The following is a 144,179-nucleotide window of genomic DNA, read 5'->3' as shown; positions in this document are numbered from 1 at the left end:
TCTCAGCATTCGGGAGGCTGAGACAGGAGGATAATGGTTCCTGGACAGCCTCAACTATTTGGTGAGGCCCTTTGCAACTCAGTGAGACTCTGTTTCAAAATAAAGCATAGAAAATAGGGCTACGGGTGTAGCTTGGAGCTAGAATACCCCTGGGTTCCATCCCCAGTATCACAAAACAACACCACCAAAAAAAAAAAAAAAAATGACAACAGCTCCCCTCTCCTGCAAAGCTTTTAGTGATCTTCTGTCTCTTAAAAGTCACCCTGATTTTGCAGTCAGTACTGGGAAAAGGAGGCTGCCAGCACTCTTTCCAAGCTATCTGTATTTTAATGACAGCCTGACTCCAGGAAAACTCAGGAAAAATCTACACATGATTTGCCACCCTAAGAATTTAATTACAAGATTTAATTTTTTTTATTTTTGTGCTAGGGAAAGAACCCAAGAGCATTCCACCTCTGAGCTACACTCTCAGCCCTTTTATTATTACTTTCTTAATTTTTGAACAAGGTCTCGCTATGCTGCTGAAGCTAGCCTTGAATTTGTGATTCTCCTGTCGCAGCCTCCCAGTCTGGCTAATAGCATGGCTTCCAGGTTGATTTCCCAAGCTCTTGGCTACTTTCCACTCCCTCCCTTTACCTCTCACAGAAAGACCTGACCAGAAAGTCTAGGATGGGGAGTGAAGAGGAAGCCAGCAAGTCTGGACCTGTTTCAAAGGCAATGATGGCCTGTGTGAGATTGGCTGGTGTGAGATCTTGACACATGAAACCCCAACGCTCAAATTCTCCATTATTTCCCCCAAGCAGAGTCTTCCCAAGCAAGAATCCAGGGAGAACGCTAGGCATGGGGCATGTTAACAGAGCACTGCAGAGGTGAGTGGGTACTTCCTAACCATCAACAACAATGACAACAGAATCTCAATCCACTTTGCTAGAGAAGATAATGGATATTCTTTTTATTCTCCCTATAGAAAATATTAAAATCATGTACAAACAAAAAGGAAACCTTTTTAGTAAATATCTAAAAGTCTATAGGAAAGAAAATATTATAAAATGATATGGTAATTTAATTATGATAGTTTTGTGATGAGTGTGGTATTTTTCAGGGTTTCTTTTATATCTGTGATTTGTGATTCCTTTTTCTACTCTAAAAGAAATAGTAAGAAGGTGTTCTAGTTAACTACTTTTACAGTCCTGACTTGGCATTCTTTGATTCTTTTTCTTTTTAACTTTTAATATTTTGGAGGTATAGAGTAGTGTGTGTGTGTGTGTGTGTGTGTGTGTGTGTGTGTGTGTGTGTCTGTCTACTGGGGATTAAAACCATGGGTATTCTGCCTCTGAACTCTACCCAAAGTCCTATTTGTTTTTTATTTTGCTGAAGGCCTTGCTAATTTGTTGAAGTTGGCCTCAAATTTGAGACTCTTCTGTGTTTGCTTCCCAAGTACTGGGATTACAGGTGTGCACCACCATACCTGGCAATCAGCGTATTATTTTAAAGACAGCCCAGTCCAATAAAAGCTTGAGAGGCCCCACAAACCTGGATCTTCCCATGTGTATGATGTGCCAAGTGCTTATCTCAGTATCCAAGAGACACAGAGCCTAACGCATAACTCCATGCCTGGTCTTGTCTTACGCTATTTCATTATCTCTATTTGTTTCAAATGACATAATCATCACTATTGTGGACTCGGTTTTATGGGAGAGATAAACAGTCAACTACAACCTCCTTATACTAATTGGCAATGACTATATATGCAATAAAATCATAATTAGGAGAGGGTAGCACCTGTAATGTACAAGGTGCTTGAAACATATTTGTTAAGTGATGACGAATACATCAATGGTAATCAATCGATGGTAATACATCAATGGTAATACATCAATGGGTAATCAATGATATTTAACAAATGCTGCTACAAATAGAGAAGGTGTTTAGTTTGGATGGGGACGGAGTTAGTTTTGAAGAGTGGATAAACATTGAATAGAAAGAAGGAAGTAAGAAGGAAGTTATGCCAAGTAAATATAGACAGCGTAAATAATAGTCATGTTATAAGAAAACCTAATGATACCATTGATTGAGAAGCATTGAAGGAAGTACCAGGAAACACATGGAAAGGGACCAATTGGAGTCAGGTTTTCTGTGACCCTCAAAGCCAAACTGAAGAATCTGATTTGATTTACTATGCAATGAAAAACCACTTTAGATCCTTAGACAGTGGTATCACATGATAATTATACTAACGAGAATTAGTCAGAAACTAAACACATAATTGAAGAGAAAAAAATTATGCATCATTTTTAACATTAGCTTGTATAAAATTCTGATAAGACGTTTACCTCTTAAATAAACCATGACTCCAATCTGATAAGTAATCCTACTTGAATGATTTTTTTTCTTTTTTTTTTTTTTTGGTGGTACTGGGGTTTCTGGAAGCCCTTCTACCTCCGGGCTACACTCCCAGACATATTTTATACTTTTTTTTTTATTCTTGGAAACAGGGTCTCTTAAGCCAGTGGGGCTGGCTTCAAACCACCCCGATCCTCCTGTCTCCGCCTCCCAAGTGCAGGGATTACAAGCGTGCGCCACCACGCCCAGTGAATGAATTCTTTTATGATTCTTGGTCATCCACAGTCATTCTTTTTACAGGCAAAGAGAGAGTCAATAACAGAAAGTGAAAGTAATTTACATCTGATTGCATGCTAAGTGTCCATGTTAATGATTAACTCTGCAGATACAGAGTTTGGCAATACTTAGTTGAAATCATAGCAAAGAATCTGTCGACGTCCCCAGGACGTATATCCAACAGGGTTTCCATCTACACAGTGACACTCTTGGTGACTCCATAAATGCATTTTTTTAAATATCTGCTTTATCAAGTATTCACTGTGTTCTCACACCTACCAAAACTGTACCTCACTCAAAATTTACAAATTCGCTCAAAGTAAATACTCACTAAAGAAAAGTTGGACCACCCTCTTTCTCACCTAAAGCTATCTTCTGCTCCTTTAAAAATACCTTCTCTACTTTTAAACTGTTCTTCTAAGAACCAAATGTGAAAGAAAAATTTGGAAATAAAATTAGAATGTCAGAGTCATCTACACCCACATATTTATTTTTATTATTTATTTTATATTTGTGTGTGGTTCTGAGGGAAGCTCACCTGTGCATGTATGTCTCTATCACTCTGAACTCCATTATAATGAATGATTACAATAGACCAATCAAAACTATATTTAAAGAAAGTAAATTTGGAGCTCTTATCCTAGTATAGTAATACTTTGATATCTGAAGACCTCCATGGGTACCAAATCTGCAGATGCTCAAGTCCCTTACCTAAAATGGCATAATACTTATCAACACACATTCTCCTGGATCCTTTAAATCATCTCTTGATTATGTATAGTACCTAACAGTCTAAATGCAATGTAAATAGTCATATTGTTTAGAAGGTAATGACAAATTATTTGTCCATGTTCAGGAAAGATGCCATTATTTTTCTAACTATGTTGATCCATTAATAGTTAAATCTCAGCTGTAAAACCCAGGAACACAGAGATCTGTCTATAAATATGGACAATATAGAAGTAAGCCAGAAGCTACTAAATTACTCGTTTTCAGGTTCCTTCCATACAGTTAGTAGTTTAAGGAAGACGAGACACAACTGTTTCACCCTAAGGATGGATTCTGTTAATGTCGTATTGTCTCCCAGCATTGCCAAACTGGCTGTAGAAACTTTCCAAATTTGACTTTCCACTGTGTGTGCTACAATTGGTAACAAAAGAAAAAAAAACCCACCCTCAGACAACTTATTTATTTGTTAATGCTACTGAACAAATTACATATATTTGTCATAGGTCTGTGGAGGTAAATAGAAGTAACTTTCTGATAGACGACATTGTGTGTGTGTGTGTGTGTGTATGTGTGTGTGTGTGTGTGTGTGTGTGTGTATGTTTGTGTGTTACTAGGGATTGAACTCAGGAGTATTCTATCTCTGGACAACATCCTCAGCCCTATTTTATGTTTTATTTGACAACAGGGTCTCATTAAGTTGCCGAGACTGTCTTTGAACCTGGGATCTTCCTGTCTCAGCATCCCAAGTACTGAGATTATAAGTATGTGCCACCATGCCCAGAGTGATAGATATATTTTAGTCAGTATTTTATATCTTAAGTATGTTTGATAGTAACACATGTATAGCTCTTGATAAAATTCATTATTTGTGGAACTCAATTATCAATACTCTCCATGGTTGGTCTCAGCAGAAAAAATTCAGAATTAGCCATCATTAAGTGACACTTTCCTAATGCTCATATTTTCTTTTAAAAAATGCATATCTTAATTTAAGAAAATGAGTATACACATGCAAAGAAATAAAATGTATATTTGTTTATTAATCATTTATGTGTGAAGGCAGAAGTTAAACTTGTTTTTGCCATTCCTCTGGACAAGTGTTCAGAAAATAAAACAAGGCTTAGCAAAAAGTATTTCTGAAGGGCAGAAGGTACAGTGTATGAACAAAGTCCTCTGTTAATAGCCTCTAGAGTACAGTCTACCAATTCACATGTTCTTTCAAATGTGAACTCTTGAAAAAATTTTAACAATTATCTAGAAAAAAATTGCTTCTTAGCAGGTATTACTTCACTAAGTTTGTGAATTGAAGTCCACAGTCAGTAAAGTACCAAAAAAAAAATAATAATAATAACGATGCTTGGCTTCAGGAACAATCGCACAGGTCACTTAATGACTGGGAGTTTTATACAACCAATGGGAAGAATCAGCTTTCTGCAGTTCCAAACCCTTAGTCACGCCAATTAATGGCTTAACTTTAGCACCTAAAGAGAAAGTTTCCATTACTAGCTGAAAAGAAAGTCTTGTCACAGGGTAAAAAGGCTATGCAGAATAATTACCTTTGGAAAAAAAAATGTTTTCTCAGTTTCCAGTGGAACTATAAGAAACATAAGTTATACAGAAATGAAAAATGTTAATAATCTTGTTATGTTACTTTAATTCCCTCAGGCACCCATTAGCATGCTAGCAGTGAATGTATACATCAAGCAAAAGCCATTAGCAGAAAAGAAGAGGTAAGAAAATTCTTTTCCTGCCTGTGGTATTTCAACATATGAGCTACCAGAAGATATGAAGGCTAACCAACCTGTCTGGACTTCCCCTGGTGCTTTTATTTATTAATTTTTAAAGGAAAATATGAAGTAATACCTTTGTAGTTTAAGCTCCCTTTGGACCTGTTTCCAGACAAGTCAATCCTTTAAATGTTTATTTTTTCTTCTCCTTCTTTGTATTCAGGCTAATTAAGCATGCCACCAATATTAGTCAGGGTTCTCTAGAGGAATGGAGCCAACAGGATCTGTATATGTATGATCATAAAATCCAGTAAGATTGGCTTCCATGATCAGAGGCTTAATAGTCCCACAATAGCCATCTGTAGGCTGGAAATCTGGGGAAACCAATAGCGGCTCAGCCAGAGGTGCCAGAAACCTTAGAAATGATGTAGCCCCACCAGCAATATATGCACCCACTCAAGAATAACAGAGCTTGCACCCACTGGCAGGTGTCTTCCTTCTATTTCTGTTCCATCAGGGCCCAGCCTATTGGGCAACGCTGTCCACTTGCCAATCATCTCTGGAAACACCCTCACAGACATAGACAGAGGGTGTTTTACTAAGTTTCGAAGTGTCTTTCAATACAATCAAATTCACAATCAGAATTAACCACTCTAAGTCCACCTCTTAGTCAATATGACACCCTACCATGTCCTCTTAAACCATAGTCAATCACCAAATAAAAACTGAGGTTCTAATTCCACTAATGTGCTATACTATCCTGTAAACATGGAACATGTACTAATTTCTTCCCAGAACAGAATTAAAAGGTGTTTTTTAAATTATACTCTTTTGACATTTTAAAAACTACAATGTAAACTTGGCAACCCTTAAATATGAATATTAAGTAAATAAATATTATGTTACAAGATTTAAAAATAGAAGAGGATAAAAAACAGTATTTGCTTAATATATGTGCATATACATAAACATATTTGTAACAAAATGGAAAGAAAATACTCATTACAATCCTTGTTTCTGCAACTGTTCACATGACCATAGCTAGTAGTTATAACTACCTTCTTCTTTCTTTTTCTTTTTGTACTGGAAATTGAATTTAGGGGCATTTACTTCTGAACCACACCCCCAGCTCTATTTTATTGTTTATTTTGAAATAGGGTCTCACTAGGTCTCTGAGAGTCTCATCAATATGTTGAGGCTGTTCTAACACCTACAGTCCTCCCGTCTCAGCCTCCCAAGTACTGGGATTACAAGTCTGCAACACCGTGACTGATTAACTACTTTTTCTACTACCCACTGTGTATTCCCTCTGACTTTCAGCAAATACTCTAGCAGGTCTTCGTTTTTCACCTGGAAGAGTGACCCATACTTCATTCCTGTGGGATCGGGTCACAGGCCATCCTCCTTATGTTCATCGTGGAATATTGTGCAATTTCCCCTGGATAATCTCAATCAGTCACCCCAGCTAATTCCATAACTCCCGTCTTAGCCTGTTGACTCAGTGGTATGAGGAGCCCAAAGTGGCTGGAAGACATCTTAACATCCAGTCCAATAGGATCACTGTTGTGTGTCATGGTAGGAGCATTTTCCCTCTGGAACTGAGACTTTTAGGAAGCAAAGCATAAAGCTGTGGAAACAGGAGGCAAAATTCTTCTAATATGTCACTAGGGACAATACGGAGTGGTACCGTTCTCATTTCCACCCTCATTCCTGGAACCATTGATCCTGTGTATTTCTCTCTTATAGTACTGGATATTTATCCCATCCAATATTATACGGGAGAAACAGTATAGGATGATGATTCAGAGCTCATACAGTCTTGTGAAAAATCTCTCCCCGGTCCTGCATGGTATTGCCACCAATTTGGTGCTATAACTGCATCTTCAAAAGACCACTCCACTATTCTACCAAGTCACCTATTTCAGGATAAGAGAGAATATGGTATGACAGATGAATTCCACGAGCAGGAATCCATTGCTGCCTTGGTTTGGCTGTGAAATGACTTCCTGGCCAGACACAATGCTATGTAGAATACCATGATGGTGGACAAGACATTCTGTAAGTCCATGAATGGTAATTTTGAATCCTTACATGAAAAAGAGGCAAATCCATAGCCAGATTAAGTGTCTTTTCCAATAAGGACAAGGCACTGTACCTTACACGATGCAAGTTGCCCAGTGTCATCAAACTGCCACTAGATCACTGACTGATCAACTTGGTGGCTCAGTGTTGGTATCTGATACTGGCAGACTGGGCACTCAACAGTGACCATAGTCAGATCAGCCTTGCTGAGTGAAAGTCTGTTTTGCTGAGCCCATGCCACTCATGGTCACTTTGTTGATGAACCCACTGCCAAGGGCAGGGGCATCTAGGGAAAGAGGTAGCCTGCTTTCTACAGAAGATGTTGTCATATCCACTTGATTATTAAAGTCCTCGTGTTTTGAGGTCACATTTTGGTGAACACCTATATAGGTTATAAATATCTTTGCATCTTCGGCCCATTTAGAGAGGTCTATTCACATACCTCTACCCCACATGTCTTTGTTACCAACTTTCTAATTATGCTCCTTCCAGGTCTCATGCCATCAGCCAAATTAATATCTAGAGTGCATGAATCAGTATGTAGATGCACATGTGGCCATTTTTTCTTCCATGCAATATGTACAACTAGAGGTATTGCCCAAAGTTCTGCTCACGGTGAAGATTTCTCTTCACCGCTCTCTTGTGGGGATGTCCCAGAAATGAGCTGTAGTTCTGCAGCTGGCCCCGATGTGCCTAGCCATCTGTAAACCAGCCCCAGCCTTCTCTTCCTCTGCCTACTAATTGTAGGGGATGCCCCATGAGATCACAGGGGAGCAGAAGGCATTGTAGAAGAAGTGGGAACCATGGGCATTTGGGACACTTTTTCACATAACTTATATGTGCGTCCAAGGACTAGCTCAGGCTCAATCATGTGTATGTCACTCCTATTTGATGATGGACTTCTATTGTGCACATACAACTTTATAGCTTGGTAGGTCAGATAACACCCAGGTCATGATGGGTAACTCAAGTTACATGGTAATTTGATGGCCCATAGCCAAGTGTTCATTTTCCACTAAGGTCCAGTCAGAGTCCAAGAGCTATCTCTCAGAGAGTTGTCAGTGTCTGGTAACAGGGCCTGGTTCCAAAAATCCCAAGGGCCTTCACTGTGAGTTACCTAGGGAGACCTTCCAAAGGCTCCAAACAGCATCCCTATCTGCCACGTACACCTCAAGTACCATTGGGACTCAGAATAAGAGACCAATGTTGCAGCCCCATCCCAAGGCTGAAGGCCTGGAAAACTCTGGAGAGTCACGTGTGTCCATGTTCAAGGGAAGCTGAGTCTGATGCCATGGTCGGTGGCAGAAGCAATAGATATACCTGCTCAAGAAGAATCAAGCTTCCAGGTGCTGGCAGGCTTCCTCCTTTTTCCACTTTGGCTCTGTCTGTTTCCCAGCCTAGGGGACAGTGCTCCCATGTACTAGTCTTCTCAGGAAACACCCTCACAGACACACCACAAGTGTGGTTTACTAAATTCCCAGGTATCTTTCAACACAATCAAGTAGTTGATAATCAAAATTAACCTTCATATCAACACATAAGGAAATAAATAAAGAAAAAAATAAGAAAAAAATCATTTTCACAAAGCATCCACTGTACTAATTCAGAGGAAGAGTCCAAAGATATTCTGCAAAAAGGAAGAAAATGCATAATAATGGAAGATAGGCTTTTTCTCAGAATCCACTCAATTAAAGTAAAAAAAAAAAAAAAAAGAGCCGCTAATAAGTCACAGAACCACAGGAAAAATATTCATGTATTTTGATGATGTATCAACTTAATATAAATGTCAGCAGGTAAGAATACAAAGGTAGGGGGACATGACCACAAAATCTGAGTGGAGAACAAAAGATTAAAAAGGGACTAACCAGCACTAAGTAATGTTCATTGAAATTAAAAAAAAAAAAAACACTTCCTAAAATTTTCACTACATGTTCATTGAAGAGTCCTTGATATAAAGTATTTCTTAGAAGCTACGTCTTGGGTAACAAAAGAGCTAAATTATTAACCTTAAGTGCCATTTGGTTCTTAGCATTGCAAATATTTAAAGACACCCAAAAGGGTAGTTCTACCAACAAAACCATGGAGCCTGTGACAGAGGCTGGTGGGAGAGATTTCTTTCAGCAAGAGGATAGAAACGTAAAGGATATCTCCAAACACCGGAGGTAAGTTCAGCTCTGACTTAAAATTGACACCCAGGCTCTGGACTTTAGCACAAAGCATGGCAATCCATAAAGACAATTTCCGATCAAATTTTATGAAACTTTATAGCCAAGACATAAAGCCATCTCCACGAATAAAGTCTTACAACAAGGCTTTCCATCAAGTGTTTGACAGAAACAGAACCATTTGACAAGTCTCTGATATTATTAAAAAAAAAGAGACAAGTGATACAATATTCATTCAATAGAATCAAGCACATAAAACCCAGGAGATAGATCAATTCTGGATGTAGTATCATGGCGTTTGTATTCCTGCATCTAACGCTCATAGCCACAGTCTCCTTCCAGCCATAATAAAACATTGCTATCAAGCTAGAAAATCAACACATTGGCTTCCAACGCACATAGACTTGGTAGTTTCCCTAACAGAATCCTACAGCTTTATGAAGCCATGTACTGACAGAATAGCAATGGAGAAAGAAAATAAAACCCAAAGAATAAAACAGATAAACAGCTGTTTTCCCTTGCATTAAGGCATCACTGCAAAGATATAGTTGTAGAGGTACTTATATAGCGAAAACTCTTTTTGTTCTCCTCATATGGAATGACAACATGAACACTTTTTGCTCTGTGATTGTTGCTACTTTCCAAACGTTATTACCAGAAGAAGAAGAAAAAAACCTTTCCCTATGTGTTTATTGCCCATAATAGCTTCCCTTCCAGGGAAAGAAGTTATAGCCAAGACCCCATTTCTAATTTTACTGTTCATTTAATTTTCTTTAACACTTTGAAATATCATGTAGGGACTTGTCAAAACTAAACCATCAATTGTCAGAAAAACTCATCAAAATGACAACACCAGCGTTTCACACACAAAAGCAAAAAAATAAAAAATAATAAAAAAAAACCTTTGTGAAGACAGTGTATAGCTACCCTGCCCGTAATCTGCACTGTCACGTCTGGTTTTCAATATTCTGCTAATTAATTTCAACAGGAACATTCATGTTTCATTTAAAGTAAGTGCAACCATGCATAAAATGCAACAAAATACTTTTGCAAATAAAATACATTTCTTGAAAACATGAACATATATTTGATAAAACAAAAAATTTATAAGAAGGAAATAGTTTTATTGTCTGATGAAAGAAAATCATGCATTTTGATTGAGCATGGAAAACCCTACATACAGCATTACTAAACCATTCGCCATGTCTATCTGTAAAATTTTTCACGTCTTTAAGAGATTCAGGAAACAAAGTTCTTATCAGTTGAACCAAAATTAAATGTTTCCAGCCACTTGGATATTGAGCAAAGTAGATTATAGCAGATGCTACTTAAAATAACTAAGTTTGAGAACTGTTTGCTTTCAGAATTGTGGGCAATAAAGCTTAGAGATACCTAATAATCTGTCTTAAATTACTTAGTTATCAAGTAAACCAGGATTGGACTTTGTCTCACACAATCCATACTGTTTCTAACACTTCTGCTTGTTATTACCTGTGATGCTCTATAAGGCTTAGTGAATGATGGGAAAAAGCTAGACCCTATCACTGTCTTCATGAAGACAGACATAGGACACTCAAAGTCTGTCAACACAAAACCAAGAATGTTCTCAAAAAGTGTTACAGCCAATAGCCTAAGAAAAGTCAGCATATATTGATTTATGTTATAAGCAACAAAAGATCGTCTTTTTAAATTATGTGCATTAGATCAAAAAAATTGTTTGTGGTTCTGGGGATGGAACCCAGTAGTATTCTACCTTCAAGGTATACCCCACCCCTAATTTTTATTCTTTATTTTGAAGCAGGGTTGCACTAAGTTGCAGAGGGCCTCAGTAAGTAGCTGAGGCTGGTTGCGAACCCGGATCCTCCTGTCTCAGCCTCCCAAATGCACCACCACATCAAACTGATAAAAAAAAAAATTTTTATAAAAATTCATGTGATCTCTGGTGGTCTGGATACAGTTTTCTTTTTTCTTTCTTTCTTTGTTTCTTTTTTGTTGTTGTTGTTCTCTTAGCACCTTGTGATGGGAATTAAGGTTATTTGACTCAATTACATCTGAAAAGGATTTAAAGCAGAAAGCTTATAATTGCACTCAGATTTCCAAAAGAAATCTCAGCATGATTCTTAATTAACCAAGTTTTTAAAGTATATTCATAAAGCATAGAAGAGACAGGTACAAAGGAGCAAGCAAAACTTCCAATAAATTAGGGCAGACTAAACCCACAGACACAAGTAGAAATCGCAGAAATATGTAAAGCATAGCAAACCCCAATTTATATGATTCTTGACCATCTGGATCTCCTATTTTATAGGCCAGTATGTGTAAACACTTGTGCTGGAAGCCTATGAGATAGTACCTTTTATAACATTGTGGGCCAAAACAGTTTGGCTCTACAGCAATCTGGCTAGTTTTTAAAATACCCATAGATAAAAATCAGATCCTCTGATGAATGTGGTCTAGAGACAAAGCCCTGACATTCACATCACCCCCAGGCTTGTCCTTCGGCTCTGCCAATTACTTCTGATAAGCTGAATTATGCTTCTTTCTACAAAATATCTACCCTTACTGTGAATATAATGAGATACCACTCCCGTGCCTATGTTATGTTACATGGTACAGATGACTTTGGTTGCAGAGATGATTGACATAAGGGCTACCTAATTGAATCATGGGAGTCCTTAAAAACAGACAGTTTTCTGGCTGGTGGGAAAAGAAGAAACCAAAGAGACTCAAGCCCTGAGAAAAATTAGACAACTGCTTGATAATGTGAAGATGGAAGAGACTGTACAAAATGCAATAAATTAGGCAGCTTCCAGGAGTGGCCAGTGCTGAGAGCTAGTGAGGAAGCAGAGACTTTAACCCCCACCCACAAAAAGTTGAAGATGCCAGTGATGCCGGATTAATCAACAAATGAATATCATAAGACAACTGAATGGCCAGTGTAAGAGTATAAAAGGTTTACTTAAAGCCAAACAAAAATAGAAAATAGAACAGTTCTCACACAGGTGAGGGGGCCCAAAAGAGGAAGACTCTGAAGTTCTCAGGAGACCAGCTTTTATCTGTGGTGTGTGTGTGTGTGTGTGTGTGTGTGTGTGTGTGTGTGTGTTTCCCGCTCATCTTCCTCAGTTTGTTTGATCTGGATCCTGGTATCCAATGTCTATAATCTAGTTTCAATTCCTAATTTGAATCCCTATCTTTTAAAGTCCCGTTGTGATTGGTTAATTTTTTTCCCTCCTTCCTTCCTCCCTTCTGGTAATCACCCTCCCCCATGCTTCCTCCTGAGTACTCTGGGAATTTGTTTACACCCTTTGGTCTCAGAATTTGGCCCGTGGAAGAGTCTCAAGTTGCATTTTAACTTGTACTGTCCCCTATTTAACCAGTCCATTTTCCTCCCTGTCTATTTTTAAAATGCCCTTATTTCTGTTCTTTTTACAAATGGTTTTTCTTAACCCTCCCTGTTTCTAGGCCCTTGCCCCAAACTGCCTACCCACTACTACTCCTCATCAACATCCTGAATGAGCTTTCAGTGAATTCTATCCAGAGTAACCACTTAAGCACCTAGCCTTGCCAATGCCTGTATTTCTACTCTGTGTGACCCTGAACAGCATACCCAGCTGAATCTGCCTAGAATACAGAGCTACATAAGTGTGATATAATAGTGTTATTTTAAGCCTCTAAGTTTATGATGATTTCCTACACTGCAAAAGAAAACTGTAGTTCAATTTATTTAACTTGCAGAGCAGTTGAAAAATAGAGATAATAACACAAATCATAAATGATTGTAATGAGGAGTAATAAGATTAGCTATTTAAGGTGCCTAGCTCAGGATTTAGCATGGAGTAACAATTTAAGATGCAATTATCGTACCTGTAAATATTTGATTTTATGAATTTTCAGTTTCTGACACATTTTTAAAATCAACCCTTTGTAAATCCTTTGAAAAGTGTTAGTGTATTACTCATGCTTAGGTTTCTATGTCCACAAAATACATTTACAGATTTGTGTGAATTAGAATAAAGTTTTACATGAGATATACAATAATCAAATGCTTCCACCAAGCGCAAGTGAAAATCGGTCTGTAATCTGTATTGCGTCCCATCTGAACTACACTTCTGTTGAGCATTAAAAACAAAAAATAAAGCAAAACAAAACAAAACAAAATACCCAGAAAAATAACCTTACAGGGTATTGGGATTCTAGGAAGTAAACAAAGAGCATGAGTCTCTAGGCTATGGTCACTATTATAAAAAAAAAAACTGAAGAGTTACCTGAAATGTCCACAAATCTATTATTGACTTTAACAAAACTTTCTAAGTTTCTGACCCCAGCTATGAAAGATGAACTGTTCTGTGAATATGTCATTAGCTCACATGGTTTGGCTGGTCCAGATAATCATAAATGAAAAAATAATACAAATACAGGTCAAGAGAGAAAGGCAGATCATTAATTATGCCGAAATCTTAAGAACAGGTTAAGAACCTGCAATGTTTGTCTTTGGAGGGAATAAACCGTACTCAGAGAATGGAATCTTTGACACTGCAGTCAGGATGAATAAAGTAGTTTTATGGGTATGAGACAACTGGGTAAAGGAAGAGACGGTGACAAACTACAGAATGTGAGATGGCATATATTACGGCGTGGTAATAAACATGGCTATGTCTCTGATGTCTGTTAAGGAGGCTGACCACAGTCAAAAACCTGACGACTGATACTGGAAAGCTCGGGGGGCAGCAATTAGGAAGCAAAAAGAAATGGTCAAAGCAGGAAGTATGATGCTGAAAGTATCAAAGGCACAAGTGAGCTATTTGATCTGGGTGAAGCAATTCCCCATAATTCCTTGCACTATGCAAAGCCAATTCAAATGATGCAAAGCAGATGGAGAACAATCATGTCCCATCAGGTAGCTGCAACCTACCAAGACCATGTGGACACTGGTCTCCAAACAGCAAGCATATGAAGCAGCATGTCTCATCTTTTGCATACAATGAAAAGACAGATCATTGCTTCTTGTTTCTTTTTCAATACCCAAAACTATGGTTCTGACTTAGAAGAGAGGGAGAACGGGCATTCGTCACTGTGCTTGGCTTTTTGCATCCTTCATAAAGTGGCCCAGCCACTTCTGTCCTCGAGACGTGCCGTCTGCTTCTTCCCTTGAATTAATTGGAGCTGGCTCTGTCCTTATCCCTTAGCTACGACTAAGAGAAGGTGATTAAAAAATAAAAAGAAAGTATGACTGCAAGGCAAGAACCTAGAAGGTCTTGCCCCTCTGTTTTCTCTGTCTTTGGATGTTTCTGCTGGTGAGCAAGAAAATCCAGCTCAACTCCTGAACAAAGGGACTAAATGAATGGGGGAGAAGCCCAGACCTCAAGAACCCAGACATGCAAATGAGCGGGACCTGAATGAGATAAAGCAACACCAGCAAAGCAAACAAACAAACAAAAAACAAGTGAACTAACAAAATCACAGGAAATAAAACATGGTGGCTATCAGCTACTAAACTTTGGATTGTCACATAGCCACAGATAACGGATTCAACATACATATATATTGAATGATACAATATTTGAATAATATAATATTTATATAGCCTTAACTTGATATATAATATATTATATACTATTATATCATTAAATATTATATTATAAATTATATATATATAAATATATTATATATATTGGTCTAAAGATTTGAGAAATTAGTCATTGCTCAGCAAGAAATCCCTCAGTTTATAATATAAAGGCATATAATCTTTATAGTGTTTTAGCACTTCTCACAACCTCATTCTCCTTCCTCCAGAAATAATCTTGTGAGCTAGAAAGTATTATTATCCAGAACTATTGAAAAAGAAACAAAAGCTGATAAGTTTACCTAGGAAATTCAGTCATAAGCCCGCATCCCTCTGTATGAGTATATGAGATTCTTTAGTAGGATATATATACTCATCTTTGTATCTCTAGTATATACATGATGACTGTACATAGAAGGCTATTCTTAAAAGAAGGAGGGAATGAAGGAAGAAAGGAAGGGAGAAAGGGAGGAAAGAATGTTTCTTCCTCTGACATTTTAAATATTCAAGGTAACTGTGATGTACACACAACCCACGCCATGCCCAGCTCATCCAAAATCTGTCTTCTCCACACTAGTTATTTCCATTGTTTTTCACTTGAATTAGTACTTACATATGTTATGTTCTCAAAGGCCTTTTTTCTAAGTAAAATATAATTGTCGCTGTTTCTCTCAAACACTTGAAGTACTAAAGTACTTAGTCTAGTGTTGAAATGTATCGTATCTAAATCTATTTCTGTAATCTGAACTTCTGAATTGATATGAACGTGACACTTTGCCGATTTCATAAGTATATGAAATAAGGTATCATCTTAAAAGAAATAAAATAACGTGTAGGTTGTAGTGGGAAAAATACCACCTAGAGTTCTCAAAATGCATTGTAAAAGGCAAAACGTGTTAGTTAAATTTTCAATAAAAATTCTGTTAGGAAAATATACTTAAACCCTAGTGATCTGCTTGAATTAAGGGACAAAAATGGACTCATTAATTATGGCTAGTTGAAGAGGCTACTTAAAATCATTTCCTTGATTTTGGTTGGGTTGGACAGAATTATGGAATTCAAGTTGTTTCTATTTAAATTCTATCCTTATGCATTTACTTTGTCCAATTTTCAAAGAACAGAACAGACTTCAATCCCATAGTTAAAGCATAAGTATCCCAATTCTTTGATGCCAAATGCATTCTTATGGCCTGTTTTATTTTATCATATAACATAATACTATCATAAACCAAATATACTGCTTTTTGTTGCTCTGACACCCAGTAAATCAAACACAATTTTGCTGATTTCTATAGAAGAATAAAATTAGGAATTTTGCTGAAACTATAGCATTAAATTAAAATCAACATTAAAAAATCTATATTAATTTTATTGGATCTACTCTCATATCTGATTGATAGAAATCCTTAGAAAGTAACATTATGGAGATCAGAAGAATTGGAACATGATTTTATAAAATCTATTTTTGGAAAAAAGTCTTTCAATTTAAATATTTATATAATTAATGTTTAATTTTAATACTGCATATCTATGCTGTGTCAAAACACACTCAACCTCAGCTTCTTCTATTATAGGCTAACAACACAAATTACTTTTAAGATTCTCAATGTGCATGGATATTTCTCCCCAATAGCAAGCATTCAATCCACTCTGCATTGGACACCAGCTAGATGTCTGCTAATCCAATATGCTTTCTGCAGAGATGGATTCATCCTATAGGTTAAGAGCTTGCTCCAACACCTGTTACAAGTCTGGACCTCAGGAACTTCTGCCTACAAGTTGAGGTTCCCATAAGCCCCTCTTTAGGCTCCACTAATTGGCTGGAGAAGCTCACGCAATTCAGAGAGACACACGACTGAAACATAGATAACTGCATAAACATGGGGCTGAACAGACAGATATCATCAAAATGCTGACACATGAAGCACAGAGACCAGCAAAGCCTGTCTAGTCAGGTTCTTCTTGGCCCCTTTGTGCAGAGCTCCCTCCTCCCAGATCTGGGACAAGGACCCTTCTGAAATGGAGGGATCTAATGACCTCTTCTCATTCAATGTAAGGAGAATTTCTTAATGGCCTTTACCAAGACAGAAAAGCAAGGGAAGATGAGTACATTTTTATATTCGCTTTTCCATGAGTATAAAACATTTCCATGCGTTTCTATGACCCACATTAGGGCAAAGAAATTCTAATTTCCATGGTCTGCCTTGGAGAGCTAGAAAAAGAAGCTAGTTAAAACAGGGCAGGTCAGAGAGGAGTTTTGCTTACTGAGCCCTGCACCTGAACCCTAAAGCACTCTAACACTAACCAAAGACTGTCTTTCTCTTCCATCCCTCATACTTTAACACAGGACAGACATACTGCTGCTCTAGTCACTTAAAAAAAAACAGCAAGGGCTTTCCATGGGAATTATAAACTAAAACTATGGATGAAAACCAAAATACCTATCTCATAATACCACACATGTTCTCTCAGGGTATTTTAAGTGACTTGGATGTTGAAGATTAATCTTGATCTCTTGATCCAACATCTCTGTCCAGCTTTCGTTCCTCTGTCTAGATGGTAACAGACAGTTGCCAAACTCTGAATTCCTGGGCCAAATCGGGTTACAACTCACTTCTGTTCTACAACTTATTTTTTTAATATATATATTGAAGAGATTAAAAAACAATTACTAAGACTATGTGACCAAGACCCTATCTGGTTCATAAAGACTAAAATATATACTACCTCGCCTTTTACATAAAAAGCCTGCCAGTTCCTAGCTTCTGAGATGTTTTCATCTGAATTCTCAATTATCATCTCAAGCTTAATAAATTTTAATTTTTCCTCCCAGATAGCACCCTGCTCTCTCACCTATCCATTTCCACTAAATTCAACACAATGTAACCACTATCCCTTGTCTAGAAACGCTCTTGCCCAGAGGCTCCCTCTGATCCCTGACAATCTTTTCTTTGCCACCACTGCTATTTGAAATAACACATCTAGGCTCACATAACCTTAAGGCTGAATTCCTGTAACTACAATCTCTCTTTCTCAGGCTTTGATTATACTGTGTGGGAATCTAATGGGCTAATTTAAATCAACAACACTACTTTTGTGATAAGTGACTCCAATTCTTACAAATTTTCCCATTGCTTATAGACCTAACTTCTATGGCCCGTTCAAACCCTCCTTAATCAGACACCTACATTTCCAACTTTTTGTTCCATTTAGTCTCGAACAGGAAATCATTTATCTCCCTTCAGTTAGATGAATGAACTTATTATATTCTACTTATGATTTGCATCTTCAAATATGTAAAAGATCATTTGTACTATCAATAATCACAATAAAAGAATAATAACTAAGGAGTATCCAGTTCTGACTACTTGTAAATAAATTTCCTCCACTATCTATGCATTATTAACTAAGTTTTTGTGTTTCAACAACACTCTAAGGAAGGTGCTACTGTTGTCAACACTCGAAAGATAATAAATCTGAAGAAGAAAGAAATTGCATAACTCACCCAGTGTTCAATAGCTAGTTGGTAACAGCCTGGAACAGGAAGCCACACAGCCTGGCTTGCACACATATTCTTAATCACTATGCTATGTCCCATTTTATTTTATTTATTCATTTATTTACATACTTACTTATTTTGTTGCTGGGGATTGAACCCAAGGGCATTTTACATTTGAGCTACACTCCTAAGCCACTATTATTGTTATTAGGATTATGGTTAGGATTTCTGAAAGAGTCTTGCAAAGTTGCTGAGGTAGGCCTCATACCTGGGATCCTCCTTTCTCAGCCTGGAATTACAGGCATGAGCCACTCTTGAATTCCTTTTAGCATTAAAGAGTATCCCTTCCCATTTGAAAAATCCCTACTGCCCAGGTTTCCCAAGGCTCCAGTCTTGAAAATGAAACTCGGTCAAGATCTAGTTTCTTCTGCAGTAGAGGGCAGAAGCCCAGTCTGTCATGGAAGGCTATGAGGCTGCCTTTGGAAAGCGGGCCACGTGCTGCGCCTTCTTCCTGGTCTAAAATTGAGCAAGGCTCATTTTAGCAGGAATGCTGCACGGCAGACATTCCCAGGAACAGGCGTGTGGCATCTCCTTCTAAGTAATAGTATTAGGCATGGGTACTTCGGGATTTTTTGAAATTGCCCTTGTTACCAAAAAGGCACTTGAGACTTTTGTTATTAATGGCCCCAAATTATTTAAAATAATTCAAAATTTACCCCCTGAAGCTCTAACATTTATGTATGGGTTGCACTTGAATTTCCAAATGACTGACTTAACAAAAATTCTATAAAGACTCAGACCTTCCCTATTTAAAAAAAAATTTCATTATATTTATTTATTTATTTATTTAGCATGGCTGGGGATGGAACCCAGAGGCATTCAACCTTCGTGCTACATCCCCTGTCCTATTTTTTTTTTATTGTTTATTTTGAAACAGGGTCTCACTGAATTGCAAAAGGCCTCACTAAGTAGTTGAGGCTGTCCGCGAACCACAATCCTTCGGTTTCAGCCTCCCGAATGCTGGGATTACAAGTGTGCGCTACCACGCCTGGCTTAAAATTTTTTTATTGTTGCATTGTAGTCGTACAGCTTAATGGAGTACAAGATGGTAGAGGCATACATGCACACATCACTCATTTAGCCCTTCCCCAATCCCCTCCCTATTCCTTCCCCCTTTCTTCATTCTCATGTTTGGTGTAGGATTGACTTTGATATGTTTATGAATGTACATCATGTACATTAGGGAATTTTCCTCTTCCCCCTCCCATTCCCCTTAGTTCGCCTTATTTGTTCATCTATGGCTTCTCCTCCTTTGTCTTGAGTTCTTCCTATGACCTATTTTTTCCCTAGCTTCTACATATTAAAGAGATCATCCGATTTCTTACTTTTTGTGACTGACTAATCTCACTTAGCATAATGTTCTTCAGTTCCATCCATTTCCCAGTAAATGACATAATTTTGTTCTTCTTTATGGCTGAGTAAAATTCCAATGTGTCCATATCCCATAGTTTTATAACCCATTCATCTGTTGATGGACACCTTGGTTGTTTCCATATTTTGGCAACTGTGAGTTGTGCAGCTATGAACATAGATATGCATGCATTAGTTTGGTAGTTTGGTTTCTATTCTTTTGGGTAGATACCCAGAAGTGGTTTCGACCTTCCCTATTTTACAAATGAAACTGAGAGCATTGCTAGAGGCTCCCAGGAGGGTGTGTGTGATACATTGGTGCTGAATGGAAGAACAGGCTCTGAAAGAGTCTCGCAAAGTTGCTGAGGTAGGAATTCAGACCCTCACCCAACAGTGCTCTAACAAGGCATTTGACAAAATTCATTACCCAGTCTTTTCTTAATTAGTAATAAATTCTCAAAGAAATAGAGTGGTAATTCTTAACAACTTTAAACCTACTGGTAAATCACTACAAGTATTCTATTTTACCTAGAAATAAGTGTCCTCATTGTTTTTAGGAATAAGGATTAAGACTACCTAGTCTTTGACAAATAAGTGAGAAAAGGAACAAATAATAGTTACAACTACTTGGGAATGAGAAAAGAAAATTATTGTCATTTTTACAGTTATATCATTAGCAAGCTAAGCAAATTGCATGTGATACCATAAGAACTAAAATACCAAGTCCTATGATGTGGTTTGGGGCAAAATCAATAGGTAAAAATTAAATCATCGATAAATTTCAGTATATCATCCCATACTTCAGCAACATGTAAAGGAAATATCTAATCCACATTACCCACAACATTCTCTATTACTTAGGAAGGACAAGAAATGTTTTGGTACTATATGAAGAATTTTATAAAACTAGATTGCAAAGGACAATTAAATAATTTTTAAAAAGCACATTCTAGTCCTGGACATATCACAAAGATATTTTTCCAAAGTTTTTTATGAGAAATGAAAACAGAATCGAAGCTGACACATAAGCATCGACAAAGGAAGTGAAATTGACCCTAGAGTCCCAAGTTCATCTGGGAAAATCCATGGAAGAACTAGACTTAGTCTATGTGAAAATGTACCACGAAATGAAAATTCGTTTGGTACATCAATACTAAGGTATTGTTAACTGACTTAATGAACCACCATAGCTCTCAATTTTGAAGTAGCGAATGAGAATTAGTATTAACAGGACTCCATGAAGCAACTGATCAGCTCTTTTATTTTGGGGAAGGGTGGAAGGGAAGTAAATCCAGGGGCAGTCTACCTCTGATTATTTCCCCAGTCCTTTTGATTTTGAAACAGGGTCTCACTAAGTTCCCGAGGCTGGCCTGAAAACTGTAATCCTCCTATCTGAGCCTCCCAAGTACTGTGATTACAGGTGTGTGCCACCACACCTGCCTAAGCATTGTACTAACTCTTTAAGAGAAATTTATCCTCTCAGCTCATATAACATGTCAAATAAATTCCAGCATTAAAAAAATAAAGACATCCAGAAAAAAGGTAAGAAAATGTATATTTCTGGATAGGAATATAAGTCATATTTTTTTTAAATTGAGCTTGAGAAAAAATCAATAAATTTGACAACATGAAATAAGTTAAATATAAGAATATAGTAAGACACAAGATGTAAGATAAATGGATATTAAAAATGAAATAACATGTTAAAATATGCTCCCTCCTTAGTATACTAAAGGATTACAAAACATGGTATAAGAATGAAATATCTCTAAATATAAATAACTTGAACAGATCATTTCAAGGTGTGAAAATTCAAACGGCAAATGAATATAGGTTTCAACTTCTATAGCAATCAAATTGATGTAATCTCTCACCTTACAAATATGTCAAAGAATTACAAATTTGAATTTTAGGATATTTTTTCTAAAGGAAATATAATCACATGAATAGAAAATGTGAGAAGATATTCCTGGAAATTGTGTTGCAATGCCCTCATTTCTTTAGCTAACCATTTCTATGAGTTCCTGAATATCTTTGAAAAACCCTTATGAAATGCAAGCAAATAAAAAAATGTACACTTATATCCCTTTCTTCTTAAATACAATTAAATAATAGCATCTTTCTGTGGAGTTGAGTATCTTTTTCAGTTTACATGTCATTTATTTCTTCTTATACAAAATGCTAATCCATTCCACGTTCTCTTCCCAGTGCTCTATTGCTTTGTACCGCTGTGTGGACGTGCACACACACACCACACCACCACACCACACCACCACACCACCACCACCACCACCACCACCACTACCACCACCCCATAGTTTCTTTTTATTGTATAAAAAAGGAAATAACTGGTGGTTTTTCTTTCAGTTCATTATTCTCATTTTGAATTTCCCCAGACTAAACCTCGCTCCACCAAAAGATTTTTCTTAATGAGTCAGATTCATTTATTTAGTTATTCCTATTTTAGATGCTGAAATTGAGAAATGGTTAGATTCTTTTGGAATTTCTAAACATTTAAGTCATCAAAACATAGCAGTTTACTTCCACTTCTTTTAGAGCTCAAATTTTTTTCTTATATGATTTTTTTTCTTCCTCATCTGGGAAAGCACTACCATGAAGGCTACTTATTCTTATCATCCCTTTTAACAGAAATGTCTCTGGAATTTTGCCAGTAATTATGATATTGTCTTTGGACTGAGATTGTGTGTAATATGTACAGAATTTGTCATGGTTATAAAATGTTGAACTCTTACTTTACTGAAAGTTTTTTAAAGCATCCACAATGGCTACAGAATTTTTAACTGAGCTTTCAGCATCTGTAGAGATAAGATTTCACCTTTAGATCTGATTAGTAATTTTATTTTTTATTTTTTATTTTTGGTGATTCACTGAGGGTGGAACTCAGGGGCTCCAGGATATACTCCCAGATCTATTTTATGTTTTATTTGGAAACAGGGTCTCGCTAATTGCTGAGATCCTCACTCAGAAGCTGAGGCTGGCTTTGAACCTGTGTGATCCTCCTGTCTCAGCCTCCCAAGCACTGGGATTACAAGCATGCACCACCATGCCCGGCTGATTAGTAATTTTAAAAGAGTTAATAATCATTCATTCCTAAAATGAACCCTACTTAGTCACAATATATTAATCCTTCAATAAACTACTAGATTATTTCTGCTAACAATTTACTGAAGAGTTTTAGTCTGATATTCATAACTGAAATTGGGAATTCTATTCCTCTTGTCAAATTTTGATCAAGCGTAAGTAGCAATAACCTCCCCACTTCATGAAAATAATTTGAAGCTTGTATTCCTCTGAAAGAGCTTAAATCACACTGCAATTATTTTTTCTTAAAACACACACACACGCTAGAACATAATATATGAGAAAACATGTTGTAATATCTAGATAGAAACTAATGCCAGGGGTACAAACTTCATAGGTTGTAAATCATAAGCTAAAAAATAATATTAACAGATGAGCAGAAAAAGAGAATAAGAGAAAGTTGATTAATTCAAATAAAGTCAAGAAGAAAAAAGTTACTCAAGAGCTGAGTCAAACAAAAAATGTTTGGATAATAGATATGAACCCAAAAAATGAGAACAAGCTGAGAGATCTGTAAAAGACTAAGGAGGCAAGGCAAAATTAAACACAAATATGTAATATATGGCCACATGCCATTTAATCTAGACCTACATCATGAAAACAAAGAAAGGCTGCATATAAATGGAAGGGAACATACATGTCGTGCAAGCACTATGTGAAATACGCTAGGGCAGCTGCATTAATGTAGATTTTGTCAAGAAGCCTTACTAGAAAGAAGAAGGAGTAGGATACTTCAAAATCATGAAAAGGTCAATCAACCAGGATGTCATGGTTTGGGTCTCAAGTATAGTCCAAAACCTAATGTGTTGACAGTCTGGTCCCCAGCTGAGGGTGCTACTGGGAGTTGGTGGAAACTTCAGGAGGTAGGACCTACTCAGAGAAAGTATGTCAGTGGAGCAGGGGGGTGCCTTTAAAGAGGATGTTGGGAGCAGCTTTCTTCTACAGACAAGACAGAAATATAAACTTGTGCATATTTTCTGGACTATGTGTTTAACATCTTTCGCATGTTTGTAACTTTGGACCTCTTAATTCCCTTCTGCCATGGATTATTCTGGTTTTCAGACTGACTGATTGAAGGAGATGCCTAGAATGTTGGTAAAGCACCTCCAGGTGTGTCTGTGGGGCTGATTCTGGAGAAGATGAGTATGTGGGTCAGTGAACAGAGGAAGGAAAACCCACTTTGAATGTGGGCAGCACCATCTAATGGGCTGGGGTACTGATGGAAAAGTGGAAGAGGGACACAAGCTATTGGTCATGTTCTCTCTCTCAAGTAGGAGCATCTTTCTGTTGCTGTTGCCTATGGATATCAAACTCCGGTGATTCAACTTTTATCTTTATTTTGTTTTTTTGTACCGGGGCGGGGGGCGTTAGCCAGGGGTGTCTTACCTCAGAGCTACATCTCCATCCCTTTTATTTTTATTTTGAAACACGGTCTCGCTAAGTTGCTAAAGGTCTCACTAATTTGCTGAGGCTGACCTTGAACCTGAGATACTCCTGCCTTGACTTCTTATGTACAGGAAGATCTGAACACAGACTTACACCAGGAGCTCTCCAGAGATCATCCCAGCATCTGGCCTTGAACTGGGGCTGCCTCGCTGCCCCTCACACCTCTCCCTCTCATTTTGGAGGCTGCTGGTTTCTTGTACTCAGCAACCACCAGTTTCCCTGGCTCTCCAGCCGCCAAATGATCATGGTGGGACTCTTTAGCCTCTGTGATCAGAAGACCCAATCTAATAAGTCTCCACTTATAATCATATATTTTAATTATTCTGCATCTCTAAAGAATGTGGACTAATACATCCTCCTACGAAACTTTCCTAATGAAATTGTCAAAAATTTGGACAAAGATTTATTTTAAAATGCATTCACTAAGCCAGGCATGGTGGCACACACTTGTAATACCAGCATTCTGGAGGCTGAGATAAGAGGATAACAGTTCACAGCCAGCCTCAACTACTTAATGAGGGCTTTTGCAACTTAGTGAGACCCTATTTCAAAATAAAAGATAAAAAATAGGGCTTGGGGTGTAGCTCAGAGGTAGAATGCCCCTGGGTTCCATTCCCATTACCACCAAAAAAAAAAATGCATTCATTGGAGTATTATTTTTAATATCTTAAAATTAAGAAACTTAATGGTGGATTGTGAAATATTTATACTTGGATTATTACATGTACATTAAAATAGTATTTACTTATATAATGCCACAGAGAAATGTCATGATTTGCAGCTGAACAAGCAAAGCCACAAGGCAAAGTTTCAACCATTTTTTTTATAACAACCATGTCACAAAAATAACCCTGGAAATAATCATGTAAGAAGTTATCCCTCAGTAATTGCATAATTAGTGACATTTTCCCACCTTACATCTATAGTTTCTGTTCTTACTGGAATGATCACATATGACATCAAAAGTCAAAAAGATAATAATAATACTATAAATTTTAATGCTATTATAAGCATAATACTATTAAAATTTTTAACCAAATTGAGTTAAAGACAATGAGTCAGAGATACCCAAACCTTTAGGGTGCAGTCCTAGATAAAATAAAAAGAAGGGGGCTTTGAGTGAAAGTATGCTCAGATGTGATCTCCAGTAACAAGTCATGTACACAAATGTTCCTTCTTAAGGTCACAGTTATTCTCAGAATATTAAAAAAATAAAGACCATGAAAAATATGAAGCGTGAGATTCAGTTAGCACAAATGTTATTGCTACCAAGGTATCTGAAGCTTATTTTGCTCAAAAAATTGATTATCCAAAATGTCCTGTACAAGGTATGCCTTTCTGGGTCCTTATGACATTTTAAGCAAGGGTCACTAAGGAACAAATTACACTCCACTGCCTGCCCTGAGTAGTTACTATGTTAACTGAAAGGTATACTTGAGGGCTCTAGTTTCACAGAAGTTTTAAATGTTTCCTCACTTCAAACAGGAATAGCTATCACTGGCCACCACAAAATAACCAAGCGAAACGCCTCAACTGTAAGTGCCTCGGCAAAAGAAGCCAAAGTAGAAGTCTAGGAAGGAGGCATAACTCATAAAAGAAAATCAGGATGCACATGAGACATTGCTTATGATATTGAAACACTTGCTTACTGCTCAGATATTAGGGAAGATCCCTGTTTGAATTTCTTCCCTCTTTGAAGCATGATTGCATTGGAAAAAAATTTCCCCTGCCATGAAATATTTTCCCAGGATTTTCCCATAGTGGAATTTTTTTAAAAAAAAATAACAATGATTACTCATTTTAGGGATATGTCATAGCGACGAGACAATTCAGAGCTATGTTACTATGGCTAAAAGTGCCCCAGGTTCTATCCCTGGACATTCAAAATACCCTCCTCCATTTTCTTTGAATTCTCAGTGTAGTAGACCTTAATATATGTGTATCCAAAAGACCACCGGTAAATTGGTTGGTTCTTTTGTTCAGGGGATTTTTAGTAAAGTTTGCAGGGAATAGTAGTTTCCAGGAAGTCTATGGAGTAGCAATTTTTAGCTGATGGGTAATAACTGCCAAAGGGCTGCTTATGCACTTTTTTTTTTTTTCAGTTTTTATTTCCTTGTTTGCTGGCACCAAAAATGACCAAGCAAGAAAGGAACTTCCTTTTCCCTCTCAAGATTCTTGTAAAGATTTTCAATTTCTGCAAACCCTCTTAACCTTCTACACTATTAATCTTTATACATGCTACAAAATTTTATCTGAAGGAGTTACATGGAAATTATAACAATACAAAAATGAAATCTATGTGTTTACCAATAAGAAGCCAGGTGCTTAGATTTCCACTTCTTTGGTTTCACTTTATTTAGTTATTGTGACTGAACTTGATTTGACTTTGTTCTTGAATATTTCTCCAAAAATTCAATTAGTCATTAAACAATCTTGTCTATATTATTCTTTAATTTACTTACATTTATTAACTCACTCAGAAATTAGATAACTGAATTGCATTTATTATGCAACTTAAAACATCTCATTCCTCCAAACATAACTTAATAATATAGCGGAAAAAGAGTTGCAGAATCCCATCATTTTCTATGTCCAGAATTGAAAATGTGGAATCCATAGGCTAAATCTCACCCATCATCCACTTTTACAAGTAAAGTTCTGTTGGGACTAGACAAATATGTCCATATCCACAGCTGCTTTCTAGATTATTAGAAAGCCTAAAATATTTCCTCTTTTCAAAAAGAAAAATATGTCCTCTTATATGCAATATTTTTTGTTGTCTTCAGGAAATGCTTTAAAGGATCTGAGAAAATGCATTTTGTTTTTCAACCATTTAAAAAATCCGAGCATATAAAACTTCACCTGGTTTGGCACATGTTAATATTATAAGTTCCATTTCTTTACCTAGAAGCATCTATATTGCATGGTGCAGTTTTTAAAGCTTCACTTACATGACCGCCTGTATGCCGGCCTCCTGCTAACATGGACTTCTCTGCTCCTTGTGACCTCACCAGCAGGGATCACAACAGGACATGGCTTCCAGGAGCCAAATGGCCCTAAGTTGGAACGGATTCTGTAGAAGTCAAAGGTAGAAATAAAAAGGTCATAAATGAGGTATAGCGGGGGGCACCAAATATTATGTGAATATATGTCATTGCCAACATGATCCACATTATGATGTGAGAATATAGTGCACCAATAAAAATACTAAAAAAGAAAACTTGAATAAAAAAGAAATTAGGTACTGACTAATCCTTTCTTCCTTTGATAATAGTTAACTATGCATCTGTACATGCTATAAAAAAAACAAGAAGATTCATACAGAAAGCTTTAAAAGTCAAGACTGAATCTTCCATGTGAATCTTTCCTAAAACCTTCAGTTTCTTATAACTTAACTCATATTTATGTTGATTATAAACTACCATGTTTCATGGAGTTTCAGTAAGACGTTTTTCTGTCTTAGCACAAAATCGCATAAGACAAATGGGATGTCAAACGTATTTGTGACCTTGTTGTCAAGTTTTGAAGTCTAAGGAAGATGTTAGATATAAGTTGCAAACTTGTGTTCTAAAAAAGTAACCAAGTCTCCATTCAGATATTTAGTAGTAAAATTCAGTATTGAATAGAACTCCACATTTCAAAGTATACATGATTTTAAAGGGTTTAAGTATGCCAACAGATTATATTATTTAAAAACCTTACAATATTATACCTATTTCTAAAATTGTTTAGTTCAACTTATTCCATTTCAAATAATAATGTACTTCCTATTTTATAAAATAAATTAAGACATCTCTTAGCCAAATTTCAGTAGAACCCATGATATGAAGGATATTTATTTGAATGGTAGTAATAAATTTATCTTATATAATCCTAGTTCTGACCACTACCTAGGTAGTAGAATTTTGATATAATTACAAGTGCAAAATTTTTGCCCTTCTATATGTATACCTGTAAACTAGACTTTCTTTTCCTATTTTTTTTAATTTAAAAACATTTACTCAAAACTCATTGTGTATAAATAAAGACCTATGCTAGATGTTCTAAAAACTGGTTTTAATCCTTAAGAAACTTGCAAACAGGTGGAAAAAAATCCTACAAAAAACTAACCAATGCTCTGAGTATTTTAAAAGGAGAATAAAGAAAAACACATTGAAAACCAGCGTGTAAGTATGTAAGGCCATTAATTTTGCAAGTATGCAGAAGACGAGAAATTTGGAAAGACTTCTGTGAAAAGGTGACCTTTGAGCTAGACCTAAATGTGTACTTTTAGTCTAGCAAAGGAATGAGGCTTGAGAGGCCCAGAATTCCTAGAGAAGAAATATTTTAATAGGATTTTGAATGTGACTTTATTCTTGCCCTAGAATTAGTGATTAGAATTCAATGTTAGGGGAAAGACACATTGAGTTGCTCAAAATTGTAAAGAGGGTTGTATAGCTGGCTGTAGACATTTGCCCCAAAGATCATCAGAGGTAGGAAAACCTCTCCTGCTCCTACTACCTCCCACCAACAACTCACTCTAAGACCTCATGTCTGGACCATATATAGAAGCCTAAAATATCTAGGAGGAGAAGGAAAGGGTGTGTCTGGAGTAACCACTGAGGCATAATAGGAAGGGCTAGGAGACTGTGCAAAAGGGAGATTGCCATAGTATCAATTGTGCTCAACCCCAAATTCACAGGTTGATACTCTAACCTCCAATGTGATGGTATTTGGTGATGGAACCTTGTGGTAGTAATTAGGCTTAGATTATTTCATGAAGGTGAGACTCTTGGAGATTAGTGATCTTATACAAAGAGACACCAAGCTGGGCATAGTAGTACACACCTGTAATCCCAGCCTTTGAGAGCTTGAGACAGGAGGATTGCTGGTTCAAGGCCAGCCTCCACAACTAAGCAATGCAACTTAGTGAGATCTTGTTTCAAAATTAAATTTTAATAAATGTAAAAAGAAGGCTGGCAGTATAGAGGTAGAATGCCCCTGGGCTTAATTAATTCCCAGTAAAACACCACACACACACACACACGCGCACATGCACACACACACACATGCAGGCACACACAGAGACACCAAAGAGATAGTTCCTACTACTACTCTTCTTCTTCTTCTTCTTCTTCTTCTTCTTCTTCTTCTTCTTCTTCTTCTTCTTCTTCTTCTTCTTCTTCTTTTCCTTCTTCTTCCTCCTTTTCCCCTTCCTCTCTCTTTCCTCCCTACTTCCACCCTGATGTGAGGACCATGCGGGAAAGTAGCCATCTAAAACCCTGAAGAGGAACCCTCACTGGAAACCAAATCAGCTGGTACCTTGCTGCTGGACTGAACTATGAGAAATAAATTCCCATTAATTGAAAGCACCCATTCTATAGTATTTTGTTATGGCAGCCCAAGTTGACTAATACAGACTGCTATTTCATCCCCTAGTTGGGTGTTACATGAGCTCCAGATGAAACAGAGGAGGAAAGCCCAACTCTAATGTTTATGTAACAGCTAACCAACCTCTTAATCTCAATTTTTCTTCTCACTTCATTATCTAAAAAGAATTTTTTCTTCGGGGTTTTTCTGGGATATAATTTTCATTATCTGTATGAGCCTTCAAAAACCCTATTGAGCATATTTAATGGAGGCCCATTTCTTGGATCCTTTCTCCTCTTTTCTATAAGGAAATAAATTTCTATTGACAGATAAAATAATTTGACCATGTTCACTATGAACATCCAACAAATAATAAAAGTTACCCAACATTATTTAGCAATAGAACCATTTTTTACATTGAACATTTTATGAGGCTTATGTTCTGCAAAATATGTTCTGGAAAACATGAATGTTGTCCACTGTAGACCACTTTAGAATCTAAGCATTGAAGTTATTCATGTCAATATTTCCATGCAATAGAAAGATAATGAAAACAACCTAAACTTCCATCAATAGGGGATTGCTCAAATAAAGTATAATAAAATGAAAAATCATGCATCTTATAAAAGAATAAGTTCTTCAGATATTAATATGAAAAACTTATATATACATTTTGGTACCTTGTTATATTAAATGTAGAGGCATTCTATCTCTAAGTTATACCCTTGATTCATTTTTGTTTTGAAACAGGGTCTCACTAGTTGGCTGAGAGTCTTACTAAGTTGCTGAGGCTGATCTTGAACCTTCCATCCTCCTGTCTCAGCCTCCCAAGTACTGAGATTAAAGGTATATTCCACTACAATGGGCCCAAAGAATATTTTTTTAGTGAAAAAAAGAGAAAGTCTAGAGATTAGGAGATCTTTGCCATCTACCGTTCTGATAGAGGACTAATATCTAGAATTTGCAAAGAACATAAAAAGACTTTACAATAGAAAACAACCCAAATAAGAAATGGGCAATTGAACTAAATAGACACTTCATAAAACAAGAGATACAAATGGCCAATAAATACATGAAAACATGTTCAATATCATTAACGTTCTGAGATATGCAAATCAAAAAAACTACACTGAGATTCCATCTAAACGCAGTCTCAATGGAAATCATCAAGAAATCAAATAACAATAAATGTTGGTGAGGATGTGGGGAAATAGAAACTCTTCTACACTGCTGGTAGAATTGCAAAAGAGTTCAGCTGCTCTGGAGATCAGCGTGGAGACAAGAGGATAAAGTTTCTAAGAAGCCAAAATCCCAGAAGAGTTCTTTTTTCTAAATTTTAAGTTGAACCTTCTGCTTCTAATACAACGACAGATCTAAGACATTCTTTTTGATAAAAACTCTAGACATGAAGAAATATTTTCTATAAATATATTTTGCTGATCACGTTTTTCTATTATGGTCCTACAGTCAGCAGTAAAAGATCAAAGCTGTGTTATCAAATACAGTAGCCACTAATCCAGTGTGGCTTTTAGACTTAAAAACGAACTTCTTTAATCTAGCCTGCCACATTTCTTTTTTTTTTTCTTTTTCTTTTTTTTTTTTTGGGTGGTACTGGGGTTCCTGGAAGCCCTTCTACCTCCGGGTTACACTCCCAGGCCTATTTTTATACTTTTTTAAATTTGGAAACAGGGTCTCTTAAACCAGCGCGCCTGGCTCCGAACCTGCACGATCCTCCTGTCTCTTCCTCCCAAGCGCGGGGATTACAAGCATGCGCCACCACGCCCCGCAAGCCAGCCATTTTTCAAGTGCTGGAAAGCGGCAGGTATTTAATAGCTACCGTTTGGACACAGAGAAATAAAACATTTTCATCATTTTAGAACATTCTACTGCAGAACACTGACCTAGCTGTGATACAGAACTGAGTCTCAGACAGACCTGGGTTTAAGATCTAACTTGGCCTCTTACTAGTAGTGAGACTGAAGGCAAGTTATTATTTTTTTTTCTCAAGACCTCAGTTTTTCATCACAGAATGAAGGGGGGAATAGATAATGCCCACATCTCAAAGTCATTATAAAATTGCAATAAGTTTATTCACGCAAACTACATAGAACAGACCTCAGCACAGTAAACATTCAAAAATATTAGGTCTTTATGAGCAATCGATCCCCTTAGGAATGTAGCACCCACCATGAGTAAACTAGTCATATCATTCCTTGTCACCAGGCCATTCCACCCCTCCCCCTCCCACAGCACTGCAAGGGGAAAAGTGGGCATTATCATCTGCAGCATCTAGTTTCGTGCATTAAAATAACAGTTTGCAAAGAATAAAGCTCGTGTTAATTCCTTCTTCGGGAAAATCTCACCATAAGAAACACGTCAGGTAAACCAAGTGTACATTACTGATATCGTTGACTGATAACGCTGAGGCAAAATCTGTTATCAAGTCAAAGACTGGCGTTTATATTCTAGATTCACAACCATGTCGTTGGGGAGACATTTCCCCTTGATAAGATTTTTAAATTCTCATAAAGAAATCTGTCAAACTTTGCTATGAAAAGGGCAAAGCCCACAACAGCAGAGTTAAAGGGGTAGAGATAAGCTGGGGTGGTCAAGGTTTCTATAGTTGGTAAATTTGAGCTACAGGATGAAGAACACAAAAACCACAATGGTAGAAGAGCAAGAACAAGATAACAATAACAAAGGAATAATACTCAAGAAAAGGAAAGGGGAAAAAAATGGAAAAGAAGTGTTACAGCTTTAGCCCTTCAAGGCTGAAGAAATATTTTCCTTTCGTCCCATAGTCTAAGCCAGACCTAGTTTACTTGTAATATTCAGCAATGAAAAACTTGAATTTAGTAGTAGCCCGTTTTTTGCCTCTTTATTCTTTCTACAAAATATCTTCACATGATAGAAATTATTATAGAGCCATATGATTTTCAACTCACAAATACATATGGAAAGCTATTTTGATGGCTTTCTGAATTCTATGCCTTCAAGATTAAACATAAATGAGCCCCCAGAAATCTACCAGAAGTTCCCAGGTATGCATTTAAAATGAATGCTCTTGCCACATGGTGGTACATGCCTGTAATCCTAGTACTTGGGAGGCTGAGACAGGAGGAGATGTGAGGCTGACTCAGCAAGTAGTGAGACTCTCATCAACCTAATGAGATCCTGTTTCAAAATAAAAATAAGAGCTAAGGTTGGAAGTAGAATGCCCCTGGGTTTAATACTGAATACCACAAATTAATTGATCATTGAACAAATGAATGAAAACAAACTTAGTTTTTCTTTTAAATTTTGGGGGTATGGATATAAGAAGATTTTTATAAAATTATTCTTCACCGCAAAGATAAGCCAATCACTACAAAGCAATTTTCTAGTGCAATACTATAGATAATTGTTTAACTATCAAGATGTGCGTGGTTGGACTATAAAGATGTGTGTTGTGATTTATAACAGCCACAATGATATCAGTCTCTACATGATCGCTTGGTGCTTCCATGTAAGACAGAGTTCATCGGTTGCAGCAAGAAATGCCATCCGACAATTTGCAATGGTGCACGCTTCCTATTACCTGCTGGTAACAGCTTATCAGTGAAAACAAACAGCTTAATGGTATAGCACATCTCCTGCTGGCAAATAACTGGATTTCCACATTCCTATTGCCTCTCACTAATCCCTTATAAAAGCAAAGAATTGTAACTACCGCAATCCTCAGGAATAACACTTAGGAACTGAATAAAATGATTTAGAACAAAGTTGATATTTTATTAAACACAGATGCATTTTAAACCACATCATTCTACGTTGTCCCCAGAGAGTTTCAGTGGCACTGGCTGCCGTTCTTCTAACCTCTAATGATTCTTGCTGATGATGCCTTTGGCATTTCTCATACTAAGTACTTGGATTTTTATAACATTTGTGAAGTAATGAACACTAAACACTGGATCTCTGGGAGAGTGGAATGGCCAAAATTTTGCTCTAGGAGTCCCAAAATGTCTTATTTCCAAGGTATTGCCTAATGAGCTCCTTCCTAAGTTAACTAAACTTCTTAAGACTACACAGCAAAACAGGAGTGCTTATAAAACTGCTAAGCGTTTTTATCTCTCTAATAAAGTGTATTTGGCTGGTGGCCCTGTGTGAACGCCTGAAATCCAGTAGGATCCATGCAGCTGCTGGTCTCCCTTGCCTTGCTTGCTTGACCCTTCATCACACAGTCGTTCCTGGCTTTCCATCATGACCGTGTGTGATCCTCTGAAACAGAGCTAACAGAGTATCTGTCCCTAGGAAGGAGACTTAGTTTTAATACTTTACCTTCTCTTTTTCTGGTCTCATTGAGTATTCTTATTTAAGAAGTAGTTATTGCTATGAAGAGATCGCCACTTTTATTTCTTCTTTCTTACTTTTGTTTTTCATTTCCCCTGCATGATGTCACTTCTCTCATGATCCTCAGGGTCAGCACAAAGAAAACGGACTTCAGAGACATCCAGTGCGGCCTCGTTCCTGCTGCGGGACCACCCACTTGTTATACTCTACAATTTTGGCACTTTCCACTGGGTGTACTTTTTATGGGGCATCCAAGATGGCTGACTTTCGTAGCTGTTGTTGTCTAAGATTTCAATTTCTTTAGAGCGCTTTGTTTTTGGTTTTGGTTTTTTGAATGGGTCATTGGGGGATACAGAAGACAAAAGCAAGTAACTTGCCACCTGTGCAGTCCTCAAAAAAATTTTTCATTTCATTGTGGTGTCTTCCTGCTGCAGGAGGTCGTATGTTTGGTTTTCTATTGTGTCATACTAGCTAATACTTAATTTCCTCTTCCAAACTCCCGTGGATTTGTCTTTTTGTAATCTGTCTGGTAACCTTGCTGAACTCTTTCATTACCTTTAGTAGTCTGGGAAGGTGGATGGTGTTTGTCCATACATAAAGGTGTTTTTCACTCCTCTTGATGGCTTTTTCATTGTGCCACTGAGGTAGTAGCCTCTAGGTAAGGAGTGGAGGCTCTGGAGAGAAACCTGAGCCCATGGCCCAGTTCCACCACTTCACTTGCTAACTGAAGTGTGTGTCTCAGTGGTACTGAGAGCCCGGGGAAGGCACCGCGCCATCTCTTGGTGCTTTTGCTTAGTCTTCTGAAAATTGAGGAGAAATGTAACCTTGCCCTGCACTGGGGAGGTTCAATATAGGAAAGTCTTTGGCATTATGGATGATGATAAATGTTAACTCTTGAAATATTTACTGAATGCAGTTATGAATCAAAGATCCCTAGCCTAGTCATAAATGTTAAAGAAAATATTTACAGGGAAAACGTTGTCAGGAATCTCTGGAGCAGGTTAGGGAGCCAGGAGGAGGAGATACTGGATGCCCATGAGGACAGCTTGCCCCAATATCTAGCTACAAAAGAACAAGCGTCTGTGTTCGTCAATGGAGTTATCAATACCAATTTCAATATTATGAACGGGGAGGAAGGGGATCGGGGTAGAATTGAGGGGAAACAGTTCACATGTATGTCTCTATCACTCTGAACCTCATTAAGGTGTATAACTACAGTGTACTCATCAGGTAAAGTAATTAACAAAAAGAATTAAAGTTAGAAGATTATAGTAATACATACTCATGTTTACAACAGCACAATTCATAATAGAAAACAAAAAAAGGCTTGGGTATTTAGAGAATATACAGTAATTGGACACACAGAGTATTCAACTACTTTATATGCAAACATGCATGGCTCCACCAGATAATAAATTTGCCAGGATTATCATGGCTGCCCTTTTTTTAATCCTTTACAGCACTTGGCAAAGAGCTATGTACAAAGAAAGTGGTCAATAAATATCTATTATTGTTTAGCAGGGCTTCTAGTTTATTGTCACCTTTCCTAGACTAAAAGACCTTGGCCTGGAAGCCATGCTTTATAGATTGCAGTAACTGAGAGCAGTGTGTCTTGAACTGAGGGGGTCCAGGGTTATAATATTAACGCCTTAGTATCAAGTCACCTAAACCATCAGCAAAGCCATGTCTTCAGTTTTGCAGCTCCCACAGAAATGAGAACAAGGAAGCTGCTTTTTAGGAGAGTCTGAAGATACAAAATTCAGACTTTCTATTCTGATAATTTGGAGTTACAGAAAATTTTGGAGTGATATAATCATGTTGATAGGACTACCTATGTGTTGTCTTATATTCTCAGGAGAAGAGACAGTAACTAAATTATATGTCAATAATACTTGCAGTTTAAAAAATTTTCTTAATCTTTTTTGTACTATGGCAATATTTTTTCCCAAAACACTTGGCAAATATAATTAAGGAAATGAAAGGGCTTCTGCTTGAACGAATTTGGAGAATAGGGTGTGTCTTGTTTCAACTTCCTCTCATTTGTTGAAGCATTTACTTTACAATTATAAAATTATGTACTCTACAATAAAACTGGTACAAAACATTAAACAGTTCTGATTTGGGTTTGCTTGTTTATTTCTTCTAAAGTGTCATACTCCTAATAATAAATGTAAGGGTTCTATCAATAGCCTGGGCCAAATTAGGCCATTTGAAATTTATTTCCCTTCCCAGCCCTAATATAAGGAGTATGCTGAAGGAAATTTCCCAATAGCCACATAATCACACATGGTTCTTGTATTGTAGCTCATCTTTCTGGCTCTTATTTTTTTAATATTTATTTATTTATTTATTTATTTATTTTTGTGGGTCCAAGGATGGAACCCAGGGGCATTTGACCTTCGAGCTATACCCGCTGCCCTATTTTTTTTATTCTTTATTTTGAAACCGGGTCTCACTGAGTTGCAGAGGGTCTCACTAAGTAGCTGAGGCTGTCCGTGAACCGCAATCCTCCGGTCTCAGCCTCCCGAATGCTGGGATTACAAACGTGCACCACCACCCCCAGCTCAATTTTTTTATTGTTTGCTTTTTTTTTTTTTTTTAGTACTGGGATTGAACCCCGAGGCCTTCTAACTCTGAGAGACACCCCCAGCCCTATTTTATGTTTTATATGAACAGAATCTCGCTAGTTGCTAAGAACTTCACTAAATTGATGAGGTTTGTCTTGTCCAAATGTTTAACCTTGCCAGGTATATTGGTGCATGCTTATAATCCCAGTACTTGAGAGGCTGAGACAAGAGGATCTCAGATTTGAGGACAGCCTCAGCAATTTAATGAGGATCTCAGTAAGTCCCTAGTTCCAAATAAGAAATAAAAAATCAAGCAGTGCGTGGTAGCATAAGCTTGTAATTCTGGTATTCAGAAGGCTGAGACAGGAGGATCACAGTTCACAAATAGCCTCAGCTACTTAGTGAGGCTCTTTCAACTCAGTGAGAGCCTGTTTTAATTCCAGCATTTGGGAGGCTGAGACAGGAGGATTGTGCAAGTTCAAATCCAGCCTCAGTTACTTAGTGAGGCCCTTTGGAACTCAGTGAGACCCTTTTTTTAAAAAAAGAATAAAATATAGGGCTGAGGGTGTCACTCAGAGGTAGAATGGCACTGAGTTCCATCCCCAGTACCACAAAAAGAAATAAAGAAATAAGGAATAAAGAAAGAAAGAAAGAAAGAAAGAAAGAAAGAAAGAAAGAAAGAAAGAAAGAGAGAAAGAAAGAAAGAGAGAAAGGAAATAGGGCTTGGGTTGTAGCTCAGAGTTAGAATTCCTCTGGGTTGTATCTCCAGTATGGAAGGAAGGAAGGAAGGAAATAGAAAGAGAGAGAGAGAAGGAGGGAGGGAGGAAGGGAAGAAGGGAGGGAGGGAGGGAGGAAGGGAGGGAAAAATTGATCTGGGGTGTAGCTCAGAGGTTCAGAGGTTAGAATGTCTCTGGGTTCAGTTCTCAATAACACACACACACACACACACACACACACACACACACACAATTAATCTTGAGAAAATAAAATGGTTCTTATAGCGCCAGGTTTGGGATAGTTTACTTCAAAGCAATTAATAATGGAACCTGAAACAAACACAAAGTCCAGAAGCAAGGGCATTGTCAGTACAGACTGGAGAGGGTATAACAAAACTGTTACTGGAAGCTGGACAGAGGACAACTCACACTATGCATTGACAAGATGCTCCCTGTACTGTGACCTATAATTGGATAGGAAAAAAAAAAAAATATATATATATATATATATATATATATATATATATATATATTCCGAAAGTGATCTCTGACTTCATTTAGTTTCCTACGATTAAATGCAGGAAGAGAATGATAAGATAAAAAAGCATTCAAGAAGAATTTAGAGGGAACAGTTCAACCCAAGATGTGTTAGGTTCAAAAATAAAACTTATTCTTGCCTTTCTAGGCAGTAAAAGATACTCAAAGAAACAAGTGGTTATAGGGCAAAGATCGAATCCAAGGTTTACTAATACACTGTGCTCTCAGGTTAAGGAGCAAATCCAGCTTGTGGCTGGAAGACCCTTCAATTAAGACCTTGGAAAGTTTTCAAGTGGTGCCCTGAAGACCTTTTCAGCTAGTCAAAGGGGCTCCCAACACCTTCAAGGCATCTTTACAGCATTCTGTCTTACAGAGAAAGCGAAGAGGGGCCAGTTTTCCAGAGTTCAGCTGGTAGGTCTTTTATCTAAGGCACTGGACTTCAATCAAATTCAAAGGAAGCCCCCAAGGTTTTAAAGAGATCTGAACTTATAAGCAAGAAACAAAACAACAGCTAAACAAAAAGGGAATATATACAAAAGGTCTCTGAGAGCAGAAAGCAGGCTACTCAATTGCAAATGTAAGTTTTTTGTTGTTGGTTTTTTTTTTTTTTATGGGAAAGAAAGAAGAATCAGAGGAGTTCAGAGTCCAAAGGGTGAAGTTAAAAATCTATAAAGAGCCATTCCTGGGGAATAAATTTGAGCCTCCAACAGGAGCCCTACTTCCAAAGCAAGAACTGGGGGGCTTGTGCCTGACTAGGCATAAAACTACTATGGATAAATGACTGATACGCATCTTCCTTTTTAAATTTTTTAAATGGTACCATCCATAGCAATTGTTCTATCTTAGTCTTATCATTTTAGGTTGGGGTGAGAGAAAGGCAACAATGTCTTAACTTGTGATACCTCTGTCCTCTTAGTTCATGGGTCTCAGCACCTAAGAAATCTAGGAAATCGTATTCATACCTAGAACTCTATTTTAAAGCCTTTAATTATGAGCTCTTTACCATAATGGGATAAGAAATGGTGTGTGTATGTGTGAGGGTTTTTTTGGGGGGGTGGGGGATCTTAGAAGTCAGTTACTTCTATTGTTCAGATACTGAATATCTCCCAAAGCCCATTATGGTGAAGGTTCGGTCCCCAGCCTGCACAGCTACTGGGAGGTTGTTGGCACCTTTAAGAGGGGAGGTTTTTTAAGAGGAGGTTGTGAGTAGGATCTTAAAGGGGATGCTGGGACACTGGCCCTTCCTTTCTCTCATTTAATTTCTGGCTCCCATAAGGTGAGCAGTTTCCTCTGCTACAGGTTCCTGCCATATTGTGCTGCCTCATAGGCCCACGTGCAACGGAGCCAACTGACCACGTGCTAAAATCTCCAAAACTAGGAACCAAAATCTACCTCTCTTCCCTACGAGCTGATTATGCCACAGCAACAGAAAGCTGACTAATACAGTCATGGCTTGAGAATGCAACTAAGACCAATATGATATAGAGTAATACATGTTAACTATTTGGAGAGGCCACAGAAAGGCGGTTGCCTGAATGGCCTTTAGCTTTATAACTATCCTAGTTAAGGATTCAACCAGCAAAATGTACCCTACATTGCAGAATCATGACAAATAACAAATTGTTACTTTTGTTTGGTTGGTTTTTGTTTTGGTTTTGGTAGGAGGGACTGAAGCCAGGGGCTCAATACCACAGAGTCTTGCTAAGTTGTTGAGACTGACCTCGAACCTGTAATACTCCTATGTTAGCCTCCCAAGTATCGGGATTACAGGCATGCACCAAAGCCGCTGGCTTTACTGTGTGTTTGCTGTTGTTGTTGCGCTTAAACCACTGGGTTCTGAGCTGTTGTTTTATTTTTATTTATTTTTGGTGGTGGTCATTTTGAATGCAGGGACAGATCATTAAAACCATATGGCTGCTTATGTTGACAACAGCCCGGAGAGGGGACAGAGTGAAACCGAGTAGAGGGTCAAAGAGACCAGTCCTTGCAATTATATTGTAAGAAATCATTGTGGCTTGGGCCCAGGTGAGAAGGGATCAAAGGTGGGGGACATCTTGAAGGCATAGGTAAATTTGTTGGCAGATTCTGTATGGTTCTAAGAAAGGGAGAAGTCAAGGAGAGCTTCAAGATTGATTGGTTTATGGATTGTCTGTGCAACTTAAAGAATGGGAATAACATGAAATAAGAGGGGGTAAGATTGTGGGAGAAGCAGACTGGGAACTAACATCATGAATTTAATGAGTGTTGGACATCTAATCAGAGATGCTCAGTAGACTTTGGATAGAAGTCTGGAGTTCAGGGGAGAGAGATCACAGCTGGAGACATAAATTTATGAATCATCAGTATACAAAGGCATAAAAAGCCATGAGACCAGATGAGATCACTAAAGGAACAGGGGAAGACACAGAAAAGGCCTAAGAGAAAGGCTCTCAGATTCTCTCCATTTGCAGGTTAGGAAAATAAAAAACTAGCCAGAGACACTGAATTAGTTGCTGGTGAGATAAAAGGACAATAAAGAAAGAAGCTTGGAAGCCAAGTGAAGAGCTCTCAGGTTCTGTTTAAAGAGCAGAGAGGAAGAGAAGCAAGGACTCAGGGAGAGATTTGACAACCGGAGGTTCCTGGCATCCTTGACAAGGGCATTGTCAGTGGACTTGTAGGGCTGGAAGTGGTGCTGGTCCAAGAGAGAATGAGGCAAGAGAATTTCCAGAGAGTACATTTAATTTTAAAGTTTGACTGAAAAGTGTGGGCAGAAAACCCAAGTGGGAGTGGAAAGAAATATGAGGGGAAAAACAAGAGGGTATTTTTTTTAATAGGAGAAATTAAAGCATAGTGATATGGTAATGGAAAAAAAAACCTATTGAGAGAGAGAAAGAGAGAGAGGAAGAAAGGAAGAAAGGAAGAAAGAAAGAAAGAAAGAAATCCTAGAACTATGCCCTTGATTGTATAATGGGAATGTTACTCACTCCATGGATTAATGGATGGATTTCTAGCTGGTTTCCTTATCTCTAATTTGCCTTTTTCTTCAGTAAATTCTATCCCAAATGAATTTTCCTAAAATAGTTTGCATTACATTGGTCCAACACTTTTTTTGCTATATTGTGTATTTCTCCTACCTCCTTCACACTGTTTTGCTGAGCTGTCTGACTTTGGAATGACCTAATTGATTCCCACTGAAATCAATGCCCATCACTTAGGTGAGCAGCCCTCTGCTAGGCACACAGAATTCATCCAAAATGTAACTCTAGAGATAGACACCTAACAAATGAATCTGCAGACCTAAAAACTATTGCAGTGAAATGTGGGCCGCACCCAGTGAATTTATAAAAGGAAGACTCGTTCTGCATGGGCAGTGGTTGGAGAAAGAGAAGCTAGAGAGGGGTCGGCACTTTGTGCAGGGTCCAAGAAGGCTGACACAGAAGGGAAAGTATGTGCAGAAGACAGAGGCAGTGTGACTACGGCGGAGGCTTGGAGAGGAGGTGAGGATGCAGAAGCTAGGAAAGCCCTAAGAGAGCACATCTCACCACCATCCATGGCTGGCCCCCAGGAGAGAGCTGCCTCAACAGCAGACAAGGTTTTTCTCTCCACCCTGCTCTTAATAGTTTGCTTTGAGTGCAGCAATGCCTGGGGATCTAGAAGCCAAGGAGTATTTGTAGTCAGGCTGAATCAGAGAGCTCACCCCTGGGCTACCCCACCATTCTGCAAAGGTATGTGCGTACAGAATGGTAAGGGAATCCATTCCACACCCAAGGCTTCCATCAGAGCCCCTCTGTATCAGTGATATGCCCGAGGTGTCTGAGGCAAGCAGATTTCTAGCCAGTTCTCCAGTTCCACTTCCCCTTTGCTAATTACCCTTCTCCCACTTTATAAAAGAGTGACCTATCCCTCCCCAACCCAGAATCTCACCACAGGCCCTGCCTGGCTAGGATGCAACATAAGAAGCAATTTGAAAAACTGACATAAGAGGCAGTATCTTTAATCAAAGCACTGGTAACAAGTCATTTCTATTTCTATAATACACATTTAGTTTTATGCCTTTTTTTTTTTTTTTTTTTTTGGTGGTACTGGGGTTCCTGGAAGCCCTTCTACCTCCAGGCTACACTCCAAGACCTATTTTATATATTTATTTAAATTTGGAAACAGGGTCTCTTAAGCCAGCGCAGCTGGCTTCGAACCTGCGCAACCCTCCTGTCTCCGCCTCCCAAGTGCGGGGATTACAAGCGTGCACCACCACGCCTGGCTGTGCCTAATTATTACCTATCAAAAATTAGTAGGGTACTTTAGTAAACTGTGAACTGATAATATTTAAAATAACCACAAATCTCTGTGTATGTGTGTGTGTGTAACAGAGAGAGAGAGAGAGAGAGAGAGAGAGAGAGAGAGAGAGAGAGAGAGAGAGAGAGAGAGCGCAAAGAGAGAGACTGTATGCTCTACCTCTGAGCTACATCACCAGCATTATGTTAGTTTTTTTCTTTTAAATAAAACCTCCCTAAATAGCATACACTGTTCTTGTTTATCAGCCTCCCAAGTACTAAGATTATAGATATGGACCACTTTGTCTGGCTACCACAAATCATTCTTAACAATAAAATAATTAAAACTTGGGTTTCAATTTATATACTTGCTTTTGTTGCAGAGTAGTAGGAAGAAAACTTGGAAAATACATTATGAAGTCCATAGCTATAAAATGTTCAATTACTGAATTATTGAAAAAGTTTAGAGGCTATTGATAACAGTACAGGGGCTACTTCGTTTCTCACATTTCAATTAGAGGAGAAGGATAACTCAATGGCATAAAGGATCTAGGCGTTCTTTGGGCTTCTTTCATGTGTCATAATGATAAGTTGAGTTCCTCTCTCTCTCCTAGTCAAGGTTATGATCACATTTTCTTTTTCTTGGACCATTTTCAGTTTCAGTTCCTTCATTTGGCAAAATAATTGCTAGCACTCTCCTGTTCTTGCCTGCAGTCTGTTAATATTTGGAATAACCATTAGCATTTGGAGGAGACAAAACTAAGCATTGCCTTCAGGCTTTGGGCCCTCTTTTTTCTTTTAAATATTGTCTTCTTTCTACCGCTCCAGTGGAATAAAACAATGTAAAATATGTACATACAAATACTCTGATTCCGGATGTAAAATGTGTAAGAGCATTTTGTTGAGTTGAACTGAGCTCAAAAAGCCTTCAATTGCCTATTTCTGATTCCACAAATGAATAACTTAAAAATAAGATAACATTCTTTAACATAAAGCCAAGTAATAAATAGTATTTGTTCCCCTCAACAGTGGCCGGCATCTCTCCATGCCAAGGATATGGCCATTTTAGTTTTCATTATACCAAACACTTGAGTTTCCCTGGCAACAAAAACATATGATATCAAAATAAATCTCAATAGAACGTCTTACTACATGAGTCCCAGCCCAAGTGAAACTGCGTGCTAGTACCATTTATTTTGTACAGCGAAAATAAAAATGTAATTATTATTGGAATGCAGTGAGGTCATTGCCTGAAACGTAGCTTTCTTTTCATAACTTTCGGATTCACAATAGGTTCCTAATAACAACAATTTATATTTCAGTTTCTCTGTCAAGATTTCTTAGCTATCCCTGTTACCCCATTTAATACAGTCTCAAAAGAGAGTCAAAACAGTCCTTATATTTGTCCACAGCTACTAACAAGTTACAGTGCACACACACACACACACACACACACACTCATTCACATACATATGTATATATATATATATATATATATATATATATATATATACACACTTATATACAGGATATATAATATACATATATGCAGATGTACATGCATAATATACTTGATAACAGTTAATTAGTGAAACACACCATCAACTTATTAGTAGTTAATTATATTCCAGTACTCACTAAATCCACCGATGTTCTCCAACAGAATTTTTCCATCCAATTAATTCAAAAGAATGTAAGTCATGTTCCTTCTCAGTAGTCTTGTGCAGTTACTGCAGTCCCTGAATAAGTCCAACCATCTATTGTTGAACTGAAGAGAGAAGTTGGTTTTTCCCCAAACCCGCTATCACGCACCCTTCTGAAAAGGGGGACTTTCCAAATAATTAACTACATCATCTGTAGTTGTGATCTAATAGGAAAATCCTCTTTCTGATCCCTCTAAGAATTCTAGCTTTCTACTTGAATGGACGGGCTGATGATTAGGTAGATGCATACTGATATATAGTTCAATCCAAATTTAACTACCATCAGTCAACTGCTATTAGCAGAAACCAATGCAAATTAGACATATATTTTTATTCGGGGATCATAAAAACTTCTTTGAGAAAACAAATACATATACTTATGTCAATATTATTTGATTGTAAAGATAATCTTCAAATATATAATTAATAATGTCTCAATTATACAGCACCACACAAGCATTACTTAAAATCAACTAAAAAGTCTATCACTCTACCATTGCCTCAAAATGACATACAATTCTCACTGTTAAATTGTGGGGAACACTTCAATGGGAATAACACCAGTCTTCAGAAATGCCAGGAATCTGAAGCCTGTCTGGGTTGGATTACCAACTCTACCATTGACGGGTCCTATTACCTTATGGACGTTATCTCATTACCCTATACTCTTAATTTCTTCAGCCACGAAATATAATCTCCACCACATAAGTTCATTCTGATGACTTAAATGCATTTTTAGGAGGCAGGCGATGTTGCTCAGCGGCAGAGCACTTGCCTGGCACGCTCAAGGCCCTGGGGTTAGCTCTTCAGGATTACCGTACACGGAGTCATAATAACAACAACACATATTTAGAACAATGTTTGGTACCAAAAATCTCAAGAGGGGTTACCTATTATTCATTTTATTGCCTGAAATTCAAGCTGTTGGTCTGAAGACAGTATTCTCTGTATTACCATTAACTATAAATGGGTTCATAATAAAAAAAAAAAAACACAGAAAAGACTAGGGGAAATAAAGAAAGAAAAAAAAAAAGGGACATTCTTCAAAGTACCAAGAAGATTTAAAATTGTTTGGGGTAAAAACGTGTTCCTGAAGATAATCCACACATACCCCAAATGTCAGGGCTTCTTTTATAGCCTTCCTGAAATCCACTAGGATTAAAATCAAAACCTTCCATTTTTCAAATTCTTTTTCCATAAACTCGAGACCACTGTTTCTCTCCATCCTCCAAAGTAGCTTACAAACACATAAGTTCATTGACAAACATTGTTTCCCAATTTAACTGTTGACCTCTGCTATATTAATTTCAAGGATTAAAAGAGAAAAAAAAAACCAGCATCATATTGCTTTTTTAAACCTACCAGTAATCTGTAGGAAAAGTCCAACCCAGAACTACAGCTTCAAATCAGAATTTGAAGTCACCATTCTAACACACCACATGGCAGTGACCATCCCTGTGATGACATCCTGCACTTAAAAGTTCTGAACCTATGGCCAACCCAACCCCTTCCTGTCAATGATACACATCAGATCCAAGTTCAGTAGAGGCCCTTGGGAGTGCAGCTGAGGGGACAGACAGACATGGCAGGACACTAAGACACCATCCTAAGGAACCTGAAGAAGTTCCCTAGGCTTTAGAAAAATCTTAACTGTTTCTTCTTCATTTTAAAGACCTAATGTGACTACGGCTCTGTGTTCAGCTGTCTGCAGATGATCTCAATAGAATGGTCCACTCTGTAGCTTCCCAGTAGCATGATGTATAATCATCCCTATCTGTTTATTCCTTAATCCCAATGCAAGAATTCTGCCAAGCCCATGTGGCCTTTCCCCATACACCGAAAAGACAAAGGTGACAACCATTTCCAAATAGTGGGCGCTAGCTAGTACTGCAAAATTACAAACGAGTATAGAAATACCTGCTGCAATTTTTTGCTTCCACTTTAAACTTCTGACTCATCCTAAGATTCTGTTAGGAGCATCGTTCCAGAATTACTTTTCAGTACACACACTTTGAAGTTAATATAAACTTAAATGCCTAGAATTACAGAAATTCTATATAAGAGAATCATATATTCTTGCAACAAGGCAGATTCAATCACACCTGGAAAAAAAGAATAGCTGGCTATTCCTTGAAAGTCCCTTGAATAAAGACTTTATGTTAACACAATTGTCCCAAGTTTCTTCCAAGTTGATCTAGCATTCTAGATTCTCCCTTCCCAGGAGATAAGCTACATGTGCAGAAGAGTCACAAGCGTCAGCGCAGGCCAGGTGCCAAGCGCTGACCATTCCTGAGCATTTCTCTCCAGAAGACCTATCGGGATCAAAGAGGGGTGTAATTTGATTTTGCAAACGCGGTGATCTAGAAGGGCGCAGGGTGCACGCCCAGGTTCGCTGGGCAGCTCTGGAGTGTCAGAGGCGACAGGGAGGAAGCAGGGAGCTGCGGTACCTTTCTTGAGCACTCTTGAGCTCAGTTAGGTGCAGGACTCGGCGCTCAGGGCTGCAGGGCAGTGTCTTCTTGGAACCCTGCAGCGTGGCCGGGCAGTTAGAGGCACGTCGCTCACGCTCCCACAGCCAGCTCCGAGTAAGTGGGGCGCGGGGCGCTGTCACCGGGGAGCCGGGGAAGAGCGCAGGGTCCAGTGCAATCAGCGCCCTTCCGGAAGCAAGGGTTTGGGGAAGAGAACCCACGAGTACTGGGTCAGAAAGGGAAAAACCTCTGCCCCTAGCGCAACCCAACTTTAAGATACTGGTGGTCAAGAAGGCGGGGCGCCTAGCTGGAGGCTTGCAGCGTAGACGCATGGGTGAGCTGGAGCGACGCCCGGGGCGTCGGCTTTGGGGGTGGGAGGAGTTCCATCCTGGGGTCCACCACCACCACCTCCCCTTCCCCGAGCAGACAAGCCTAGCTCTGTACCTCCATTGAGACCTGTTGGCAACGTGGGAGATGGCAGCTCTGCGCGACCGGACCCACAGCGAAGTGATTCGACAGCTAGCGAAGGCGTCTGCGGGGATTCTCCCGGCTGCCTTCCACCCTGGGAGTCCCACCCCCGGCCAAAGTGAAAGAGAAACAGCCGGGAGTCGGGGCGAGAGGATAAACACCACCCGCAGAGGCCGGGGGAGGGGCTGGAGGCAGCCGGCTCCTGCAGTCCCAGGTTCCCCGGAGTCGGCCAGCTAGTTTCTGCCCTGCCCGGGTGCAGGACCTGCAGGGCGAGCGGGAGGACATCCTGCAGCGCCAGCCCCGCCTCTTTGGGCCGCCCTCCTGCTACCTGCGGAGACACCTGCTCGGCACGCCAGGCCCCATACACAGGTGATCTCACCGCATCCCAGGCTCCCACAGCCAGACCTGCAAAGCCTGGGCGCTGCATTTTTTTTTTTTTTCTTTTCCCCCCAGAGGAAAGAAGAAAAAGGATTAAGTAGGATGGGGATGGTGGAGACTCCAGACCAGCCCCTTTCCCCAGGCAGCCCAGGCGGCGAGGAGGAAGTTCCTGAGCCCTAGCTAAAGAAGCATTGGAAGAAGACAGTTGGGTGACCGGTTTGTCCGAGGCAGTTGGCAAAGCTGGTGCCTTTGCAGAAACTGGACCTCTCTGGGATGGCTTCCACTGCCTAATACATGTTGGGATGTAAAACGTCCCACCAGGTTCTATTGAGATGTATTTCCAGGTTGAAGAGAGCTTTATGTGGCTGGGTGATCTGTGTGCTGGTCAGAGTTAGTAGCAAAGGCCTCCTGCCCAGTTTAGAAAGAACTTGGGAAATTCTGGCACTGCGCACAAATCACTGGAAGTTCCCGGTGGACGGAGCTGCCCAACCTTTCAGTCAGCCAGGGCACAGAGAAAAGATAAGGCTTCTTGGAGCTTAAGTAAAAATGTAACTATGTTCTGTGGGTATCACATAAATATGACAAGAGTACAACAAAAACATTCAAAATGACTAGTAATTGTGCATAAAATTCAACATAAAATCATTTGTTTTCACGAGAAACCGAGTTTGTATCCATAAACTTACCTTTCCCATAAAAAGTTTTATGTTGGACATGATAACCGATAGGCTTTTTTTATTATCATCCATCAAACTTTAGATAGCCACAATCAACAAAATAAGGTGGTGAAAATATGTAAAATACAACCATTCAAAATTTTACTATAGCCGGTAGTTATGTTTCAAGAGATGAAGGGAGCGGCCCATGAGCTGAAAGTTTTCTGGTGACTCTGCTGGAAGATTTCAAATCAGGTCAGCCCTTTCCAGAGCAATAGGAAGAAGTTCTCATGTGCAGAAAAGGAGGCTTGAAGATGGATTCTATTCCATCCCAGAAAGGATTAAGGTGAGACAAGTGGGTGTGAAGATAGAGATTCCCAGTGGACCAGCCAACGTCACCCCCCCAAACCCCCAGCCTTCACGTGGAGCCCTGCAGAACCTTCTACAGTCCTACAAGGTGAGTTTCTCTCCCACCTTCTCCTCTGGCCTCACCCAGCACCACCCAGCAATATTGCTGAAGCCAGAGGTACATCATACACCAGATTCTTAGACTGCGTAGGAGCTCTGCAGGAAGTTGCACTCTCTGGGGCTCTCCAGCTCCAGAGCTCTAGACTTGGCTGGCTGTCACTGCCCAGGACTGAGGGGCATCAGTGTCCCAAGTGTGTTCTTAACACATTGTAGCCACTACAAAGGCTAAATGTTCTGAGCTGCTAAACGTTCTAAGCTACTGGAAGATTTTCACCACACCATGAAACTGATGGAAACTTTGTTTTGTAGGCCGAGTGTGGTGTTCGTTTGGGGGAGATTTTTCTTCTCATTGTTTTGATTTGGTTTTTCTCTTTTTCCTTTTTTTTTTTTTTTATTTTTAACTAGAGATTGAACCCAGGGGTATTCTGCCTCTGAGCAACACGCAGCCTCATAAAAAATTTCTTTTGAGAGAGTGTCTTGCAAGTTGCTGAGGATAGCCTCGAACCTGCAATTCCCCTGCCTCTGTCTCCTAAGAAATGCAATTACAGGTGTGACTTACCATCCCTGGCTGTAGGCGAAATTAAAAACAAACAAACAAGCTGGGCATGGTGGCACACGCTTGTAATCCCAGTATTTGGGAGACTGAGACAGGAGGATTGTGGGTTCATGACCAGACTCAGCTACTTAGTGGGGTCTGACTTAGTTAGACCTTGTTTCAAAATAAAGAGTTAAAAATAGGACTTGGGGTGTAGCTTTGAGGTAGAATGCCCCTGGGTTCAATTCCCAGCACCACAAAATATAAATAAACAATCTGAATTCATAAGAAGAATAAAATTGTTCTATAATTATTGATTCAACATCTAATATAGTAAGTCCTACTCTTACTTTATTAGATATAGTATAATATATATGTGTGTATATATGGAGACATATATTTAGTATATAGCATATAGTATATAGATGGGCTGAGTGTTATATAAAGGATTTAGTCAGATTAGGAAAATAACATAAGTAACAATAAATTGAAATGAAAAATTATTATCACCATAGGATATGCTTGGCTTTGCTCCTTGACTCCCAAATATATAGTCAAATTTGTTTTCTTAATTACAGACAAAAGAGAGATTTTTGTACTAGTCATGAGTGCCTGCAATTCAATGAGGTTGAGTTTGCAGTGTAATTTGTTTTTTGTTTTATTGCACTCATGGAAAAGTCTAATGTATGCAACTTGTATTTTCAGTTGCCACAGGCTGTTTGGCAAGATATTGAAAATTATTCAAACCAACGAACAAGTAAATTCCACGGCATAAATTAAAAGCAAAGACCAAGATTGATGAAATAATTTGAAACTGCCTTAAGAAAACTAGTGAAGTTGTTTAGTAGGAAGAAGTTTAAAAATTAACTAAACCTCACAGAGGTGGCCATAAGTATAATCCCTTTAATTCAAAGCATGAACAACAACATTTCAGTTTAATAACTTTCAATACTGATTGCTTTCAAAAAAATATTTGCCAGTTGAACAGTTGTCTCTAAAATGAATTACTCATAAATGTTTCCTGTAGCTTTCGAGACGACACAGAAGTTAAATATTAACTGATCTGATTTAGTGTTCAAGATCTATAGCAGTGTCCTTAATTATTGTCCTCCTCAGATTAAATCAACAGGCCGAGAGCCAGTTGATCTTCTAGTCTTTGGAAAATATAGCCTGCCCAAGATTCCTCAAATTCCACTTTGGGTAAAATGTGCTTAAAATGCAAGGTTAAACCTTGGGAGTTTTTCTTTAAGTCCTATAAATAGAAAACTAAACTTATCCTTTTTTTTTTTTTTTTTTTTAGTACTGGGCATGGAACCCAGGGGCATTCTACCTCCGAGCTCCACCTCCAGCTCCATTTTTTATTTTTATTCCTTCAAACAGGGTCTCACTGAATTACAAATAGCCTCACTAAGTAGCTGAGGCTGTCCTTGAACCATAGTCCTCTGGTCTCTGCCTCCCAAATGCTGAGATTACAAGTGTGCGCCACAGCTCCCGGCTTACACTTGCTCTTAATGGTTATGTTTCAGAAGCTTTGGAAATTGCTGCGTCTTTAGAGGTGCAATAGTGTTGGCTACCACTTTGTAGCTCTTACAGTGTGCTAAGCACTTTTTTTTAAAAATTTACTGAGCAGTGTGTCGTGGTGCCTGCTTGTAATCGCAGCATTTGGGAGGCTGAGACAGGAAGATTGAGGTTTGAGGACAGCCTCAGCTACTTAGTGAGACCTTTTGCAATTCATTGAGACCCTGTTTCCAAATAAAGAATAAAAAAATAGGGCTGAGGGTGTAGCTCGGAGATAGAATGCCCCTGGATTCCAATACCAGTACCAGTGTTCCAGTACTGCAAAAAACATTTATTAATTCTTTTTTATTATACTTTTGTATGGGGTATGGTGTGATATTTGATACATGTAGACAATGTGAGTTCATGAATTTCTCAACCCTGCTATGAGACATGGACCATTAGGATCTCCATATCAGAAACGGAGACCTAGAAATTGGCCCAGCAAGGACTGGAACTCAGAAAGTCCAACTTGAGAATAGACCTCTACCTTCTGTTGCCTCTGAATTGACAGCCACACTCCACTGCTTTGGAACCAAAAGGCTCACCAGGAAAGCAAACGCTGAGAGGCAGGTAGAGCTCCTTGGTCCACTTTGTTTGCTCAGGGTTAAGTTCAGGAGCCACTGTGGAGGAAACTCATCTGTTGCCTTCAAGTCCTTCTTCCTGATTCCTTTCCTCATGGAGTTTCTGTAATGACTGCTGTGCAGCAGCCCCGCTACAAACCGAGGCCATTTGAATACAGTGACTGCCAAAAGGTTGGCAAAGGATTGTGGCAGGTTTGCAATAGCAAAGCTTATGAAACAGGGGCCTCGTGGATTCTTGGCTACTCCTAAATAAACATGGGTGCGTTTGTTTAAACTGAGTTTCTGAGTTCGCCCATAGCCAAGAAGGAGAAAGCATCTGATTTCAAGGTGGAGATGAGTTAAAAACAACCATAAGAATCTTAAGTTTAATGCATTTTTAAAATATTTTTAATATTAGTAGGAAGGAGGAGAGAAGAGTATTGGTAACAATACTATTCAAATAGTCTTAAAAATTGATCTTAGCGGCCAAAATCCAATTCAAAAAATGGCCCTACTTAGATCTGTAATACAAAGTGTAGTATGGTTACATATGATATGAATGGATTTTGTTGGCATTTACTTCAGTGACAAATTATAAAAAGGAATTTTACTTTCTATCACATGTATTTGCTGACACGAGGCAGATGCACACATCTTGAATTAGTTCTGTGGCTTAAATGCATGCATTTTTTTTCTTCTTTCTTTCTTTGTTTCTTTCATGAGATAAGGTCTCACGAAATTGCCCAGCTTAGCCTCAAACTCTAGATCCTCCTGCCCTAGCTTACTGAGTAGCTGGAATTGCAAGTGTGCACCACCACACCTGGGTAAATGTATGCATTTTAACATCACATAAGGATGTAAGCTAGAGTCAGTGCCAACGATATGTCTATGTCAAAAGATAGAGTGAAGCTGACATTAATTTTGACCCTGCTGCTAGCAAATAATAGGCCTTAATAGGTGTTTGTTATGTTTATTTTGTCAAAAACAATTTGACCTGTTAATATTTTTTAAATTCTTGTTAGACTCAAAATCTAAGAGGGAAATTCCCTAATGTATATGATGTACATTCACAAACATATCAAAGTCAATCAGCAAGCCAAATATAAGGAGGGATGGGGAGGGAATGAGGTGGGAATTGGGGAAGGGCTGAGTGATGTATACATGTATGCCTCTACCATCTTGAACTCCATTAAGATGTATGACTACAGTGCACCAATAAATAAATTTCAAAAAATACATGTATGTATACTTACACATATGTGTACATTCATGTATACTTACAAATGCTTCTGTATATAAACATATGCTATATATTTTGATACATCTTTCACATATACACATCTATATGTATAGATATGTATGTGATATGTCTATACTATTTCCTTGCAAATATCATGAAATATTTTGATAATTTATATTGCTTCACTCTGTGGTTTATATGTATATTTGTGCTACAATTCTTATTGATTTTTCAACCTCTCTTCAAAACAATCTTTATCAAAATCAGATTTTGAAGCACTCTGGCATGTGTGAATTATACCAAAGACAGGGTCTGATCATGGATTAAAATATCCCTGATTTTGTTACTGTGTTAATTGTCATGTAGGAAATTACCTTGAAATGTTAGCTTCCATCCTGGAAGGCTTAGAACAGAAACACTTACAGACTAAAGTATTATGCTCAAATAACATGGCTTATTGTATTAATTAGAAACACACAATATGAAACAAAATAAAAGAAACGGGGTGCCAAGTTAACACACTGAAGACAAGGTGTGAGTGTGTGGAAGGACCTTACTACTGATTCTTGGATAATTCCATGTTCATATAACTCCTTTCTCTTCCTCTTCCCTCCCGTCCTCCTCCCTCCCTCCCTCCCATAGCAACCTTCTCTGCAGATGCTTTGGTGATGAGGACCAGAGTTGAGGCTTGAATAAGGATGTGATTCACAGATGGAAGTCACCTAGGACCAAAACATACACTTACTCTATCAGAAAAACATAGCAGCAATGCGGTATATTTCTTCTTATCTTCCTAAACAGCCTGTGTTTCATGGACACAGAGCAAGTTAAGTTAAAGCAGGACCATATGAATATCAACAGTGAATGACCAGTTTAAAGATAATATATAAAAAGGTCTTCTGAAAAGGACAGTCATAACTATGACTTTTTGTGTGTGTGTGTGTGGTACTGGGGTTCCTGGAAACCCTTCTACCTCCGGGCTACACTTCTATACTTTTTTTAAATTTGGAAACAGGGTCTCTGAAGCCAGTGCTGCTGGCTTCGAACCTGCATGATCTCCTGTCTCCGCCTCCCAAGTGCGGGGATTACAAACATGCGCCACTACGCCCAGCCTATAACTATGACTTTCTATCTCTAAGTAATATCTTTATTTTTTTTTTTCTGGCAAAATGCTATACTTTGGATTTTAAGGCCCATGTTTAAAAGCTTAATCCCCAGCGTGGCAATGCTGGAAGGTGGAAACTTTTAAAGAGAGGACTAGTTGGAAGGTGTTCTAGTCACTGGGGGTTAGGGGAGGGTTGAAGGAGACAGCAGGACCCCAGCCCCTTGCTCCTCCATTCAAAATGGATTAAAGACCTAAATAGCTGGGCATGGTGGCTCACCCTTGTAATCCCCGCACTTGGGAGGTGGAGACAGGAGGGTCGCACAGGTTCGAAGCCAGCCTCTGTGGCTTAAGAGACCCTGTTTCCAAATAAAAATATAAGCTAAAACTTCTACTTAGGAAGAATAATCAGTACAGTCAAAAGACTTCCCATAAATGGGAGAGAAAATTTGAAAATTATACATCTGACAAAGTTTAATGAGAATATACAGGAACCCAATTCAGTGGCAAAAAAATGTATCCAATTTAAAGATGGGCAACAGAATGGGTGTGTTTAAAAGGAAAACCTACACATGGCTAATAAGTACATTAAACAATGCTTAACTTTGCTAATCATCAGGAAAATGCAAATTAAAAGGAGTTGTTACCTCACTCTAGGACCAATGACTATAATAAAAATGACAAAAGATGGAAAGTTCTGGCTAAAAAGAAAAGGAAACTCCTATATACTGCTGGTGTGGATGTGAAGACAGACAGCCATTGTGGACAAAGTCCATATATGATCCAACAATTCCTCCTCTAGGTCTGTATCCAAAGGAAATAAAAGAGTTTTGTCAAAGAAATAGCTGCGCTCATAGATTTATTGCAGCATAGCACCAAGGAATGAAAATAACCTCAGTGTCCATCAACTGAACAAATGGAGAGAGAAAACAGTACCTACCTAAAAGAAGGGAATACTATTTAGCAATAAATAATGAAATCTTGTTATTTGCAATAATGTGGATGGAAGTGAAGGTCTTTATAGTAAGTGAAATAACCAGACCCCCCCCCTCAAAAAAAGACTAATATCACATGACTAATATCACTCATTTGTGGAACCTAAACAAACATATTGATCACAAGCTGGGCATGATGGTGCATGCTTGTAATTCCAGTACTTGGGAGGCTGAGACAGGAAGACTGCAGGTATCAGGGCAGAGGCTGGGGAAAGCAGCAAAGAGGAAGGGATGGCATAGGGTTGATCAGAGATACTAAGTTTTAGTTAGATAAAAGAAATAATTTATGGTGTATATATATATATATATATATATATATATATATATATATATATATATATATATATATATGGATGTGTGTGTGTGTATCAGATGATTTGGGGTGTTTTTTTATCATAAAGAAGTAGTGATAACTGAGGAGATAGATATGTTTGATTTAAACATTACACAATGTATACACATATAAAAAATTACCTGGTACTATCTCTCTCTTCTCTCTTCTCTCTTCTCTCTTCTCTCTTCTCTCTTCTCTCTTCTCTCTTCTCTCTTCTCTCTCTCTCTCTCTCTCTCTCTTTCTCTCTCTCTCTTTCTCTTTCAGTTAAAATAAAAATAATTTAAATTAAGTAAAAAAAATCTGTTTAAAAAAAGGATTTGTCCTGTGTAAGAAAGAGTTGTCAATAAATGATGTGCTAATAAAAAATTATAGAAGAAGTAAGCACTCTCATGCTGTTTAAACAACAAAGCATGCTGGGTGTGGTGACACAGGCTTGTAATCCCAGCATTCCGGAGGCTGACCAGAGGATCACGGTTTGCAGACAGCCTCAGCTACTTAGTGAGGCCCTCTGCAATGCAGAGACCCAGTTTCAAAATAAAGAATAAAAAAAAATAGGGCTGGGGGTGCAGCTCAGAGGTAGAATGCCCCTGGGTTTCATCCCCAGTACTGCAAAATAAGTAAATAAATAAATAAATCAACAATAAAGCAAACTGCAGGTAGGTGTAATATAGCATTTGACTTTTGGACCAAAACAACACAGAAAATATGCTGTATTAAAAAAAAAAAAAAGAAGCCACTAAAGGTTTACTGTTGACAACAGTCAAAAACTCACAGAAACCATTGAATGGCTTTCAATGTTTTGAAACATTGAAAACAACATTTTCCAGAAAAGATAGCTTTCAAAGTAGAAAGTTGACATTTTTGTTCTTTTTGGAATATGAATAAGAAATAAGATTATTGATCACACACAAAAACGTTTAAATTTGCAAAGATGGATTTCAAGTTCAAACAGTGAAGATATAAAAATGTTAGGAAATAGCCGTGCATGCCACTTGAACAAACTTTACACATCCATACATAAATAACTAACTACAGGCAAGGAAACTGCGTTGGAAAACTTGTTATATCACTAACACACCTCACCACACATATACAGATCCTCCTCTAAAATCCACATTTGTTTGTATTTATACCAAAGCCTAGTTTGAGAAGGCAAAAATTTGTGGTTAAGACAGTCTTTTTTGGTGGTGGTACTGGGGTGGAACCCAGAGGCTTTTCTACCTCTGGGCTATACTCCCAGACCTATTTTATACTTTATTTGGAAACAGGGTCTCACTAAGTTGCTGAGAGCCTAAGTAGCTGAGGCTAGCTTTGAACCTGTGTGATCCTCCCATCTCAGCCTCCCAAGTGCTGGGATTACAAGCGTGTGCCACCACGCTCAGCTTTTGACAGACCCCAAATTAATATATCAAATCATCCTTTCACTAGCATTTTTTAAACTCTTGAATCAGTCTCCTACACAGCCCAGATTACAGAAAAGTTGTATAAGACATAATTTTTTTCTAAAAGAACATATATAGCATAATTGTTACTATTAAGAGGTGTGCAATATATGATGGTTGATATTTTTAGGCTTAATATAACTGCAAATGGTGCTTTTTCATAACTCTATACAAAAAAGATTTCCTGTGATTTTCTATCACAATTCCAAGCAGTATCACGATATAATTTTAATTGGCTGGCCTTTTATATGTGATTGTTTACTGAGAATTGTCACACCTCATATGTATGCTAGTTCTTTTGCACTCAAAAACTGAAGAACATTCTGTAATTAAAGTCTTAAAGATCCTAATCTGTTTAAGCAAGTGGCATGAGTCATACCAACTTATCTTGCTGTTGCACATCCACTGAGATAGACACTGTTTTGTGGTATCAGCCTGATGCAATATGGAAAATGTAATATTGTGAAACACGTTATCCTGGACCTACGCTTAATCTATCTGGATAAAATGGGCACTTGATGCTTAAGAACTAAGAATCAGATCTGTAGTTGTCAAGAATTACACAGAAAGCAAGTGGTGAATTTTATGTGCAAACCACTATCTGCAAATCCTAATCTCTTCGAATATACTGTGTACTCACCGAGGATCGAACTATATGTTATTATCAATTACTATATGCTTGTTCAACCTGGCTGCCTCTGGGATTTATATGCTTTATCATTTCTCCTAAAACTAAATGGCAAAATTGGGGTTCAGAGAATTGAAGTAATCTGCCAACAAACATAAAGTTAGACGTCTCCATAGTCCTTTCTCTTTCTGGTTAGAAATTTTGAATGTCATATATAGAACATTCGATAAATGTTACTGAATTATTAAATTATTATGTGTGCATCAAAATAATGTAAGGTATTGCTTCATTAATTCTGCCTATGTTTGAATAAAACATGAGCACTCAGATTTTTTTTTTGTGGGGGGGGTACTGGGGATGGAACCCAAAGGCATTCTACCCCCGAGCTACACCCCAGCCCTTTTCTTTTTCTTGATTTTGAAACAAGGTCTCTCTAAGTTGTAGAAGGCCTCACTAAGTAGCTGAGGCTGGCTGTGAAGCTGAGATCCTCCTGCCTCAGCCTCCCAAGTACTGGGATTACAAGCATGCACCACCATGCCTGGTTAGTCATATATATACTTTATTGGAGATTAAATCAACAATTATAGTTAAAATAGCCAATTAAAACAATCTTGTGAGCCAGCCTCAGCTACTTAGTGAAGCTCTTAACAGCTTAGTGAGACCTTGTTTCAAAATAAAGAATAAACGAGGTCTGGAGGTATACCTCTGGGATGGAATGCCCTGGGTTCCATTCCCAGTAGCACATACACAAAAAATTCTTGTAATATTACTTCAAAATAATTGTGAAATGGACCATTTTTCCTGGGTACCTATGGAGCATTCAGCTTTATAACTAAAGCACTTTCCCTGCTTCTGACTAACACACATGAATTACTGTAATTTTATCAAGACATTGTGATATGGAGAGAAAGTGCATGAATGGGTATCAGCCCCCCAACACTTGCCTCCCCATCCTCTGTTTCTTTTACCCAGCAACCTTCTCTGATCCAGACCTTTTTTTTTTTCTAATGGTAATGATTGTCATCAAATATAGGTCCATATGATCTACATGTTATAGGATATAGATTTAAAATATTTCTATACTATGTTATTCTATGTATAAAGTTTTAACATTCTTATGGATAATTATATTTTGTCTGTAAATACAAAATAATTTGTTCTTTACAAAGTAGGTTAACTTTAAGTTCATTTTCCTCGATATTATTGTTATTATTGAAAAAGATGAACAGACCAAATATTAGCTTTTTCTCAACTATGCCTTATCATCTTTGATAGGCTTTTGATTCTTAATCATGATATTATTCCATATTTTATTTATACATAATTACTAGTCAGTATCATCTTCATATACTAGCTATTCATCCTGCTGTCCCTCATTTTCAGTGCCTTCTCTATTTATTTGTTTAATTCTCTTTGATTTTAAGCATGTGGTTATTAACACTCTCTAGGAAATTGTTGAGACCTGATGTGTCAGTGAATTTACCCAAAAGAATTTGCCTTCTTTCTCTATGTCCTAGAAAGCTTCAAACCCAGGTCTTTTAACTAAAGATCTCCAACTGCAGCTAATATGAATTCAAGTCCCATTGAAAATATGACTTATGGCCAAAAATATTTTGAAAACCACTGCTTCTCCCTTTGCCCCCTCCCGCAAAAAAAAGTCCAATTTAGAAAACTCCACTATTTTATACTTTCATTGACTTAGGTCTTAGTAAATCTGAGTTTTTCACAAAGTTCTCTCTCCAGTTTAATTCCACACTATGCAGTGATACTTTGATATTTGTCTTTGACTTGCTCTTAAGCAATTATTAAATCCAGTGCTCTAAGGTAGCAGAGATCATGTATCCTGGGTAAGTGGGCAGCTGCCCCCATTCAGTTTTCTCTTAGACATGTGCTCCTACTTCATCCCCAAATTCAGGGTATTTCCATCAATGTTTTTAAGAGTTCATGAATTTATGTAATCACTCTTTTTATCTTCTTCAGCATTTAAATAATTTTTAACATTACTCACAAAGTTTTTCAGAAAACTCTACTCCAGTGTGTTCATATTTCTAAGGCTCAAAGAGAAAAATGCCAAGCAGTGTTTATTTTCACTTTGGTCATGAGTCTTACCATGTCTCCCTTCTCATATACATCACTTTCTCACTCAGATGGGCATATAAAAGGATAGGATCATTGCAGAGATTCTAACATGCAAAATGGATTACAAGAAGAATCTCCACTGATAACACACCTCAATGTTGAATCTCTTTGCAAAAATATCTTCTACCCTTTCCTTTTGGCCAAATTCTCCCTTATAGTTCTATCTGCCTTCTCCTTCCCTCAGTCCCAGATATATTTATTTTCCATAGTAAACATTAAAAAAAAAACTCTGCAAAGGCACATGATAATCTTTCTGTGCTAATGGCTAAAAGAAAGGCACAGGAAAAGATGTAGATAAATTCTTCAAGAATTTAGAAAGAGATTCTTGAATTCCTCTTGAGATGCTGTTCTAGTTTGAATCTAGAATGCTCCCCAAAAGTTGATGTGTGAAATACTTCAATAAATACAGTTCAACAATGTTCAGAGGTGGGGCTTGGGGGAAGTGATTGGATAGTGAAGGCTTTGATGTCAGCAATGGATTAATCCATTGATGGGTCCATAAATGAATGGAACATTGGGATATGTTATGGTTAGACAAAGGCTGTCCCGTATGAGCTCAGGGTTGATATAGTTAAATCCTGAAGGTTACAATTGCATCAGTGTATTAACCTGGGCTGCTGACGTATGGCTGAGAAGGTGGATCCCTGGGGTGTGGTAATTGTGCTTGCATCTTTGAATTCCCTTGCTAGTTACTCTCTTTGTTCCAGCCTCCATGATGTAAGGAGCAGAGCCCACGTGCTCTCCCTGTCTCTCTGCTTCTTCCCCTGAGAACCACAGACCTTGGCCTCACGCAGACTGAACCCAGAATCTCTAAGAAACTGTGAACATATAAATCTTCCTTTCTCTAAGTTGTGTGGTCAGGACCTTTGGATCATATCAGCAAAAACTGTTGACTGAGACAGGAGGTGGAGAAAACTGCAGGAAATGGAGTCTAGTTGGAGTGAGTAGGTCACTGGGGGCATGCCCTGACGGGGCATATCGAGACCCCAGCCTCTTCCTTGCCCTTTCTACTTTCTGGCCACCATGAACTGAGGAATTTTGCTCTGACAGGTCCAGAAACAACAGAGCCAGCTGACCAGGGACTGAGACCACTAACTCTATCTTTCCTCCTCCATGTTGATTTTCACAGGTATTTGGTGCAGAAGAACAAGTGGTGTCTAACACCATTGATGCCATTGCTTCCCCTTGAGGTGTATAGGTAGTTTTCTTTCTCTTGGATTGGCAGTCAATGATTTCATTCAAGATTATTGGTGTGTGCCAGTCCATTATGATTGTTTTTCAGTGCACTGTGCCAGAATGTGTAGATTAATTTAACTTAGTCCTACAGAGTCTTTTCTGCCTGCTCTGTTGGACATGATCACTTTGCTGCAGTTTTGTGGGTGTTCAGCAGTCCCTGCCACCTGAGATTGATGAGGTGCTATTGCCTAACATGGCCCTATTGCTGGTAATTGGCTGTGGTCCAGCGTTTTATTGTTACCCTGCGCCATTCACTAAAGTCAAAAGTTTACAGGAACAATAGTACTCCAGGAATAGCATGTGGTAAATTCACTTTGTACAGCCACAGAGGAGGCAAGTATGACCCCAGTCCTACACAGTCAGATCTGATGATTCCCTGGTAGTTCTAAGTTAACTTGAAAACAATTTTAAGGTAATAATTAAATCGACTCTTGAAACAGGGCACAGCTATTACAAATGTTTTCCAAACTAATAAAAATGAGGAAAGCTAGCATAACAAGTTTCTCTTTTACCTTGAAGATGTATCTGTAATATTGATATAGGTTGATTTGCTTTTATCTCTTTTTTCTTCCCCTCTCTTCATTCCTTCTTTCCTCTCCTACATATGTTTTGTTTTTAGATGGGTAGTGGAGAAGTCACAGTTTTTAAGACCTATTTTTCTCAGATAGGGAAAAAACTGTTTGACAGACATAGAGAGAAAAGATTCAGAAACTAATAATAAGTTTAAATGAAGAACTATGAAAAATGTAACAAGAGTCTACCTTTATTTTGATAAATAAAATAGTAACTATAATTTTTACTAAATATAATTTCACATATAAATCATTTATTTGAAAATGTGGATTTTTAACACAAGTTAACGATATGTTAATAATTTCCCAGGATCATGGTATCTTTTAATAGCCTAGAAACTCTGAGAAAGAATAAATATAGCTTTAGGATTATAGTTCTGTAAAATAAAAATAATGTATATTTATTTTTCAACATTTTCTGTGCTGTTAAACAAGAGAAAAATACTCATAAAAGGATTAATAATTATTTGAACTGGCTTATAATGTTTATTTTCAGCCTCAACCTCCTAATTTAATAAAGTGAAATATTTGACATTATGATCTCCTCAAATTGTTTATGAAAAATTTGTCATAAAAATTTCTTCATTTTCGACTAATGGTAAAAATTTCCATTTCATAGATAATGTTTAGTAAGCATTTCAAACAAGCTTGGAATTTTTTTAAAGGCTTACGTGAATTAGCTCATCTCACAGTAGTGCAGTGATGTATGGATAACGCCACATTAATTTTAGAAGTGATGAAATGAAGGCTTAAAGAATCTAAGGACTTGCTGGTCTCCAGAGAGTAGTGGATGCAGGATACAAATACACTCATCTGGCTTGAAATTATCTGTTCCTCTCTGTGACACATTTTATCGTTATTTATCATGAAGAATATAGAATTCAAAAATTCAAAAAATTTCACAAGAGTGCAGCAATCTCTCAACATTGACAAAGCTCTGCACACCATATGGTCCTCTCGTTCTCCTACCTTGGATCAATGTGCCTGGTCTACTACTGCAAACTCTCAGAGGCAGGGTGAAGAAACGCTTGATTTTTTCAGAGGCAGTGTACATTGGACATCTGATCTCACTCAGGCTGTTTGAACTACGAGGTCAGGAATTCCTGTTTCAACTTTAGATACTGTTCAGTGGCATTAGGTGGCATTTTACCTTTGTGAAACTGGTCGAGTTTCCAAGGTTGAAATGATAAGAAGAAACTACTGCCAGAAAATCAATGTGGAAAAGATTATGATTGAGTGGGAGTGTTCAATCTTATTTTACCATTTTTAAAGTTATACACTATGTGATTAATGCACACATACCATGATAAACTAGAGTGGTTCTTTAGAATTGCAGTAAATTTTTTTTTATTTCAAATTATTTGTATTTAGTTTTTCAAGTGAATACTAAGCTTAAGGAAATAAATACCTACTCAATTATTTGGACTGAACTTACAAAAGGAACTCTAATTTTCTTATGTGGGGCTAGAAATGACATAAAAAAATTTCTAAGACTCTAAGGATGCCAGGAACAAGAACATAAAATTAGAAAACCTGGGGTCTAGTGTAATATTTTATGATACACGAAGTTGGCCCTTTCAATATAGTCCAAGACTGATGTATGAAAGGTTTATCAAAATAGAAGCAAGACAAATCATGTCAAAAGTAAATGATGTACTTTTGATAGTGCCTCCAAATTACGACTGTCTTTAAAAATGCAAAATGTGGTAAATACAAAGCCTTGTAGCATCTTAAATTTTCCGTGTCCATACTTATTCCTCCCTTGCCAGGATTAGACTATTTTCCTCTTCTCATCACATCAAGAAAAATCTTTGATTTGTTTTTATCTACCCTTTGTTTCTAAAGCCTGTGTATGTAGAAGCTTTGAGGAATCTGTACAGATAGAAAATACATCTATATATTTCATTTATTAATCTCTTGACAGCGCCAATATGTCTTATAAAAAAGCATAGTCATTTGAATTATCAACAGTATAGAAACATGCTAGTTTCCATACAATTTTTGAGTGAAAAAGTAAAGATTTATTTGTATGTATTATATGATCAAATTTTTTACAATTAACACTAAAAACATTATTATTTCATTTTAAAGTCCAATATTATAAGCAGAATAAACCAAATCATACATGTTGATAAAGGACTATGCTAGGTAAATTGCATATATATAATTGTGCTTTCTTTTTAAGATATTTCTTAAATTTAACAGGTTTTTTGTTACATTTAAGCAGTGATTTTAAGTGTATATAGGATTCATGAACAGGGACTGGGGATGTAGCTCAGTGTTAGCATTCTAGGCTAGCATGAGCAAGGTTCTAGGTTCAATCCCCAGCACTGAAAAATAAGAAAGAAAGAAAAATTTATGTATAATAACATATTGGTGAATTACATCTTATGATAATATTTAAAACTCCTATGTTGAATTTCTTTTGTCTGACTCAGATTACATGTTTTCTGGTATTATCAAAATGTATTTTTTTTAAGTTGGTTGTTTGCCTTTTTCATTATTTTCCATCTTGTAGCCTTAATCCTTTCAGATTCATATTTATGGATGTCTCCTGCAAAGCATTAATGTCCAGATTTTGATATTTGCTTTTAAAATTGATCTGCCATTTATGCATCTGAAAACTTCTATATTTCAAAAGGTGCATATTTCAAAAGGGTAATTACTTAGGATTATTGATATTCTTTGACTCTCCTATCCCTCTATTTTATGCTTTTCATTTATACGTATTCTTGCTTTATTCTTTTATTGCTGGCTTGCATTAGGTTTCTTCAGTTTAGAAACTTTATATCACATTTTTCCACCTAATGGTTATATTTAATTTTTTATAAAGCTCTAATTTCCACTGAGGTGAGTTACAAGGAGCCCTGTATGTACAAGTCTGATCTGCTTTTAAAGGGTGCCCTAAGTTGCATTGCACCAAGTCGCTAGCACCATGCCAGTCTCTTTCACCCAGAAGCAAACAGTGCCCTGATTTCTATAACCATAAACAAATTATAATAATAATTCTAGAACGTCAGACACATTGGAACATTCAGCATGTGCTCTTCAAGGTCTGTCTTATTTTAGATAGCATGACTTTGGAATTTTTATGCATGTCATGGTGCATATTACTAGTTTCTTCCTTGAAATTGCCAAGTAGTATCCCATTGTATAAAATACCAAAATGTGCCTATCCATTCCCCTGACACTGGCTATTCTCTTGCCAAATGTGTGCTATTATGAGTAAAGGTACAGTAAACATTCTTAGATAAGTCTTTCCTGGGTTATGTATGAGTCAAAAACTGGGAAGAGTCTGGGATTTTATCATACTTAACAACCAAAGAAGTTTTCTTGGCATGGGTCTCGGATTCTGGCAGAAGACTTGAAACTTCTGAGTCAGCAACAAAACACTTTTCAGGACACAGTAAGCACCATAAGCGTAAGCATATGTGTTAATTCTCCTTTTCTCTAAGTCCTATGGGGATGACATGAATACAACAGGTTTGTGCTATAGCTCGGAAATCCTCAATTTAGGCAACCTACATATTTTATATTAGACTGGAAGTAAGCCTCTTTGAACTTTGCCCAAGAGGGAGACATTTTCTTTATTATATCAGTAAACAAAGTTGGCCTTTGCACTAGATAGAGACACTGTGTACATTTTCAAGGTGCATTGCTACAAAAATGACCTTAGGGAGAGACTTTCTGTTTCCAGTCCAATGTGGGAAGAACTTGTAAGTTGTCATTCTCATCTTCACTTAAAAAAAAAAAAAAAAGGCTGAACAAACAAGAAGTTGACAATTCTTCTTAGATCCACCAGAGAATTGAATTCACAGGATAAACCAATCTCTTCCACCCCCAAACTGGGCAGATGGGAACAGAAGCTCCCAGGGCACCCAGCACCTGGCAGTTGTACCTAAGAGGTAATTGATGGATTACTAGAGACAGGATGGTCTAGGTTGAGAGATTAAAAACAAACAAGGGTCTAGCTTCTAGGACAGGAGGTACCTCACATTCTCATGAGTATTAATGCCAGGAGCCTGATCACTTTTTTTTTAGAATAAAAACAAGGCATTTAATAGATTAACATATTTATAATTAACATATTTATATAAGATGATAAACTTTATTTATTTATTTATTTATTTATTTTGGTGGTACTGGGGGTAGAACCCAGGGGCTTTCTAACTCCGGGCTATACTCCCAGACCTATTTTTATTTTTTTATTTGGAAACAGGGTCTCACTAAATTGCTGAGAGCCTCACTAAGTAGCTGAGGCTGACTTTGAACCTGTGCAATCCTCCTGTCTCAGCCTCCCAAGTGCTGGGATTACAAGTGTGTGCCACCATGCCCAGCTATTTTTATTTTTTATTATTAGGAATTTAGTATTTATTTTTATTGGTGCACTGTAGTCATACATTTTAATGGAATACAAGATGGTAGAGGCATACATGCCCACATCTCTCAGTTAGCCTTTCCCCAATTCCTACCCTACTCCCTCCCCTCCCTCCTTCTCATGTTTGGCTTAGTGACTGACTTTGATATATTTGTGAATGAACATCTCTGTGCCAGGGAGTTTCCCCTTGCTCCCTCCCATCATCTTCAGGTCACCTTGTTTGCTCGTCTAAAATTTCACCTTCGCCTAGAGTTCCTCCTATGATTCATTTTCTCCCTAGCTTCTGCTTATTAGGGAGAGCATTTGATTTTTGTTGTTGTTGTTGTGACTAATCTTACTTAGCAGAATGTTTTTCTATTCCATCTACTTCCCTGCAAATGACATAGTTTTGTTCTTTTTATAGCTGAGTAAAATCCCATTGTGTCCATATCCCATAGTTTTGTAGTCCATTCATCTGTTGATGGACATCTTGGCTGGCTCCATAGTTTGGCAACTGTGAATTGAGCAGTTATAAACATTGATACACATGCATTCATCTGGTACTTGGTCTGAAGACCAAGCTTCCAGCATATGAACCTTTGTGGAAAATCCACATCTAACCCATAGCAGGTTCTAATGAAAAAAGTGGACAACATGTATAACAGATGGTTAATATAAGTATAAATAGGTGAACTCTTAAGAATCAAAAAAATTCTAGAAATAAAAATGCTATAACAAAAATGAAGAATGCTTTTGATGAAAGTATCAGAAGACTTGGCATGGACAAGGAAAGAATCAACAAGCTTGAAGATGTGATAATAGAATTATTTCAAATAAAAAGTACAGAGAAGAAATGAAAAAGGAATAGAGTATTCAAGAACTTTAGGACAATTATAGAACTATAACCCACGAAAGAAAATATTGGCAAGTTGGAATTCACTGAAATTGAAAACTTTTGTTCTGTGAAAGACACTGATAACAAAATAAAAAGAAAAATCATAAATTGGGAGAAAATATTTGCAAAAAGCATATCTGATAAGAGGATTTTATTCACAATAAGTAAAAAATCCTCTTGCAACTCCCATGATATGATAGAGGACTAATATCTAGGATATACAGAGAACTCAAGAAACTCAGTACTAAGAAAACAAATAACCCAATCAAAAAATGGCAAGTGAATTAAATAGACACTTCACAAAGAAAGACATTCAAATGGCCAATAGACACATGAAAAAATGCTCAACATCATTGGCAATCAGAGAGATGCAAATCAAAACTACCCTGAGATTTCACCTAACTCCAACTAAAATGGCAATCATTCAAAACACAAACAACAACAAATCCTGGTGAGGATGTGGAGAAGTGGAAACTCTAAAAAATTGTTGGTAGGATTGAAGATTGGTGCAACCACTTTGAAAAACAGTATGGAGGATCCTCAAAAGAATGGGAACAAATCTACCATTCAATCCAGCAACAGAACTTCTGGGTATCTACCTAAAAGAAAAGAAACCAAACTACCAAACTAATGCATGTGTATCTATATTCATAACTGCACAAATCACCATAGCCAAACTATGGAACCAGCCAAGATGTCCATCAACAGATGAATGGATTACAAAACTGAGGGATATGTACACAATGGAATTTTACTCAGCCATAAAGAAAAACACAATTGCATCACTTATAGGGAAATGGATGGAACTGGAGAACATTATGCTAAGTGAGATTAATTAGTCACAAAAAAAAGAAATAAGAAATAAGAAATCGGATGTTCTTCCTAATATGCGAAAGCTAGGGAGAAATGGGTCATAGGAGGAACTCTAGACAAAGAAGGAGATGCTATAGATGAGCAAATAAGGCGACCTCAAGGGATGGAATGGGGGAAGAGGAAATTTTCTAATGCACATGATGTACTTTATCAAACATATAAAAGTCAATCACTAAGCCAAACATGAGAAGGAGGGAGGGGAAGGGATGGGGTGGGAATTGAGTAAGGGATAATTGGGTGATGTGGCATGTATGTCTCCACCATCTTGTATCCCATTAAGATGTATGACTATAATGCACCAATAAAAAATTTAAAAAAATAAAAATGAGTAATGCAATTTTTAAAAAGTCAAAAGATCTTGGCATATAACTCACCAAAAAAAAAAATACATGCAGGCAGCAAATAAACATGGAGAGATGCTCATGTCATTTATCTTTCTGAAATAGGAAATTAAGACAATGGGATAACATTACATGCAACTAAAATCTGTAACACTAACAATGGCTGGCTTGAATGTGGAGCAACACAGAGTCATTCACTGTAAGATACAGTGACCCTGGAAGAAATCTTAATAGTACACTAAAAAACTAAGTGTACTTTTTTCCGATGATCCAGCAGTCACGCTTCTAGGTAATAATCAAAATGAGTTGAAAATATATGAATATGCGAGCACACATACACATGCGTGTGCACGCACACACACACACACACACACACACACACACACTCCTCTGCACACAGATGTTTATGCAGTTGTATTTGTATTTGCCAAAACACACTGAAGAAACCCCACCGTGACTGGATAAACAGTCAATGGCACATCCTTACAATGGAATATTATGCTGCACTAAAAGAAATGAACTATCAAGCCACAATAAAACATGGAGGAACATTAAGCATCTATGGTTGATGTTTAATGTTAAACATGCTACATATTGTATGATTCCAAATCTGTTTTATTCTAGTGAAAGGCAAAACTATAGAGAGGGTTCAAAGGTACGTGGTTGCTACAGATTTTGGAGGGTAAAGAGGTGAATAGCTCGGCCATAGAGCATTTTTAGGGCAGTAAAGCTATTCTGTGCTGTAACTTTGGATACCTTATATTACACATGTGTCAAACCCGAAAAAACAGACACACTCCCTTGTGAGATATGGACTTCAATGAATTATAATATCAATATTAGCTCATCAGTTATAACAGGCACTATTTCTAATGCAAGATGTTAATAAAGGGGAAATTGCTGGGGAATGGAAATAAATGTTTGTATAGATGGATATGTGGAACTCTAAATTTGCTATGAAGTATTTCTGTAATCCTAAAACTTCTCTGAAATTAAAGTATATCCTTAAAATACCTTAAAAAGACAGCTTAAAGCTGAGGTTGTTTGTGCCTCTGGACCTATGACAAAGAAACACAAGAGCTATGAGGAACTGGATGTGAAAATAGAGAACCTTTTCATGTCATTGTGAGTTCTGCTAAAATTTCCCAAACTCTGCCAATCTGTTAGTTACTCTGATTAATCAATAGAGGCTAGAACAAAATATTTATGTTCCCTATAATATTAAATTAGTGGCTACTATCTTTGTGTAGTACTGGGGGTGGGACCCAGGGGCTTTTCTACCTCTGGGCTATACTCCCAGACCTATTTTATACTTTATTTGGAAACAGGGTCTCACTAAGTTGCTGAGAGCCTCACTAAGTAGCTGAGGCTGGCTTCGAACCTGCAAAGTCCTCCTTTCTCAGTCTCCCAAGTGCTGGGATTACAAGCATGCACCACCATGCCCAGCTATGGGCTACTATTAATGGGACTCCAAACATCAGAATGAAGTCAATGTGTAGTACTGACTACAATCATACCTTTTCTCAGTTTCAGCCACAACAGCTGAGCAAATTCCATAAACCATCAGTGTATGCATTCAAAATCAGGGGCTTCTTACATTTTTGTATTGACTTTTTCCCTTGGTCCAGGTATAGTTTGATATATTAGCAATTATACAGACTCCATCACTCATAATAGCCTTGGCCAGAAAACTGAGGCTGATCTGAATTCCTTACAGGTTTGAAGCCTTGCTATTTATTACTTCAACTAAAATTAGAAGCAAATTCCATAGCCTTGAATTGGATTCCTATTGCAGAAAAAAAGTAATGAATCTGCTTCCTCTTAAAAAAAAAATAACTCCAGTGACCAGAATCTCATTTTGGAGATGTCTGTATAGTCATCTTAGAGATCCATGATCTACTCGTTACACTTCCTTAAATACTACATGAAAGTTCCTCTACCATGTCAAGGTACAAGTCATGTCATTTTCAAGAGACAAAGAAGTTAATCTCTACCATCCACATACGAAGTACCCTTTCAGGGATACTTATGTTCTCTGGGAGAAAAGGAAAGACCAATGTGGTCTTCTAGGTAAACGATAGGCCTTAGGGCTTCCAGTTCAGTTCAAATAATTCATTACAGTCTTTACTTTTAGAGTAGCTACTTGAGAAAAGCCATTCCAATCTGCTTTGTTTGTTCAAATCACCAGCTACGTGATGTTTATCAGCCCCATAGACTGAATGAGAAAGATGACTGGAAAGATTTCTGGATATAATGGCTAGTGTTTTGTCTAGTAGGTGAAGAAGCTGGGATAATTCCCTGCTATTTTTTGTTTGTTTGTTTGTTTGTTTTGTTTTGTTTTGTTTTTTGCGGGTCAGGAGAGGGAACCCAGGGACATTCTACCTCCAAGCCACACCCCCTGCCCTATTTTTTATTCTTTATTTTGAAACAGGGTCTCACTGAGTTGTGGAAGGCCCCACTAAGTAGCTGAGGCTGTCTGCGAACTGCAATCCTCTGGTCTCAGCCTCCTGAATGCTGGGATTACAAGCGTGCACCACCACCCCAGGCTATCTCTGCTGTTTTTGATTCACAGCAAGATAAGGTTAAGAGCCTGGCTTGGCGGTGCAGGTTTGTAATCCAGCATTCTTAGCGAGGCCCTTCGCAACTCAGTGAGACTCTGTTTCAAAAAATAAAAAGACTAAAAATAGGGTTGGAGGTGTAGCTCAGAGATAGAATGTCCCTGGATTCCATCCCCAGTATTGAAAAAAAAAAAAAAGAAAGAAAGAAAAGAAAGAAAAAGATAAGATTTAGAAAGACAGGCATGGTGGCACATGCTTGTAATCCCAGCATTTGGGAGGCTGAGACAGGAGGATCGCAGTTCAAGGCCAGTCTCAGCTACTTAGTGAGGCCTTTCTCAATTTAGTGAGACCCTGTTTCAAAATAGAAATAAAATAGGGCTGGTAGTGTAACTTGAATGTAGAATGCCCCTGGATTCCACCTTTAGTACTTCAAAAAAAGAAAAAAAAAGACAAGGTTAAGAAAAATGGTTGTCAAATCATGAATAGAACTATCTGGTAGAGGTACATAGTCCCTGATCTTTTAACATTGAAGTAAGTTCCAAGAGTAATTTTGGAACAAACACAACAATAATATGTCACTCCCCCAAACCACCCTGCCTCTAAGACATGGTATTATTATTCTATCTCAACAATTACAAAATCAGTGTGTCTAGTTATTATTTTCAATTTTTCCTTCAATCATACCTTCTTTTCATGCATATTATCCTTTGGAAAATAAGTGTTAGAATAACAAGGTATTAATAAAAAGTACAGAAGCTCATTAGGTCTCCCATTTGGCCTGCATGGGCCACTGTAGGAAAAATTAGAAAGGAAGTTTTTGCCAAGTGGTCATACATATCCTTATGATCTACAAGGACAACATATATAATTAAATCCAGATGTATGAAGGAAAATTAATTTCTTTATGTTATCTTTGGTTTGGTTGCCATCCAGATATTATATTGATTAGATTTTCCTGGGTTGCTATAAGAAGAAAGAAGTATATCCATAATATCAAATATTCAAAATAAATTCATATAAGTCCCCATCCCACTCTCAGTCTGACCGTTACTACCACATATTTGGATGTAGAAGCAGTGCCAATACTATAATTGAATAGATGTAGTGTCCACCCACAGGTCTTCTTAGACTTCATAATCTATAATGAACTCTGCCCAATTCTCTCGTTTGATCATGAGTATTTTCTACCTTTAAGAATTTGGGTGGGATGATGAATTAAATACCAATATACAACAGAGATTAGTAACACCAATGAAAAACATAATGTAAAAAAAAACCCAGAAATTCTTTCTTCATTAAGACACTGGAAAAAGAAGAGCAGACTAAATCTAAAGTAGGCAGAAAGTAGGAAAGAAGTATTAGAACAGAAACCAATTAAATCGAAAATATAAAAACAATAGAAAAATCAATCGATACTATCAAAAGCTGGTTCTTTGAAAAGATTAACAAAATTGATCAACCATTAGCTAGACTGACCAACAAAAGGGTGAGAAGACTCACTAGTTAAGAAAAAGAGCTAACTTAACTAGAATCACAAGTTACATAGAGAACATTACCATTGACCTTACTAAAATAATAAAATAATAAATAATTATAATGGAATGTTATCTTTGCCAATAAACTAATGAAGTTAGGTAAAATAATGAAATTCCTAAAAAGATATGAACTAGCAAAACTGGCAAAAAAAAAAAAAAAAACTAAAAACATTTTGAGTATAGCCAGGGCAGATAAAGCAACTGAATTAGTTATCAACAAACTATCCACATAGAAAAGCCCAGTCTCGGGTAGCTTCACTGATCAAAGCTATCAAATCTTTAATGAATTAAATTTAATTCATAAATTCATTTAATTCATTAATTAAATGCTTCAAGAATTCTTTCTCAAAATAGAAGAGATACTGTTTGACTCATTCAATAAGATAGGTATTACTCTGATTATAAAAACCAGACAAAGGCCTAACAGATAAACCACGAGCCAATACAACTTATGAATATGAATGCCCACATTCTCTGCAAATACTTTCAAATAGAATCCAGCGACATAGAAAAATAATTTGACGCCATGAGCAATTGAGATTTATCTCTGGAAAACAAGGTTGGTTTAACATCTCAAGGCCCAGTTAATATAATAAACCATATAAATGGAGTAAAAATGAAAATGATATGATCACCTCAACGTATGTAGAAAACTCATTTAGTGAAACTTAATATCCATTAATGATGAGGAAGGAAAAGGACACTCAACAACAGCTGGGATTTCCTTTTTCTAAAAGATTAAATAACATTCCATTGCAAGTAATACAATATGCCATAATTTCTTTATTCATTCATCCGTCAATGGACACTTAGGTTGTTTCAATCTTGGTTGTTGTAACTAATTGAAGTGCAGATATCCCTAAGAGGCACTAATTTTATTTCCTTTAAGTATATGTCCAGAAAAATTAGTTGTTAGATAATATGGCAGTTTGATTTTTAATTTATTTTTATTTACACTATTTCCCATTACAGTTGTGCTAATTTACACTAACACCAACAATGTACAAGAGTTTCATTTTTTCTACATTTTCGATAACATTTGTTATCCCTTGCCTTTCCAATAGTAGCCATCCTAACAAGTGTGAGGTGATATCTTACAAGGTTTTGACTTCTATTTCTCTGATGATTACTTATATTCAGCACTTTTTCGCATACCTGTTTTGTGTTTGTTTTTGACATTGAGTTGTGTGAGTTCCTGCCATTTTTGACAACATGAATGAACCTTGAGGACATTATAATAAGTGAAATCAGCTAGACACAGAAGAAAATATCACCTGATCTCTCCTATATGTGGAATCTAAAATGGCAAATGGATAATGGTTACTGAGAATGAGGAGGTGGAGGAAAGGGGAAAATATCAGTGAAAAAATTCAAAGTTTTAGTTATGTAAAAAAAATTAGGGTTTAATACACAGAATGATAGCTATAACTAATGATACAATATTATATACTGGGAATTTCATGAGAATAGATTTTATATTCTTTTACCATACCCACAAAAGGATATTGTCTCAATTATTCATTAACTTGACTGTAATAAACATTACACATATATACACGTACATACACATGCATATACACACACATCATGTTGTAAATGTTACATATATACATTCTGCCAGGCTTAGAATATAGCTCAGGAGTAGTAGAGCAGTTGCGTAGCATATGCTGAATCCTGGGTTCAAGACCCCAAAACTAGAAAAAAAAAAAACAGATACACACACACAACACACACACACACACACACACACACACACACACACACACACAACACACACACAATTTTATGAAAAAAAAATAGGAATAAAGGGGAAATTCCTCAATCTGATAAAGGGCTTTTTTTTTTTTTTTGAGTCTGGGGATGGAACCCAGAGGCATCCGACCTCCAAGCTACACCCCCTGCCCAATTTTTTATTCTTTGTTTTGAAACAGGGTCTCACTGAGTTGTGGAGGGCCTCACTTAGTAGCTGAGGCTGTCCGTGAACCTCAGTCCTCCCGTCTCAGCCTCCTGAATGCTGGGATTACAAGCGTGTGCCACCACGCCTGGCTAAAGGGCTTCTATAAAGCCTCTTTAACTAACATCATGCTTAATGGTGAAAACTAGATTCTAGTCTTTTGAATCGAGAACAAGACAAAGATGTACCCTAAAAACACTTCTATTCAACATTGCAACAGATGTTGTAGTCAGCAATTAGATGAGAAAACGAAATAAGCTTTCAGATCAGATAAGACAAAATAAAACTGATTCATAGATGATATGATCTTATATATCTTACACCGAAAATCCCAAGGAATCCACTGAACGCTTATTAGTACTAGTCAATAAGTTCAGCATGATTATAGGATACGGGTCAATATTTTTCAAAATTATATTTCTGTACAATTAAAATGGCCAATACAAAAATATAATTAAGATAATAATTTAATTTACAATTAAAGAATAAAACGCTTAGAAAATTTAATTAAAAACACAAAATATGCCGGGCGTGGTGGTGCACGCTTGTAATCCCCGCGCTTGGGAGGCAGAGACAGGAGGATCACGCAGGTTTGAAGCCAGCTGCGCGCGCTGGCTTAGGAGACCCTGTTTCCAAATAAAAAATGTAAAAATAGGTCTGGGAGTGTACCACCAAAAAAAAAAAGAAACCCACAAAATGTATACCTGAAAATTGTAAAACATTATTGAAAAGAATTAAGGAAAAGGTAAAAAAAAAAAAAAGGAAAAACATTTTATTTTTTCTAGCTTGAAAGGCTTTTCAGTATTAGGGTGTCTGTGGCAATGGCCCCCAAATTGACTGAGAGCTTCTAGGCAATACTTGTATTACTTTCAGTTGACCTCTTAGCAGTACTTTATGAGCTATCCCAAAGTGGATGTGGCTGTGAAATGGAACTGATGTAAAATAGTGAAAGCAATTCTGCAAAAAACCCCAAAAATTAGCTGGGCGTATTGGTGCCTGTTTGTCATCCCAGTACTTTGGAAGCTGAGACAGGAGGACCACAGGTTCACAGCCAGGCTCTGCAACCTAGTGAGACCCTGTTTCATAATAAAAGAATAGAATAGGGCTGGTGGCATGCCTCAGATATAGAAGGTCCCTGCATTCCATTCCCAGTAAAACACACACACACACACACACACACACACACACACACACACACACACCAAAGTTGAACTTACACTTCCCTATTTCAAAACTGACTATAAGGTAGCAATTGTGATATGGACATAAAGGTAAACACATAGATCAATGGCACAGAACTGAATTTTAAAAAGTTGTTTTCCATGCTTCTAAGTTCAACTGATTTTTGACAAAGGTTTTCAAAATATTAAATGAGGAAAGTATAGTCTTTTTAACAGATGGCTCTGGTACAACCGTATAGATAGTTGCAGAAGAATAACAGTAGATCTTCATCTTACTCCATACATGAAAAATATCTCAAAATAGATCAACACTCAACACAGGCCTACATGTATAAAGCTCTTAGAAGAAAACCGAGAAATGAATCTCCATGACTGTAGATTTGGCAATGGATTTTACAATAATGCCAAAATTTCAAGCAAGGTAGTACTGGAAGTGGAACCCAGGGGCTTTCTACCTCCGGGCTATACTCCCAGACCTATTTTTATACTATATTTGGAAACAGGGTCTAAGTTTCTGAGCGTCTCACTAAGTAGCTGAGGCTGGCTTCGAACCTGTACGATCCTTCTGTCTCAGCCTCCCAAGCGCGGGGATTACAAGCGTGGGGATTACCAGTGTGCGCCACCACACCCGGCTTGTGTGTGTGTATGTATGCATGTATGAATGTATGTATATATATTTGACTTTATTAAATTTTTAAATTTCACTAGTGTGTGTGTGTGTGTGTGTGTGTGTGTGTGTGTGTGTGTGTGTGTGTTACTGGAAACTGAACCCAGTAACAGTTGACCTCTGGGCTATACCCCCAGCCCTTTTTATCTTTTTTTCTGAAACACAGTTGCTGGGAGTCTGGTTATATTGCCGAGGCTATCCTCAAATCTGTGATCCCTGTGTCTCAGCCTCCCAAGTACTAAGATTACAGGTGTGTGCCACCATGTCCAGCTTTAAAAGAACACTCTTGAGAAAGAAAATGATAGCCTATAGAATGGGAAACTATTTCCACATCCAATAACTGATTAAGAAACATAAATATATATGCATATATATATATATATATCCATGATATATAAATAACAATTACAACTGAATAATAAAATAATAAATAACCTAACTTAAATACGAGGTAACAGTGATCTGAAGAAGACTCACAAATGGCCAAGAAGCAGGTGAAAAGCTATTTAAAACCATGAGTCACCATGGCAGTGTGAGCAAAGCAACAGTGCCATGCCACTTCCTGCCCACTAGAGTAGTAAGGCCAATACAATCAGAGCACTCCTTGGGCTGAGCATAAAGCATGCTGCTGTTTCCAATTGATGCCATGTACCAGAGGCTGGAAATTATTTTAGAGCTAAATGAAAGCCCTCCTATTAGCAGGGACTGAGATCTGTCATTTTGTTTCTGCTCCATGCCTTCAGAAAACCCCATAGAACTACACCTAGGGAAGGGTCTCTGTTTCCCAAAGCTCTTACAGCCATAAGTAGAAGATGATCTCTTGTGTCTGGCAAGGTCCAGGACTCCTGGAGTTTCTTCCGTGCTCCTCCCTGCCCTTAGATTGGAACAGGCTTCCCATGGCTGTCTGGCTCAGCCCTCTTCTTCTTACCCTGGTGATAAGCAACCTCTGCCTCCTAGCCAGCATAATACACACACTACCTGCAGGATCCTTTGCAGCCCTCCTGCTCTGTGCTTGTTTTATTATTTTTGTTTTACTTTTGGCTTTAAGAATTGAACCCGGGGGCATTCTACCTCCGAGCTACACTCCCAGCCAGCCATTTTAAAGTATATCTATTTTGTTTTGAAACAGGGTTTACTAGGCTGCTAAGAGTCTTCCTATGTTACTGAGGTTGGTCTTTAAACCTGCAATCTTCTTTTTTCTACCTCCCACATACTGGGATTACAAGGTATACCTGCTTCCACATTTAGTCTTATTATGGCCACTTGTAGAGGCCTGGAAAAGATTTAACGGTTTGGTATAATTTTGATAATGACTGAAGTTTCTAGTCACTCAAAAGTATCATGCAGCAGGGCATGGTGGCGCAGGCTTGTAATCCCCACGTGTGGGAGGCAGAGCCAAGAGGATCGCACTGGTTTGAAGCCAGCGAGGCTGGCTTAAGAGACCCATTTTCCAAATAAAAATATAAAATAGGTCTGGGAGTGTAGCCTGGAGGTAGAAGGGTTTCCAGGAACCCCAGTACCACCAAAAGAAAAAAAGAAAAAAGTATATAAAAAATTGGTCTGGGAGTGTAGCCCAGAGGTAGAAGGGTTTCTAGGAACCCCAGTACCACCAAAAAAAAAAAAAAGAAAAACAACAAAAAACAACAAAACCCCCACAAAAGTACCATGCCAGCCCACATAGAACCCTACAAATTCAACAAAGTTTCTTAGTTTTCTTTTCACCCATGTGTAGGGGAGCACCCTCTTTCTCTCTGTGCTCCACCAAGGATGAAATCGGCCATAGGTCTCTTCTCTCCGAGCAAGGCTTGGTTTTATTCTGCACGTGGCTTATTGCACAGCTCTGTGATCCCAGATGGCCTTAAATGATAGGGCTCTGGTTTTTGTCAGTATCTCCAGCCTCTTCTCATTCTAATAACAGGAATGATGTTCTCATGGATTGTTTACATCCTACATCAAAGTAGAAAAGTTACAGCTGAAATTTAACTTGTACATATTGTTCATATTTTTCTGTTAACATCCAGAACTACTCAGACATAGCCTACCATAATAAAAGACTTTGGGATAATGTGACTCCTTTTTTCCTCATCACTCCCAACTCCCAGGAGCTGGTAAAAACACCAGTGGGTCCTTGTGCCTCTACTTTTTGCAGGAATCACTGTGTGGTACTTTCCTTCATCTTTGTAGCTCTATTGCCATCTATTAGTTGGTCTTCACTATAAATGTTACTCATTTCCTTGCTCTTCATTCTTGAATGCTTTCATTCTCTTTTGGAGTAGACTCAATTTTGTTGTCATACTTTCAAAAATTTTCTTTTCAGATGCTCAAGTGTTTTGAAATGCATTTATGCCACAATTTTTAATATGATTTAGACTATGCAAATAAGCTTAGGTTTATAATGCTTTTTCCCTAAAGGATTTTAAATAAAGTCAAAGACATAAGCCTATAATGTTATACCAACAACATTTATGTTGTTCAAACAACACATTTATGTTGATGTATTTTTTTCTCAGAAAGATATACTACATAAATAGTGAACTCCCATGCTAATTTTTATCATTTCTGTACCACTGAACAAAATACTACTTTTTCAGTGAACATTTACTGATGTCTTTCCATGTGCCTGAGATATCGCACAGCCCTAGAGATTTCAGAATGAAAAGATAATACCTGCCCTCAATTTCTTTAGAATAAAAGGATTCTTACAATATAGACTTAAACATGTTTTAATGGAAATAAACTCTCAATATTTTACTTACAATAGAAGCTGTGACAAAAGAAAATCAGTCTGACTCAACACTGTAGGAAGTAGTTCCTTACTGAATCGAGATAAATTACAGTCAGTTTTAAAAAAGAAAAGATGAGCCGGGCATGGTGGTGCATGCTTGTAATCTCAGTGCTTGGCAGGCTGAGACAGGAGGATTGCAGGTTTGCTTCCAGCCTCAGCTACTTAGTGAGGCCCTCTGCAATTTAGTGAGACCCTGTTTTAAATAAAGAATAAAAAATAGGACTGGGAGTGTCGCTCTAGAGTAGAATGTCCTGGGTTTGATCCCAGTACTGCAAAAATGAATAAGTAAATAAATATAAAAATGAAAAAGAAAAGATGGAGAAATTTATCTAAGGAAGTAGGAGAGGTAAGTCCAAAACTCAGAAGCTAAACAGAATATAACCAATTCTGGCTTCTATAAGACTCTATGTCTTAGGATATAAGATTGCCACATGGCAGGTGTGTACATGGCAAAATTAAGTAGGCATTTCCTACTACAAATTATTTTGGAAATTTGAAATAGCTGAAAATAACATTAAGGCATGGGCAAGGTCATTAGCAACAGGCCTCAAGTTTTGCAGCTCCTGCCATAGATAATAGAACATTGGGAGACACTGTGGGAGAATCCTGTAGCTTATTCATATGACCGTGGACAGACCAGGGCACTTCTGTGACCTTCAGAGAAGGTTTCTTCACATCCAGAGTCAGTTCCAGCTTTACAGTTCTAAAGACAAAGTCATAAAATGCTAAAGCCTAAACCTGAAGTTACAGTTTATTGTAGAAGCTTCAGGAACCAACCCCAAAGAATAAATTATAAACATTAAGATCGAAACTCAAAGCACATTTACCTCTGCTTCCATCCAGTATTGTCGATGGTCACTTGGGGACAATAATCTCTTATATCAGAATATAAGTTTCATAAGGCCAGAAACAGTGTTATTTTTTTTTTGGTATAATAATTTTTTTATTATAAGTGGAACATATTGAAAATGGTGTACATTTAGATTGTGCTTCGTGCCCTTTTGCCCCCACTTCCCTTCCCCCTTCCCAATAGAGAGTGTCCAGGTTAACCATGTTATATTTATACTATTACACATATTCGTATGTAGCTCCTCCATTGAACAAGCTCAGCTTTCTTCCTCTCCTATCCTTCCATTCAAGCTTTCATAGCAGCACAGTTTGTAATAGCCAAAACATGGAACCAACCTAGATCTCCATCAACAGATGAATGGATTGCAAAATTATGGGAAATACACACAATGGAATTCTATTCAGCTATAAAGAAGAATAAAATAATAGCGTTTGCAAGAAGATGGAAGGAACTGGAGAATGTTATGTTAAGTGAGATTAGTCAAGCACAGAAGGAGAAGGGACATATGTTTTCTCTAATATCCCCAAGGTAGGGAGTAGTGGTAATACCAGAGGGACTCCAGATGATGGAGGGGAAATCACAGTGTTCTTTTTTTCCTTTTCTTTCATCTTGATCAACCTCACAGTACTTTATCAGTATCACAAATAGTAGGTAATCACAAACCATGGTCAAAATGAATTTTAAATTAAAATGTATCTTTTGTGAAGACAAAAATAAGTTGTCTCTAAGTTGTTTTAGGAGAATAAGGTTTTAGAAAACAAGATTTTGTTGTTATTTTGGCTTTAGTTTGGTGCTAGGGATTGAACCCAGGGCCTTCTACCTCCAAGCTACACCCCCAGCCCTATTTTTTTATTCTTTATTTTGAAGCTGGGTCTCGCTAAGTTGAAGAGAGCCTCACTAAGTAATTGAGGCTGGCTGCAAACCTGCCATCCTCCTATCTCAGCCTCCCAAGTACTGGGAATACAAGCATGAGCCACCAAGCCCAGGTGAAAACAAGTTTTTTGTTTGTTTTGTTTTTGTTTTTAGTAGTTATTTTTTGTTTTTTGTTATTGTGATGGAATCCAAGGGGGCAGTCTACTTCCAAGATATACCCCAGCCCTATTTTTATTTTTTATTTTGAAACAAGGTCTTGCTAAGCTGCAGAAAGCCTCACTAAGTAGCTGAGCCTGTCCATGAATGGTGATCCTCCTGTCTTGGTCTCCCAAGTACTGGAATTACAAGCATGAGCCACCACACCCAGCTGAACACAAGTTTTTAATTAAAAAAAACTAAACCATAACAAGAAAAAGCAACAATAAGCTGGCCATGATGGTACACACCTGTGATGCCAGTACTTGGGATGTTTGAGACAGGAGAACCACATGTTCCAGTTCAGCCTCAGCAATTTAGAGACCCCTTTTCAAAATAAAAATAAAAAATAAAATAAAATAAGGCTGGTCTGTAGTTCAGAAGTAGAATGCCTCTGAGTTCAACCTCCAGCATCAAATATAAATAAATTACAACCAATAAATAAGAAAGAACAAAAACTGGTTTATTTCTCTCATGGATTCTATTGAACTGGCAAGAAACTATTTTCTTTTACCATAAAAGATGTTGACAGTTTCTATCCCATTGTTATGATGTGCTGCAATGCTTTCTCTAAATTACCTTGCCTTTTGACATTGGAATGGTCCTATTTCAATGTATAATGCAAAAGGAATATACTGCTATTGCCTGGAGAAGTGCTATTTCCTGGGTACATCTAGTTGAGATTCCTCTGTGTTCCCACGACGCTTGAACATTATTATAGGACTAGTTGTGTGTAATTGTGATCAGCTCTTTACATATTTGTCTCTGCCCTGACCTCAGGTGCTGCTCTAGGGTAGAAATACTATCTACTTCATCTTCATAACTAAGATGAGATACAATGCTTGGCATATAATCGGTATAATTGTCAGTAATAAAAAGAAGTGTGGAACTTTATCAGATGGAATTGTGGATTGTGATGATCTGGGGTTCCCAAGTGCCTCAGGTGCTAGGAGGAGTCATCGTTTCTTAGGAAAGGGGGAGAACATCTAGAATCATAAAGTCATTCCTCACCGTTGACCTATGCATAGAATTTTTGAGTCCCAGTCATGAAAATAGTCTTTAAAGACTCTTTTTTCAGGCCACTTTAAATTTCTTTAATTCTTCTTTATGCATAGTCAAGCTAAAGTGTAGCATTTCTATTAGAAAAAAGTAGATGGATACAGTTCTAGCCAATATCTAACTGTGACCAAATAAGACCCTCTCCTTGGCCCTCCTCAGATTCCTGACCCATAAAATCCCAAGCCAAATAAAGTGTTGCTTTTTCTCTAATTTCAGTAAGTTTTGGGGTAATTTTTAAGCCTGAAAAGTAACTATGACTAATCATAGTTGCATACATACATACAGCTTATTTATATACATATAGAGAGAATAAAATAGCTAACATCTTGTTTAGGGGCTCTTGAAACTTCTTAGTAAAATAAAAGTATACTTTTCTGTTCTAGATTTATCCTAATATTTAAGTAGTTCCTGATTTTTCCCCTTTATTTGAATACTCTAGTTGTTTTCAATTTAGTTTTAGTTTTTTTTTTTTTTTTTTTTTTTTTTTTTTTTTGGTGGTACTGAGGTTCCTGGAAACCTTTCGTCGGGCTACACTCCCAGACCTATTTTATATTTTTTATTTGGAAACAGGGTCTCCTAAGCCAGCACGTGCAGCTGGCTTTGAACCTGCGCGATCCTCCTGTCTCTGCCTCCCAATCGTGGGGATTACAAGCGTGCGCCACCACGCCCAGCCTTCAATTCAGTATGAACATGGTGAGACTTCTTTTTTATTTTTATTGCTATTAACAATTTTCCATAAATCTAGCAGCCTAAAGTGATGTAAGTTTATTATCTCATAATTTCAGTGGACCGAGAGTCTTGCTTAGGTGCGTGGGTCCTCCATTTGTGATCCTACACGACTGAAAACAAGATCTTGGCTGGCATGAATACTTTTCTGGAAGCTCTCTGTGAACTCCTTTAGTCTGTTTCTCATCCTAAATTTTATAAAAATAATTTTCATCATTTTGTCAGTTACTCTTGATTATTTTTATCCTTCTGGGCTTTTAATTGTCTGCATATTTGGTCTTCTATTTCTATTCTCTATTCTCTTTAACACTTCTTTTAACTTTCAATTTATTATTACCTGATGCTTTCGGAGAGAATACCTGATTTTGATGCTCAGCACCCTTATTTCTATCACCTATTTATCTAGTTTATTGTGGAATTTACTTCAACAACTTTATTTTTTATTGCTCACATTTCTCATTTATTCTCTTTAAATATGATTTTGAATTTTTGCTTCAATTCTTTATTTCTTCCTTTGCATCTTTAGTGAAAATTGTCAATATTATTATAAAAGTTCAGACAATCTCTTCAAATACTTTTTGTTTACAAAGCAAAATACTGTCCAGTTTTAGTTTTTTTCTATTGAAGCAATTATACTTTTTAAGCATCTAGATGTTTTAGCTATGAACTGACAGTGTGGTAGCTACTAGTGTTGAACCTGGGTCTATGTCATTGTCAAGATTTTAAGAAGGGACAACATGATTCTAGGGCTGTGAGAATCGTGCATGTACGTCAAAAACTGGATACCAGCTGATGTGCTCCTGAATGTTTTTATCTCTTTGAATCCCACTATGATGTATACAGTGCCTCATAAAAGTATATAAAAGAGAACTAGAATTCTTCTTCATCTCTCCTGTTTGCTTCTTCTTCCACAAAAGTCTCCCCTTGTTAATATTCTATTTTCAAACACTTAGAAAGCAGACAGTGTGCACAGTGTCCCCTTGATTTATAATCCACCATCTCTGCATGCCCAAAGAGGGTACATGAGGATGGGCCCATCTCCCCCATTGTAATTATTTCTGCACCTGCTTAAACCCATATTCTTAAAAGTGACTATTCTAATATTTTCATTACCCATATGCAATTTAAAAATAAAAGTATGCTTTATTATAGTTTGTAGTCCTTCCCCTAAAAGAAATGGACAAATGGGCATAACTGTAGTTAAATTTGTTAATATTAGCAGGAATCATAGAGCTCTTTAAGATATCCCAAATTGTTCACTTTAGTAATTTCATTTATATCTTGCATTTTACCAAGATATTATCAAGATATTTGGGATCCTCTTAATATCTTTGGAGAAGACCGTTATACTGACAGGAGGCTTTGACGTGAAAGGGCCTTCTGGAAGTGTCAGCTGAAGGGTCATTATATCTGACCTATGTATGGAGGTCTGGATCAGGAGAGCTCCAGGCTTGACTTGGCTGTAGGACAATGCCACTGGTGTGGCTGGTTTGGGAAGCTATAACAAAGGACCATAGACTGATGGCTTATAGAATTTTTTCTTGCATTTCTGGAGGATGGGGGTCCAAGACTGGGATGCCAGCATGGTTGGGCTCCACTGAGGGCTCTCTTCCAGGTTGCAGGCAGCCTGGTAACTTCATAGGCAGAAATGAGAGCTGGTCTCTTCTTTGAGTGTACCAATCCCACAAATGTGTACATACTCACTTCCTAATTATCTCCCAAAGGCTGTCTCTCCAAATACCATCATGTTGAGTCCAGGGCTTTAACATAAATTTTGAGGGAATCACAAGTGTTCGTTCTGCAACAGTCATCTTCCCACCTCGCCATGCTTGCTCAGGGAGCACTGGCTTCTGTCCTCATCCTTGCCTGCATGTAGTTCTAAGGAAGCTATTATAGCCTGGGGTATCATGTCTCCACATAACAACTCCCAAAACAGCCAAGACTGAGTAACATCTTCATATGCCTACTTCAAGAGGAGCTAGGAAAAATATTTCTATAATTATTCAGATTATTCACTGTCCTTGTGGGAAGCAGACTCTTCCAGCCAAGATGTGGAGGGCCTAGGACCAGAGTAGGATATGGATGACTATTGGTTTGTAACTAGTACTGTTTGCCAAGCCAAGAACTAGTGAGATGATAGAGACATATGAAGATTACTATCCTCATTTAGAGGTAGGAAATGAAGACTCAGCACTTATTAGATTAAAATGCCACGAGTATTAAAAGCTAAAGTACTTTCCAGCCATTGAACGAAGTATAGCAGGCCAAATAGCTCCCAGTGGGCCTTGCAGGGTCATTTATTACTTTGGTGAGTCTGTGTGAAGGTTTGAATCTATATTTCAGTGTCAGACTCCTATTAATGGTACAGTCAGATATGATCTCTTAGCAGAGGAGCTATTTATTTACTTATTCATTTATGAAATGTAATTTTCATATGGATTGAAGTAACTGTGCTGATAGGGCCTATGCATTTTTTTTTTCCTCTATAAGTTGACTTAACAAAGAGGGAACTATCCGAATCAAGAAGTTGTTTGGAGAGAACAGAATCCATAATGGAGATTGGTAGGCAAACTAAATGACTAAGAACAATTTTGCACTGGGGCCAAGTCGATAACAACTGTTCACTAAGGTTTCTACCTCTCTGGATAGCGCTGGGATGGTAAACAACGGTGCTTAATGCTCATTTTCTGTTTATTGACTGTGCTCCCATTCTCCACTCGGAGGCCTTTAGAGCTACAGATATTTGTTTGAGGAGCTTCTGCATCCTATCAGGAAACAAAATCTTCTCTCTAGAAAGTCTCTCTAGAGACTTTCATCTTTTTAGATAACTTTAAGACCTTGAGTTTATCCTAAAGTTTACCAAGAGTTGATTTTATTTCTATTACTTTTGTATTCTTGAAAGTAATTGGAGCCAGGTGTGGTGGCACATGACTGCAATCCCAGTACTTGGGAGGCTGAGACAGGAGGATCACAGGTTCGCAGCCAGCCTCAACAACTTGTGAGACCCTCTGAAATAAGACCCTGTTTCAAAATAAATAAATAAATAAATAAATAAATAAATAAATAAATAAATAAATAAAGGGCTGGGGGTGTAGCTCAGAGATATAATGACTTTGAGTTAAACTCCCAGTATAAAAATAATAATAATAAAGAAATTAAGTGGATACCCTAGTTTGAACTCTAATTTCTGAAAACTACTATAGATATTTTTCCTGCTGAAATGTGCTATTCTCAAACTGCTCCTTCCCTCTTCTCATTTTTATTGTTAACTTCATTGCAAACATATAAGATTAAGAAAATTAAAATAACTATAAAACCTCAACCATGGTTTTTATTAAAAAGAGTACTATAAAATCTTTACTGTAATACTTAATTTTCTCTTACAATAGGTCTTCTGCAAATCTGTTTCTTTTCTTTTCTTTTCTTTCTTTCTTTCTTTTTTTTTTTTTTTTTTTTTTTTGTGGAGCTGAAGATTAAACCCAGGGCCTCCTGTGTGCTAGACAAATGATGACCCACTGAGCTACATGTCTAGCCCACAAACTCTATTTATTTAAAATGCATTGTTTTATATTTAAGTAAAAGACCATTGAATAAGAAGAGTTTATAATATTATCTATATGTTACACTTGAACAAATATTTGTAGATATTGCATACTAATATGAAAGTATTATTATTTGCAATAGGTATTTACTTTGAAATGGCAGCTATAATTCTTCAGACAAGGTGTTACAGCAAATGCAATTTCAGTGTCTTTGTTTTTAAAAAACTGATGTTTATATGAAATGAAAACATATTGAATTACATGTGTGTTTGGAGCAGATCCCTCTTATTCATGCTTTGAGAGTTGGATAACAATTTGAGCATTATTTACCAGGCATGGTGGAACACATCTGTAATTCTAGTACTTGGGAAGCAGAAACAGGAAGATTTCAGGTTCAAGATCAGCCTCAGTAATTTAGGGAGATTCTCAGCTACTTAATGAGACCATGTGTCCAAACAAAAATTCAAAATGACTGATAATATCGTTTGGAGGTAGAATGCCTCTCGGTTCAATCCATGGCACCACAAAAAGAAAAAGAAAAGTGGCAAAAGCAAAAACTACAAAACCTTAGCTTGCAGAGTATTTGTGGCTCGAGTGGAGAAATAAAAGTATAGTGTCTAAGATGTAGAAGAGCAATAAATTGCAATAATTATAGATGAGTAATTTTGCATTTGCTGCCTTTATTGCTATTATTATAAGCCTGTCTTTTCTCCAGTGTGTGCTTTGGGGGACTTTACCAAAGATCCACTGGTTATAAATGTAAGGCTTTGTTTTTGAATCTTCTGACAAAGTTATAATATCTAGAATATACAAAGAGCTTAAAAAGCTTAATAAAAAGAAAAAAATTTAAAAATGGACAACTGAACTGAATAAATATTTCTCAAAAGAAGATATACAAATGGCCAGCAAATATAAAATATGAGATGATATTCAACAAATACATAAAATGTGAAATAATATGAGATATATTAAAATAATGTTCAACACCTTTAGCAATCAGGGAAATGCAAATCAAAACTATACTGAGATTCTATCTAACTAGAGTTAAAAAGGCAATCATCAAGAACACAATGACAAATGTTGGTGAGGATGTGGGGAAATAGGAACTCTAATACACCATTGTAGGACTGCAAACCAGCTCAGCTACCATGGAGACCAGCGTAGAGGGTTCTTAGAAGATTGGGAATGGAGCTCCAGTGTGAACCAGAGATAATGTTCCTGGACATCTTTTCCATAGGAATTGAAATCAGAGTAGTATAGTGGTACTTGCATATCCATGTTCAGAGGAGCACAGTTTACAATAGCCAAATTATGGAACCGCCTAGGTGTCTGTCAACAGATGAATGGGTCACAAAACTTTGGCATATATACACATGGAATTTTACTCAGCCATAGAGAAGAACAAAAGCATGCCATTTGCAGGAAAATGGATGGAACTTGAGAATATTATACCAAGAGAGATTGCCCAGCTCAAAACTGAGATGTATGTCTTCTATTATATGTGAAAGCTGGAGAGAAATTTGGAAGTAAGTGTAACAACTAGGTAGAAGAGCAGAAACTCCAGTGGAGTGATAGAGGGGGGTTATGGGAGGGAGGAGGAAAGAGGAAGACATAAAGAGTGTAAGAGTTAAAATAATGCTATGAATGTATAGAAAATTACCAGTTCCAATCTCAAAGACATGTGTGGCAAGGAGACGGAGAAGGGAGGTTCCAGTGGGAAATACTCCAAGAGTAGTGTGCATGTATTTTTCTATTATTTAAATTTCAAAATGATGTATAATTACAATGCACAAAATAAATAAAAGGACAGTATCCTATAGAACCCTTTGTTTTTATATAGACATTATTTCAATCTCTAGTAGAACAACCATTAGAACTAGTACTATGGCTCTAATGGTTTGATTTGAACCCTGCCAAATAGAGCTATTTGTATCTAGATATTTCCCTTCTCATTTGCACAGAATTAAATGACTCTACTGTGAAAACTTAAATCTTAAAAGTATTTTAAAATTTCAGAATAACAGAACATTACGTTGACAAGAGATTTCCAATAGCCTTGATTTTACAGATGAGGAAACTAAACTGCAGAGAGCTTAAGTCTCTTTCCCAATCTCATACTTTTATCTTTATATAGAAGGAAAATGGAAACTAAGTTAGGCGAAGCAGATTAATCCCTGTATCAAAATTAATTAATCTTAAAGCAAACTATGAAATCCAGCTGCCTGAAATAAAGTAGTATCTGAAGTTAAGAGTAAACTGTGTAAATATTAAACTGAAGCATTTTTATTTCTCCTATTCACTGGCAGCTTTATATTTCTAAAGCTAAGCAGAAGGCCTATTTCTCAAAGGAAGGGAATGAGAATTACCTAAAAGAAAGGGACCATTAGTGGTCAGTTTTGAGATTCAAACATGAATTTCTCCATCTCTCTAACAAGTTGGATGATGTCAAAAGAAGCTTTCTTGGTGTGCTTTATTACACATTATTATGAAAGAAGATCCCTTCCATATCATAAGAGGAAGGAGAGAAAGATGTACTCTTGGAGTCTTGGTGAGTGGTCAAGGAAGAGATGAGGAAGGACAGGGAAGAGTCCCATATGAAGGCTCTGCTTTGCTCTCAGGAAAGTCTATCTGTGTCTCTATTGGCACTATACATCATACTTATACATCTAACCACTGCCCAGGGAAATCTCTCACGTTAGTCCAGATAACCTGCTTAAACTCCAGGTGAATCTAGCACTCCACTTGGGCACCAGGTCTCATACTGAACTACAGAAAGTCATCCATCACCAACTCTCTTCTCTCTCTCTAAATAATCAGGATTTTCCTTTCTGCTTTTTGTCTTCCTTGGGGTATTTTATACAATATACAAGAAAACAAATTTCTTTCTCACTATTTCAACAATATCATCAAATATGTTAATCCCATAGCATCAGCAGTAACCAAACAGCAAATTAAGTTACCTATATTTCTCTAAAAATTGACTATTTCATGTTTTTATTTAAACAAATTCCTTAAAACAATTGAACATATGCATTTCCACCAATTTATTTAATTTCTGTTTTTTAAAATATATTTACTTTATTAGGATATATACTTCATGTAAAAATTCACAAGATTCAAATGCACAGTTTATTAAGTTTTGCTAAATGCATATATTCATGGAACCATCATTCAAATAAAAATAAAAACTATTCCCAATTACCTATGAAACTTTACTCCTGCTCTTTGCTGGTGAGTTATAATCTCTCCAACTAAGGCAAGCATTGTTTGGATTTATTTTATCCTAAATTATTTGTGCATTTTAAAGCTCAACATAAATAGATGCTTAGTGTTTAAAGTCATTTTAGTTATCCATCTCCATCTCTGTGTTGAATTAGTTACCATATTAGGGATGTTATAAATAAAATCACAAAGAAACTTTATGTATCAATTTTTATGAACATATATTCTTTTTCATTTCTCCTCTACTTAGAAGTAAAAATGATGAATTATGGGATAGAGATGTCTAATTGTTAAAGTAACTTTGAATTTGCATACTAAAGTGGTTTAGTTACTTATTCTCTCACCAGTAATATGCAATAGTTCCAACTATTCCAACATTCTCAGCAAGACTCAACAGAGTCACTCTTTGTATTATCTTACTGGATTGTCTAAAATAACATGAAATATTAAATAAATGCAAACTTCTTTGCTGTTTTTTTCTAAAATAAGGGTGAAAATCTTCAATATTTCAGCATCAAGCATGAACCTGTGTGATTGTATAGATACTTTCTGTAAAATTAAGTCCTCTCCTATTCCTAACTTGTTGATAGTTTTTTAAATCATAATTGAATTTGATAAAATAATTTTTAGCATTTACTAATATTATCATTTGGCATTTATTTTTTATTCAGTCAATGTGGTGTTTGTTTCATTTTAGACAGTCAATAAGTCTCTTTACATTGCTTTTTACTGGCTATCAATTGAGTAAAGCCAATGAACTCCAAATACTCACACACCTCATAATTACTGCAGCCTTTGCAATCCTTAAACTCCACAAGAAATCAAGCAGATTTTTGGCCCTTTTATTTTGACCAAATGTAGTCTTTCTTTCTCAACAGACCTTCATAGTCCCTCTGTTTAGTATTATTAGAAGTACTTTTAGACAATTCTATTCAGTGAAATCTCACTGGTATGATGTTTTGGACTTGGAACGTTCCCTCAAAAGTTCATGTGTTGAAAGCATGGCCCTCCATGTATATATGTCCCTGGCCTGTCTGTCTGTCTATCTGTCTCTCTGTCTCTCTCCGTCTATTTCTTGCCACCATAAGCTGAGTAGTGTTCATCTGCAATGCCCTGCCATCACAGTTTCTGCCTTGGAGTTGGCCAACTATGGATTGAACCTCTAAAACTGTGAACCAAATAAACATTTCCTCCTCTAAGCAGTGCTTGTTAGGCATTTTGGCCACATTTACATTTTTTTTAAAAAAGTTAACTAAAACAACTGGCTGAAATAAAATAGTGTATACATAAATATCTTATTTATATTCTCTCTAAGGGGAAAGGGAGTAGTCATATTTTGTATGCCCCAAAATCTAGTTGATGCTGCTGAAAGAGGATAGAGATGTTAATCTCTAATGTTTCTGGCTTCCCCCTCATATAATTGTGGCTTTCTGAGAATGTGCAAAGAGCTCTCAGGCAGAGATATAGACCATGACAGTTTTCAGTTTGAGCTGCAGCACAACGGAATGGTTAAGGTCTGAGAGGTTAGAGGTGGGCAATATGGCATCTCCAGCCAGAGTACTGGGACAGAGAGGTGATGGAGGTGGAAACCAGGCTGGAGTGGGCTTGACAGGGGCAGGGGAACAATCAATGAAAGGAATTCAGATGATGCTTTTTACATAGTCATCCTCTGGCAAAGAAGGCAGTATAGCCAGAAGTAGAGAAGGTGAAGCTGAAGAAGTTGAAAAAATGATAAAAAGTGTAAAAAATTAAAGGATAGTACTGATTTAGAAGAAAGCAAGAAACAGATTCTTCTCAAAACAGTGAAAATGAGAAGGGTGATGCCATTAGTAAAACAGAGGGTACTCTGATCCTTGGGGGAATTGGATTCAGATGGAAATACACAGGAAGGTGGGATAATAGGGCAGATGCATGGAGATGGGTCCTTGTGCAGAGGACGTGTGTAGCGCTAATCTATTTTCTCTACATTCCTTAGTGAAATGGAGAATAAGGCTTTCCAATGAGATCAGAAATGTGAGAAGCATTATTTGAAGTTTCAGAGGAAAGTAAAAGCTGTAAAAATAGTTATCTAGAATAGAAGGAGTGTGAATAAACAAGAAACGTATGGTATGATTTCCTGGCTGATTTGAGATTCATGATCATGATTCGTAAAGACAGATGTGTCAATATGATTATTTGCTTGTTTGTTTCAAGCATGAGCAGCTGCCAGACAAAGGAGCAGAAAAGGAAAGAGGTAGAGGCATAACAGCGTTGTGCTAGAGCTGGTGCACACCTGGGTTGATTTTCAAATCTTCAAATCAGCTATGGTGAAATTGTACCAGAAATAAGAAATATGCCAGAAAAATAGCAGGGATCTTAGGGGCCATTTTTTTTTAACATATCAGTGTGGTATTGATTACTTAGATATTATATACAAAGCCTAACCGATACTTATTTTCATTCCATCTCTAATTTTTTTCTTAAGGAATTAATACTCAGAGGAGAAAAGCAGATAGACAGTTTATAATCATTAACTCACTTCCATTTAATGACAAAAATTAGAAATATAAAATTTTTAAATCAAAATGTTTCATGCCTTATATTTGATATATTGAGTCCTTATCCCTGAAGCCTTTAGGAGCAGAGGCAGAAGCAAGAGTATTCATGCAATTACATCTGAAAGAACTGGCATTCTGCCCTAGGTACCAGAGATAGTAAGCTGTGCCCTTTACTTCATTTAGCCTTCCACATCTCCCCCTTTGCTCATTCACCATTCCTTGGGGGTGCTCCTAGTCAAGGGCTCTTACTGTATAATTGTCATATACTCCAGTGCTTTGCAATTCATAAATAACTCTCACTGAAGAAAGCATAAAGAAGAATGTTGATATTATTGTTGCAACAACCTTTAAACTATTCATCTTTAATACATTTTTTGTTGTACTGTTGTCTCACGTCGTAATGCAGTTCAGAGTGATCATGCCGGGCATGCACACAGCACTTGGTGGTCTTTCCTCTGGCTCCCTCCTCACCCTTCCCCCTTTCCAACACGAAATATTGAGGTTGGCCTTGGTCTTCTCATGCATGCACATGACATCAGTGGGAGTGTGTCCTTCATTAATTCTCTCCTAGACTATCTCTCTCACTCCACTGAGGCCTCTCCTCCATTACCTAAATTTCTCCCTGTATTCCAATTACTCCACATATGAGAGAAAAACATGTGACCCTTCAATTCCTGTGTTCTCCAGGTCCATCCATTTTCCTACAAATGACATAATTGTGGTCTTCTTTATTATTGAGTAGAATTCCATTGTGTATATATACCATAGTATTGTAATCCATTTGTTTTCTGGACATCTAGGTAGGTTCTATAATTTGGCTATTTTGAATTTTGCTGCTATAAACATGAATATGCATGTATTTCTATGATACCTTGATTTAAGTGCCTTTTAAAAAATACCCAGAAGTGGTATAGTGGAATCATTGCTACTTTTCTGAGGAATCGCTATACTGATCTCCATAGCAGCTACACTAAATTGTAATCCCACCAACAATTGTTTAAAAGTTCCTACTTGCCCGGTGTGGTGGCGCACACTTGTGATCCCAGCATTTGGGAGGCTGAGACTGGAGGATCGTGGTTTGTGGACAGCCTCAGCTACTTAGTGAGGCCCTCCGCAACTTAGTGAGACCCTGTTTCAAAATAAAGAATTAAAAACAGGGCAAGGGGTGTAGCTTGGAGGTCGAATGTCCCTGGGTTCCATCTCCAGACCTGCAAAAAAAAAAAAAAAAATAGTTCCTACTTCCTATATCCTCACCAGTATTTAGTGTTGTTTGACTACTTGATGACTGCAATTCTCATTGAGTTTAAATAGAATCTCAGGGTAGTTTTGATTTGCATCTCCCTGATTGCTAATGATATTGCTCGTTTTTATATATTTATTGCCCATTTGTATTTCTTCTTTTGTGAAGTGTATTATTTAGCTCCATTTCTCATTTCTTTTTTTTAATTTTTATTGGTGCATTATATTCATACATCATATTGGGGTAAAAAACTTGTGTGTACAGACATGCACACATCACTAATTTAACCCCTACCCAATTCCCACCCCATTCCCTCCCCTTCCCTCCCTCCCTTGCTTGGCTTAGTGGTTGACTTCGATATGTTTAAGTACATTGTGTGTTTTAGAGAATTTCCTCTTCCCCCCTCCTTTCTCCTCCTTTAGGTTGTCTTGTTTGCTCCTCCATAGGATTTTCTTTTTCATCTAGAGTTCCTCCTATGACCCGTTTCTCCCTAACTCTCACATATTAGGGAAAGCATCTGATTTCTTATTTTTTGTGACTGAGTAATCTCACTTAGCATAATGTCCTCCACTTCCATCCATTTCCCTGAAAATGATGTAATTGAGTTTTCTTGATTGAGTCATTTGGGTTTTAGTGTTGAGTTTTTAAAGTAAATCATTTGTATACTTTAGTAATTTTATTACTGATGATTAACTAGATTCCACATCAAAGGTATGGCCATAAATCTAAAAATCATGGCTTTGTATAAAGTTTTTCTTATCAAGGTCATAGATGTGAGCTCTTAAATGTCTGATAGGGGGGTTTTACCCATTGAAAGTACTATGTGCAATCATATACTTTTAAAATTAATATACCTTTGAAAGTTGTAATTATAATGATAACCAACTTTCCTTAAGGTTTGTCAAATATTGTTATACTATTTATAAAAAATAATGAACAAAATAATTGTTTTCTCTATTTATTATTAATGTATGTATGTATGTATGTATGTATGTATGTATGTATTTAATGTGATACTAGGGATTGAACCCAGGGGCATTCTGCCTTTGAGCTATACCCCCAAGTTCTATTTTTTATTCTTTATTTTGACAAATGGTCTCACTAAGTTGCAAAAAGCCTAAATAGCTGGCCACAAACCTGTTATCCTTCTGTCCAAGTCTCCCAAGTACTAGGATTACAAGCATGCTCCATCATGGCTCATTTTCTCTTTTTCTTTGGTTAAGGTTCAAATAACTCAGGTTGAATAGACTGAATTAAATAATTAGTGCCATTGAAAAATTCAGTAATTTATATTTTCAAAAATAGTTTAGATTGTTATTTAAAAGTTAGATATGCTTGATTTTTATGGCATTTTCAAAACTTTCTGACAACTTAAAATCCACACTATCAAGTAAAATGTGGTTATACATTTAAATCAGTCCTATAAACACCCTAAAGTAAACTTGTAAACAAACTGTATGTTTGAATTTTTTGCTTTACAAACTTAGTCAAACTTTCATATTTAAACTTTCAGATATTTTTAGCTTAAGAACAAAAGTCCAGAATCTATTACACATTTGAAATTACGATCAGGTCCTTCAATATGCTAGATTCCATTAAACATGGTAAATGAGTTAAACACCAACTATATTAAGTGCTCCAATAATTAAAACGTTTATTTCAGACTTTAAACTCAATGTGTAAATGGCCTTGGGTGAGTATACTTAATCATCTCTATATTTAATTTCAAAGTTTCTGTGGTTGATAAAATACTTACTTTTCAAGAGAAACATACTTACCATTTCAGGGAAAACAATGTCGACATTCCATGATAATAGAATGATTACTTAAGAGTCAGAGTCTCATGTATAAGTGGATCCAACTTAATACGAGCACAGCCATCTTGAGTAATAGCTGCCATGACTGATCCAGATTTGATTCTTCCTGCACGCTTACCCCGCGAACTATAAATACATAAAACCATTCAAGTAGTATATAGAACTTGACAACTGGACCCTGACACCAGCAATGTAGCCAACTCTTTGATATTAGTTTAAGATAAGCCAGGTGCATTCTAGCTAGTATGAAGTCATTTTGTCCTGATTCATATATATATGGGAGGGTATTATAGATATAGCCTTCCTCTTGACCCAAATAAAGAGAGTCCTACTGCCGCTCAGGGCCACACTCCCATCAAGTAGCCCCTTCTCCCCATTGCACTGTGTACTATATTTGTCTGCCTCTCTTTCTTCAGTGGTCTGGCACCTTGGGGCCAGTCCTCATATACACAAGGCGGGTTGCTACAGAACACCTAAGAATAAAACCTAAGGCTCATCCACCTGGAGAATGATAATCAACGTGCTCATTCCTTCTTCATATTCACTATATAATCAAAAGCTTTGATCTATGCTCATTAATTCTTTCCTCTGATTTGCATAGACTTAAGTCTATATTCTTAAAGAAGTGTCACTTAACTCCCTTAATCTACTCTTACTGCTGGATTGAATTCTACAGTCATTCACATTTGAAGGACACAGGTAAACAGATGTTCTTACATTAATGTCTTCATCTTTTCCTTCTCTGTCTAGACATTTTTCCCATTCCATAGAGTCTGTAATATCTCTCACAACTTGGTCTGATATATATATATATATATATATATATATATATATATATATATATATTATATATAATATATATAATATAATATATATATAATATATATTGCAATACTGGGGATATATATAGATAGATAGATATATAGATATAGATATAGATATAGATATATAGATATATATTGCAATACTGGGGATGGAACCCAGGGGCATTCTACCTCCAAGCTCCACCCCAGTCCTATTTTTTAGTCTTTATATTTTTGAAACAGGGTCTCACTGAGTTGTGAAGGGCCTCGCTAAGTAGCTGAGGCTGTCCACGAAATACGATCCTCTGGCCTCCACCTTCCGAATGCTGGGATTACAAGCGTCCACCACCATGCCTGGTTTGTTCCGATATTTTGAATACAACTTATTTTCATGCAAACATCAAAGCTCAACTTTGAATATATATCAGGGAGATGGCTTTGTACACCTTAGTTTTGTTGTGAAAAAATAAATATAAAAATATTAGCATTGTAATATACTATATATACGATTTAGTACATTAAGTATATCCACAAATTTGTGCAACTATCACTGCTATCATTTTCAGAAAATTTCACCATCCCCAAACAGAAAGTTTGTACCTGTTACAAAATAACCCCCTATTCCTCTCTCCCAGCTCCTGAAAACCTCTATTCTACTTTTTGTCTTTATGAATTTGGCTATTTTAGGTGCTTCATTGAAGTGGACAAATAAAATATTTATCATTATTTTACTGAGTAGAATATTTCCAATGTTTGTTCATACTACATTATGTATCATAATATGGTAAAACAATATTTCATTGTATTTATGTAGTATTTTTTATCCACTCATGTATTGGGTTGTTTCCATCTTTTGGCTATTGTGATTGTTGCTACAATCATGTGTGCATGAGCACCTGAGCTCATGCTTTCAATTCACTTTTGGGTACATACCCAGAAGTGCCATTTCTAAGACACATGTTAATTCCCTGCCTTAATTTCCTGCAGAATTTCCTTATTGTTTTCCACGGTAGCTGCATCATTTCCATTTCCATCCACAATGCACAAGGATTCCAGCAGCTCCACATCTTTTCCAGCTCTTGTTATTTTCCGTTTGTCTAGGACGTTTGTCTGATAACACAACACCATCATAATGGAAGTAAAGTTCTATCTCACTGTGATTTTTAATTTGCATTACTGTAATAACTGGTGATGTTGAGCATATTTATATTCGCCTTAATAGTAACCTCTGACATAAAACTGAATAAAGTGTGTGGGAAAGCATGGAAGTTTTATTTTAAAACACCAAGTTAGAATTTCATTCAAATAATTACCACTATATGAACCTGAATAATTTATTTGAATCCCTTGAACAGAGCTCAGGGTCTTCCTTTATAAAGTGCTGGAAACAGTACTTATTTTGCTATGATTAAGATACACACTCAAATGATGGCTACTTGTAATAATATAAAACAAAAATCAAGGAGCTGGGCGTGGTGGTGCACGCTTGTAATCCCAGCCTTTGAGAGGCTGAGACAGGAGGATCTGGGTTCACAGACAGCCTCAGCTACTACTTAGCGAGGCCCTTTGCAACTCAGTGAGACCCGGTTTCAAAATAAAGAATAAAAAATAAGGCTTGGGGTATAGCTTGGAGGAAGAGTGCCCCTGGGTTGCACCTACAGTATTGTAAAATAAATAAATAAATAAATAAATAAATAAATAAATAATAAACAAATACACAAAAATAATTCAACGCTCTAATTTAAGATATTAGATACCGGCAAAATTCCAAGTGAGAGTCCAAGTTTTCTGAAAGTGAAAAAATCCTGTTCCCCAAGTTATTTTCACATAACATTAGAGAAGAAATAAAGATAGGCCTTGAAATGCAAATACTAATGGTAATAAACCTACATTTTTATATAAAAGTTAGTAATTTTTTCTCAAATACAACAGGCCCATATTCTTTTTCTCTTTTCTACTCCCAAACTTTTTGCATGATTAAAGTTCTGAGTTAAACAACAGAAGAAATCTCATATTTTCTATAATGGAGGGGCTTGACCAAACTAATAAATCTTGAGCTGCTGGCGGATATTTTTCAGTATCAGGCACAAGAGTGATGTTTTATTTGTTTAATAGAGAGGGAAAATTAGGTCTAGTTGTGCTGTCGGGGCACAGTGATAGATCTAACTTCGCTATCTAAATGAGAACCATCATTTTGAATAAATCCTTCTCCTATGTCAGCGAAAATGGAGAGCAAGATCCTGCAATATAGACAAAAGAGAGGAAGGACGCAGTACTGCCCACTCGCTTGCAGACAAAGATCTGTCACCAATGAAAGCAGGATTGATGAAAGCTTCCATCCTCTGACTTTCTGCCAAGTTCTATCACTTGTAGATAAGGAAGAGGGTTTGGGAAGTAATCCTGCTTGCAGGCATTCATCACACATCAGTGCTTCCCCGTGGTGTTTAAGAACACCCCTTTTGCAGAAGCAATTGATGTTCCTGCAGATTCATGTCTTTGAAAGCAAAAAGGAATCTCAAACATAAAAATTCTGTCCTTATAAGGAGCACGAAAGACTTTCCCTGGACTACTTTTTAAGGAATTCAAAGATACTTTTCCACTTTACTGATTGGTGACTATACTTGTGACTCTGGGAAAGAATGAGTGAGCTCATATGCCTTCATTGAAAGACCGAGGTTAATGATTACGATAATTCTGAATTGTACCTGCAGCTTGGAAGTGAAAACCATCACTACTTTTCCAAAAAGAGACTCAGACCTGGGGTAGAATCCTCACACTACTTAATATCCTTTAGATGACCTAGGGCAAATTTCTTAAGTTTGATAGGCTTTAATTTTCTCACCACGAAGGCAAGGATGATGGTACTAGCCTCTCAGGATGACTAGCATCATGAACTGGGACAGTGTTGATGAGCCCTAGCATAGTGCCAGAGTACCAGATATTCAGGTACATTTGTTTGGATTCTTTTGATAAACTATGGTAGTTATTATTATTAATAACAAGCTTCCCAAGTGTGTATGACTCATCTCTCCAGCTTTATATATAAGCTCCTCAAGGTTAAAAAAAAATCAAACTTCCTCTTTTTCTATGCTAATATAAGGCATTGCATGTAGTAATCAATATAATATGTCTTTTCTCCTAATTGGAAAAATAATATATGTTCATTTTCAATGATTTAGAAAGTACCTAAACTGTAAAGAAAATATATTAAAAATTATCCATGATACAACATCATGGATAGAGCCCCTCATAACTCATTTAGACATATTCCCTACTAGGCTTTCCCCCTATGCCTGTTTTTAAAAATTAGAGTCATGCAGTACATAGAGATTTGTGGTCTGTTTTTCACTTAACTTTATACAGTGAACATTTCTCATATCAGTATTTTTCAAAAATGCAAATTTTAAAAGCTACAGAGTAGTCTATCAATGGAATGTTCATGCCTTACTGTACTACACCCCTATTTTTTACACTTCCAAAATTTCCACTATTTCAAATAATAATTCAGCAAATGATACTGTACATTTACCTTTGTGCAAATCCATTGTTCTCTTAAAAATTCCTATGAATGGTATTGGCAAATCAGAGGGAGAATATATTCTCAAGACTCTTCCCCCTTTTTGCTTTAATTAACTTAACTATGATTGTACTAGCTTATAATAGAGTTATTATATTTAAAATTACAAATATTATTTCTATTACATCAATATCTCATTTATCGCTTTATTAAAATGCCTGTACATGAGAGTAGCTTAAAATTGAGTTAGCTTGTATTTATAAGATTAAGTTAGCTTGAATTCCATCAAAAACTCTTGTCATTCTTGATACTATAGGATAGATAATTATGGGATGTATGATGTAGCAGCATCCCTGGCTTCTATATGCTGAATGCAAGTAGTACTCTCCCACTTCGACAAGATCAATGTCCCTTGTATTGCAAAATGTCTCCTGAAAGAAAAAATCTGCCCCCTACCATGCACATACCATTGAGAAACAATGCCTTACATCAAACTAAATTCAAAATAACCAGTAGTTTCACTACATAGTCTTTAACATTTTGGCACACATTATTTGTTTACACATGTAACCTGGCATGTTGTTTATTTTAGAAAGAGTCATACTACTTATATATAATCAAAAGATTATTTTAAAATAGTATCAAAATGCTAAGTTGTGGTATCATTTTGAGACAAATCGTTCAGGGTACACAATATAAAGAATTTAATAGGATAAATGCAGATGTGATGAGATATTTCAAAGTTAGGAATTGCTAAAGCTTTTCTAACTAAAATAAGGTACTGAAGCATCTTACAGAATAACATATATTTCTTTGGCTGAAGCACGGTCATATCTGAAAGACTAATAAAGACTTATATGGTTGATTCTGTTGAATACCTACTTGTTGAAAAGTCAGTAAAATAAATCACAATTCCACTACTTTCCAACTGCACAGTAACTTGTCTCATTTAAGATGTAACTCTAAACATGGAGACTGTATACTATCCTCAGAGGTTTTTATTTCCTTTGCAAATGAATAACTTTACAGACTTGGCCAGATTGCCAGTTTTGCTTATGGTCATCTAGAATAAACACCAGTTAATCAATGGAAGATTTTCTTTTATTCAAATGATTAATGATAGATGCAAACAGTGGTGAAATATTCTAGGCGTTTATGTCACTTGCCTCCCTCCTCTTCAATTGTTGATGAAGGGAGGATTCCCACCCTAGGATTATAGAGATGACCCAACACTGGACAGATGGCAACGAGAGCAGTAAGTTAGGCACACATTCAACCTGTACGGGGCGTACGTGGCACTCTACAGGACCAAGGGCTGGCCCTTGGGAAGAGTGAACCATCAGGGTCAGTGGGAGACTTTGTAGTATTAAGAAGCTTTGTAGTATTAATTAAATTGGCTCCCAATGGTAGACGTCAGAGACTTGTTTAAGTAACCCCAAGGCTTTGTGGAGAACTGAAAGCTACTACTCAAGTTAAGTAGAAAATGCATTCATTTGATTTGATGGGAGTTTCTGGGGGCTGTGGGACCAGAGTGGGGAAGGGAAATTGCAGTTTTTTCTTTGGTTAGCCACACAACTATAGCAATAATTGCAATTCTCACTACCACACAAATACAGCAAGGAAAAAAGGTAAGAGCTGGGAGTGGTGGCGCATGCTTGTAATCCCTGCGCTTGGGAGACTGAGACAGGAGGATCACACAAGTTTGAAGCCAGCCTCTTCACAGCAACTTAGTGAGAAGTGAGACCCTGTTTCAAATAAAAAAAAATATATCTATATATCTATATCTATATCTATATCTATATAAAAGGTCAGGGAGTATAGCCCAGAGATAGAAAGCCTCTGGGTTCCACCCCCAGTACCACCAAAATCTAAAGTACACAGATTTTTGCCGGGCATGGTGGCTGACGCTTGTAATCTCTGCGCTTGGGAGCTGAGACAGGAGGATTGCACAGGTTCAAAGCCAGCCTCAGCTACTTAGTGAGGCTCTCAGCAACTTAGTGAGACCTTGTTTCCAAATAAAATATAAAATAGGTCTGGGAGAATAGCCCGGAGGTAGAAAGCCCCTGGGTTCCACCCCTGGTACCACCAAAAAAAAAAAAAAGGGGAAGAAAAAACAGTTTCACTGAATGAAGCAGGCCCTTGGTGTCAAAGAAAACAAAGTTTACATATTTTATATAATTACATGATTTTTGTTATTGCACATAATTTCTTGTGAAAAAAGCTTGTGTTTAGGATTGAAACTTAGAATAACTTTTTGGAAATATACATATTTTTTTTTTTAAGTGGTACTGGGCTTCCTGGAAACCCTTCTACCTCCAGGCAACACTCCCAGACCTATTTTATATTTTTTATTTGGAAACAGGATCTATGAAGCCAGTGAGGCTGGCTTCAAACCTGCACGATCCTCCTGTCTCCACCTCCCAAGCCCGGGGATTACAAGCGTGCGTCACCACACCTGGCTGGGAATATTTTTGAAACATGTTCAATACTGCTAGTCTGTTTAGCATGTTCAATTCTTGCTTGATTTATGAATTTATTTATTAATTCAGAAATGCTTCTTTTAGAAATGTATGATAAATGGAAGAAGGCATCTTTTAAAGTTCATACAAACATGTACATAAATTTATGATGTTTTTCATGGTAAGAAAAAAGGTAGAAATGGTTTAATGTCCACTAAAACACATGTTTTGGGGGATTTTTCTCTGGATTTATTTTTTTTCCCCTACTCACAGTCTTCTAATACTATTTCAAATGACTTCCAAATTGATCAATCTAGATCAAACTGTAAATATTCTTAAAATCTGGGAGAATTTTCCACTTGAATATGAGGTGAATGTTGGTTTTACTCCTATTGCAAACCAACCTTACAAAACCAAATATATCTGTGAAGTGGCCAATACTGACTACTTTTGCCTCCCCAAAACTGTAATTTCTCATGATTCGATCTACTGAAACATCTCCTAAAACTTGAATCCTTTCATTGGACGTTTCATTGAATTTTTTAGCTGACTCTTTATGGTAAATGAAAAATTATCCAATTGTTTCTACTTTTACGGACTATACTTCTATTTTACCTTGATTCCTACAAATTATTGCCCTACTTTGGATCATCATTACTTCTCACTGAAATTATTCATAAGGTCTCCTTTGGGCCTCAGTGATTCATTCAGAAAACTTAAGAGTGCAAACTGATATTAACAATCATGGAACAGAACCTTAATAGGCACTAAATTGATATGCAGTGAAGAAAAGAAAGTATGTGTCTTCCATGTGCAAAGGAAATTCCTTAATTACCATTGCCGTAATTACATGTTGCCTTGTGTGCTTTTACTACAAGCAAGGCACTATGCTCAAGCCTGGTGATACAGTGGTTACGAGAACTGTGAACTCTTGCCCTCCTGAGTCTCACAGATTAGAGAAGGCCATTAATACTAGGAACACACATAGAAATATATAAGCCGTTGCAGGTGTTTTTAAGCAAAAGTATATATATATATATATATATATATATATATATATATATATATATAATTTTGAAACAGGGTCTCACTAAGTTGCAGAGGGCCTCACTAAGTAGCTGAGCTGAGATTGTCTGCAAACCATGATCTCAGGTCTCAGCCTCCCGAATGCTGGGATTACAAGCGTGCGCCACCTGCCCGGCTCTATTTTTCCATATATTTTGATGAGGTAGAGAGAAGAACATAATTGATAACAAAGGAGAATGGAAAGTATCCATGAACAACTGACATTGAAGGCAAGATTTGAAGGACTGAGGGGAGCCAGCTAATGTAGGATTTACTGTATGAGCGAAGGTGGCATATTTATGTAGACATAAAGGGCATGTCGCAGGAGGTATTATATACTAAAGCACTCTGTAAACCATTAAGCACTAGCTTATGTTAATCGTTATTGGCAAAACCATTCACAAAGGCAACAATGAAAACCATGTGTTTACATAGTGCTTTATGGCTTATATATTGATCCCATGAATAATAAGGGATTGATTTCCCTCATGACTCAAGAAGCATTACTCTAGGAACACGATGCCCTATTGTTTTTCCTCTGGAGTTTTTATGAAAGAAAATGCCATTTTTTCTGCTATATATGATTTCCCATTCACACTAGGGGAATGGAAACCTAAATGACATCTCTTTCCCATCAAGCTAGTAAAATCAGTCATTAAGTTCTATAGATTATAGCTCAAAAATAATATTTAAATTTCTTTCTGCTTCACTATTTTCACCTTTTTACTCAGATTCAAGCTGAGCATCTCATCCTTGGACATTAGACATCCCTCGTCACACCCTTTCATTCCAAGCCACTGTCCACAGTCTACTTGGTCACAAACAAGGGGATAGCTGAGAAACACATTAGATTACATCACTTGTTAAAAACCCACAAATTAAAGAGCACAACTGTGTTTATTGGTGCTTCTTATACTTACAACCCCCAGTGTGTCAGACAGTGAAGAAGCACTGTAGGCATTTATTGCACAAGTAAATGAGATGAATAAAAAGAAGGTGAGGCTCTGAGAACAAGTGTACACAGCACATCTGCCTGAGGCTAGGCTGAGCGCCCAGGAGATTTATTTTTGGATATTCAAGTCTGATCTTAGTGGGTTACTTTCATAAAACACAACCTTTATTTATTTTTTATATTTATTTTTTATATTTACAGCTAAAGTGCATAAGAACTTACTTAAAATATTGCTTAATGAAGAAGTGGCTTTTCTCATCTGACCATCAAATTTGTATACGCCACCTGTTATTACTTCAGGAACACAGAGGTAACTCCCAAATACTGTCTTATGCTTCCTTAAAGATGAGCATGGTGGTGTAGGCTTATAATCCCAGCACGTGGGAGACTGAGACAGGAGGACCTGGTTTAAGGACAACCTCAGCTACTTAGCAAGGCCCTTCACAACTCAAAGAGACCCTGTTTCAAAATAAGACTAAAAATAGGGCTGGGGGTGTAGCCTGGAGGTAGGATGCCTCTGGGTTCCATCCCTGGTACTGCAAAAAACAATAAAAATAAAAATAAAACTTAAAGATTCTTATTCCATTCCAGACTCATGAGATTAAATGCAACATCTACCAACGTCACAAAAATCTTTCAAGCATTTTAAGCAAATTTTACACCAACAGTGATCTGCTTTTGGATGGAGACAGACATCTGCCAAATTCCATTTCTGGGCATGGATTTGACTTCCTAGAACGAATCACAGGACTAAGTTTCCATATTCTGTTTTTTAAATTGCTTGAATTGGTGCATTATAGTCTCCCATCACAATGTAAATCATGTTGAGAGTGACATACATGCACACAGCACTTGCAAATGTGAAAGGCTATCCAGTGATAACAGATATTCAACGCCATCACCATTTCTAAAAAGTGTTTAGTGAACAGAGAAGCAAATTTGGAGTATGAAGGCTAGAAGATCCCACATGGATTAGAAAAGTTGTTTAATTCTTGACAATGAACATTACGAAACCTTGTCCTAGAGCAAGATGAGATATGAAAGCTTCAAGTCATTGTCATTCCTTAGACTCAGACCAGATGATGATACCAGAAGCCTGTTTCTCTTTGCTTTGCTTTGCTTATGTGGTATTGAAGATGAACCCAGGGCTTTGTGTATGCTAAGCACATGCTCGACCACTGAGGTACACCCCCAGCCCCAAAGCTTTCTAAATTTACAGCACTTTAAAAACTGTCACTTAACTCATATGTGAACCAGATAAACTGTTTACCCTACTTTGGTCATGTAAAGAAAGACTGCTGCCAGTAATACTCATAATATCAATAATAAACAAGATACTATGGTATGAGATATGCACTATCCCCCTAATAGCTTGGCCTTTAGGACTGAAAGAAATACTGCTACTCTTTGCTGTAAGAACTTTGTCAAGCCATAAGAGATCAAATAATATCTTTTGAAACTTGATATTTCGAAATGGACAGTTAAAATAATGTCTTGCTGCTATGTATTTTCTATCAATACCTTTCATATCATTTTACCTCGCCTTGCAAATCAAACTGCGATTTGTTATAAACTGAACTGTAACCTGGGAATCCAGCAATATTCTGTAAGCCTATATATCATCTGCTATCTCAAATAACAGTGTGTCTGAACTCAGGGGGCAATTCTATTGATATATGAGGCAGAATGGAACACAGCTTATTCTTTTGCTGTTATATTGACTTTGCTGTATGACAGTCATAAGAACACAGCACTTTGTTTTATTTTTTGTTTTCTTCTCTGACTCTATCATCACCTTAATATGCCACCAGGGATAGATTATAAAAGCATCTCTAAAAATAGTTTTATCGTTTAATTCTTTAAAGATTTTGTTTTAAGACATCATCCATTTATTGTACTGTTACAAAAACATTTAAGTTATGGTTAGAGATTATAATAAAGTGTCTACTAGACATTTCAGAAAACTAGTATTTGCCATCTTATAGATAGTTTGGGGTTGAGAGGTAGACACTTAAAGCAATCACTGTGTCTTTTGTTTGCTTGTTTGGTGCTGCAGATTGAACCCTGGGCCTCCTGCATGCACTCTACCATCACCACACTAAGCATGGTGGTGCATGTTTGTAATCACAGTACTTGGGAGTACAGGGAAATCACAGCTTCACGGCCAGCCTCAGCTATTTAGTGAGACTGCCTTAGAGATAAAGAATTAAATTCAGGGCTGGGAGTGTAGGTCAGGAGTAGAATGCCCCTCGGTTCAATCCCCAGTACTGCAAAAAAAAAAAAAATATACTCTCTTCCTCCTTTAGTTTTATTCCATGCCCCTAATTACACCTGAGGCTATCACCACCCCTGCGGATTGGTCCAACATCCCCCTCCAACAAGAGTAGCATCCCAACTTTGGAAAAATGTGCCTATAACAAGGTGAAACAGAAATCTGAGCGATTTCAAAGTTATTTTCACTGCTTAGATCCAGAACAGATGATAGTAGAAGTTTCCTACTGAGCAAACTTTACATCTCCATCTTATAGAAGAGAAAACTAAGTCTTTAAAAAGTTAAGTCATGCCGGGCATGGTGGTGCACACTTGTAATCCCCGCGTTTGGGCGGCAGAGACAGGAGGATTGCGCTGGTTTGAAGCCAGCCGCACTGGCTTAAGAGACCCTGTTTCCGAATAAAAATATAAAAATAGGTCTGGGAGTGTAGCCCTGAGGTAGATGGGCTTCCAGGAACTCCAGTACCACCAAAACAAACAAGCAACAACAACAACAACAAAAAACAAAGTTAGGTCACTTGTCTATATTTACATCACTTCCCCCAGGATGCAGAGCCAGGATATTGTTTTATAGGATTGGCACTTACTCAGTAAGCATATGCCTCCCTTCAGGTGAAAATTCTTCTACCCCATCTTCAACAGTACTACGTTCATGATTCCTAAGTAATAATATTCCATCCACACAGCCATCTCATTTCTGAATAATATTTAGAACACAATTAGGAAAACAAAACATTGTCCAAATAATCTCCCAACTCAAACCATTTTTAAATGATTTTAAGCCGGGTGTGGTGGCACATGCTTGTAATCCCAGCATTTGGGAGGCTGAGATAGGAGGAGCTAAGTTCTTGGCCAGTCTCAGCTACTTAGTGAGGCCCTCCACAACTTGGTGGTGAGACCCTGTTTCAAAAATAAAGAATAAAAAATGGGGCAAGGGTATATCTTGGAGGCTGAATGCCCCTGGGTTCCATCCCCAGGCCCTCAAAAAAAGAAAAGAAAAGAAAAGAATAGAAAAATAGGGCTGGAGGTGTAGATTGGAGATAGAATGCCCCTGGGTTCCATCCTTAGTTACACACACACACACACACACACACACACACACACACACACACACACATTGATTCTAAAAAAGGCAGGTCTGTTAGTAGTGAGCCTCTCATTGCTGTGACCACAATACCTGTTAAACACAACTTGGAGAAGGAAAGACTAATTTTGGCTCACTGTTCCTGAAGATTCAACCCATGATCAGCCAGCTCCATCACTCTGGGCCTGAGGTGAGACAGAACATCATGGCCCGCATGTGTGGTGGGGGAGAGCCGCTCAGCTCATAGCCACCAGAAGCAGAGCACGAAGGAGCGAGGGACAAGATATAGAAGACATAGTCCCCAAGGCCACTCCCCCCGTGACCCATTTCTCACACCACGCCCCATCTGCCTACAGTTACCACTCCAATTATTAGTCTATCAAATGGATTAATCTATGGATGAGGCCAGAGCCCTCATGATCTAACTGGCACCTCTGCACACTGCTCTTCTGCCTGCACCTGAGATTTTAGGAGACATTCTTGATCAGGACAGCGGGGCAGAGCAAACTACTTGAACCTAATGGGCAGATCATGTTTGTTTGTTTATTTATTTATATTTTTCTTTATCAGTGCATTGTAGTCATACATCTTAATGGGATAAAAGACTCGTGGAGACATACATGCACATATCACTCAATTAGCCCTTACCCAATCCCCACCCCATTCCCTCCCCATGCCTCAGTTAGCTCTTCCCATGCTTGGCTTAGTGATCGACTTTGATATTCTTGTTCAAGTACATCATGTGCTTTAGAGAGTTTCCCTCCTCCCCCCTCCCATCCCCTCAGTTAGGTCGCCTTATTTGCTCCTCTATAGGCTCTCCTTCTTCATCTAGAGTTCCTCCTGTTACCCATTCCCCCCATATTAGGGAAAGCATCCGATTTCTTACTTTTTGTGACTGACTAATCTCACTTAGCATAATGTCCTTGAGTTCCATCCATTTCTCTGTACATGATGTAATTGTGTTTTTCTTTATGGCTGAGTAAAATCCCGTTGTGTACATGGCAGATCATGTTGAAAAGAATTAAGAAGCCCACAGATCTTCCCATTCTGTCACCCATCAGTCTTAAATGAGAAGTAGAATGTAGCCAGCTTGCAACCATTTCTTTGTAAGTGAAATGGTTTCCCAAACCATACTCCAGAATCACAAGGAAGCTTTTAAATAGTCCAGGGCTCCACTCCATAAAGCTTGGGATGGATGTATTTGGAAATATGTATTTTATTTTCTTTATTTTTGTAGTACTTGGGATAGAACTTGGGAGCTCTACATCTAAACTATACTCCCAAACTTTTTAAATTTTTTATTGGTGCATTGTAGTCATACATCTTAATGGGGTACAGGATGGTGGAGGCAGACATGCACACATCACCCAGTTAGCCCTCACACAACCCTCACCCTGTTCCCTTCCCCTCCCTCCTGTTTGGCTACGTGATTGGTTTTCTATGTTTGTTCATGTACATTATGTCCATTAGAGGATTTTAAATCTTATTTTCAAACAGGGTTCTACTCAGTTACCACTCACTGGCCTCAAAGCTATGATACTCCTGTCTCAGCCTCTCAAGTACTGGCACTGTAGGCTTGAAAACACATGTTTGTAAAAGCTCCAGATGAAGCTGTGGGGTGCAGGGACAAATGGCAACCCTGTGTTGTAGCCAGGGTTCAAGGAGGCTGCCTAAGCAGAACTGGCTCAGGGGTAAAAGAGATGTAGAATACAGGCATGTTTAAGCCAACATACTGCCTCATTGGAGACTTTCTTTCCATCTGTTTCATTTGACTAACACTTTCATCTGCTTCAAATATTTGCTTATTGATCCCAAATATTTGCTTAGTGATACTCAACCCAGCCATTGCATTTATTTATTTATTTATTTATTTATTTATTTATTTTATTGAAAGTAAATGTTATACATTTAATCTGTATTTGGTGCCCTCTCCCCCCCCCTCATTTCCCTTCCCCCCTCCCGATACTTAATACCCAGGCTAACCTTGCTATATTCGTACTTTTACACCTGTTTGGAAATAGCCGCTCATCAATCAAGTTCAGCCTCCTTCCTCTCTTAGTTTTCCATTCAAACTTTGCTGAGATTTCCCTCCCATTATCTGGAGTCCCTCTGGTATCCCCAATGCTCACTCGTTTGGGCATATTAGAGGAAACCCAAGCATTGCATTTAAATCTGCATCCCGGCCCTCACCCTGTACCTCTGATCCTCATTCTCTATTCTACTCTCCATTCTTCCATATTTGTCATCAGAATCCAGTTTTCTAGTGACTCTGTACATGATTTGTATCTGCTGTGCCTTTTCTCTGTTCCTTGAATAGATTTAAAATTCAGTACAAAAAGAAAAGCAAAGAAGTTAGACCCTGAAATTTCTCATAAATTCTCTGATATGCTATCTGGAATCTCAGGGTTTTATTTAATGTGGTAGATTAGCAGGATCTTAGTTAACAGATTATATGCTAACGATGATTTATTTCTGAAGTCTTTTCTAGCATCAAGATAATTGTATTTCTTAACTTCTAAAATAATTCATGTTGTAACTAAACGATGTGGCATTTAAGGAGAACAAAGGGAGAATTTTGCAAAATTAAATAACAGTTGAAGATGTGTAAACTGATTTCTATGGCAGAAGAGATAATGTGAGTATTGTGTTGTGACTAATAAAAAATGATTTATTAAAAGCTCATGTCTAGTTCGGCTAGAATTCAAGGTGGAATCAAGTTTGAGGATGCACCTCAGAGCTGGGATTGGTTGTTAACACTGGAGATTTATGGTTTGATCTTTGAAGTGTTTGTTCTTCTTGGTCCAGCGGTGCCCTAGGTAGATGACTCCCAGTCTTTGTTCAGCTTAAGAATTCAGAAGGGCTTAGGAGACAGGAATATAATTTTCTCTGATGTTTTTTGAGGGGGAGGGGTGAAATTCAGTTTATTAATTTATCAATCGAATTTCTAATACCAATGGTACAGCATGCTGAAGGTAAGGTCATTTTAAAAAGAACAACTATTTTGTAAGATTGTTAAAAGAGGGCTAATAAGATTCCAGGTTTAAGAGATGCCAATCTTGAAGTTTGTTGTGACACATGCTTGTAATCCCAGTACTTGGGAGGCTGGGATGGAGGATTGCAGGTTCATGGCTAACCTCAGAAACTTAGTGAGATCTCCTGAATCTTAGCAAAATTTTGTTTTAAACAAAAGAATTAAAAAGGGATGGGACTATAGCTCAGAAGTAGAATGCCCCGGGGTTTAACTGTCAGTACCTCCCCCCAAATAGAGATGCCAATTGTATGAAGTATCTATCTTTTATGATCTTCAGAGTAACTTTTACTCAGAAGAAAAGGTGGATTTCATTATCACTGAAAAACAAGAATCTCAGAAATTTATATTTTATATGTAAATGGCTATAAAGCCTAGGATCACCACCAAACTCGGCAACTTAGTGAGACCTCCTGAAACTTAGTGAAAACCTGTTTCAAACTAAAGGATAAAAAAAAAAAAGGGATTGGGGGTGTAGGAGAAAACATAGGGATTAGGGCACTGAGATCCAATTTCTTTTATAAGAACACTAATCTCATTCATTAGGGTGGATTACCCACATTTGCATATTCCTTATGCAAACATATCAAAAAAGGAACCAGGGTGCTGATTAGATAAAAAAAAAAACATTATTTGATCAAAGAGTATTTTTCTGAATGCCACATTAGAAGAAAGATTGTGGTGTTTTATAGCCAGGTGTTTTAGTTACCAGTTTTGTTGCTGTGACACAAAATACTCGATGACCACACTTATGGGAAAGGAAGATTTACTAGAGACCTTACAGTTCTGGAGGTTTCAGAGGTTTTAGTTTATGTCAGCCAGGTAATATCCATAGATTTTAGGGCATGGCAGTGGAAAAGAAAAAGAGAGGAGAGGGAGAGAGGGAGAGAGAGAGAGAGAGAGAGAGAGAGAGAGAGAGAGAGAGAGAGAGAACCTACCTCCTCTAAGCACACCCTACCTGCTTACCAATAAATCTATTAAGCCATCAACAGATTTACCTACTGATGAGATTAGAACCCCCATGATCGAATTCTTTCACCTTTGAACTTTTATGAATTGCCAATATGTGTGCTTTTCCAGGGGGCATTCTATATGCAAACCATAACACGAAGGCACTGAAACCAACCAATCCATCCGGCCACCAACTGGTGTGTAGCTATATACACCAGGTGTAACTTCCAGGTCTGTGTGAGCTGGCCAAGAAATTGAAATAGCAGAACAGAGAGACTGATACAAATGAAAAGTAAAAAGAAGACTTAGATCAGAGTAAGTCAATTTTAGCATTTGGAAATTAGGGGAGGTTGTTCTGGTGAAAACACCCTAACATCCTAAGCTCACTGTAAAGATGGTATATTAGTATCTCATTGCTTTTGAAATAAATTACCACGAACTTCATTCATGGCTTAAACAGTGCAAACTTATTCCACTTTCTTCTCTGCAGCTTCTGGAGGGTGTGTAGGATGCTACCCTTCTTGGCTCATAACCAAGTTTTGGTATCTAATGAAATCTTACTCTCTACTTCATAATGAGTACCTCATAGTATCTGCACCATCCTAAGGCAGGAGGCAAAGCAAAGGGGTTAGGGCACTGCCATTCAATCTCTTTTATAAGAACACTAATCATTCATCAGGGTGGAGCACCCATCAATTAATTCATTTCCTAAATGCCCTACATCTTAATACTCTCACTTTGGGTATCAGGTTCTAAGAGCTGAATTTTGGAGGGTCATGTGCATTCAAGCCATGGCAGAGCACTTCACCCAGTATCCATTACAGTTGAAATTTCTGTGGTTTTAACACATTTTGGAAACTAGACTATGTAACAACCTCCTGCCCCCTAACTGGAATTCCTTTTAGCACTGGGAATTAAATCAGGGTCAGAGTATGGGAATATTTAGTACTCTAGGAGTTGGTAATAGAATGTGCCTCAAATAAGTTCAAACAATTTTAAACTCACAAACTCACCCTCAGAATGAACACATGTAGTGGTATCCACAGATAAAGGCAAATATATAATTGGAGATTCTATGAATTAATTTTAATATAAAGTGGTTATTAAAAAAGTAATGAACATGCTAAGTAGAAGCTTTCTTGTCTATCAACTAAACACTAACCGTGGCAATTATTTTGAACTTAGACCAACCAAAATGAGTTCTGTTTGTTTGTTTGTTATTTTATTCAGGGATAGAGAAAGAAGAGAGACAATAAAGTTTTATTACTGGTAAGATTTAGACTTGCCTGTTCAAAATAATAATAAAAAGAAGTAAAAAGACCTTTACTCATCATTCTTATTGTTTTAAATTCTTTAAAAACAGCTCATCACCTTATTGCCTGTGTGTTGGGACTAGTGGAACATTCCACCCATCAGAACTTGACCCACCATTGGTAAGAAGTGAAACACTTTGCCACTCAGTCTCAATAGATTATTGTGTTTGTTCCAGGTTTCCTTCAGTTTGTAATAATAAATAATTTAAAGCAATTATTGTGTGCCAATTTCTGTTTTAAATGCTATTAACTTACTTTATTTTTATGACAAACCCATGACATAACTTTTTAAATCCATGTTTTAGGGCAATAAAATTGGAACATGGGTGAATTATTAAGTGTTCTCAAGGTCATGCAACAAGGAAAGGATTAAGATTCAAACCTAGGCAGGCGGGTCGTTCCAGAAACAGTTTCTAAAGAACTGTACAGATAAATGCATACATGTCTCTCACCATTCATACCATTCTTTTCATTTTACAAAGATATAATTTATGTTGGGGATAGGTGGTGCTAGGGGGTGGATTTTAACCTAATTCATTAAGGGATTTTGTTTCAGCTGAGACAATAATCTATTTCACTTTTCCTCACTACCAAAAAAACCCTTTTCATAAAAAAGTCTTGATAATTGTAAAAGTTAAATACCATAGATATTTATAATAATATAATCTTTAAAGCAACTGATATCAAATTTTAATGGTTATACAACATTGATAGACACAAATTAATTTATTTTTAAAAACAGTAATTTTGTGATGCTTTGTCATTTGCATGTACTGTACTGTTATACTTAAACGTTATGAATACTTTATAAATCAATTTATATGTTTACCTCATTCATTTTAATAACTACAAAGTACTTAACTAGATTAATACATAATAATTCACTAATCTACTAATGTATATTGGTGGCATTTTCAATTTTTTGCTACATCAAGCAATACAACTATTATCATCTTCATATATATTCATTTATATATTGATGCTTTTATTTTCATGTTAAATTCCTGCAAGTTAATAAACCAGCATGAGTCGGGCCTGGTGGCACACACTTGTAATCCCAGCATTCAGGAGGCTGAGACCAGAGGATCGAGGTTCATAGACAGCCTCAGATACTTAGTGAAGCCCTCTGCAACTCAGTGAGACCCGGTTTCAAAATAAAAAATAAAAAAGTAGGGCAGGGGGTGTAGCTCGGAGGTCAAATGTCCCTGGGTTCTATCCCCAGACCCATAAAAAAGCATGTATATTTTATTATTTATTTCTTTTATTTTTTTTTAATTTTGAGACAAAGTACCTCTAAATTTCCTAGGCTGGCTTTGAACTTGCAACTCTTCTGCCCAGGCTATGGAGTAGCTGGGATGAAAGGTGTGCTGCCTAGCGTGCGCAACACACACACACACACACACACACACACACACACACACACATATATATATATATATATATATATTTTTTTTTTTTTTTTTGTACCACTGAGGGAAGCCAGGGACATTATACCTCCAAGCTACACTCCCAGCCCTACTTTTTAGTCTTTTTATTTTTGAAACAGGGTCTCACTGAGTTGCAAAGGGCCTCACTAAGTAGCTGAGGCTGTCCAAGAACCATGATCCTCCAGTCTCCACCTACCGAATGCTGGGATTACAAGCATATGCCACCACGCCCAGCCTATATTTTAAATTTTAATAAGTATTGCTGAATTCTTTCTCACAAAATTATACAACCAACATTGTATGTGATTGACCTATCCAGCAGTGGATGCTCTAGTGATTTCCATTTTTTTGCCAATATTACAGATTTCATTTTTAATTCACATTTTTCTAAGTACTATTAAAATTGGACACCTTTGTATACTTGGCTTTGAATTTTTTGTTTTTAACCATTGCATTGTCTATTTTTTGTACTTTCTTTCTTACACAAAAGCTCCTAGTAAGAAATAGTAAATTATATTTTTTTATCTGTGTTAAAAACATATTCTCTAGCCAGGCACGGTGGCTCATACTTGCAATCCCAGCATTTGGGAGGCTGAGACAAGAGGATTATGGTTCAAGGACAGCCTCAGCCACTACTTAGGGAGGCCCTTTGCAACTCAGTGAGACCTGTTTAAAAATAAAGAATAAAAAATAGGGCTAACTCCAGGTGTGGTGACGCAGGCGGAGACAGGAGGATAGCGCAGGTTTGAAGCCAGCCGAGCTGGCTTAAGAGACCCTGTTTCCAAATAAAATATAAAAAATAGTTCTGGGAGTGTAGCCTGCAGGTAGAAGGGCTTCCAGGAACCCCAGTACCATAAATAAATAAATAAACAAATAAATAAATAAATAAATAAATAAATAAATAAATAAAATAGGGCTGGAGGTAGAATGCCCTTGGTTCCATGCCCAATACCGCAAAAAAAAAAAAAAAAAAAATATATATATATATATATATATATCTGTTAGCTCTTGGTTTCACTTATTTAGGTTATCTTTTCTCTCAATAAGTTTTTTTCCTAATCTAATTTTTAGTACTTTCCTTTTTGGTGCCCAAGCTTCTCATTTTGCTTGAAAAACCCTTGCTTTAAATATATAAGCAGTGCTTTTTACATTTAAATTTTCAGTTCATCTGGAATTTACTTTTGAATTTGCTATAAAATAAGATGTACATTCACAAACACATGAAAGTCAGCCACTAAGCCAAACGGAGGAGGGAACGGAGTGGAAACTGGATAAGGCTAAATGAGAGATGTGTGTGCATGTATGCCTCTACCATCTTGTACTTAATTAAGATGTATGACTACAATGCACCAATTTTTTAAAATAATCTTATACACTCTTCCAGGTTCATTTATTGCATATTTATTAAACTAAAGCCTTTTACTGTATACTAAAAGGCAAATAAATACATGGGATTGCATGAAACTGAAGAACTTCTGTACAGCAAAGAAAAGTATGAAGAAGCTCAACTGAGAGCCAACAGAAAGAGAGAAGATTTTTGCCACCTACTCCTCTGATAGAGGACTAAAATCCAGAATATACAAAGAATTCAAGAAACTCAGCACTAAGAAAACAAATAACCCAGTCAAAAAATTAGCAAGTTGTTGATATAAACACTGCTCTCATGGCCAATTTAAATCTACCAAGAAGAGCCACTAAATTCAGAATTCAGAGTTGGGAAGAGACATCCCCAGTCAGAGCGCAGAGGTGCTGAGAGCTGGCTCTAGCCAACCAATATTCCTTCATCTGCTTCCTAGTCTTCCTTTATTTTACAGACTGTGAAAAATTTCCAATGAATGCATAAAAACAATACTTATCATTATTCATATATTTTTGAGTAAGAATTTTTGGCAACTGTTAAAATGATGTAACAGGAAGGAATTGAGTGTAGAGGAGATATGAGGGTAATTCAGAGGTGAGATGTAAAATGAGAATCTGATCAAGGGCTGAAATAGTAGAAGCTGGCAAAGAAAGATTCACGCTGAATGCTATGAAGGTGGATCCATTAAACATCGCAATAGGTTAAATTGGGTGGTTGTAGGAAGAAGAAGAATGGGAGTAAATTCAGCCTGAGGTATTGAACTGGACCATGTATAAAGCTAGGGATGCCCAGTGAGAAAAAGCAGGTCTTGGCTGGCCGTGGTGGTACTCAGTTCTGCCATCCAGGTGAACTTTGCATTTCTCACTGAGAAAGATATTACTCAAGAAAATAGGGTATAAAAAATAAGACCAAGAACTAAAGTCAGGAAAATGTCAAGGCTTAAAAAGGAGTAGGTCTAAAACAAAAGGAGACAGAGAGACCAAATGCACAGGGAAAGAATCATGGAAGAACCATAGGAGTAACTGGATACATAAAAGAAGGGCTTCAGAAAAGCCTGATTGGCCAACAGTCCCAAGTGTTGTAAAGAGGTCGAGGAGAATGGCTAAGAAGAGTTTCTCACTTAGGACAGGATCAGAAACCCTTGAGGGAGGAATTTCCGTTGAATGGCAGCAGGTGGGAGATAAGTTAAAGTCAGATGAGAGGAAATTTGAGATTATGTAGGAAGCAGATAGATTAATGGAAATGCTATTAACAGATGCACTATGTCAAAGTCGAGAATAAAGTAGCAAAACAGAGTCGAAGGCAAAGTCGGCTTGGGTCTATACTAATCAGGTCATGTAAGCCCAAGTAGAAAGACTAAAATCTGATTCTTCAAGCTTTCAACATTTACATCATTTTAATATCCCATGAGAAAAATGTGCTGAAAGTTCTTTCTGAGATGTCATATATTATAACACATGAATTTAGGAGTTCAGGTCAAATGAAAGTTACTATTAAAATGAGAGTCACACAGGTCTTCTTGGGCATTTGATGGACTGGAGAAGATTGAACATCCATAGTCATTCAATTCTAAGACAGACCCCCTAAATTTTCTAGGCTTTTACATATTAATAGGTCTCTAGGGAGAGTTGATAATAAAAATGGGAATTTTGTTATTCTGCTGGCTTCAAATAATTGAAAATTTTCTCCCCAAAGAAAGAAAACTCCCTAGAACAAATTCTGCGTTCATCAATGTCAATGTAGTAAAAGTCATTTTTTAAAATCTGAAGCTGGACGTAAGCTAGGGAAAACAAGACATGGTCTACCAGGTTAATCTCAATTTGCTTCCCATCTTAGTGTGATTTTTCTGTGTTGTAATTCTTTGTAGCTGATGTGTGAAGCAGGTTGACAAATGGTTTGGGAAATTAGAGAAAAGAAAAATCTTCTTGGGGAGCCTTGGGTTTACCTTTCTTCTGAACTCTAAAATGTGCCCTTCTACCAAAATGTGGGGCTACATGATTACCAGTCTTCATTTTGCTTTGGTATAAATTTTACTGTCTGGGTTAAATATTAGGTCTTCTTCAGGTTTAGATATTTGAAACATTTTACAATGTGTCTATTTTTCATTATGGAGGACAATATGGCTTTGGGATTTGTGATAATTTGTTAAACTCTAAAAGCCTTATGCTTTAGCTGGGCATGGTGGGGAACACTTGTAATCCCTGCACTTGGGAGGCTGAGACAGGAGGATCGCACAGGTTTGAAGCCAGCCTTAGCTACGTAGTGAGGCTCTCAGCATTTTAGTGAGACCCTGTTTCCAAATAAAATATAAAATAGGTCTGGAAGTATAGCCCGGAGGTAGAAAGCCCCTGGGTTGCTTTAAACTGTATGTTTACACATTGAGAACATAAATGGTTATTTCCTATTTTATAATTACACTTAAAGAGATTCTTCTTATTGTTTATGACAATTATTTAATATTGTTCATTGCATAAATTTACTTAATAATGAAACCCAAGTGACTGTTTTAAGATCTAAGCATAGGTAAGTAGTTAAGTAGTCAGGAAACTTGGGGGATCAAAAAAAAGAAAGAAAAATAATTTTTTTTCTAAAAAGAATCAAAAGAACCTCACTTTTAAATATCAGGGCCAATTAAGCATGAGAGGAGAGAATCAGCCAATTATGATCATCTCCTTTCTTTAACCTGAAGGATACATAAAGTGATTTAATTCATCACATATTCCAGACACTTTACTCTGTATTTTAAAAGGCTCTAAAATTAATCACTTATGTATCCTGATTTTAGTTTTATAAAGGAATTAATTTAGGTTTGAAACCAGTGATAATTTATCCCAGGTTGAGATTTAAGTCTCACAATTGTTTTTATATCAATTGAAAATAAAAATAGCCAGGCATGGTGGCGCACACTTGTAATCCCCGCGCTTGGGAGGCGGAGACAGGAGGATCGCACAGATTCGAAGCCAGCCTCAGCTACTTAGTGAGGCTCTCAGCAACTTAGTGAGACCCTGTTTCCAAATGAAATATATTAAGAAAAAGGTCTGGGAGTATAGCCCGGAGGTAGAAAGCCTCTGGGTTCCATCCCCAGTACCACCAAAATAAATAAATAAATAAATAAATAAATAAATAAATAAATACATCATTAACAAGAAAAAAATTATTGTAGGATTCAGATGTGTAATAATCACAAATTAGTCCTATAAACCCTTAATAGAAAATAAAAGTAACTTTAAAGGGCTCTATTTTCATTTTAAATACTCAATGAAAGTCTTTCGTAACATTTTACATTTTATCTACATTTTATTTGTGGGTTTCTTTTCGTATTTATTTTCTCTCAGTGTTGATGTTTACTTTCAAGGCAAAAGAGAGGACAATGTGATTAATTTTCACCCATTTCTTGGCTTATGGAGGTTTGTCCAGAGAATGACCTATGGTACAGTATATTTTGATGACATATGTTACAGTGTGTGAAGAATTACTGAGCTTAATTAAAGATTTGAAATAATACATCTTCACATAGAGGCATAAAAATCTTTCTAATGGAAAAATGGTGATTAGAAAAATTAACTCTGTAAATATATTTTCTATTTAGTTTAACTCAGTTTCAAAGGGATACATTATTTCATCTACAAACTTTTTTCACTATGAAAAAAATGTCAGTTTTCTTGGATCATATATGACTGTATATTTACTGTTTCTTGAATACCTTGACTTTGAATGACTTTGTATGACTTAACTTTTGTCTGTTGGCATATTTTTAATTTTCCTTAATTTTTGCTACACCAGATTTTCACAATCCTTGACAGAAATGTTGGTGACCTCTGAAATTTATTGAATAGTTGAGAATTTTTTATTATAGGTTAAAACCTACATTTCATTTTTCAAAGGGGAAAATCTTTAAACCTTGATACCAGAGTATATAAATTGACATCTCTTCTTCAGGAAAAAATGTGTTCCTTTTTTTAATGGCTACTTAACCCTAGAGCAGCTCATTGATACAAAATGTTTACATACTTAAATGGTTGGATTGCAGATGAGCATGGTGGCACACATTTATAATCTCAGCATTTGGGAGGCTGAGATAGGAGGATTGCAGTTTGTGGACAGCCTCAGCTACTTAGGCCCCTTTCAAATCAATGAGGCCCTGTTTCAAAATAAATATAAAAAGTAGAGCCGGGGGTGTAGTTTGGAGGTAGAATGACCATGGGTTCCATCCATCCCCAGTATCACCAAAAAAAAAAAAAAAAAAAAAAAAAAAATTGGCTAGATTGCTACAATCTTGACCATGTATAATTATCATATAAGGTTTATACTGGCACTCTGGCTTCCATCCAGATGAGAAGCCTGGCTTTCAAACAATGGACAAGAACATCGCTTTCTTGACCACTCAAGATAAACCAAACCCACAGGTAAGAACTATGAAGCTGGAGCCTTAAAACTGGATTTTGTTAAAAGACAACTTTTTTACAGTAAGCTTATGAAAGGATAGATTAGCTAATAAGTCTTCCTCTTTTATCAGCTGAGATGAAGTCAGATCCTATAGGGTGTCAGAGTCCATGTTTGGCACAAAAGATATAAAAAAGGAGTAACTCTGGTCCTTGGCCACCAAGAATATTCAATTTACAAGCTCCAAAGTGCAAATTATTTTTAGTGCTCTGAAGTAAATGGCTTAATTCTATAACTTACTTACTTTCTTTCTTCTTTCTTTCTTTCTTTCTTTTCTTTTTTCTTCCTTTCTCTCTCTTTTTATTTCTTTGTATCTTTCTATTTCTTTCTTTCTCTTTCTTTCTTTATTTATTTCATTCTCTTTCTTCCTTTCTCTGTCTTTCTCTCTTTTTGTTTATTTCTCTGTCTCTTTCCATTCCTTCCTTCCTTTCTTTCTTTTTTTCCTTCTTTCCTTCTTTCCCTTTTTTCTTTGTAGTTGTTGTTGCACCAGAGATTGAACCTAGGAGCACTCTACCTCTGTGCTAACCTCCAGTCCCATTTCATTTTGAAACACAGTCTCACTGATTTGCTGAAGATCTTGCTAAATTTCTGAAGCTGGTCTTGAACCTGCTATCCTCCCGTCTCAGCCTTCTAAATCATGGGATTACAGTTCTGTCCCACCATGCCCAGCTATATTGCAGTAACTTTTATGGGAGCGAATCATCAAGTTTATATCTAGGAAGAGAGTTGTGCTGAATTTATATTTTAACTCCCTGGGTTTTCCCAGAGCATTCTGCAGCTCAGGGGGCCATAGCTCTAGTGGTAGAAAGCCTAAAGGAAATTAATGTTGCTAAGGTGAAAGCCTTTTTTCAGTTTCAACTAGGTCTCATATATGTGTTGAAAGCCACTGAGACTATGGCATTTTATTCCTCTCTGGAAGAATTTTGCTAAAGTGCAAGGGCCCAGGGCTTAACATCTGAAAGCTTGTCATTCTCCTCACCGACTTTTAAACTTTGGTTAATTCTTGTCTCTAAGTCTTTATAGACAGGGGCAAAAAGTGAGTCACACCACTGTATGACTGAGTGAGTATGTGTGCAATTTTAACAACACTGAATCAATTCTTTTCTTGTTTTCAAAGTGATTTTGGAGGGACTTGAAAGTCCTACAATTGTGCCTTTCTACAGGGAAGAGCTGAAGCTTTTTCAGAAGCAATTAAACTCCATACACGCTGATACTCAGTCTCACTTTCATCAGTCTTGGTTGAATGACACTTGACTGCCATGACCAAGCCCTTAGAGAGCCATCAATCAAAGATCTCCAAAGAAAACACAGGGAGGGAATGATGGCGGGAGAAATACAGACAGAAGGAAGATCCAGAGATATTACAACATGCTTTCAGACTTAGCCAGAGGCATCTCTCTCTCTCTCTGCATATGGATGGCCAGTTTTCCCAACTGCATTTGTTGAAAACACTGGTCTTCCTCCAGTGTATGTCTTTTGTACCTTTATCAAAGAATAACAGGTTATAGATAGATTTGCTTCTGAGACTTCTGTTCCATTGTTCTAGGGATCTGTCTCTGTGTCAGTACCATGATGTCTTTATCACTATTACTCTGTAGTACAGTTTGAAGTTTTGTATTATGATACCTCTGGCATGGTGCTTATTGCTAAGAATTGCTTTGGATCTTCTGAGTGTTTCGTTTTTCCATATGGATTTTATAACTGATATCTCTCGGTCTGTAAAAAAGTTATTATGGTGTTTTTATAGGAATTGCATTGGAAGTATAGGTAGCTAGCTAGGTGTGGGGGTGCATGTTTGTAATCCTAGTTCTTGGGAGGCTGAGACAGAATTGCAGATTCACGGCCAGCCTAACCTACTGAGCGAGGCCCTCCTCAACTTAGTGAGACCCTGTTTAAAAATACAGAATAAAAAATAGCTCAGAGGTAGAATGCCCCTAGGTTCAACCCCAAGTACCACAAGAAAAAATAAAATTAAAATGTAGGTAGCTTTTGGTAGAATGACCATTTTGAATATTTATTCTGCCTATCCAAGAGCACAGGATGTCTTTTTATCTTCTAAAATATTTTTCCACTTTTTTCTTTAGTAATTTAAATTTTTATTATAGAGGTCTTTTGCTTCCTTGGTTAAATTTATTTCTAAGAATTTTATCTTTTTTGAGGTTGTTGTGAATGGAATTGTTTTCTATATTTCTTTTTCAGTGTATTTTTGATTGGTATAAATGAGTGTTAATAATTTTTAGGTTGACTTTATATCCTGCTACTTTGCTGAAATTATTTATTACCTTGGGAAATCTTCTCAATGAGTTTTTTGGATTTTCTATGTAAAGAATGTCATCTGCCAAGATAGTTTCAGTTTTTCTTTCCTCCCTTGTATTTCATTGATTCCTTTCTCCTGTCTTATTGCTGAGACAAGTGTTTTAAATATTATGTTGACTAGTGGGCATCTTGGTCTTGTTCCTGACCTTAAGGAAAATTATGTCAATTTTTCCCCATTATAAAGATATCACCAGCCGGGCGTGGTGGCGCACGCTTGTAATCCCCGCGCTTGGGAGGCAGAGACAGGAGGATCGCGCAGGTTCGAAGCCAGCCGCACGCGCTGGTTTAGGAGACCCTGTTTCCAAAATGAAAATGTAAAAAATAGGTCTGGGAGTGTAGCCCGGAGGTAGAAGGGCTTCCAGGAACCCCAGTACCACCAAAAAAAAATTAAAAAATAAAAAAATAAATAAAGATATCACTCTGGCCGGGCGTGGTGGCGCATGCTTGTAATCCCTGCACTTGGGAGGCTGAGACAGGAGGATTGTGCAGGTTCGAAGCCAGCCACGCTGGCTTAAGAGACCCTGTTTCAAAAAAAAAAAGTATGAATAGGTGTCTGGGAGTGTAGCCCGGAGGGAGAACGGTTTCCAGGAACCCCAGTACCACCAAAAAAAAAAAAAAAAAAAAAAAATATATATATATATATATATATATATATATATATATATATATATATATCACTCTGGGTTTGTTGTTGTATATAGCCTTTTAGATGTCAAGGTAGATTTCTTTTACTCCTCATTTCCTCAGCACCTTTTTCATCATAAAAGGGTGTTGGATGTTGTCACATGCTTTTTATGTACCACCTATTGATATAATCACATGATTTTTGTCCTTAGCTCTATCGATGTAGTGAATTACATTCACTGGTTTTCAAATGTTGAACCAGCCTTGGATCCCTGGGATAACGCATACTTGGTGATGATGAATATTTTCTTGATATAATTCTGACTGCAAATTGCTAATATTTTGTTGAGAATGTTTGCGTCTATGCTCATTAATGGTATTGGTCTATACGTTTCTTGTGGTATCTTTGGGGATTATGTTCACGTTAGCACAAGTTTTGATAACCAAAGTATGGAATCAGTCTAGATATTCATTAAAGGATGAATGGATCTCCACACAATGGAATCTTACTTAGTCATAAAGAAGAACAAAATGACATCATTTGCAGGAATTTAGATGAGACTCAAGAATATTATACTGAGTACACACATTCAGTTTCAAAGAAGGAGTAGATGTATGTTCTTTCTTATATGTGAAAGCTAGAGAGATACTCAGAAATAAATGCAACATCAGATAGATGAGCAGAGACTCCATGGGAATGACTGAGGGTGATTGGAGAAGGTGGGAGAGGGGACAAAGTCATAAAGAAGGCATAGTAAAAATAATGCCATAAATATTTACAAACTTGCCAATTCCAATCTCAAAGACTTGCGAGATGAGGGTGAGTGAGAAGGGGTACCCGGTGGAAAGGGCAACAAAAGTTGTGTGCATGTATTTTTCTAACACTCTGTACCCTAATATGATGTAAAACTATAATGTATCCAATAAAAAAAATAGTTGTTAACAAAAAAATAAAAACTCTCAAGACCTGATTGCAGAAGGAGGAGGAGGAGCTGGAGGAGGAAGAAACATTTTGGCATGTTCTTTTTATTTTCTGGTCCTGGGGATAAAACTCAGGGGTATTCTATCTCTAAGCTACCCCCAAGCCCTAATTTATTTCATTTTTTTTATTAGTGCATTGGAGTCATACATCTTAATAAAGTATAAGATGGTGGAGGCATATAGGCACACATCACTCATTTAGTCCTTCCACAATTTCCACCCCATATCCTCCCCTCCCTCCTCATGTTTGGCTTGATTGACTGATATGTTTATGAATGTATGTCTTGTACAGGAGAGAATTTCCCTCTTCTCCCTTCCCATTCCCCTCAATTACGTTGCCTTATTTGCTCATCTATGGTTTCTCTTTCCTCACCCAACATTCCTCCTATGTCCTTTTTCTCCCTAATTTCCAAATATCTGGGAGAGCATCCAACTTTTTACTTTTTATGACTGATTATTCTCACTTAGTATAATGTTCTCCAGTTACATATATTCCCCCATAACAAAATTATGACATAATTTTGTTTTTCTTTATGGCTGAGTAAAATTTCACTGTGTACATATCCCATAGTTTTGCAATCCATTCATCTGTGTGATATAGAATGGCAATCATTAAAAACACAACAACCAATGCTGGTGAGGATGTGGAGAAGTGGGAACTCTAATACGTTGTTGGTGGGATTGCAAATTAGTGCAACCACTTTGGAAAAGAGTATGAATGATCTCAGAAGAATGGAAATTAACCTACCATATGATACAGGAATACCACTTCTGGATATCTACCTAAAAAACAAACTAACTACCAAACTAATGCATGCATATCTATGTATCTATGTATCTATGTTCATAGCTGCACAATTATTGCCAAACTGTGTAACTGATTTTATTTTTATTTTGACACAGGATCTCACTAAGCTGGGGAGGGCCTCACTAAGCTGCTGGAGCTGGTCTCAAATTTACAATCCCCTTGTCTCAGCCTCCAAAGTATTGGGATTACAAGAGTGCACCATGCCCAGCTGATTTTGGCATATTCTAATAAAACATCTTGCTTCTTGAAAAAGTTTGTTTTGCTACTTTATTTGATATTACTTGAAACTGAGAGTAAAACCTAGAAGTTTATATTATTCTCTCCTTTCAAAGGAATGTGTTATATACCAATTAAAATAAAACATGTAATTGATGGAAGTTTTATTTCCATGTTCTTACAGTTGTCATATCCCAAATTAATCTCTCCTTATATGTTTCCTAATTTTCATATTATGAACAAGATGTCTATGGCATTTATAAGCCTATAAATTATAACTCTATTTAGAAGTTCCTGCTTCCAATTATCCTTAAAGCAATTAAATACCTATTTTTCATTGCTTCCCTTTCTACACAATACTTTCCAATTTTAGCTGTCTATTCTTGTGTTTTAATCAAGTTTCATAATAGCAAAACTTTGTCCATGACTTTGGTCTCATCTGATGTTTCTTTATACTGCTAGAAGGTACAGTTAAAAGTCTAAACATGTTTCTGTTCTTATAAATAAAAATTCAAAAAAGAAATTATTTATAGAACCCCAGGAGATGGCAGATATAATTTATATAAATTGAATAGCTGGAAAGAAATTACAAATTCTTCCTTTTTTCCTTAATGGTGTTACTAGAGCAATCACAATTACCATGTATTTCTTTATATCCCAAACCATATTCAATAATGGCTAAAAATATTAAATAAATATGAATGAGTCACTTATGTGACCTGGTGCTTAGTTCATGTTTCAACAAAACACTAATGACACCAAAGCCTTGGTCATGAGAGCATTCACTTGTGTCTACAGTGATAATGACCACAGAGGGTTTTACAAGTACTAACCCACGTTCTCCTCACAACGCCGCTGTGAGGTCTTTAGGACAAGTATCATTATTACTGCTTTATGAACAAACCGACTCAAAAAGGCCAAGTGACTTGATTAAGGTCACACAAGTCATAAATGGGGCCAAAAAGTTGACTCTAAGTTCTCTGACACTGGCATTCTTTATACTCAGTAACAACAGCGCTTCAACGTGGATTTGTTAATTGCTTTCATGTAAATAATGAAATGACTATGACATCCACTAACCTGTTAATTATACCTGTATGCAGAAGGCCCTGACTTCTGGGTTGAGATCACAATGGATTATCTCCAAACTTAAAAAATAAATTACAGGCTAGATCATATAGAAAGACAAAAATTAAAACTAGGTGAAATGTGAGGACAGAAATCAGATGCCTATGCCAAACCCTGGCAGACATTCCCATCAGCTTTAATTTTGAAGCAACTGGATGAAGAAACATTTCCAGTATGCAGTCTGCCCTCTGAGCTAGAATGACTTGGTGTAAAATAAGGGGAGAGAAGAAACTTCAACTCATTTCTACTTGTTTTTTAAACAGCAGACATACGTTAACAGAAAATGGAGAAGCCACCCTTGTCCTGTTTTGGAGATGGCAGAGGTCTTGTCCCTCCATTCTCAACTACCTTCATACAACACAGTGTCTCTTTTATCACAAGGCCAAGAGAATAGTGGACTGGACAGTGGCATTTGCATTCTGGGAAAATAACTTTTCAGCTGAAGTTATTTTAATAGAAGTGGACACAAGAAAGTCTGTACGAACGGAGTCTGCTGATGAGTATAATTTGCCATGGACTGTATCTGATTAAACAATGAAAGGCTGCCTTAGGTTGCAGGACATCCCTCTTGAGGTAAAGAATGGAGAAGTGATACCAGAAGGATGTTCCTGGAATATCGGAAATTGGGCTACGGCTATACCCAGTTGATGAGATACAAGTGACAGCTAATGGCCATGGAAAATCTATGTTGGCAGTATGTCTGCAGAGTCTAGCCTAACTGCCTACCACTTCAAGCTAGAATGGAAATACTAAAAACAATGAAATAAGAAAGCCAGGCGTGGTGGCACACACTTGTAATCCCAGCATTTCAGAGGCTGAGACAAAAGGATCACGGTTTGCAGACAGCTCAGCTATTTATATGAGGCCCTTTGCAACTCAGTGAGACCCTGTTTCAAAATAAAGAATAAAAAAATAGGGCTGGGGGTGTCACTCAGAGGTAGAAAGCCCCTGTGTTCCATCACTAGTACAGAAAGAAAGAAAGAAAGAAAGAAAGAAAGAAAGAAAGAAAGAAAGAAAGAAAGAAAGAGGGAGATTAAAAATACAACAGAAACACTTTAAGAAATTTTCAAAACTTTCAATCTCAGCATTAATATCCTCACCAGAATCAATTGAGTTAATTATAAAAGCAAAAAACTTCAAGCTCTCCACCAGGCACATAACACTTTTCAGTACTCTATTGAGTTCTTTGTACACATTGTTTTAATTATTCTTCACTGTGACTTTTATAAATGTGTATTCTTCTCATTTTACAGATAAGGATCTTACAGCTAATTCATTAACTAAAGAAGAACACATAGTATGTAAAAGAGAGATCTAATGCTAAAGTTTGGGTCTATCTGATGCAAAGTTCATGCTTTTCCACAGAGCGATACTGCTCTCTGTAAGTAGGAGAAAATAAGATGAAGTCACAAGAACTCAGATCTAAGGAGTTATTGTAAGCAAAAGTTGACATATGGTCACTATTTTAAACAATCAAGTGAAATAAGAACTAAAGGAACCATATGACTTAAAAAGTGTGAAATTCCAATAACGCAGTGCACTAAGCTAATTGAGTCAGGCCTCTTACACACTGTAAATAAATGAAAATGATGGGTAAAAGATAACATTTTAATACAAAACTATTTAATACAAAACTTAGTTTTTCACGCAAAACTAAGAATAAAAAGGGGAAAATTCCAAAAAGCCAAAAAAGAAAAGCAAACTCAAATACATAATAAGAAGTAGAAATTAATATTGTGTTGGGGTTTGTTGAGCTACTCATTGTGCTGAGATTGTGTCCTGGATTTTAAATATCCATGCAAGCCTAAAGACAGAGTTCAGACAGAGATGACCTCAAAAAGCTGCACTGACTGCTAAAAAGGAAGCAAAACTAAAAGAGAGAGAGAGAGAGAGAGAGAGAGAGAGAGAGAGAGAGAGAGAGAGAGAGAATTGGAATACAGTGGGTGAAAGACAAATTGTTACTCTGAGACATCTGAACATATACTACTTGCATGGTTGAAAACTAACAACAACAAAAATTTGATACAGAAATATAAAAACCCATTTGTAGGACAATATTTTAACAAAGGGCACAAGGTATTCCCACTGCTGGAACAAGTGCAGAGGATCTGACAGTTATACATTTTAAAATGAAGCAAACCATGAAAATGGAGAGTCTACACATTAGCAATCAGCGGGATTATTACTTTAAGAAACAGAGCAAATTAAATAATTGAAAAGAGACCATCAAGCAAGTATATTAAAAATCCTTAAAGAGATTTTAAAAAGAAAAAGCACTATAATTAGAGCATAGGTAAGTATGAAAAAGATAATAGGTAAGTCTGAAGATTTAAAAGAGCACCAAATAGAATTTCGAAAGGGCAATAAATACGGTCATTAAAATTTTATAAGGATTTTAATAGCTTTATTGAGGTATATCTTACACAGGAGAACATTTGCACATTGTAAAGACACTGTTCAATAACTTTTAGTAAATGCTTACAGTGGTAGAACCATCTTCATGATCTTGTCTTGATATCTGTCCATTCTGAAGCATTCTTTTCCTTCCGAGCCTGAAATGACTGCATCCTAGAGAGACCCAGAGCCAGAAGACCCTACAAAGGTCTTCTCACCCCCACAAACTGTGAGAGTATTGCTTAAACCACTATGTTTGCAGTCATTTTTCACACAGCAATAAATCACTAATACAACCCAAACTGTAAAATATCAAATGAATAAGCACACCATTTATCATTAGGAGTTCCAAAGGAGAGGTAGTGTTTGTAAAGATAATGGCTAAGATTGGGTAGAGGCAATAATAAAGATAAAGAAGTTGAAGATATTTGAGAATAAAAAAAAATCACACATCTTCAGCTTGAAGAAACACAATTAGCACTAAGAAGAATAAATAGGAACAACTCCACAGGAACCATATCATGGTAAGACTTCAGGATGTGAACTAGCTGGAGTAAAAAGTGATGAAAGAAAAGTGATTATCTTGAATGGAATAGTAATGTGACTGGTGGCAAACTTCTATTCCACAACAGTGGGCGTCAGAGGAAATAAAATGTTATCTTCAAAAGTGTGAGGTAGCTGTCAATCTAGAGTTCCATATTCAGCAAAACTGTCAATCAGTAGTAAATGGAAAAGAAAAAAGAACATTCTAAGAGGAAGACAGAAAGCTAACCACTTATAAATTAAAGGAGGTACTCCAAAAATCAAAGCCTTTGCATGATAAGAGAAGCTTGAAGACTTTCCAGTGCTGATTTATGAGAGCCAAGGGCAGAAGGTGCCTCAGTGGTTCCAACGTGAGCAAGAGTAGGTAAAATCCATGCAGATGGGGCTGGGGACTTGGCCTCATTCTCCAGGACAGAGTGGCCATTTATGGAATGTGTGAGGTTGTACAAGGAACAGTAAAAAGTAAAACCTAGAATGGCTTCTTCCCTGAACAAGGTCAGTGAGCTGGCAATAGCACAGTATCCTATTTATTGAGCTCTTTTTTTTTTTCTTGTTTTTTTTTTTTTTGATGGTACTGGGAGTTAAACCCAGGGTCTTTCTACCTCTGGGCTATGCTCCCAGACCTATTCTATATTTTATTTGGAAACAGGGTTTCACTAAGTTGCTGAGAGCCCCACTAAGTAGCTGAGGCTGGCTTTGAACCTGTGCGATCCTCCTGTCTCAGCCTTCCAAGCACCAGGATTACAAGTGTGCATCACCACGCCCAGCTATTGAGCTCATTTTGAAGGTGAAAGAAAAACAGGCTAAGTGACTTACTCAAGTTCATGTAACTGGCTCTTAGCCAGAGAAGAATCCAGACCCAGAATGAAGTTGAAACATCAAGGTGGGCCGATGGATTCATCTTCCTTCTTTGAGTAAGAAGAGGCCCTGAGAGGCAAGCGCTCGATGGAACTTGACATCTCCATTTTGGCAGGAAATTGGCTTCTTTAACCAGCTCAGCACAGAGTCGAATCTTCCAACTCATAGTCATCCATGGTACTCACAGCACTCACCCAGCGCCTCTCCTGTTACTCATGGTATTCAATTAAGTTCACTTGGGCTGTTAGTAGGTTTTATTTTAGTGCCTCTGAATGTACTGTGTCAATTATGATTTAATAGCCATTTTCATTCTAGGGTTGCTATACATTTCCAGCAACTCTGTTTTATTGTCAGAGGAGGACTCCTGATACTAACTGAAGGCTCTTTGCTCTTTTCCTTACATTTTAAGTATCTTCAACAAATGTATTAGACAATTTATTTTCACAGAAAATGCCATGCACCCCACAAAGTTATTTTACTTACAATTACCATAGTTGATGTATCATCATAGAATTAGAAAGGAATTTAGAAATCATAGATCTACTGTCCTCACTTCCTATGAAAAGAAATAGAATACTAGGACAGTTAAATATATGATGAACATGTCATGACGTACAGGACACGACCCCAAGACTCTTGTCTAGCTAGGTAACACATGCACTACTATTTCATCCATTATTCGTGTGATTATCATTTTTGTGGTAAAAACACTTAAAAGTTTCTATTTTTTTCTTCAAGAATACCACATATTGTTATTTACTGTAGTCACATTTATACAATAGATTATCTATCTATTCATCTACTTGAGATTTTTACATCCTTCAACCAACATCTTTCCAAATCATTCTACTATTTTTTTGTAAAAATTTAACTGTTTTAAAATTCTACCTGTGAGTGAGACCATATAGCATTTGTGTCTGCATGAATGAGCCAAAATCTATCTTCTTATCAGCTATGTTATTCAAGTTTCCTAGAATGGAGTCTCTGCAAATGTGCCTGCATTACTAGACATGCACTGACTATTAGCATATGTGCTGCCCATGGATGGCAGTGCTCAAAATCCTAACTAGAGGTCAAATGAGGTAAGAAGTCAATCTGCCATGTAAGGTGAAGTTGCACGTTTTTCTCGATTTTTTATTGTATCAATTCCAAACATTTTCATTTTTTCCCACTCCTTCTTGTTGATGTGACTGTCAAGAAAAACTGGTTGTGCTGGGCATGGTGGCGCACGCTTCTAATCCCAGTGCTTGGGAGGCAGAGACAGGAGAATCGCACAGGTTTGAAGCCAGCCTCAGCTACTTAGTGAGGTTCTCAGCAACTTAGTGAGACCCTTTTTCCAAGTAAAGTATAAAAAAAATAGGTCTGGGAGCATAGCACTGGGTTCCATCCCCAATACCACCAAAAAAAAAAAAAAAAAAAGAGAAGAGAAAGAAAGAAAGAAAGAAAGAAAGAAAGAAAGAAAGAAAGAAAGAAAGAAAGAAAGAAAGAAAGAAAGACTGGTTGAATTTGGTGACAGAGCTGATTGTATGGCAAATAAAAGAGTAGCCTCAAGAAGAAAAAAACATTTATTTCACTTTAGGTATCAATAGGTCATAAAGAGAAACAGATGTTTATTTGTAACCACAAAGGGCAAACATTTTCCATGTATTTATATTTTGTGTAAAGAAAATAATGGTGAATGTGTGTGTGTATATATGTGGAAGCATGCTGTATTCTACCATAACTCTGTACATTTCATTGAAGTCCCATTTCGTAGTGTCATGATGTTAAAATTCCTAATATTTAAATTCAACACATGTTATCACCTCTTACACAATGTAAGATTTTAACAAATATTTGTTGTTTGAGTAAACACATAATTGCAAAGTATGATATATATGCTCTTAAAGTTCATCTCATTAACTTTAAGAGTAGTAGAAAACAAGGTGACAACAATTTAAAAGCTATGTTTCCCGTCTCCCTCTCTCTCTCTCCCTCCTTCTCTCTCTCCCTCCCTCCCTCTCTGTCCTCTCTCTCTCTCTCTCTCTCTCTCTCTCTCTCTCTCTCTCTCTCTCTCTCTCTCTCTCTCTCTGTGTGTGTGTGTGTGTGTGTGTGTGTGTGTGTCCTCTTACCATTTGTTTACAGAAACAAAAAGAAAATAAGTGAGCAAGTGATCTAGAGATCAAGAACGAGGAACAGGAAGGAAACAAAAGCTGGCTTATTGGAGAAGGAATAAAAGACCACAGGTTAGAAAGGAAGAACAGTCAGAAGACATTGATCCCTGAAAAATAAAGCAAAAGCCCATTAAGTATAGGCAGACAGTATTACAGTGCCCTCTATCATGATATGGCATCATTTCAACATCTCATTTACCATTTTAGGAAAGTATGATCAGCTGTTTCTCATCAAAAAACACATTATTTTATAGGATATAAATATATATGTGTGTGTCCATATAAATGTATATACATATGTATAAATATATGTATATATGTATATAAAATTAGCTTTATATAACAGATTTCTACTCCAAAGTTCTATTCAGTTATAAATTCGTTGCCCACATCATAGGGTGTGTTACAAATGTTTCTGAGTACTTTACTGCTTTCTTCGTAATTTCTTCCAAGAGCATCCTGTTCAGGAGAACTCTCTCCATATTAATGAGGTCAACACTCTCTCTTCCTAAATCAGTCATTCGACTTCATAGTTCTGTGCTAATGTTTTGAGGATATACGGTTCACATATGGATTTGACTTTTTTTTTTTAATCAATGACTCCAGGTTTCTCAGAAATGAAAGAGGTTAAGCAGATTAGTGATTTGCTACCTCTTCTGCTGAACCTGCTTGAGGTGGTCTCCTATGTTCTTCTGAGCCATTTTATTTGATCATTGTCCTAGGACTTAAATCGACTGCTTATGTTCTTGTTTGTTGGGGGGGGGGTTGCTTTTACATTTTTTATTGGTGCATTGCAGTCATACATCTTAATGGAGTACAAGATGGTAGAGGTATACATCACACATCACTTATTTAGCCCTTCCCAATTCCTACTTCCTTCTCATGTTTGGCTTAGTGATTGACTTTGATAATGTTTATTAATGTACATCGTGTACATGAGGGAATTTTCCTCTTCTCCCTTCCCATCAGCACAGATTGTCTTATTTGTTCATCTGTGGTTTCTCCTTTGTCTAGAGTTCCTCCTATGACCCTTTTTTCTCGTTAGCCTCTGCATATTATGGAGAGCATCCAATTTTTTACTTTTTGCAACTGACTAATCTCACTTAGCATAATATTCTCCAGTTCTATCCATTTCCCCGCCGCTGATGTAATTTTGTGCTTTTGCATTTTGTTTTTCTGTTTTAAATCCTAACTGAAAGACAGAGTTTGGGGCTGCAGATGTAGCTCAGTAGTAAAGCACATGCTTGACATGTGTGTAAGACTCTAGGTTTAATCCCCAGCACACACATGAAAAATAAAAAGCTGGCAGAGACTTATAACCATTATTACAAAGTGTTAATGAAATTTATAACTGTTGTTATAGACCACTGATAAAAACTTATGCAGATTTTTAACTACGACCCAATTTTACCTACCCCTTTGGGACAAATACTTTACAAAATTTCAGTAATAATATTCAGTACTCTGCTAAACATTTTACATGTACTCCTCATGCAGTTCTTGCAAATAATCTGATAGGGTAAGTGTATAATTCCACTTGACACTTTTTTTTCACTGCTGTATCCTCAGTACACTATACAGTGCCTTCCTGGTATTATTTGATAAATATTTGTTTTATAATTGAATGAATGATTAAACTAAGGCAAGGAACTTTTAATTTTCCAAGGGATTGTGCAGCCAGTAACTTGGGGAGGTAGGAATCCAAGCCTGGCTCTGTCTCACCATAGAGCCTGAGAGGCAAAAGTGCCTTCTTTGGGATGAATATAGGCAATGAAATTAAAAGTGAATATACACGTGAACAAACAAAGAGACGCTACAATATGCTTTGGCTAACCTTTACAAAATTTCGCAAACCAAATTCTAAGGAAGCATTTCTTTTCTTCTTCTTTTTTTTCCAGTTGAAATTTTTCATACTACAGCTTGAGTACTATTTCTTTTTCCTCCCACTGTGTATAGAAGAAATCCAAAATTTTTATGTTCTAGTATTCTCTATTTTATGATATCACTGAGGGCCAGAATAGCTAAATTTGAGTTTCATAAATGGAGTCATTGTACTACAGGAATTGCCTTCCCGAAGCAATTCTATGATGAATTATTCCCTGCACAATCGCATCCCATGGAGAGTTTTTAAAATTCTTAATGCCCAGGTCTTATCCCAGACCAATTAAGTCAGAATCCCTGGGGATGAGACCAAGGTATTTTGTGTATTTATTTTTAAAGCTCCCCAGGTGATTTCAACACGAGGCCACATTTGAGAACTCTGGCATTAGAGGAAGAAAGAATCCACTGCTAATATCACTGCTCAGGTTAACACTGTCTTACTTTCAGCCAGCTATTTCTCCCCAGTTTCTTTTATTGCCTTAGCCTTTTTACCTTTCTTCTTCATCCACATATTTCCCCCCAATTCTCTTTTATTGCCCTAACTTGAAATGGAATTTTTTTTTACTTTAATTATTACCAGCTCTTTTATTGCTCTTTGCCAAATCTTTTACATGTCCAAGCAAATTAAAAGCAAAATTGCAATAAAGGTCAGACAGGCTCCATGTAATATCCCAAACTTCCTTTCAGTGGATTGTTGGTAGGGAAATTAATGTATATAAGACATGCCCATGTTCTAAATTAAATTATTCAGCTGCAATCTACCTGACTTAGCCTCTCAAGTACTAGGGTCACAGGTGTAGGCAGGACGCCCAGCTCTCAAGACGTTTTTGCTTTTTTGTGGTGCTATAGATGAAAAGCAGGGGCATTCTAACTCTGAGCTGTACCCCCAATCCCTATTTATTTATTTATTTATTTATTTATTTATTTATTTATTTTTTCATTCTACCTCCAAACTACACCCCTAGCCCTATTTTTTTTTAATTTATTTAGAAACAGGTTCTTAGTAAATTGGAAGGAATGCACTAAGTAGGCTGAAAGTGGTCGAGAAATGTGATCCTCCTTTTTCATCTCCCAAATGCTGGCATTTGAAACAGGAGGATTGCAGATTCAAAGCCAGCCTTGACAAGTTAGCAAGGCCCTCCTCACATAAAAGCTGTGGTGACACATCCCTGCAATCCCAGTTTGTAGAAAGCTTAAGACAGGAAGATCAAGGCCAGCCTGAAAACCTTAGTCTCATAATAAAAAAAAAAAAATAAGTTCTGAAGAAGTCGGGCATGTAGGCGCATGCTTGTAATGAGGCTGAGACAAGAGGATCTTAGCTGTGGGGCAAGCCTCAGCTACTACTAAGTGAGGCCCTCTCCAACTAAATGAGAAACTGTTTCAAATTAAAGAACAAAATATGGGGCTTGAGGTAGAGCTTGATGTAGAATACCCGTTGGTTGCATCCCCAGTACCTTAAAAAGAAAAAAGTACCATAAAGACTGAGCCCAAGGTAAGGGGAAAATTGGCCAACTGTCCCCCACCACTTGTGCAGAGGTACCTCAGGGAAAATAATGTGAGATTCTCTTCCTTCCTTCCTTTCTTTCTTTCTTTCTTTCTTTCTTTCTTTCTTTCTTTCTTTCTTTCTCTTTTTTTTTTGGCAAAACTTGTGTTGGATTCCAGGAGCATTCTAACTCTATGCTATGCCCCAGTCTTATTTTTTATTTTTTTTATTTTGAGACATGGTCTCACTGAGTTGCAAAGGGCCTCTCTAAGTAGATGAGGCTGTCTGTGAACCTGCACCCTTACTTCTCAGCCTCCCAAGTACTGGGATTACAAGCGTTTGCCACCATGCCCGGCTGTAATCCACCTGTCTTGGCCTCCCAAGTGCTAGGATCACAGGTGTGGTCCAGGATGCCAGGCTCTCAAGTCCCCTTTTTGTGATGCTATAGTTGAATCCCAGAGGCATTCTAACTCTAAGCTACACTATACCCCCAATCCTAATTTATTTATTTATTTGTTTATTTATTTATTTATTTTTGCACTACTGAGGATGGAACCCACTGGCATTCTATCTCAGTGCTACAACCACATCCCTGTTTTTTATTTTTTATTTTGAAGCAGGGTCTCAATGAATTGCAAAGGGCCTCACTAAGTAGGCTGAAAGTGGCTTTTAAACGCAATCTTCCTGTTTCCAGAGGATTCTGCCATTTGAGAGACTAAAACAGGAGGATTGTAGAATCAAAGCCAGCCTCGACATGTTAGCAAGGCCCTCCTCACACAAGAGGGAAATGGTAGGCAGGTAGGGTATGGTTGGAGAAAGTAGGTCACTGAAGTCCTGCCCTTGGAGACTATGTGGGGTCCTCAGCCTTTCTCCCTGTTTTTCTCTTTATTTTTGCATCTGGGCTGCCATGATCTGAGCAGTTTTCCTCCACAACCCCATTCCTCCATGGAGGGAACCCAAGTAATGCAGCTGGCCACCCATGGACTGAAACCTCTAATCTGGAGCTAAAATAAAACTTTTCTGTTTTAAGTTGTTATGGCCAAGGTTTGTGTCATAGAGATGAAACACTAACACACCTTCAGAGTAAGAAAGAACTAAGAAGAAGTTTATTCTTTCCCAATGCATCTTAGGACTTGCAAAAAAATTTACATTGGTGGTACTGAGCATATTAGAGAGATTGTATGTTAAGTATAACCAAGAATGGTGTGTCTACAGCCCATATTATTATTACTTTACTATCAAAATATCAAAATGAACCACAGACTATAAGTTTAAAGCAAAATTAAACACCTGAGAAAAACAAATATAAATCTTTTCTAAAAGAAGGGACACATATCCTAAGCCTCAGGAACTTCCCATAAATATTTTTTCCCCTAAGACAATGAACATCAAACAATTAAGATAACTGAGTCATACAATGATATAAGTTGAAATAAGCATAAGCAATAGAAGCAATATTCAGAAGAAAAAAATATAAATATCACCATTGTTAGTTTTCTGATAGAAAGTAATATTCACTATGCATACAGAAAACAACAGAGAAAGCCTAAGTCGTTTGTGTGAGGTCGTAAATTATGAGAAGTAACACAGAAGATTTGGAAAGGAATCAAAAGAAGTTTAAGAACTGAAACACTGAAAAAAAATACCAACCAAAAATGAAAAACTTAATGTAAAGGTATGATAGCAGGTTAAATAAATAAATAAAATAATTATTAGTGAACCAGAAGGTAGTTTAGAAGAAATTATCTATAAATTAGAATGAGGACATTACCAAAAGAAAAAAATCAAGTATAGTGGCTAAAATATAGAAAGTATAGGGCAAGAGAACCCTCACATATCTTATTTGCTGAAGAAGAGAAAAATGGAGTACAGAAAATATTCTAAGAGCCAGGCGTGGTGGCGCACGCTTGTAATCCCCGCGCTTGAGAGGCGGAGACAGGAGGATTGTGCAGGTTCGAAGCTAGCCGCGCTGGCTTAGGAGACCCTGTTTCCAAATAAAAAAGTATAAAACAGGTCTGGGAGTGTAGCCCGGAGGTAGAAGGGCTTCCAGCAACCCCAGTACCACCAAAAAAAAAAAAAAAAAAAAGAAAATATTCTAAGAAATAATGGAATGGATGGAAAAGGAGGCTGACTGGTATACATAGACTAACTCATCCTATCTACTTGGCTATTAAAATCTTCCTGTACTGAGGTCATCTTTTACATATTCATGAGACATAAATATTTTAATTTTTTTCTCTGATTTATAAAGGTCTGTTCACCTACCTTTTCCAAAATCACCTGTCACTAGTTTTTCATTTGCATTCTTTAGTTCCTGACTACCCAGCAAAAGCCACTGAACATAGCCCATGAATCAATTTTCATCAAAATTTAGTTAAACTGGCAGTCATTTGTTCTTGCCAGCAGAATGAACAATCAGATGTACCACATGAAATTCTTTCTACTGGAAAGATTTTCCTTTATTCCTCTGTCCAGGGATTTCTCAGAAAGGGCCTATAAGTGCAACCCTTACCTACCATTTGGTAGTGTCTGTATATTGCACAAATAATTTATAAACCAGCGCTTAGATTTTTTCTTCCTCAGTCAACTGATTGTAGAAAACTCCCTGTGAGGCCTGTGCTAGTCCGGTCTCATATCTACCACCCCCACTCGATGATGGGGTGATGCTTTATTATCAAAAGCAACTTCCATGTTGGATGGGCCTTACATATTCCAGGTCATCACTGATGGCTCAGGGTTCATGTAGGGATACCATGATCGATTATCCATTGGCAAAGGTCCCTATGAATTCAGTCTTTTTGGTTACTGCTTTGACTCTGCCCTTTGTATAGTCAGCAGTTCTACCTTGTCTTTAGTGATTTTATGCTATCACCTGGCCCCTGCCACTCCAGAATACAATTGTGCTTATCACAGTTAAGGATCTTGGTTCAGTGTTCTCATCCTACTCTAATACCCAACCTGTGTGGAAAAGCAACCACAGATCTCTTCAAGGGAGTAGAAGTCCTCTCTAAATTTATTCTTCACCTCTTTAAAGTTGTTCCTTTCAGAGCAAGTGATCGGGTCATTTATAATAAGCTCACTCTAGCATTTGAATTTCCCTAAGCTTTTGTATATCACCTTCTCTGGGGTATCAAGGTAGTTCTCTAATTACAATCTCATTTAGTATAGACCGCCATGTGGTCCACATTTCGGCCCACTTAGCAAACAAACTGTTAGAAAGTCTTACATACTTTTATCGGTGCATTGTAGTCTCAGATCATATTGCAGCTCATAATGATAGTGAGAAAAATGCACACAGCACTTGGTGGGCTTCCTCCAGCTCTCTCCCCATGCCCCCTTTCTCACAGATGATATTAAGATTGGCTTTGGTATTCTCACATATGTACATAACAGCAGTGGCAGTGCCCTCTTTGTTAATTCTCCCTTCTCTACCACCACCTTTCCCTGAACCAACTTCCATGTCCCACTGGGGTTTCTCCTCTATTATCTCAGGTCCCTCTTGTATCCCAGTTCTTCCCTGGCTTCCATATATGAGAGAAAACACATGATATTTCACTTTCTTTGACTGGCTAATCTCACCTGACATAATGTTCTCTAGGTCCATCTATTTTCCTATAAATGACATAATTTTGTTCTTTATGCTGAGTAGAATTCCATTGTGTGTATATCTCATGATTTTGTGATCCATTCATCTGTTGATGGACACCTATCTATAATTTGGCTATTGTTAATTGTGCTGCTATGAAAATGTCTATGCACATATTACTGAAATATTCTGATTTCAGTCTTATGGAGAGATACTTGGAAGTGGTATTAGCTGGATCATATGGTTGATCCAATCTCAATTTTATGAAGAATCTTCACAATGATCTCCATTGAGGTTGAACTAATTTGCATTCTCACCAAAAGTGTAGAAGAGTTTCTATGTCCCCACATCCACAATAGCATTTGTTCTTGTTTGACTTTTTGATGACTGCCATTCCGATTGGGGTTAGGTGGAATTTCAAGGTAGTTTTGATTTGCATCTTCCGGATTGCTGACCTTTTCAATCTCTCATGCTATAGCAGTAGATCTATGATGTCATCCTAGTGGGGATAATTTATTAATAAATTCTAAGCACCTTTATTTCCCTTCATTCATTATCCCACACCCTCAGTCTCCATTTACACATATATTCTCCAAATTTCTCATATGTAAGCTAGAAAAAAATTTCAAGTTGTCCTGTTGGGGTATAACATACCTCCTTATAGATCACATTTTGTAACCTCACATTTGGGGGCCTACTGAGACTTGATTCTACTGAAAGAAGCAAAGACAGGTTATAAGGGTAGGTCCTGAGGAGTTGGCAGTGTCTTGAATGTCAACTACTTACTGGGAGGCCTTTATAGGTTCCTAAAGCAGATAGCAAAGTAGAGAGCAACAGAGAGGCTCTCTTAAAGAAGATATATCAAAATTAGGTACCTAATGAAACAGCTTCATTAGGATCTGTCTATATGTCCCTATCTCACCTATCTTTTTTGGTTAAGATCACCTTCTCTTTGTAGTCAATGACCTTACTTTAGAAACAGACACCTTGTGAACTTGGGGATTCAATTTATGTTGCAATTCAACCACTTAAGGATGAGACTCTGGGCTTGCTTGATTGTTTAGGAATCTCAGCTCTACAGCTACAAACATAAGGCTTTCTTTGAAGGCAGATATAGAAACTTTTAGGTCATTTATGTAGCACTTAAATTGGAAGTAAAGAACATTTAACTTCACCCTCTTTTTTTTCCTACTTTGTCAAGAACAATTTGGAACAACTGGTCTCTCCAAAGTTTTGATACTTTGCATGTCTCTATTTCCAAATCATGTCATGGACTATCAGTGGACTCTTTAGTGCCTTTAAATCTAATTATATTAGAGAATCATTTAGTGCCTTTATATATAACATATATTAAAGAACCAATTCCATGCACCCCAGAATCAATTCAGAAAATTTATCCCTAAGATTTTGTTTCTCTAGAACTACTCTTAGTACTAAAATCTCATCCAGAAATAATTTTCCTGGGAAAAAGAAGCCACAAGGCATATGTGTATATAAAGAGACTTAATTTTAAAAATTGACTTGTGATTGTGAGATCAGGCATGTCTGATAACTATATGGCAGGCCAGCAGGCTGGAGACTCACGTGTGAGGGCTCATGTTGCAGTCTTGCACCTGAAATACATAGCATGTATTAGAAGCTAAAAACTCCAGTATGGTTTCTGTTGAAGTCTTTCTCCCTTTCTATCGGCCTTTAATTGATTGAACAAGGTTCACCCCTGTCACTGAAGGCGACGTCTTTTACTTAAAGTTTACTGATTCTAAATGTTAATCACATCTGCAAAACACCTTCTCAGTGTTATCCCTAAGAAGCTGAGCCCCACAGCATAGGCATGTTTACAATGATCACAGCACTCCATTCAAAATATTGATTTGTGGTGGATTAGAGATCTTAACCAAAAAAGAAAATATCTAGAGAGTAACACAGACAATGTACACACTCACACACTCTTGGATGAGTACAATTTCTAATATAAGAAACAAAGAATATAGCAGTTAAGGAAATGATTGATTCATTAACTAGACTAAAACTAAAGACTTCTCTTTATCATGAAATGCTAATTAATCAAGTAAGAATGGAAGACACAACATGCACATATTTCGATATACATTTATATAAAATTTACATATATTTACATATTTATATTTGCATTTACAACACACACATACACACATGTGTATATATACATAAATATATACATATATATGTATATACACACATATACATATACACAGACACATATGCACACAAACCATAGAAATTTGGCTGGACATTCACAAACATATCAAAGTCAACCATTAAGCCAAACATGAAGAGAAGAGAGTAGGCAGAGAATGGAGAAGGGAATTTGGGAAGGGCTACATGAGTGATGTGTGCATGTATCCCTTTAGCACATTGTACTCAATTAAGATGTATGACTGCAATGCCCCAATAAAAATGAAAAGAAAAAAATTTGGCTGGAGAAACTTGAATCTGAAAAACTCAAAAGAATATATCTAATTGCCAAATAAATCTATGGAAGATTACTCAAACTCATTTATACTGAAGAAAATGTAAATTAAAACCACCAGTATATACCACTAACTACCTGCTAGGCTGCCAAATTTTAAAGACTATTAATATAATAAATGTTAGGAGAAAGACATCACAGCAGAGTGGTTAAGAATAAATAACCCAATCATGAAATGGGCAACTGAACTGATAGACACTTCACAAAAGAAGAGATACAAATGGCTAATAGATATATGAAAAGATGTTCTATATCATTAGCCATCAGGGAGATGCAAATTAAAACTATGCTGAGATTCCATCTAACCCCAGTCAGAGTGGCAAACATAAAGAAATCAAATAACATAAATGCTGGTGAGGATGTGAGGAAAGAGGAACTCATTTACACTGTTGGTGGGAGTACCAACTAGTTCAGTAGCTATGGAGATCAGTGTGGAGATTCCTTAGAAAACTGGGAATAGATCCACCATATTATCTGGCTATACCACTCCTGGGTATTTTTCCAAAGGGGTTGAAATCAGAGAACTACAGTAACATATGCATACCCATGTTCATAGCAGCACAATTCATAATAGACAAAATATGGGACCAACCTAGGTCCCCATCAACAGATGAATGGATTGAAAAATTATAGGAAATACACACAATGGAATTCTACTCAGGTATAAAGAAGAACAAAATCATGCCATTAGCAAGAAGATGGAAAGATCTGGAGAACATCGTGTTAAGTGAGATCAGCCAAGCATAGAAAGAGAAGAGACATATGTTTTCTCAAACTATGGAGCATTGGGGATACCAGAGGGACTCCAGATAATGGAGGGGAAATATCAGCAAAGCTAGAACAGAGGGTTGGAGAGGAAGAAGGCTGAGGTTGATTAATGGGGGAGCTACATTCGTATATGTATAAAAGTATGACTATAGCATGGTAACCTGGACACTCATTGTTGGGAGGGGAGGGAAGGGGAACCTGGGTGGGGGGGAAGGGCACCAAGCAGAATGTAAATGTATACCATTTTAAATATGTTTCACATATAAATAAAATTTAAAAAAAGATCCAAATCTCTTTGGCTAAAGTCTTTGCCAATATTGGATGTGTGGCTTGGGACAAGTCACTTTACCTCTCTGTGTCTCTGTTTTTTTTATATATAGAAAGTGAGATTACAAGTAATATCTAACCTTATAAAGTTTAAATCAAGGTTCCTTAGGCTATTGCCTGCTACATGATAAGTTATATTAATTTTTTATTTGATGTGTTTGCACTTTTATAAAATAAGAAATGGTTAAACAGAAACTCTTGTACTCTGCTAGTGGTATTGAAATAACCACTCTGGAATGCAGTTGGCACAATCTATTATCATGAAATATGCATAAACCCTGAAATACATCAATCCCACTTCTAGGTCTATAACTGGGAATACATACAGCAGGCACATTTATAGGGATACTTATAAAACCATTGCTTAACATTACAGAAATATAAACAGAAGAATGGGTAAATAAATTGTAGGAGACACATACAATAAAATTCCACACAGAATGAACAGAAATAAACAACAGCAGTAAACCTCAACTATACCTAAGAATGTAGATAAATCTCATTAACATCATGTTGGGTGAAAGTAGACACAAAAGAATATAAAATATGAGTCTGTTTTCATAAAATTCAGTGCCAGGCAAGACTAAAGTGTACTGGTAATATTTACTAAATAGCTAACAAGATGACTATCATATGAGTAAGGATACGGGCTACCAGTAAAAGGTGACGAAATAAATTTGAATAGAAAGAATTACAAGTGAGTGCAATGTATATACCCATTCCTCTGCAGATGGTTGTTTCACTCCTGTAAGATTAAATAATGTTGCTATAAACATTAATATGCCTGTTTCCTAGTCTCTGTACAGCAGGCATCTAGAACTGTAATTACCAGGTCACAGAAGTATCATCACTCTTTTGCCACTAGACCTGTGTAGATACTTAATAAAATATACGTAAGTGATTTGTGTATACTCTTTTAGTAAGTGGCTTGTGTATGCTCTCTTAGTATTTATATTACCTCTCAAAAATAGAGTGGATGGACTGTGAGTAATTGTGGGATAAAGCACAGAAAGATAAGAAACTTAGTTGTAAAGAAGAAAGTACAGAAATAAGACAAAGGAAACAGGAAGTGGGGAGTAGTTGGTTATTTTGCATTTTTCTTTTTTATAAAGGCAGATGTTCAAGAATTTCTAAATATTTATGAGAAGTATCTAGTTAAAGGGGGCAGAACTGAAGTATGTAGGAGAGAAGAAGAATAAACAATTAAGTATGGTTTCTGCAAAGTAGAGAGTGTTGGGAGACCATTCTCCATGGCCAGCTGGGGCTACTGAGCTTCATTATACCCTTTGCTTGAGTTAGTCTTAGCAATGATGCTTATATAGGGAACACCCCCAAAAGGTAGAAATAGTATCTACCTCTGCATCAGAGCAAAAATTTGCTTATTGCAATAAGGAATGAAAACAGTATTTCCCTCCATGGGATATTCCAGGCAAGCTTATTGCCCATTATAAAAGATTCAGGTTCTGTTAACTAGGGAATCCTCTATTAAATCAGCCCACCTTGCTTTCAGGGTCTTCTGGTTCTTGTTGCATTGTTCTGGGCCAGCTGAGCCTCAGGAACAATCACAATTGCTGATATTTTGGCCACCGTTCCTGCTATGAGTACCTAATTAGTCCTTTATGTCTGATCCAAGAGTTTTGTGTCCTCTATCAGCATCTCTGAAGGTGTGACAAATTAATTTGTTAACTTGAAAGTAAGGTAAACTTTCATCCCATTCATAGGGAGGGCACAAGACCATTAGCCATCTAAGGCCTATGTAAGGTATGCCAGCACAATAATGGCTGCCATCTTAGTGCTCCTATAAGGCACTATGCTTATATAGGGTATATAATTAAATTCTTTCCAGTTCCACAATAACCTCAATTCACAATTGAGCAGCCTGAAAGCAAGTAGGCCAATATTAACAAGTGCTAAAGGCTAGATCCAGCTGAGGATCTCTGGGCTGATCATCAGTCTTTAGCTTCTGCCTTTTCTGTTTCTTGTTCTTTTATTTTATTGGTGCATTTTAATTATACATATTATATGTCTTAGTAAGGTTCAGAGTGAAAGAAACAAACATGTACATAGCATTCCCTGTGCATTTCTCTCTGAGTTTCACCCTGCTCTCTCCCCCCTCTCCATAGATAATATTTACATGGATATAGATAACTTCATATATGATCAAATGATTATTTGAACTGCTTTCATCATCAGATTTCTCCCTTCACCTCCCCACCTCCCTCCCCAGTCCCCTTCCATCATTATACTAGTCTCTATGTCGTTTGCGGAAAAATGGATAGAATTTAAGAATATTATACAAAGTGAGATTAGCCAGATAAAAAAGTGAAGAGTAATATGATATTTCTCTTAAGTGGAATCTAGAGCCTTTTCTGCCAGAGTTTCTCCAGTTGTGGTTACAGACCCATCTCTGTGCCCAAGGAGTCATTACAAAGTGCAGCAAAGGAAGTGTTCATAAAGAAAAAAAAGACGTCATATATAAATACATACAGCTAGATACATCAATTTAAATAGCTAACTTCATTCAGAGATTTAGTCCTTACCTTGGGGGCCTGTTTTCATATCCTTTAACATCATTTTGTTAAAAATAAAGGTGATAGTAAGTTATAGTTTTGATTTGGTAAATAATTTTTCTTAACAACATAAATAGCTGGAACTTTATATTGGTTTCTTTTTTCTTTCTTTCTTTCTTTCTTTCTTTCTTTCTTTCTTTCTTTCTTTCTCTCTTTCTTTCTTTCTGTCTTTCTTTCTGTCTTTCTGTCTTTCTGTCTTTCGTGTGAAGTCCAGTATTCTTAGAACCACTGGAGACAGATTTTCTTCTAAGTGTCATTGCCTCTTCAATGAGCTCCCTACCTAGCTCATATTCCTAGTGGGATTGTTTCACAGGTCGGGGTGTGAAGTGTTGGGGTATGTGAAGTGCAGGCGTATCTGCACTAAACAGCTTTTGGAGGACCTGATAGATGATTATGTCATCTTTCCTTGTTGAGTTTTCTATCATTTGGAATCTCAACAGCTGACCCAATGCCTGATACATGGTAGCAATGAGCACATGTTGGCCATGTGAAAAAATAAGTAAATAAACACGTGAATGGGTATATGGGAATCTTTGAGACTCACAGTCTTGGAAATTCAGATGTTAGGAAGTTTGGACAGCTC

The sequence above is a fragment of the Muscardinus avellanarius genome, assembly GCF_963383645.1.
Source record: "Muscardinus avellanarius genome assembly, chromosome: 6".
NCBI lineage: Eukaryota > Metazoa > Chordata > Mammalia > Rodentia > Gliridae > Muscardinus > Muscardinus avellanarius.
Note: the sequence above shows the minus strand (reverse complement) of the source record.